Source organism: Tamandua tetradactyla, chromosome 13, assembly GCF_023851605.1.
Source record: "Tamandua tetradactyla isolate mTamTet1 chromosome 13, mTamTet1.pri, whole genome shotgun sequence".
Classification (NCBI taxonomy): Eukaryota; Metazoa; Chordata; class Mammalia; order Pilosa; family Myrmecophagidae; genus Tamandua; species Tamandua tetradactyla.
The window spans coordinates 9,467,881-9,594,986 of record NC_135339.1 but is presented as its reverse complement, the minus strand read 5'-3'; the positions used below and the strand labels follow the sequence as shown (position 1 = coordinate 9,594,986).

The following is a 127,106-nucleotide window of genomic DNA, read 5'->3' as shown; positions in this document are numbered from 1 at the left end:
CCAACCCAAAGAACAGAACCAAGTAAACCAGCAAGGAGCAGAACACCTAGTAAAGCAGAGAAGTGGATGGGCAGGGACAGATGGTTGGATTAGTTTAGCCGGGGTGGTCTGAGCAAGCTTCTTGGAGGAAACAGCATCTGAATCTGAAGGTTGAAAGAATCCAAAATCCAGACGTCTCAGGGAGGAACGCTTTAGGTACAGGGAACAGCCAGTGGGGAAGCCCTGAGAGAATGGAGCCTGTTGTGAAGGTTAAGTGAGCTGATACCTGCAAAAGACTCATCCCTTTCCATGCTTAATTTCTAGTTCTGCTCCCCAGACATCCGATGCAATAAATCTGCTCTTTCTGCCAAAGGAAGATCTTGAGAGGCACCAGGCCCAGTGATCAGATAAAGGGCTCTGAACCCTTTCAATTGAGATGATTGTGGATTTTTTTTTTACTTCATTCTATTAATGCCATGAATTTCTCTGATTTTCTTAGGTTGAACTAGCCCTGCATTCCTGGGACAAATTCCCATATAGTTACAACATCTGTTCTGGTTTGCTAAAGCTGTCAGAATGTAATATACCAGAAGTGGGTTGGCTTTTACAATAGAAATTTATTAATATACAACTTACAGTTCTTAGGCCAGAAAAATGTCCCACCTCAAGGCATCAACAGGATGATACCTGGACTCTGAAGACAGGTTGCTGGCACCTGGAACATATCTGTCACATGGGAAGGCACATGGCTGGTATCTGCTAGTCCTTCTATCCTGGGTTTTGTTGCTTTCAGCTTCTGGCTTCAGTGGCTTTCTCTCTCTGAGCTTCTCCTAGCTTTTGTATGTGTTTATCCTCTTAAAATGGACTCCAGTAAGAGGATTAAGACCCACCCTGGGGCAAGTCTTAACTGAAATAACCTAACCAGTAAAATGAGTAAGTCACAACTTGAATTGGGTGGGTCGTGTCTCTATGAAAACAACCTAATCAAAAGGCCCCACCCACAAGACTGGATTCAAAGAACATGGCTTGAGAAAACAGGACTTCCGGAGAAGATGGCGGCTTAGTAAGACGCGCGGGTCTTAGTTCCTCCTCCAGAACAGCTACTAGGGAAGTAGAAACGATACAGAATAGTTTCCGAAGCCACGAGAGAGACCAAGAAGACAGCGTACCCCATTCTGGAACGGCTGACTGGCTGGGAGAACCCGCTCCGGTGAGATCGCCGAGGGGCGCGGGCTTCCCCGGGCCGGGGCGGCAGGCGGCCGGAGTTCCTTCCTCCCTCCTTCCCGGGCCAGCTGGGAGAACTGGACAGGCGGTCCCCTCAAGCCGCAGTGGCTGGTGCCCCCACCACGCGCGGCCCCCTGGACCAGCTGGGAGAAGTGGATCAGAGATCCCCAAGCCGCGGAGAATGGTGACCGGGGTCCCTTCCAAACACGTTGCTTCCCAGTCCGGCTGGGAACGGTGGATAGGAACTCCCCCAAGCCGCGGCGGCTGGGACCCCAGGCCGGCTGGGAAATTTGGACAGGTGCTCCCACAAGCCGCGGAGGCCGGGGCCCCCCCAAAATGCTTGGTGCCCCAGGCCGGCTGGGAAATTTGGACAGGCGCTCTCCCAAGCTGCAGAGGCCAGCGACCCTCCCCGCGCGCGGATCCCCGGGCCGGTTGGGAGATTTGGATTGGCACTCCCCCAAGCCGCTTCGGCTGGCGACCCCTCCCTACAGCGAGAGTTTTCCAAAGTTAAAGGAGCCACAGCATCTTTTACTGGTGGGACCCACAGACAGATGAGTGCCACGAGCGCCACCTACTGGGCAGGATAAGAAAAACAGAGCCCAGAGATTTCACAGAAAAATCTTTCAACCTGCTGGGTCTCACACCCAGGGAAATCTGATTAAATGCCCAGATGCCAGCAGAAGATAACGGATCACGCTCAGAAAACTGAAGATATGGCCCAATCAAAGGAACAAACCAATAGTTCAAATGAGATACAGGAGCTGAGATAACTAATGCTGAATATACAAACAGAAATGGAAAAACTCTTCAAAAACCAAATCGATAAATTGGGGGAGGACATGAAGAAGACATGGGCTGAACAAAAAGAAGAAATAGAAAAACTGAAAAAAACAAATCACAGAACTTATGGGAGTGAAGGACAAAGTAGAAAAGCTGGAAAAAACAATGGATACCTACAATGGTAGATTTAAAGAGACAGAAGCTAGAATTAGTGAATTGGAGGATGGAACATCTGAATTCCAAAAAGAAACAGAAACTATAGGGAAAAGAATGGAAAAATTTGAACAGGGGATCAGGGAACTCAAGGACAATATGAACCGCACAAATATACGTGTTGTGGGTGTCCCAGAAGGAGAAGAGAAGGGAAAAGGAGGAGAAAAACTAATGGAAGAAATTATCACTGAAAATTTCCCAACTCTTATGAAAGACCTAAAATTACAGATCCAAGAAGTGCAGCGCACCCCAAAGAGATTAGACCCAAATAGGCGTTCTCCAAGACACTTACTAGTTAGAATGTCAGAGGTCAAAGAGAAAGAGAGGATCTTGAAAGCAGCAAGAGAAAAACAATCCATCACATACAAGGGAAACCCAATAAGACTATGTGTAGATTTCTCAGCAGAAACCATGGAAGCTAGAAGACAGTGGGATGATATATTCAAACTACTAAAAGAGAAAAACTGCCAACCAAGACTCCCATATCCAGCAAAATTGCCCTTCAAAAATGAGGGAGAAATTAAAACATTCTCAGACAAAAAGTCACTGAGAGAATTTGTGACCAAGAGACCAGCTCTGCAAGAAATACTAAAGGGAGCACTAGAGTCAGATACGAAAAGACAGAAGAGAGAGGTATGGAGAAGAGTGTAGAAAGAAGGAAAGTCAGATATGATATATATAATACAAAAGGCAAAATGGTAGAGGAAAATATTAACTAAACAGTAATAACACTAAATGTTAATGGACTGAATTCCCCAATCAAAAGACATAGAATGGCAGAATGGATTAAAAAACAGGATCCTTCTATATGTTGTCTACAGGAAACACATCTTAGACCCAAAGATAAACATAGATTGAAAGTGAAAGGTTGGGAAAAGATATTTCATGCAAATGACAACCAGAAAAGAGCAGGAGTAGCTATACCAATATCCAACAAATTAGACTTCAAATGTAAAACAGTTAAAACAGACAAAGAAGGACACTATCTATGAATAAAAGGAACAATTAAACAAGAAGAAATAACAATCATAAGTATTTATGCACCGAACCAGAATGCCCCAAAATATGTGAGGAATACACTGCAAACACTGAAAAGGGAAATAGACACATATACCATAATAGTTGGAGACTTCAATTCACCACTCTCATCAATGGACAGAACATCTACACAGAGGATCAATAAAGAAATAGAGACTCTGAATATTACTATAAATGAGCTAGACTTGACATTTATAGGACATTACATCCCACAATAGCAGGATACACCTTTTTCTCAAGTGCTCATGGATCATTCTCAAAGATAGACCATATGCTGGGTCACAAAGCAAGTCTTAACAAATTTAAAAAGATTGAAATCATACACAACACTTTCTCGGATCATAAAGGAATGAAGTTGGAAATCAATAATAGGCGGAGTGCCAGAAAATTCACAAATACGTGGAGGCTCAACAACACACTCTTAAACAACGAGTGGGTCAAAGAAGAAATTGCAAGAGAAATTAGTAAATACCTCGAAGCGAATGAAAACGAAAACACAACATATCAAAACTTATGGGACACAGCAAAGGCAGTGTTAAGAGGGAAATTTATTGCCCTCAATGCCTATATCAGAAAAGAAGAAAATGCAAAAATGCAGGAATTAACTCTCCACTTGGAAGAACTGGAGAAAGAACAGCAAACAAATTCCAAAGCAAGCAAAAGGAAAGAAATAACAAAGATTAGAGCAGAAATAAATGAAATTGAAAACATGAAAATAGAGAAAATCAATAAGACCAGAAGTTGGTTCTATGAGAAAATCAACAAGATTGATGGGCCCTTAGCAAGATTGACAAAAAGAAGAAGAGAGAGGATGCAAATAAATAAGATCAGAAATGGAAGAGGAGACAAAACTACTGACCTCACAGAAATAAAGGAGGTAATAACAGGATACTATGAACAACTTTACGCTAATAAATACAACAATTTAGATGAAATGGACGGGTTCCTGGAAAGACATGAACAACCAACTATGACTCAAGAAGAAATAGATGACCTCAACAAACCAATCACAAGTAAACAAATTGAATCAGTCATTCAAAAGCTTCCTAAAAAGAAAAGTCCAGGACCAGACGGCTTCACATGTGAATTCTATCAAACATTCCAGAAAGAATTAGTACCAACTCTCCTCAAACTCTTCAAAATAATCGAAGTGGAGGGAAAACTACCTAATTCATGCTATGAAGCCAACATCACCCTCATACCAAAACCAGGCAAAGATATTACAAAAAAAAGAAAACTACAGACCAATCTCTCTAATGAATACAGATGCAAAAATCCTCAATAAAATTCTAGCAAATCGTATCCAACAACACATTAAAAGAATTATACATCATGACAAAGTAGGATTCATCCCAGGTATGCAAGGATGGTTCAACATAAGAAAATCAATTAATGTAATATACCATATCAACAAACCAAAGCAGAAAAATCACATGATCACCTCAATTGATGCAGAGAAGGCATTTGACAAGATTCAACATCCTTTCCTGTTGAAAACACTTCAAAAGATAGGAATACAAGGGAACTACCTTAAAATCATAGAGGGAATATATGAAAAACCCACAGCTAATATCATCCTCAATGAGGAAAAATTGAAAACTTTTCCCCTAAGATCAGGAACAAGACAAGGATGTTCACTATCACCACTATTCTTCAACATTGTGTTGGAGGTTCTAGCCAGAGCAATTAGACAAGAAAAAGAAATACAAGGCATAAAAATGGGAAAGGAAGAAGTAAAACTATCACTGTTTGCAGACGATATGATACTATATGTCGAAAACCCGCAAAAATCCACAACAAAACTACGAGAACTAATAAATGAGTACAGCAAAGCAGCAGGTTACAAGATCAACATTCAAAAATCCGTAGCATTTCTATACACTAGTAATCAACCAGTTGAGGGGGAAATCAAGAAATGAATCCCATTTACAATTGCAACTAAAAGAATAAAATACCTAGGAATAAATTTAACTAAAGAGACAAAAAACCTATATAAAGAAAACTACAAAAAACTGCTAAAAGAAATCACAGCAGACCTAAATAGATGGAAGGGCATACCGTGTTCATGGACTGGAAGACTAAATATAGTTAAGATGTCAATCCTACCTAAATTGATATACAGATTCAATGCAATACCAATCAAAATCCCAACAACTTATTTTTCAGAAATAGAAAAACCAATAAGCAAATTTATCTAGAAGGGCAGGCTGCCCCTGTGGCGTGGGGCTTGCCTTGCCCGACCGCAGTGGGGTCTCGTCCTCGGGTGTGGGTCAGCTGGAGAGCGGCGTCAGCCGAAACCCCGGGGCTTGAAGGTCTGGAGGGCGCGCGAGCACAATAAACCGAGAGCAAAAGATATTTGCAGCCGTTTATTGCAGGGGTGGCTCGCGGAACCTAGCTGGCTGGCAAGGCTTACAGGCTAGGCTCTTGAGAGGGGGAAACACAGGGAATATATAGGGTTGGTGAAGGGGAGGTAACGGAGGTGGGGAAATTTTGATGGACAGCTGGTATGGAGTCGTGTAGGATGTGGATTGGTTAGGGGGTGTGGTGATATATGCTCAAGAGTTGCTAGGCAAGGGGTTAGATTAGCAAGGCTTGCAAGAATGAGAGATGTTTGGACATGTCAGGGCATGTCAAGGCAAATAAGAGGAGACAGTTTTTGAATATATGCAGCAATTCCTCCCTTTTGTTTAATAGGAGAGGAAGAGAGAGTAAAAAAGAAAAAAGGGGAGAGGCGAAGCCGGCTGCAGGTGTAGGAGGCCCGCGGGCACCTGCCGGGCTCATGCGGATGAGCCAGCATATGCATGAGCCACGCTCCCAGAGGGTGATCAGTCCTCAGGGTGGGCAACACTCGCTAACCATATCTGTGCCTGTTGGCGATGGCCTGCGCCCACAAAGGGGTTTTGAAGTTCGAGAGCTGCTAGAGCAAGAAGTTTAGTTTGTTGTCTATGGTGGGAGAGTTGTTTATATATGCATTTGAATATAATAAGAACGACAATGAAGGCAAGTAATAGGAGTCCATAGAAGATGAGGTTAGAGGGTTTGAAGAAAGAAGAAAACTTTTTCGTTAGGTCAGAGAGAATGGAGGCAGAGACTTTAGGGATAATTGTTTTTTCTAGATTAAGTATGTGAGCTTGGAGTTGGTGGGTATGATTCCAAAAAGATTCATTATAAGCCGTAAAGATCCAGTCACGCAAAGTGAGGCGGGGTTGGGAGTGATTAACGAGGACAGGGGTAACACAGAGGCTGGAAAAGGGATATCGTCCATCACACGTGGAAGAAGCGATGTCGTAGAGGGCTTCGATGTCTTGGGCAACTAGGTCTATCTGCTGCTGTAGATTGAAGATGGAGCGGTGCATTAGAAGGTTTAGGTCTTCTTGACTGCCGAGTGCACCGGCAGCGGTACGAGTGAGGTTGTTGATGACTTCCGCGGTGGTGGAGGTTCGGGTGAGGGCGACAGCAGCTGTAGTAGCAGCAGCCAGAGATGCGACGACAGCGGCAGCGATCGCGGCAGAAATTCCGAAGTCTCGCTTGCGGCGGAAGAATGAGGACAACTCTTTGGTTCTGAAAGGATAGGGGAGTTGCGGGGCTACCCAGGTGGAGGCGTTTAGGGGGACCCATATCAGACGGGGCTGCAACACAATAAACGCATAAGGATATGAAATGTTCCAGAAGTTAGCGAGAACACAGTTTTGAAGGAGAGTAATGTTGGGGCAAAGATAGAAGAAGAAGGGCGGGGCGAGATGAACTGCAGCGGAGATGTTGATAGCAGATATAAGCAAGGGGTTATAGATTGGGCCGCTCGGTTGCTGCCTGTTTTTCCAGACGCAAGTAGGGGTGGCATAGGCGGTACCCAATCTGAACGGCTTCACGCCAGAGAGGGGGCGGAGGTCGAGGCAGGCATACTTGCCACATAAGTAGTTGTCAACAAATGCGGGTAAGCTGAAAACTGCAAGATCCGATTCATTAGCATATGGAGAATAGAGGGAGAAGGAAGGATTTTGATTATAGGGGAGAGGGTAGTGACAGTGGTACCAGGTGAAATGGCTAAGTGGGAGGGAATCGAAAGTGGTCGTTTTAGTCCAGTGGGGTACAGAACAGGGAGTAGATGGCGGAATGGCGTGCTCGCGCGTAGCAAAATTGTGGTGTAGCAGGGGTGGGTGTTTAGCCGTGAGGTTTTCTGGGTACCACCAAGTAGCTTCAAGGGTGTAGGCTAAATAGCAGGAGTAAGGACACGTATTAGAATTACACTGTCGACACGCTTTGGGATTACACGTTTTGTTTTTGACGTAGTCCACAATGGTAATTTCCTGTAAAAAAGGCAATTAGGGAAGGAAGGAGGGCAGATATCCACCTGGGAGTCCTCGTCCTTGAGAATGAAAAGGAGCGCTGAGTGGGGTGGAGAAAGAGAGACATTAAGTGGGGCTTGACTGGGTAGAAGATAGGGGTTACAAGGGAGGCGGAGTGAGCAGTCGTTAAGCTGTAATGAGGGAAAGAGGGGGCTATCCGGGGTGATGAAAAGGACTCCAGGGGGGTTCTGCACTGCTGCCCAAAGTTCTCTGGGTGCTGCTGCGGATGCTGTGGGGAGAAGTGTAAGCATTATTAGAAGAATTTGCTTTAAGCTAGGGGAGGGGTTACCGCAATGCTCTGGAGCTCCGTCATATAGGCGGAGGAGTTGCCTTTTTTGAGCTCGAGGGCTTTTTTCTGGGTCGTCTTCTTCAAGGACTGCTTGCGTTATTTGCCAGACCAGGCACCTTGCCCGCCGGCGCAGGCGTCTGGTGATCGATGACGGCAGTGACGGTTGTGAATTTTTCTTTTCTGAGGGCTGTTCAAGGTGCATTTTCTCCAACTTCTTCTTCAGGGCTCGCATTCTGCGTCGGTGGCGTCTGCTTGGTCGCCGTGGCCAGACGGATGTTCCTTCCGGGGATCCAGATTGGCTGCGGTCCATTCTCTGGAAAGACACAAGCAAAACCGCGCCCCTGGGCAAGGAGAGGGGCGGGCCCTTGCCACGTATTGGTGGCTGGGTCACGCCGGTGAACCGAAGGGACCAGGGAAGGCCTGTACGAAGGTCCCCAGCGTTTATGCAGGGGAGATAGTCCTTCTTTATCAAATGTGAGTAAGTTGAGGTGTATTAGGGCAGCTGTGATCAGGTCGCCTGGTGAGGCCTGGGGGAGATTATCCCTTTCCCTTTCAATTTGGATTTTTAGCCTGCGATTTAAAGATTCTACCATAGCCTGTCCTTGTGGGTTATAAGGGATTCCAAAGTGGTGGGTGATGTTATAGAGGCGCAGGAAGGCTGAGAAAGAGGTGCTGCGGTAGGCAGGGCCATTGTCTGTCTTTAAGTCCCAGGGAATTCCCATGAAGAGAATTCCTTGGCGAAGTGCTTTGATGCAATGTTTGGCAGTTTCTCCTGGCAGGGGGACAGCATAGCACATGCCGGAATAGGTGTCTATAATGACATGCAGATACTTAAGACGCCCGAAGGAAGAGATGTGGGTAACATCCATTTGCCATCTAGCACTGGGTTTGAGGCCACGGGGATTGACTCCTTGTGGCTGCAGAGGCCCGAGTAGCGCAAAAGGCGCGCAAGTGGTGCAGCTGCGAACTATATGTTTACAGGTTTCCTTGGGCAGACCACAAAGATGATGTAGGGAGTTGGCTGAAAAGTGGAACCTGGAGTGGAGTTGTTTGGCTGTATTAATGGAATCACCGAGTGTGTTGGCAGGTGAGACAGAGACTGCTTTATCAGCTGCTTCATTGCCAGCCGCAAGCGGTCCGGGGAGGCCGGAGTGGCTGCAAATGTGTGCAATGAACCAAGGCGCTTGGCGGTGCTCTAACAGGCATTTTGGTCTGACTAGAGCATGGTCGATGGGCAAAGCGTTATTAGGGAAGAAGGTTGCTAGCGCAATTACGCGGCAAACTTGAAAGGTGTATAAACTATCCGTGAAGATGTTTAGTGGTTGGTGCTGATACAGCCTAAGCGCCTGTTCTACTGCGAGAATTTCCCCCACTTGTACTGAGTGCTGGTGAAAATGTATGAAATGTTCGGGCTCCTCCGTTTGCAATGGTAAACAATGAGTGCAAATTTTGTTTTGGATGCATCTGTGAAAACGGTGGTGGCATTTGGGAATGGAGCAGTTGAGGGGAATGGGTGATATGGGCACTGCAATGGTATGTGTGCAATGCCTTGTAAGAGTCGGTGGTTGGGGAGGTGATTATCAAAGTCCCCAGAGAACATTTCTAGTAAAATTTGCATGTCTGCATTGTGTTGGATGAGGAAATTAGTTTGTTTCACCCCTAGTGGCCAGATGATTGTATTGGGTTGGCGGCCGAAGGTATGGATGGCCAGGTTGATTAGGTCCATAGCAAGGCTGATCCACATACGAATGTGTGGGCAGATTTTCCTGAGTTTGCTTTTGGCTGGGTGAGCCCATAGCAACGGGCCTTCCTGTCAAAGCACTCCAGTAGGAGTGAGATATGTGTCTAGCACTAAAGCTTTTAAAGGGAGATTAGGCTGAAATCTGTGGAGCTGACATTCCCCAAGTAGCTCATTTACGGTCATGATGGCTTGTTTTGCTCCTGAGTTAAGTTGAATGGAACGTGCGAGTATGTTTGGGAGTTGCCCTTTGGCCTGCAATAATTTGAATAAAGGCTGTAGCTCAGCAGTGGTAATCGGTAGGGCTGAGGGAATCCAATTAATTTGCCCGCAAAGTTGTTGGAGTTCTGTAAGGGAAACTCGCTCTGGGACAGCTAATTTTGGAGCTGTTGGGGTTATGTATTGATTAATTGTAAACCCCAAAAAAGAGAATGGCGGGTTTAATTGGACCTTGTCTGGTTGCACTTTTAGGCCTATGGCCGCGAGGTTGGACTTTAACGCATCTAGTACCTAAGCAAGTTGTGCGGGTTCTTCTGATGCTATAAGAATGTCATCCATATAATGGATAAAGTAGGCCATGTTGTGCAGGGGGGCTATGGCCGTGTCAACATAAGTTTGGCAAATAGCAGGGCTATTGCGCATGCCTTGGGGAAGCACCCTCCACTGATAGCGCTTGGCTCCCCCCGCGTGGTTGGGGACAGGGACTGTAAAGGCAAACTTTGGTTGGTCATTTTCATGCAGTGGGATGGAAAAGAAACAGTCTTTGATGTCTATGGTGGCTACATGTAGATGTGAGGGAATAGCTACTGGGTGTGGAAGCCCGGGCTGCAGAGAGCCCATGGGCAATATGTGCTTATTAATTTCCCTAAGGTCATGAAGGAGTCTAAATTTGTTCGTGGCCTTTATGTGAATGACAAAAACAGGCGAATTGTAGGGGCTAGTGGAAGGTTCGATATGACCAGATTCCAGTTGCTCTAGGACGAGGGTTTTTTTTTTTTTTTTAACTTTTTTTATTAATTAAAAAAATTAACAAACAAAACATTAAGAGATCATTCCATTCTACATATACAATCGGTAATTCTTAATATCATCACATAGTTGCATATTCATCATTTCTTAGAACATTTGCATCAATTTAGAAAAAGAAATAAAAAGACAACAGAAAAAGAAATAAAACGATAACAGAGAAAAACAAGATTATACATACCATACCCCTTACCCCTCACTTTCATTTACCACTAGCATTTCAAACTAAATTTATTTTAATATTTGTTCCCCCTATTATTTATTTTTATTCCATATATTCTACTCTTCTGCTGATATAGTAGCTAAAAGGAGCATCAGACACAAGGTTTTCACATTCGCAGAGTCTCATTGTGAAAGCTATATCATTGTTCAATCATCATCAAGGAACATGGCTACTGGAACACAGCTCTACATTTTCAGGCAGTTCCCTCCAGCCTCTCCACTACATCTTGAACAACAAGGTGATATCTACTTAATGCATAAGAATAAGCTCCAGGATAACCTCTCAACTCTGTTTGGAATCTCTCAGCCATTGAGACTTAGTCTCATTTCACTCTTTCCCCTTTGGTCGAGAAGGTTCTCTCAATCCCCTGATGTTAATTCTCAGCTCATTCTAGGGTTTTTCTCAGTCCCTTGAAGCTGAGTCTCAGCTCATTCCAGGATCCCCATCCCACGTTGCCAGGAAGGTCTGCACCCCTGGGAGTCATGTCCCATGCAGAGGGGGGAGGGTGGTGAGACTGCTCGTTGTGTTGGCTGGAGAGAGAGGCCACATCTGAGCAACAAAAGAGGCTCTCCTGGGGGTGACTCTTAGGCCTAAATTTTAAGTAGACTTGACCTATCCTTTGTGGGGTTAAGTTTCATATGAACAACCCCCAAGACTGGGGGCTCAGCCTATAGCTTTGGTTGTCCACACTGCTTGTGAGAATATCAAGAATTCAACTTGGGGAAGTTGAATTTCTCCCCACTCTCACCATTCCCCGAAGGGGGCTTGCAAATACTTTTCCAGTCACTGATCAAATCACTCTGGGATTCATCGGGGCATCACTCTGGACAAACCAACAAAATCTCATGTGCTACCTGAGATTCCAAGTACTTATGACATTCAATCAAACTATCTACATGAGTTATATTAGGAAATGCTCTAGTCAAAATATAAATTTTGTAACAAATAAACATTTTTTGCTTTAGTCTCACACACAAGGTGACATTTTAAAGTATTAATTATCATCTATTTTCAACACCCTGCAATAATGACATTCCTTTGTTCTTCCTCAGGCAAAAACATTTCTTAAATTTGTACATTGTACATTTCACTATTATTATACACTCTAGGCATTCCTAGATTATACCATCTCGATCTTTACCATCTATCTTTCTTTCTGATTTCATTTATGTCCCCAGTCCTCCTCCCTCTATCATTCTCACATGCAGGTTCATTCAGTGTTTTAACATAATTACATTACTGTTAGGTAGTATTGTGCTGTCCATATCTGAGATTTTATATTCAGTCCTGTTGCACAATCTGTATCACTTCAGCTCCAATCACCCAATATCTCACCCTATTTCTATCTCCTGATGGTCTCTGTTACCAAGGAAATATTCTAAGTTTATTCACTAACGTCAGTTCATGTCAGTGAGACCATACAGTATTTGTCCTTTTGTTTCTGGTTAATCACACTCAGCATAATGTCCTTAAGGTCCATTCATGTGTTACATACTTCATAACTTTATTCTGTCTTACAGCTGCATAATATTCCATCTTATGTAAATGTCACAGTTTGTTTAGTCAACTGTCTGTTGATGGACATTTTGGCTGTTTCCATCACTTGGTAATTGTTAATAATGCTGCTATAAACATGTAAATGTCCATTTGTGTCCTTGGCCTCGCAACCTTTGAGTAGAGACAGCATATACATGGGTCCTGTTTTTTAAACCATTCTGCCAGACTATGTCTTTTGATTGGAGAGTTTAATCCATTAACATTCAGTGTTATTACTGTATGGGTAGTACTTTCTTCTACTATTTTGCCTTCTGGATTTTATATGTCTTATCTAATTTTCCTTCCTTTTACCTTTACTCATAGTCTTCCTTTCTACACTCTTCTCCACACCTCTCTCTTCTGTCGTCGTATCTGTCTCTAGTGTTCCCTTTAGTATTTCTTGCAGAGCTGGTCTCTTGGTCACAAATTCTCTCCGTGATTTTTTGTCTGAAAATGTTTTCATTTCTCCCTCATTTTTGAAGGACAATTTTGCTGGATATAGAATTCTTGGTTGGCAGTTTTTCTCTTTGAATAATTTAAATATATTATCCCACTGTCTTCTCACCTCCATGGTTTCTGCTGAGAGGTCTGCGCATAGTCTTATTGGACTTCCCTTGTATGTGATGGATTGCTTTTCTCTTGCTGCTTTCAAGATACTCTCTTTCTCTTTGACCTTGGACATTCTGATTATTAAATGTCTTGGAGTATGTCTATTTGGATCTGTTCTCTTTGGGGTATGCTGCACTTCTTGGATCCGTAATTTTAAGTCTTTCATAAGAGTTGGGAAATTTTCAGTGATAATTTCCTCCATTAGTTTTTCTCCTCCTTTTCCATTCTCTTCTCCTTCTGGGACACCCACAACACGTATATTCATGCGCTTCATATTGTCTTTCAATTCCCTGAGTCCCTGCTCATATTTTTCCATTTTTTTCCCTATAGTTTCTGTTTCTTGTTGGATTTCAGATGTTCCGTCCTCCGGTTCATTAATCCTATGTTCTGCCTCTCGAAATCTACCATTGTAGGTTTCCATTGTTTTTTTCATCTCTTCTACTGTGTCTTTCATTCCCATAAGTTCTGTGATTTGTTTTTTCAGACTTTCAGTTTCTTCTTTTTGTTCCTTCCTTGCCTTTTTTATATCCTCCCTCAATTCATTGATTTGGTTTTTGATGAGGTTTTCCATGTCTGTTCGTATATTCTGAATTAGTTGTTTCAGCTCCTGTATGTCATTTGAATTGTTGGTTTTTTCCTTTGACTGGGCCATATCTTCAATTTCCTTAGTGTGATTTGTTATTTTTGCTGGCGTCTAGGCATTTAATTACCTTAATTAGTTTATTCTGGAGATTGCTTTCACTTCTTTTATCTAGGGTTTTCTTGATGGATGAATTTGTTGTCTGTCTGTTCTTTGACATTCTGTTCAGCTTTATCTGAACCTTTAGCTTAAGTTTTGTTTAACAGAGGAGAATTTTTCAGTTCTTGTTTTCTTGTTTCTTGCCCTGCTTGTGTGGTACCTTTCCCCCACACTCACTTAGGAGGGTCTGCTTAGATATTATAGACCCCAGCCTGATTTTCCCAGACCAAACTGGCCTCTTATCAGGAGGAAAGAGTCACCTGCGTCTGTTTTCCCTGCGCATGAGACCCAGCAGGTTGAAAGGCTTTTCTGTGAAGTCTCTGGACTGTTTTTCTTATCCTGCCCAGTATGTGGCGCTTGTCTGACTGCAGGTCCCACCAGCATAAGATGATGCGGTACCTTTAACTTTGGCTGGGGGTTTGTTGGAGACAGAGGAGAGGTTGTAGGCTGGTTTTAATGGCTTCAAATTACCAAGCCCTGGTGTCTGAATTCCTTGATGGAGGGATTCCACCTGGGTGGGCCTTCATCCCTCCCCTGGGGAAGGCACAGGCTCCAGATAAGCCCCCAAAAGAACTCACTTCTGCCTATGCCTGGGGCAGTTGCAGCCTGAAAAGTCCTGCTGCTGTATCCAGAGGCAGTCAAGCCTTTATAGATACACAGCCACAAAAACCTGTTTCCTTCTTTTTTTTCTCCCTTTTCCTGTCAGTCCTGCCCCCTTGGTGCCGGGGCAAAAATGAGCAACCTCCGCTTTGATCGGGTTCACCTAAGCTGGGGGCCTATTTTTAGTAGTCAGAATTTGTTAATTAGTTCCACAATTGGCGTTTGATTATGCCCAGTCACTGCTGCTGGTAAAGTCCTTTCCTTTACCCTCTGGGAAGCAGCCTGTGGGGGAGGGGCACTGGCCGCCGCAGCTTTGGGAACTCACGGTTTTGGGGGGTGCTCGCAGCCAGCCCGGCTGGTCCAGACTGGGGTACGCTGTGTGTCTGGTCACTGACGTGGCCCCAGGAGCTGTTCTGTACTGTTTCTGGTTATTTAGCAATTGTTCTGGAGGATGAACTAAAATGCACACATTGTTAAGCCACCATCTTGACCCGGATAGGACGAGGGTTTTGAGTATTTCTAATTTATGGGAAAGTAAAGGCCACTGTTCCACCCAAATAGGCTCCTCTGTATCCTATTGAAGAGGAGTGGGTGCTGGAGGTGTTATGCGAGCAGTGGCGCAAATTATTGGGGAAGCTGTGTGGTAATGCTGGCCCCCGCATCTGTGGGAATGGCTCGTCCCCAGAGGGCTTGGCCAATGGTGGTTAGGAAGCATTCTTGAGGAGGCCGCGTGGCAATATATGCCCCTGAGGCTGCTAGAATGTCTCGCCCCCACAAGATTTGGTCAATGGTATTTAGAAAGAGCGGCCGGAAGGTACCGGAGTGACCTTCATTATCTTCCCATTTGATGGGAGAGGCGGTGCGCAGGGAGGGAGCGGAGCCCGTGGCTCCGATGACGGAGGGTCCCTCTTCAATTTTCCATTGGGCTATAAAACGGGTAGGCAGACATGAGATTTCTGCCCCAGAATCAACGGTGCCTGTGTACCAGCGATTGTTTATTCTAATTTCGCGGGTAGGCTTGTTGGGGGTTATAGGGATTGACCACATTATGGCTTGGGGCCGGTCTTGGCCCGGGTCTGTGTCTCTTGGGGGCGGGGCTGAGACATGCCCCCCTTCAAGTTTAAAGGTTGCGCTTTGCTAGTGTAACGGCTATCTCGAGCCCAGTGATAGCCCTTGTTGCAACAAGGGCAGGGCGTAGGGGGCTTGTGCTGCTGCCACTGCGGCTTGGCAGGCGGCGGGCTAGGGGTAGTACAGTTTTTTGCAAAGTGCCCCGTTTTCCCGCACCTGAAGCAGCCTGATGTTAGGGTCATGGCCGTGGCAATGGCTTGGGCTAGTGAGGCGGCACTAGAGTCTATGTTGCTGCACGCAAGGACCCAGTCATGAATGGTTTTTTCTTTGATGGGTAAAATTGCCTGCTTACAGGCAAGGCTAGCTCCCTCAAAAATAAGCTCTTTTGCGAGGGCGGTTTGTGCTTGTTCACCTAGCACTTTTCGTTCACAGGTTTCTGCAACTCGCGAAACGAAGGAGGCAAAGTCCTCATCTTTCCCTTGTGTGAGTTTGGTAAATTTCTCTGGCTTGGCTGCGGAGCAGGATCGAAAGGCTCGCATGGCCACTTCCCTTAGCTGAAGCCAAAACCCAGGGGGGGGCCTGTACATATACCGCAGGAAGCGAGTATTGGCCCGTCCCAGTATATGCCTCTAGTGGGAGCTGAAACCCTGGGGGCCCGTGTATTTGAGTAAGAGCAGCCTGCTTTTCTGCCTCCGAATTAAAGTGCGCCCTCCAATCTACATACTGACCAGGAGTGAGAATGGCCCGGGCTAGTGAAGTCCAATCATGAGGAGTATACAGCTGTTGTGACAATTCGTCTAAGAGCTGGGTAGCATAGGGACTAGCAAATCCGTCCTCCTTTACTGCCTTGTGGACCCGCTTGACTTCATCGGCATCAAAAGGGTACCACAGAAGGGGACACTGGGGAGTAGGTCGGACATTCATGGGAAAGCAAGCGACCGTCGGCGGCAGAATAGGTTGAGGGGCAGCCGGACTGCTGGATGCGCCGGCATAGAGCGGCCATAATGGCGCTGCCGACTGAGGAGCGGAGGCACAAAACAACGGGCCTGGGGAGTTGTCCGCTGCATAAGATGGCGGCTGGGAAGGCGCCGCCGGCAGGGAGGCCGGAGCACAAGATGGCGGACAGGGTGGGGCTGGAGCACAAGATGTCGGATAAGGCTCCTCCCTCTGTGGAGGGGGGGCAGTTGGGAGGCACTTCCCCTTTTTGGTTGAAGGAGAAGGGGGAAGTGGCTCGCAAGATGGCGCGAAACCGTCATCTTTAGGAAGGGCGGGATAAAGGCACTTCCGGTTTTCTTTGTCTTTGCTCGAAGAAGAAGGAGGAAGTTCGCCATCTTGCTCTGTCGCCAGATTGTTAAGTTTAGGAGGACAGAGCTCGAGCTCGTTATTCAGCTGCTCAAATAAGGATTCAGAGTCCAGGTCAGAGTCATTATGAGACTCCTCCGAATTAGCAGAGTTTGTTGCCGATAAGGCTTCTTGGGGGGCGCTATCGGACGGTGGCCGCGAGCTGTGTAGGCAGGAGCGGATGGTAATAAGCGTGGGCAGGAGCCTGGGGGGGAAACGCTTGTTTTCGTGCTCCATCTTTTGGGTGACCTGATCGATAAGCTGGTCATAAGTAGCAGGGTCCAACAAGTGGCAGGTGGTAAGCCTTGGGTTGAACGGGAGCAGGAGGTCCCAATAAACTTGGAGCTGGCTAACTGAAACCTTACACTTATGAGCGTCTAGCAGGGCTGCCAGTGCGCGGACTTGGGGCGCCTGGCGCACAGAAATGCGGTTGCCCATGATAGGAGGTAAGTTGTTGCGGTAAGCCAAAGGAGGATGGGGGGCTGAGTTCTTCCGATTAAGGGAGAAAAACTAGCAGGGTAATACACCCTACAGCGCAGAGAAACGTTATAGGAAGCAAAACTCTTTCTATTAGATTCCAATCTTTAGGGGCGATTTGTGCTAATATTACTGCCCACACTAACGCTAAAAGAGATATTAACAAGAGCTAATAATACATTCATACTAGTGAAAGGCTAGAGGGGCTCTCAGCCGGAGAGAGCAGGGGCCCTTACCTTGTCAAGCGGCGGCTGAAGAGGAGGAGACGAAGAGGTCCCTGTTCGGGCGCCAATTGCGGCGTGGGGCTTGCCTTGCCTGACCGCACTGAGGTCTCGTCCTCGGGTGTGGGTCGGCTGGAGAGCGGCGTCAGCTGAAACCACGGGGCTCGAAGGTCTGGAGGGCGCGCGAGCACAATAAACCGAGAACAAAAGATATTTGCAGCAGTTTATTGCAGGGGTGGCTCGCGGAACCTAGCTGGCTGGCAAGGCTTACAGGCTAGGCTCTCGAGAGGGGGAAACACAGGGAATATATAGGGTTGGTGAAGGGGAGGTAACGGAGGCGGGGAAATTTTGATGGACGGCTGGTATGGAGTCGTGTAGGATGTGGATTGGTTAGGGGGTGTGGTGATATATGCTCAGGAGTTGCTAGGCAGGGGGTTAGATTAGCAAGGCTTGCAAGAACGAGTGATGTTTGGACATGTCAGGGCATGTCAAGGCAAATAAGAGGAGACAGTTTTTGAATATATGCAGCATGCCCCGAACTGCTAAAAACATCTTGAGGAAAAAAAACGAAGCTGGAGGTCTCGTGCTGCCTGACTTCAAGGCATATTATGAAGCCACAGTGGTCAAAACAGCATGGTATTGGCATAAAGATAGATATATCGACCAATGGAATCGAATAGAGTGCTCAGATATAGACCCTCTCATCTATGGACATTTGATCTTTGATAAGGCAGTCAAGCCAACTCACCTGGGACAGAACAGTCTCTTCAATAAATGGTGCCTAGAGAACTGGATATCCATATGCAAAAGAATGAAAGAAGACCCGTATCTCACACCCTATACAAAAGTTAACTCAAAATGGATCAAAGATCTAAACATTAGGTCTAAGACCATAAAACAGTTAGAGGAAAATGTAGGGAGATATCTTATGAAACTTACAATTGGAGGCGGTTTTATGGACCTTAAACCTAAAGCAAGAGCACTGAAGAAGGAAATAAATAAATGGGAGCTCCTCAAAATTAAACACTTTTGTGCATCAAAGAACTTCATCAAGAAAGTAGAAAGACAGCCGACACAATGGGAGACAATATTTGGAAATAACATATCAGATAAGGGTCTAGTATCCAGAATTTATAAAGAGATTGTTCAACTCAATAACAAAAAGACAGCCAACCCAATTACAAAATGGGAAAAAGACTTGAACAGACACCTACCAGAAGAGGAAATACAAATGACCAAAAGGCACATGAAGAGATGCTCAATGTCCTTGGCCATTAGAGAAATGCAAATCAAAACCATGAGATATCATCTCACACCCACCAGAATGGCCATTATCAACAAAACAGAAAATGACAAGTGCTGGAGAGGATGTGGAGAAAGAGGCACACTTATCCACTGTTGGTGGGAATGTCAAATGGTGCAACCACTGTGGAAGGCAGTTTGGCGGTTCCTCAAAAAGCTGAATATAGAATTGCCATACGACCCAGCAATACCATTGCTGGGAATCTACTCAAAGGAATTAAGGGCAAAGACACAAACGGACATTTGCACACCAATGTTTATAGCAGCGTTATTTACAATTGCAAAGAGATGGAAACAGCCAAAATGTCCATCAACAGATGAGTGGCTAAACAAACTGTGGTATATACATACGATGGAATATTATGCAGCTTTAAGACAGAATAAACTTATGAAGCATGTAATAACATGGATGGACCTAGAGAACATTATGCTGAGTGAGTCTAGCCAAAAACTAAAGGACAAATAATGTATGATCCCACTGATGTGAACAGACATTCGAGAATAAACTTGGAATATGTCATTGGTAACAGAGTCCAGCAGGAGTTAGAAACAGGGTAAGATAATGGGTGATTGTAGCTGAAGGGATACGGACTGTGCAACAGGACTAGATACAAAAACTCAAAAATGGACAGCACAATAATACCTAATTGTAAAGTAATCATGTTAAAACACTGAATGAAGCTGCATCTGAGCTATAGGTTTTTTTTTGTCTGTCTTTTTTTTTTGTACTATTATTATTTTTATTTTTTCTCTATATTAACATTCTATATCTTTTTCTGTTGTTTTGCTAGTTCTTCTTCTAAATCGATGCAAATGTACTAAGAAATGATGATCATGCATCTATGTGATGATATTAAGAATTACTGATTGCATATGTAGAATGGAATGATTTCTAAATGTTGGGTTAATTTTTTTTTCATTAATTAATAAAAAAAATAAAAATTAAAAAAAAAGAACCTAATGGGGACTACTGTCTGGTTCAAGACCCCCGCCTCATTAACAAGGCTGTAGTCCCTCATCACCCCATTGTTCCTAATCCATACACCCTACTGTCACAAATCCCTCCCCAAACTACTCACTTTATGGTCCTAGACCTCAAGTATGCCTTCTTCACCATTCCATTATACCCGGACTCATTTTTTCTATTTGCATTTACCTGGATGGATCCCCACACCAAACTGTCCGAGCTCCTAGCTTTTTAGGCAAAAAAGGGTATTGGGTCTGTCCCACCAAAGCCCAAATAAGCCAGGCCTCAGTCTCCTACTTATGGCTGACAACAACTCCTACCACCAAGCAAATCACTGGCAACCTCTGCAAAGCCATTATGGCTTTGCAACCACCCACCACGGCTAATGAAATCTTATCCTTCCTCAGATTTGTGGGATTCTTCCTCCAATGGGTCCCTAACTTTGCGCTCCTGGCCAAGCCCCTTTATGCCACAGCAAAGGAGATGCCAACTGGGCCGCTCTCCCACCCAACCACTGTCCGAAAGGCATTTAGCTCCTTAGTCGCGGCATTAACAGCAGCTCCACTGCTATCTCTACTGAACCCTCAACTCCCCTTTCACCTCTTTACAACCGAAAGACAGGGGATAGCTATTGGGGTCCTAGCACCAACCTGTAGCTTACTTGTCCAAGCAAATAGACGCCACGGTCAGGGGATGGCAACTGTGTCTGCGCGCACTTGGGGCAGCCGCAGACCTAACTAAAGAGGCACCTAAACTCACCTTCGGCCAACCCATCTGTTTCCTCGCCCCACCAGTTAGCCGATCTACTTACATATAAGTCCTTAGAACATCTGGGACCTTCACGCATCCAAACATTCCACCTCCTCTTCATAGAACACCCTGCCATCAGCCTTTTAACCTCACTGCGACTTAACCCAGCTACCCTCTTCCTGGACCTGCCTATGTCATCTTCTACTCACTCCTGTGTAGAGGTGTTAGCCTGGCCAAACCATACACACAGATTTCAGATCAGCCGCTGCCCCATCCAGAGCTTACCTTATATATAGACGGCAGTGCTAACATTACAGCCAAGGGACAATGCATAGCTGCCTACGCCATTGTTATGGACTCCACAATAATAGAAGCCAAAAAACTCCCTGTAGGATATACCTCACAGAAAGCAGAACTAATGGCACTCACCCGTGCCCTTACCCTCTCAAAAGGGAAGAAGGTAAACATTTACACAGGCTCAAAATATACTTTCCTCACTGTACACCGTCATTCAGCTATCTGGAAAGAACGAGGCTTTCTCATCACAAAAGGATCTTCCATAATAAATGCTAGCCAAATCTCAGACTTGCTCAAAGCTCTGCAGCTCCCAGCAGCAGCGGCAATTATTCATTGCCAAGGGCATCAGGCACAAACCTCCCAAGTATCAAAAGGCAATGCTAAAGTGGATGCAATAGCCAGATCTCTGACTGTCACACCCTCCCAACCCTCTACTGCCGGATGTAATTTCGGCCCCGTTCCTCTAGCTCTCTGCCTAGCAACATCTTCAAGCTATTCCATTGGACCTTTCTGCTCTCACCTCACCCAATCCCTCGCTGCCACCCTTAGCCTCCTCACCAATCACGCAGCGTGCCTCCCCTGGCCCCCCCCCCATTTCCGCCTCGCCACTATATAAAGCTCTGTACTTCCTCTAATAAACGTTCTGGTGCGCGACGCCTTGCCAGCCCCATCAGTTCCCGTGACTCGTTCTTCGTCTCGCGCGCCCTCCAGACCTTCGAGCCCCCGGGACCGGTCGGCTACCGAGTTCCCCCGTCTCGCTGCGAGGAAGACCCCAGGTGGGAGCTAGGGAAAGCTCCTGCACTCTACCATACTCTTCCTACAAACAAAAACACAACCGCAGTACACTAAGTCCGAAAAAGAAAACCTACTAAAAAAGGAGGCACTGTATCACAGGAAGGATGGATCCTCCTCCAGGGAAAAATTGCTATGCCCTAGCTCCAGCTACTGCCTCTCATTACTGAAATCCACCAGTCTCTGCACACTGGGCCAGAGGCACGCCACCGCTTTCTCTATCCCCTTTTTTCCCCCTACAGGCTATTAAGAAGACACACCAAACCTGTCTTACCTGCTCTAAAACTACGCCCCAAGGTGCCCTTCGATCAAGACTACCGACCCACCAGCTATGGGGCCATCTACCTGGACAGGACTGGCAACTAGACTTCACTCACATGCGCCCTCACAAAAAATTCCACTACTTCTTAACCTTTGTGGATACCTTCTCAGGTTAGATCGAAGCCTTCCCCACTGCTAAGGAGACTGCGGAAACAGCTGCCTCCCTGCTAAGGAGACTGCGGAAACAGCTGCCTCCCTTTTACACCAAGAAATCATTCTGCGGTTCGGCTTCCCGAACACCATTCAATCTGACAACGGACCGGCCTTCACTGTGCATTCGTGCTGCTCCGCAAGAGCCCCCAGGCCTCAGCCCATTCAAACTCCTGTACAGAAGGCCATTTCTTCTCCCCAACCTTCCTACCAACCCACCTCCCCTAGCAACATACCTACTTTATCTCTCCCTACTAAGGGAACTGCTCCGGGAGCATGCGGACCGGGTCCTACCAGTTATAACAGGCAATTCTACACGCCTGCCCAGCAAACTCTTACGGCCAGGTGACAGCGTCCTACTCTGTGAATTAAAGCCACAATCTTTACAGATTGTGGTCAGGCCCATACATAGTCCTACTAACTACCCCTACAGCAGCAAAACTCTTGGGACATGGCGCATGGATCCATCTGTCTCATCTTAAACTTTACCCACTGACCTCACCAGACCGGTGGAAAGCCACCGCGTTATCTCCCACCCGAATTCACCTCACACACCATCATGGGGCCCCACACAATCCTTCTCACCCTTCTCCTATTCACCGCCCCTAACTCCACTGACCCAACATGCAGGTATATGACTGGACATTCATCATAAAAGAGATTTGGGTCGCAGAATCTGCAGAACACTCTCAAGTCATTGTTCAGGCCACTTGCCCAGTAGAAGGTTGTCAAAAGCCTATCTCCATCATCATTACTCGGGGGAAAAGCCGCCTTGATTTTGGAACGGAGCATGCACCAGCACTATGCTTCCAATACAAGCAAAAACATGACTATTGCCACTGGTGGCCAGATACATACAGTGGGTGTCCTTACTATTCCTGCAATACAGCAACACCAAAGGGAAGTCAGGATTACTACCCGGTGCCAAACCCGGATAAATCACTAACCTGTCACCCAAACCAATCCCTAGAATTAAAAATAGCAGACCCATGGGATGCCAGATGGGAAAAGGGGGAAGCAGAAGCAGTCTATAAATCATACCTGTGGTCCCGCTCACAGGGAAAATGGCTCATAATCCGAAGCTATTGCCCTATAACCACCAAGCCAATAGACACCCTGCTGGGAATTAAGAACGTAATCTAGCAGGGTGAAACTCAAGTCCAAAAGATCTTGCAACCTGCAAAGTCCCGAAGCCCCTTCACCTAGCCAAGCTTTATGCGCCTAGTTACGAGCGTGCTCAACACCACTCACATTTTCCATGTTTCCACCTGCTTCATTTGCACCTCCCTTAATAAGCCCCTCTGGGCAGCCACCCTGTTACCAGAAGCCCTTAATACCAGCACAAAGGTTAGGTACAACCAACGGTTTCATTCCTTCCAAGTTCCTCTGCTCAAGGACCACTCTACTAACCTCGGCATTTGCTACGCTGCAGCACATTCAAACTTCACATGTAACACAACCATCACAGTAAACGGCACACTCCATACTGAAACACACTTCTTCTAGTTCAACGGCTCCCTTACGAAAACCATAAACTCCTCCTCTCCCCTACCCTGTATCCCAGCAACTCTAGTCCCTCAGCTAAACCTCTATGGGGAAGCTGAGCTGTTGTCCCTCCTCCCTGATCCTCGTAGCAGACGAGCGGTTTTTCTACCTATACTCGTAGGACTGTGTCTTGCCTCTGCAGCCGCCACCACAGGTGTAGGAAGGGGCACATTAGGCCACAGCTTGATGGCCATTGTCGACCTTGAAGACAAACTAAGTGCAGCCATCGATGCTTCGACCGCGTCCTTTGTCTCCCCCCAAAGGCAAATCATCTCCTTGGTGCAGGTAACCCTACAAAACCAAAGGGCACTTGACCTCTTAACAGCTGAAAAGGGTGGCACTTGTTTATTCCTGCAGGAACAATGCTGCTATTACATCAACGAGAGTGGCTTGGTAGAAGAAAACCTCAACATCCTGACAAAACTGCAAAAAGACCTTAAAGAAAAACAGGCCGTTTTCCAATCATCCTCCTGGTGGAACTCCCCTGTCCTGGCATGGCTAACTCCAATACTCACCCCATTTTTGGTTATCTATTTGCTACTAATGCTTGCTGCATTTATTTTAAGGTTCCTACAAGAACGCCTCAAGGCACTCTCTTGGGTGACGGTCAATCAAATGCTGCTACACCCCTATGCCCCCCTTCCAGTTGAAGCACCGGCCAGCTAAAACCCCCTACCCAATGACACCTCCGCTCAGCAGGAAGTAGCCAGAAAGACTACAATGCCCTATTATATCAAAATGGCTAGAATGTAAGGCCTGGCCCGGCAGCCCCCGGCTGGAAGGCCCCCACCCGAGCTGAAACCGCGAACATCCTGTTATGCAGCTGTTTAAACTCAGCCAATCAGTGCCTGCCCCGACAAACCTCTGAAAGACCCCCCACTGCACACGGCCCACAGCTATGCACACGGCCCTAAAACATGCGAAGCTCCTGACCTATCACAGGAAGCCCTGTAGGCATCGCCAGCACTTCCTCACTAGCGAGCCTATATCTAACCCCGCCGCCCCTGGGGAAGCGCGACTTCCTCGGCCCGCACCCTAAGCACCTGGACCTGGGAACCTCGCCCCGGGACAATAAAATTTTAAACTCAGACTCAGTTTCTCTGATTTCTCGGTCGGTTACCATTAAAAACCTAACAGATATATGGGAAACATCCAAATATTTGAAAAATGAAGAACAAACTTCTATTTTACTAATGATTTGAAGAAAATTCAACTGTGAATCTATAAACTATTTTGAACTTCATGAACATTAGTGAAACAACATATTGAAATTTTAAAAATGTAAACAAAATAAAGCCTAGATAGAAGTGCAAGCTTTGGATGCTTCTATAAGGAAAACAGAAAGTCCTAAAATGAATCATCTAACATCCACTGTAAGAAATTAGAAAAAGAAAAAGAAAATTAAATTCAAAGTAAGCTGAAGAAAGGAAATGGTGAAATAAAATGAAATAAAAAAGAGAAACACATTCAAATGAAACCAACAGCTGGTTCACTGAAAAGATCAATAAAATTGATAAAGATTTTGACACATAAATTATAACATAAAAGAGAAAGAACAAATCAACTATACCAGGAGAGAAAAGGAAACCATCACTACATATCCCAAAGACATTAAAGACAATAAAGGTGGTTAACAAAGAAAGCAGCACAAGACAATCCAGGAAGCTATTTCCCCACAGAGTCTTGGAACAACTAGCAAAAACTGGCAGAACTGTCTTCCTCAAAACTCTATAAAGCAGTTATAGAGTTTCAGGGAGAGTGCTGAGTCAAGAAACTACAGCTTTAAAAATGCTAGGGAAAGCTCATGACACCTTGCTGATTCCACCCACAGCCATCATTGGTGTGGTATGGAGCCAGCCTGAGCTCCCACTGTGGGGCTCTGGCCCTATTCCACATGGAGCAGAGCAACCCCTAAGCACGTACTGGGGTGCCTATATGTCCAAACCAATTAATGGGTGACAGCATGACAGGCTAAAAAGTAGGAAACATGTTTCAGGCTCGCCCTCCTAGAACTTGCCATGCAGGCAGAAGAAGCTTAAGGACAGCTACAGCAGTGTAAGATACAGTTAAGTCAAAGTGGCATATATAAAGGATTACCTACTTTAAGTCATAAAACAGATGACCTAAAGTGTGTTTCATAGAGAATATAGAGGGTATTAGAATTCCTATAAACAGCAGAATTCCTAAGGCCTGAGCAAGCACATACCCAGGAATAGATGCAGTCTCAGAAAAAAACAGAGAGGACCCTGCAGTTAACATTTACTTTGGGCTGATCTTCTGGACAGGAAGGCTAAACTCTGAAAGAGAGCACCAGCCAACAGAGAGCCAAAGTTCGAAGACTGCGAAAGGTATTTATTGCATTAGTTTGTTTTTGTTAACTTCTGGCACTCGAGGAAATCTCTGCCATAACAATAGCTGAGTGCAAATTCAAGAAACAGACAGCTCAGGGAATAAATACCAGAGTTAATACTTTAAAGTGTGAAATTGTACAGAGTGCAACAAAAGATTAAAGAATATACAAAGAAACAAGAACAAGATAAAAATTCAAAGAACATCAATGAAGAAGAACAGACTTTGGACATATCAGACAAAGATTTAAAAAAAAATCTTAATATGCTCAAGGAGATATAGGAAAGTGTCAAGAAAGAATTAAAGGATATCAGGAAAACAATGAATGACCAACACGAGAACCTCAATAAAGAGAACGAAATTTTATAAAGAACACAAACAGAAATACCGGAGATGAAGACAACAGTAACTGAAATAAAAATTCTTACATGTAATACAGAACACAGGGGTAAGGAAAACATTGTCTATATTTTAGAACCACACATACTCTTTGAGACCAAAAGAAGAAATGTTTACTTTGTTCAGAACTTAAATTTTCTGTAGCACACAATCTAATTCAACCTGTCTGGGCAACTCGTTTGAACAATCAAAACATAGGGAGCCCAGAATAAGAATGAGGGCCTTTAATCCTGAATAGCTTACTGTAATTACTGGATATGTCCTAGAATATAGTAAGCAGATAATCAGAAAGTATTGGCAAAGTCCCTTGAGGGATGGGAGAAAAAATATGGAACTATTAAACTTTACCATCAGGGAATCCCCTGATACTGTGTCAAACATTAGGGACACCCAAATCAATAGGCCAAGCCCTTGATCTTGAGCCTTATTCTTGTGACACTAATGTAGGTAGCAGAGAAACTTAGCCTACCTATAGATATGCCTAAGACTTACTTCTGGGGGACCTCTTTTGTTGCCCAAACAAAATCATTCCAGTCCTAAAGAACACCTAGGGCAACATATAAGATTCTACAAAGGTTCCATGTACTAGGGTAACCTTCCAGAAACCTACAACCTCCAGATGGGTTCCTGGACCAGATAAATACTAAAACCTAGAGAGTCCAGCCTCTCCAGAGCATCAGCTAGTTCCATCTTGCTACTCCATATTATTGACAGCCCCTTTCAACATGAAAAAGTTAGAATGGCCATAGCCCAAATACCCCTAAAGAGTGGGACAAAAAGATGAAAGATGATGGTGGAGTTATAAAGAGAAGGTAGGGTTTAACAAATGAATATGATGGCTGAATCATTAAATTGATATTTCTTTTAGTCTCCAGTATCTTAGATTAGCTAGAAGTAAAAACCTAAAATTGTGGAACTGTAACCCATACCAAACTCTGAAATTTGTTCATAGCCACTTGTGCTGTGCTTTCAAATTTATGGCTTTTTTGTATATATAGTGTTTTTCACAGGAAAAGAAAAAAACATTGATTTTTTTCATCACATTGATTGTGATGATAAAAAAATATTCCTTCTAGCCTTCTATATTTTGGAGCAGCTAGAAGGAAAAATCTGAGAGAATAGTATCGTAGCCCATGACAAATTCTGGGATCTGTCCTATAACAATTCATTGAAGAGTGCTTTGAGAATTACTGTTCTTTTCTTTTTTTGCTTGTATATATGTTATATTATACAATAAAAAAAGTTCTTCCAGGGTTTCAACAGCATATCGGAGTTGGCAGAGAAGAGAATCAGGGAACTTGAAGACAAGACAACTGAAATGATCCTAGATGAGTAGCAGAAACAAAAAACAGTAATTTAAACAAGAAACAGAGCCTAAGAAACACATGGGACACCATCAAGTGAACCAATATATATGCACTATGGGAGTCTCAGAAGGAGAAGAAAGAGAAAAATGGGCATAAGGAATAGTCAAAGAAATAATGACAGAAAACTTCCCAAATAAGATTAAGTTTTAATTTCTCATCAGAAATCATGTAGGCAAGAAGAAATGGGATGGTATATTTAAAGTGCTGAAAGAAAATTATTGCTAACCAAGAATTGTATATCCCCGAGATGGTCTTTCAAAAATGAGAGATTAAGACATTTCCTGACAAACAAAAGCTATGGAAGGGCATCAACCTGTAAACTTATCCCCAAGCAATGCTAAAGGGACTTCTTCTGACTGAAAGGACATTAGATAGGGTTCAAAAGAGCATAAAGAAATAAAGACCTCCAATAAAAGTGACCATATGTGTAATTGTAAATGACAGTACTACTATATATATTGGTATATAACTGCACTTGTTACTTCTTATAGGATCTAAAATGAAGATGCATAATATGACAAATCTATGGTTTTGAATCTACAGTGCATAAAGATATAACTAGTAACAAGTACAACAGTAAGGTGGGGGAACAGAAGAGTATAGGAACAATGAGCATATGCATATGCTACTGAAGTTATGTTGGTATCAAATGAACGTGGTAACCACAAAGGAAATATATGAAAAATATACACAGTAGGAAATGAGAATGGATTCAAAATAGTACAACACAAAAAATGAAGTAAATATTAAAGTAGGTATTACAGAAAAATTGAGGGACAAAATGATTTAAGAATTACAAAGACCCAACAGCAAAATCATAGAAGAAAGTCCTGCATTAGTACTTACTTTAAATATAAATGGATTAAACTGTCCAGTTAAATGGACAAGATTGGAAAACAGATTAAAAAAAAGCATAACCCAAAAATATACTACTTATGAAAGACTCATTTTAAATTCAAAGACACAAGTAGGATGAAAGTGAAAGGAGAGAATAAAACATGTAGTAACCAAAAGAGAGCTGGGTACCTATAATAACATACACTCTAACCCAAAAACAGTTATGAGGGAGTCAATGCAAAACAGTTACGAGGGAGTCAATGCATCAAGACATAACAATTATAAATATATATGAACCTAATGGTAGACAACCAAATAATTAACAAATTTGAAGTGGGAAACAGAAAGCTCTACATAATAATAGGAGACTACAAAATACCACTTTCAATAATGGCTATAACATTAAACAAAAGAACAACAAAGAAACAGGAGTGTAACCTAATTAAACCTAATAGGGATATAAACAGCACTGAACAACAAAAGCAAATTAAACATTCTTCTGCAGTGCACATTGATCATTCTCCAGGTTAGGCCAAATGTTAGGTCACAAAATAAGTCTCAATAAGTTTAAAAAATATGAAAACCATACCTTGAATTTTCTATGAGCACAAAGAAACGTCCATAAAAATGTCCAAACTAAGGCATCCAGATAAAGATGCCTTGATTCCAGAAAAGAAGATGTCTGTAAAATGGAAAGGCATATGACTGGTGTCTGCTGGTCCTTGTTCCAATTTCCACTGGTTCCAACTTCTGATGCCAGTGGTTTCCTCTGTGAGCATCTGTGGGTCATCACGTAGTTCCTGTAGGACACAACTCTGGGTTCTGGCTTGCTTAGCATCTCATGGGAAGACATAAGGAAATGTGTTGGATTCTCCATCTCCAAATGTCTGTGTCTAGGCATCTTCTTTCTCTATCGGCACTCCAAGTATCTCCAAACGTGTGTCTGTGCCTCTGTTGCTTCTGATTCTTGTCTTGATTCTGTTGGTTCTCTCATTTCCTGGTGTCTCCAGGGACTTCTGCATTTCCAAACATCTGTGTCTGTGTCTGCATCTGAGGTTTCTCAAAAACGTTTCCCCTTTTAAAGAACTCCAGTAAACTAATCAAGACCCACCTTAAATGAGTGGAGCCACATCTCCACTAAAGAAAAGGCCACCCACAATTGTGTGTCACATCTCTGTGAAAGTAATTTAATCAAAAAGTCATACTCACGTGAGTGAGCCAATCTCCATAGAAACAATCTGCTCAAAGGTTTCCACACTACACTATTAAATCAGGACTAAAGAAACATGGCTGTCCCCACGAGACTGGATTAGGAAAAAGGACATGGCTTTTCTGAGGTACATAACAGCTTCAAATTGGTACAGAACACAGTGGAATTAAATCTGACATTAATACCAGCACGACCTCTGAAAAATGTCTAAACATTTGGAAACTAAATACTTTCTCCTAAATAATCCACAGACCAAGAAGAAATTGAAAAGGGAGGTCAGAAGATATTCTGAACACAATGAAAATAAAAGCCTAACATCAGAATTTATGGAATATGGCTAAAACAATCTTGAGGAAAGGATTTACCACTTATATTAGAAAAGAAAAAAGGGCTCATATAAATTACTTGAGCATCCACTTTAAGAAAGAAAAGAAAAGAAAATGAAATTCAAAGTAGGTGGAAGAAATGAAATAAATATGAAAGCAGAAATTAATGATTTTTTTAAATTTTTAAATTAATTTTAAGAAAAAAATTACAGGAAAGAAACACAAACATTCCCAATATGTGATCGTTCTATTCTACATATATAATCAGTAATTCACAATATCATCACACAGCTGCAGATTTATCATCATGATCATTTCTTAGAACATTTGCATCAATTCAGAAAAAGAAACAAAAAAACAGAAAAATAAAACGAAAACAGAAAAAAAACATACACACCATATCCCTTACTCCTCCCTTTCACTGATCACTAGCATTTCAAACTAAATTTAACATTTGTTCCCCCTATTATTTATTTTTATTCCATATGTTCTACTCATCTGTTGATAAGGTAGATAAAAGGAGCATCAGACACAAGGTTTTCACAATCACAGAGTCACACTGTGAAAGCTATGTCATTATACAATCATCTTCAAGAAACATGGCTACTGGAACACAGCTCTACATTTTCAGGCAGTTCCCTCCAGCCTCTCCGTTTCCCCTTAGATAACAAGGTGTTATCTACTTAATGCATAAGAATAACCTCCAGGATAACCTCTCAACTCTGTTGGAATCTCTCAGCCATTGACACCTTGTCTCATTTCACTCTTCCCCCTTTTGGTCAAGAGGATTTTCTCAATCCCTTGATACTGAGTCTCAGCTCATTCTAGGGTTTTTCTCAATCCCTTGATGCTGAGTCCGAGTTCATTCTCGGATTTCTGTCCCACGTTGCCAGGAAGGTCCACACCCCTGGGAGTCATGTCCCACGTAGACAGGGAGAGGGTAGTGAGTTTGCTTGTTGTGTTGACTGGAGAGAGAAGCCACCTCTGAGCAACAAAAGAGGTTCTCTTGGGGCTGACCCTTAGGCCTAATTTTAAGTAAGCTTGACCTATCCTTTGTGGGGTTAAGTTTCATATGAACAAACCCCAAGACTGGGGGCTCAGCCTATAGCTTTGGTTGTCCACTCTGACAACCAAATTGTTGAATTTGGCGGGGAGGTTGAATTTTCCCCCGTTCTCAATATGCCCCAAAGGGGACTTTGCAAATACTTTTTCGTTCACTGATCAGATCACTCTGGGATTCATTGAGGCATCACTCTGGGCAAACCAACAAAATCTCACGTCTTACCCAAGGTTCCATGTATTTATGTTGTTCAACCAATTATCTACATAAGTTATATTAGGAAATGGACTAATCAAAATGTAAACTTTGTAACAAATAAACACTTTTTGCTTTAGTCTCACACATAAGGTGACATTTTAAAATACTAATTACCATCTATTTTCAGCACCCTGCAGTAATGACATTCCTTTGTTCTTCCTCATGCAAAAACATTTTTTAAATTTGTACATTTAGTAACTGTCATTATACACTCTAGGCAATCTTAGATTATACCATCTCAATCTTTGCCGTCTATCTTCCTTTCTGATTTCATTTATGCCCCCAGCCCTCCTCCCTCTTATCATTCTCACATTCAGCTTCAGTCAGTGTTTTAACATAATTGTATTACAGTTAGGTAGTATTGTGCTGTCCATTTCTGAGTTTTTACATTCAGTCCTGTTGCACAATTTGTATCCCTTCAGCTCCAATTACCCAATATCTCACCCTATTTCTATCTTCTGATGGTCTCTGTTACCAATGAAATTCTTCGAGTTTATTCACTAATGTCAGTTCATATCAGTGAGACCATACAGTATTTGTCCTTTTGTTTCTGGTTAATCACACTCAGCATAATGTCCCTAAGGTCCATCCATGTTGTTACATACTTCATAACTGTATTCTGTCTTACAGCTGCATAATATTCCATCGTATGTATATACCACAGTTTGTTTAGCCACCCATCTGTTGATGGACATTTTGGCTGTTTCCATCTCTTGGTAATTGTAAATAACGCTGCTATAAACATTGGTGTGCAAATGTCCGTTTGTGTCCTTGTCCTCATGTCCTTTGAGTAGAGACAGCATATAGATGGGTCCTGTTCCCTAATCCATTCTGCCAGTCCATGTCCCCCGATTGGGAAGCTTAATCCATCAACATCAATGTTCTTACTGCCCGGGCTTTTTGCCTTTTGGCTTTTATATGTCCTTCCAATTCTCCTTCTTTTTACCTTTACTCATGGTCTGCCTTTCTACACTCTTCTCCACACCTCTCTCTACTGCCTTCGTATCTGTCTCTAGTGCTCCCTTTAGTATTTCTTGCAGAGCTGGTCTCTTGGTCACGAATTCTCTCCGTGATTTTTTTGTCTGAAAATGTTTTCATTTCTCCCTCATTTTTGAAGGACAATTTTGCTGGATATAGAATTCTTGGTCGGCAGTTTTTCTCTTTTAATAATTTAAATATATCTTCCCACTGTCTTCTTGCCTCCATGGTTTCTGCTGAGAGATCTGCACATAGTCTTATTGGGCTTCCCTTGTATGTGATGGATTGCTTTTTTCTTGCTGTTTTCAAGATTCTCTCTTTCTCTTTGACCTCTGACATTCTGATTAGTAAATGTCTTGAAATACATCTATTTGGATCTATTCTCTTTGGGGTACGCAGCACTTCTTGGATCTGAAATTTTAAGTCCTTCATAAGAGTTGGGAAATTTTCAGTGATAATTTCCTCCATTACTTTTTCTCCTCCTTTTCCCTTCTCTTCTCCTTCTGGGACACCCACAACACGTATATTCATGCGTTTCATATTGTCTTTCAATTCCCTGAGTCCCTGCTCATATTTTTCCATTTTTTCTCTATATTTTCTTTTACTTGCCAGATTTCAGAGGTTCCGTCCTCCATTCAGAAATCCTATATTCTGTCTCTCGAAATCTACCATTGTAGGTTTCCATTGTTTTTTTCATCTCTTCTACCATTCCCATAAGTTCTGTGATTTGTTTTTTCAGACTTTCCATTTCTTCTTTTTGTTCATTCCTTGCCTTCTTTATATCCTCCCTCAATTCATTGATTTGGTTTTTGATGAGGTTTTCCATGTCTGCTCGTATATTCTGAATTAAATGTTTCAGCTCCTGCACCTCATTTGAATTGTTGGTTTGTTCCTTTGCCTCGGCTATATCTTCAATTTTCCTAGTGTGATTTGTTATTTTTTGCTGGTGTCTAGGCATTTAATTACCTTAATTAGTTTATTCTGGAGATTGCTTTCACTTCTTTTACCTAGGGTTTTCTTGCTGAATGAATTTGTTGTCTATCTGTTCTTTGACATTCAGTTCAGCTTTTTCTGGACCTCTAGCTTAGGTTTTGTTTAACACAGGAGAATTTTTCAGTTCTTATTTTCTTGTTTCTTGCCCTGCTTGTATGGTGCCTTTTTTCCCCCACTCTGAGGAGGGTCTACATAGGTATTAAAGACCCCAGCTGAATTTTCCCAGACCAAACTGGCCTCCTATGAGGAGGAAAGATTCACCTGCATCGGTTTTTCCTGAGGGTGAGACCCAGAAAGTTGACAGACTTTCCGATGAAGTCTCTGGGCTCTGTTTTTCCTATCCTATCCAGTATGTGGTGCATGTCTGCCTGCAGGTCCCACCAGCATAAGATGATGCAGTACCTTTAACTTTGGCTGGGGGCATGGTAGAGACAGGGGAGAGGTTGTAGGCTGGTTTTAATGGCTTCAAATTACCAAGCCCTGGTGTCTGAATTCCTTGAGAGAGGGATTCCACCTGAGTTGGGCTTCACCCCTCCCCTGGGGAAGGCACAGGTTCCAGACAAGCCCTCAAAATGATGAGTCTGTTTCTGCCGATGCCTGGGGTAGTTGCACCCTGAGGAGCCCTGCCCCTGTATCCAAAGGCAGGGCTCTTTGTAGAAACACAACATTTGTAGAAACACAGCCACAAAAACCTCTGTTTCTTTCTCTTTTTTCCTTTTTTCCGTGAGCCCTGCCCCCTTGGCGCCGGGGCAAAAATGAGCCACCTCTGCTTTGACCAGGTTCACCTGAGCTGGGGGTCTATTTTTAGAAGTCAGAATTTGTTAATTAATTCCACACTTGGCATTTGGTTGGGCTCAGCCCCTGCTGCTGGTAAAGTCTCTTTCCTTTCCCCTCTGGGAAGCAGTCATGGGGGAGGGGCATCGGCTGCCACGGCTTGGGGAACTCACAGTTCTGGGGGTGCTCACAGCCAGTCCAGCTGGTCCAGACTGGGGTACGCTGTGTGTCTGGTAACTGACGTGGCCCCAGGAGCTGTTCTGTATTGTTTCTGGTTATTTACTAGTTGTTCTGGAGGATGAATTAAAATGCACACATTGCTAAGCCGCCATCTTGGCCCAGAACAATGAATTTTTTAAAACAAACAAAAATCCAAAGAGGAAAACAAAGAAACCAAAAGTTGATTCTCTGAGTAGATCAATGAAATTAATAAACCTCTAGCATACTAATAATGACAATAGAGATAAATCACCAACATCAGAAGTGAAACACGCATTATCACTTCAGATTCAACAGATATAAAAAGTTATTAGGAAATACTATGAACACCTTTATGCCAATAAATACAATTAAAAATGGACAAATTTCTTGAATGATACTAATTAACAGTGCAAGTATGAAGATATAATATGAATAGCCCCAAGTCTTTTTAAAAATCAAAGAAATCTCCAGGCCCAGATGGCTTCCCTGGTGAATTCTACCACATATTTAAGGAAAAATTATACCAAATCTGTACAAATGGTTCCAAAAAAACTGAAGAGAAATGAATTCTTCCCCACACATTCTATCAAACCAGTATTACCGGGTTGTCAAAAGACAGCAACTTTACAAGAAAATAAAACTATTCGTTGAATAGAGATGCAAAATTTCAAACAAAATTTTACCAAATCAAATCCACCATTATTTTTAAAGGATAATATACCATGATCTAGTGGGCTTTGTGCCAGCACAGTTGACGTAACATTAAAAATTAAACAGTGAAATTTACCATATTAACAACTAAAAAACAAGCCATACAGTAAAACACAAAGCAAAAACATTTGACAAAATTCAACATTCTTTCCTGCTAAAACTTCTTAGCAAGCCAGGCATTAAAGAGAATTGTTCTCAATCTGATAAAGAGTGTCTACCAAAAAGCTGTAATTACAGCTAATATCATAGTAAGTGGTGAAAGACTGAATATTTTGACCTAAGATTAGGAACAAAACAAGTAAAACCATTCTCATTCCTTCTATTCAACATTGTACCGGCAGTTTTGACCAGTACAGGCAAAAAAAAAAAAAAAAAGAAGTAAGGGTATTCAGATTCGGAAGAAAGAAAGAAATGTGACTTTATTCATGGGGTTAAGATTTCTGTACATAATTATATCTCAATAAAGTTGATTTTTAAAAGATAAATAAATTTTAATATACTTGATTTTTTAAACATAAAAGATAACTATTTCACTTCATTAAGAAGAAAATAAAATATGTAGAAACAATTGCATGAAAGCAATCAAGTTACTAATGAAAGTTTAAACACTAAATAAAAGTGTTATCCACCAATCACAGAAATGAGAGAGAACTACAGCATCTCATGTGTTGGCAGCAAGATCATCAAGGACTTCTGGGATAATCTCCAGTATCTTTACCATCCTGTTTTCACTAAAAGGATAGGACTCCTGTCAACAATTGCAACCAATTGACATGAGCCACACTCTGAGAAAATACTTTTCAATTATTAAAACGGAATAAGTAAAAATAACTAATCACTTAAAATATCTCTTATAAAATGACTCCATTGTCTGGATGCTTTGCTACTTAGACACCATGGTAACAAATCTAGTTTCTTTTATGCATGATGTAAATTACTTTCACATATTTCCTCCAACCCCCCAAACAGTGGGCTTTTCTGTCTGCCCATCTGTCTATCTTTCCTTTCTTTCCCCTCCTTCCTTCTTCTCTTTCTCTAATTAAGACAGTACTTTATTTCAAAATACAGTTTCTGCATCACCAATCAGTAGACTCTGGCATATGTAACCCAAAGACCTACTGATTTATAGGGGACAAGTGAACCATCTGCAGCTGACACCATGACAGTCAAGAATATGTGCACCTTAAATATGAGTGCAGAAAAGAGTCACAAGAACAGGCCTTAGATTATTACCCTTAGAAAGGCCTCCTTGCAAAGTTGGCTCTTGGCTGGCATCTGAGAACTTGACTCATAAACAGTTCCCACACTGATATAAAACTTTCCTTAAATGGTAACCATGGCTTACTGTGTCAAAACAATTGTACAAACAATGTGGCTTAACCCCTGCTTCCCTTCAAGGAGTCTGTAATTTCAGTGACAGTGGTCACTCACTCAGGCAATATGTGCCTACATGATTGTCCCCCAATAAAATCCCTGGACTCCTAGACTCAGGCCAGCTTCCTTGGTAGTCAACACTTTACATGTGTCTTGCAGCTGGAAGAAATGAGTCCACTCACTGGGAGAGGACTCTTGGAAGCTTGTACTTGGCTACCTCCATGGGCCTTTTCTCTTTGTTGATTTTCCTTTGTCATATGTACACTGTATTTACTACATAAATTCACTGTAATTATTAAAGGGCAATTATTTACACTATAAATATTACAATGAACCATAATAAATTTTAGCCATGAGTACAACTATATGCTGAATCATATCAGTCCTTTTACTCAATCACTGAACCTGGGGGTAGACTTAGGGACCCTTGGCACAGTATGCTTTTATCTTGCATGGAAAACATGTTTCCATCTTCATGAATAGGTCCTACTTAATTACATTTCACCCTCTGAGTTCATCCCTCACACTACCCTAGAGAGAAAAACCTATACAACTGTTTACCTCTACATCATCCTGGGCAATCACAGAACAGTCATCTCTGCACAAAAAGTTAGAAATCATATAATATCTTATAATTTTTACCATAAAGAATTTCACATACATGGCCTGCATAGATCTGACCATTTTTATAAATATGTTTTAGTAAGTAAAAGTTAATTTTTTTAAATATAAAAATATATCCCTATAACCCCCAGATGGGTCCCTGGACCAGATAAGTCCTGAAACCTAGAGGGCCCAAACTCTCCAGGACATCAGCTAGTTTCATGTCCCTACCCCATATTACTGACAGTCCCTTCCAACATGAAAAAGTTAGAACAGCATAGCCCAAATACAGTCCCTTCCAACATGAAAAAGTTAGAAGAGCATAGCCCAAATACTCCTAAAGAGTGGGATAGAAAGATCAAAGGTGATGGTGGAGTTATACAGAAAAGGAAGGGTTTAACAAATGAATATGACTGCTAAATCATTAAACTGATGTTTCTTTTAGTTTCCAGTATCCTAGAGCAGTCAGAAATAAAAATCTAATATTGCCGAACTGTAACCCATAAAAAACTCTGAAATCTGTTCTACAACTAATTGCTATGATGTGCTTTGAAATTTATTGTTTTGTATATGTTATTTCTCACACACACACAAAAAATTTGATTGTGATAATAAAAAAATATTTATTCCTTTTGGCCTCCTATATTCTGGAGCAGCTAGAAGGAAAAATCTGAGAGGATGGAATGGTAGCCCATGACAAACTCTGGGATCTGTCCTATAACTACTTATTGAAGAGTGCTTTGAAAACTGTTTTTCTTTCTTTGCTTTGTATATATGTTATACTGTACAATAAAAAATTTAAATATATATATATATGCCCAACAGAATTTACCTTCTTCTGTTATTACCATGAGAGGAACTACAGTGAAATGTCTCATAATGTGCTATTAACAGGTATACTTAAATAAGGTCTAAAAGGTAAAATGCAATAAAAGAACATAAACCAGGGCAGATTCTAAGTAAAACTGTAAAATACTGTTGTTTCTCCCACGTGGGACTCATGTTTTCCTTCAAACATACCTGCTCTGTATATTCCATCAAGATTCTGCCTTCAAGTTCATTCCCTTTAACATAGGAACAATTTCATAGCAGCCCCTGAAAAACCAACAAGTCACCTAAAGGACAAGGAAGGGACCTGCACCAGGGGGATGCAATGAAAGGAGGTAACTTGTGAAAGAGGACTTCCTGACCTCACTTAAATTATTTGTCCACATGTGCATAAAGGCCAACTATGTCCTTAATCTTTAGTTGTCTAACATGTAAAATATAGTATCTGAAACAGGGACATCAGCAATATTTTTTTCAGATACAAAAGTTTTAAAATCCATAAATTCTCTCCCTGAAATACTGAAGATCATTGGTCATGGTTGTAATATTCTCTGAACTGAAAGCTACAGTCAGCTCCTTTGAGAAGCCCTGACACTGCAAAAAAAGAGAAGAAAATACATGCTTCAACTCCCTTATCTGTTTAGACCTTTCTCTCTGGGAGAAGTTAGTAGGGAGAAAAGAAAACCAACTCTCTGATTTTCTTGAGCACTTATGGCATGAAACCTGAACTTATAAAGACTGGTAAAAGAAAAAACGTAAGCTCCCCTGTTGCTTCCTATGAAATAGAGCTCGAAGGATATTAAGGAATGATGGAGGGAGGGAAGGAGGGAAGGAAGGAAGGAAGGAGGGAGGGAGGGAGGGAATGCTCTGAAGGAAAGAAAGACTCTGAAAGAAAGAAAGAGACAGACAGATGGGATCAGGGGGTCTGAAGCTTAACCTTCACAAACAACAGACCACTTTGTTCTGAACCAGATCCTGCTTATATACCACAGGGTAACAAAAGGCATGCCTGCATTTCCTGAGGAAACAAAGTACTTGACTTTCTTCATACTTAATGTAACCATTTGGGGTAAACAAGCATTCTCTTCCTCCCAGACTGTTCCAAACAAAGCAGATAACAATCTCCTCAATTTTCTGCCGCCACCCTAATGCCGGCTGCTCCCCCCAAATTCTGCAGGTCTTGTTTTAACTCTCTGGCTCCTACATTTCCCCCTTTTTATTTTATAAGCCGAGGTGACTGTGCCTGTCTTAGGTTGCCCTTAAGCTCTGAAGGAAGGGTCTTACCCGTCATTGGCCACCAGTCAAGCTCTCTGACTTTGGTTCAGGAGGGAGCCAAGAGTTTTTGCAAGAATCACAAACAAGCGGCTTTGCTTCAAGACTGTGCCTGGCTTGGGTTGCCCTTAATTTCTGAAGGAAGGGGCTTACCCGTCTTTGGCTACAAGGCAAGCTCTCTGACTTTGACTATTTGTTGTTTAACACAGCTGGGGAGGAAGAGAAAAAGTATAAACAGCCCCAAACTTAACAATGCAGTTCCAGCCACGGCAGCCACTATGATAATTCCAATGATTCCAATGACAGCTGTAATAATGAGTCCAATTAGTCTCCTAGTCCTTTTCAGATATTCTTTTGCCAAATGGATCAGGTTTGTGTTTCTGGAGAGGATTGCCAGGATCTTGACATCTGCACTGGGAGCCAAATACCTATTCTTCTCCTTGCTGCTATAATCATCTCATTTTCCTGCAACATAAATGCTTAGAGACAAGTGAATAGAGAATAATTCTCACAATTAAAAGTTTGATTTCTTATATGCATGTAGTGTTTATGGCTGCTATTTAAAGAGAACTTATAGTTACTAGAATTCGCTATAAAAATTGATCCCAGTCCTAGGAAAATTTTCCATAAATTTCTCGGAATAATGTATTTATCATTCCAAAAATTTGGCACAAATCGTCCTCTATGTATTAAACTCTGATTTAGCTTGCCTGTCCATATAGTTTCAGTTATCTTCGACCCCACAGGGGCCACATCTCTTACAATTCCATAGGAATCATTAATTATGATAACTGTTTGATACATATAACATAACTACCATAAGAATTCGAGAGTTTTGCCACGCAAAGGATGACTCCAAGAGACGTTCTCTCATGCAACATGCAAGGGGTTTATTTACCACACATGCGTGGGGCTCACTGAACACGCAGGAACAGAGAGCCCCGAGCCTGGGTTTGGGAAGCCTTTTTAAGGGCCAGGATAAGGGGGTGGGGTTTGAGGGTTGAACATGTGTTACAGGTTCTGCTTTATGTAGGAAGTAGATAACGAACAGTTTCACAACAAGTATTTCTGGCGCCAGGAGTCATGGGGTTGCAAGAAGCAGATAACTGCCCCGGGAAAGTCCCTGGTTGTTTTTCTTAGCCTGATGGGGCCCATAACTCTTTCCTTTACAATCCTTCTTTACATAAGAAAAGTTAGCTACTGTTAAACTTTATAAAATCCTTCTTTACATAAGAAAAGTTAGCTACTGTTAAGCTTTATAAAATCCTTCTTTACATTCCCCACTCCTTTTTTTTTTTTTTATTAACGGAAAGAAAAAAAAAAATTAACACAACATTTAGAAATCATACCATTCTACATATGCACCCAGTAATTCTTAACATCATCACATAGATGCATGATCATTGTTTCTTAGTACATTTGCATCGGTTTAGAGGAACTAGCAACACAACAGAAAAAGATATAAAATGTTAATATAAAGAAAAGAAATAAAAGTAGTAATAATAGTAAAAAACAACAACAACAAACAAACCAACAAGCAAACAAAAACAAAAAAAACCCTTTAGCTCAGATGCAGCTTCATTCAGTATTTTAACATGATTACTTTACAATTAGGTATTATTGTGCTGTCCATTTTTGAGTTTTTGTATCTAGTCCTGTTGCACAGTCTGTATCCCTTCAGCTTCAATTACCCATTGTCTTACCCTGTTTCTAACTCCTGCTGAACTCTGTTTCCAATGACATATTTCAAGTTTATTCTCGAATGTCCGTTCACATCAGTGGGACCATACAGTATTTGTCCTTTAGTTTTTGGCTGGATTCACTCAGCATAATATTCTCTAGGTCCATCCATGTTATTACATGGTTCATAAGTTTATCTTGTCTTAAAGCTGCATAATATTCCATCATATGTATATACCACAGTTTGTTTAGCCACTCTTCTGTTGATGGAGATTTTGGCTGTTTCCATCTCTTTGCAATTGTAAATAACGCTGCTATAAACATTGGTGTGCAAATGTCCGTTTGTGTCTTTGCCCTTAAGTCCTTTGAGTAGATACCTAGCAATGGTATTGCTGGGTCATATGGCAATTCTATATTCAGCTTTTTGAGGAACCGCCAAACTGCCTTCCACAGTGGTTGCACCCTTTGACATTCCCACCAACAGTGGATAAGTGTGCCTCTTTCTCCGCATCCTCTCCAGCACTTGTCATTTTCTGTTTTGTTGATAATGGCCATTCTGGTGGGTGTGAGATGATATCTCATTGTGGTTTTGATTTGCATTTCTCTAATGGCCAGGGACATTGAGCATCTCTTCATGTGCCTCTTGGCCATCCGTATTTCTTCTTCTGGTAGGTGTCTGTTTAAGTCTTTTTCCCATTTCGTAATTGGGTTGGCTGTCTTTTTGTTGTTGAGTTGAACAATCTCTTTATAAATTCTGGATACTAGACCTTTATCTGATATGTCGTTTCCAAATATTGTCTCCCATTGTGTAGGCTGTCTTTCTACTTTCTTGATGAAGTTCTTTGATGCACAAAAGTGTTTAATTTTGAGGAGCTCCCATTTATTTATTTCCTTCTTCAGTGTTCTTGCTTTAGGTTTAAGGTCCATAAAACCACCTCCAGTTGTAAGATCCATAAGATATCTCCCTACATTTTCCTCTAACTGTTTTATGGTCTTAGACCTAATGTTTAGATCTTTGATCCATTTTGAGTTAACTTTTGTATAGGGTGTGAGAGATGGGTCTTCTTTCATTCTTTTGCATATGGATATCCAGTTCTCTAGGCATCATTTATTGAAGAGACTGTTCTGTCCCAGGTGAGTTGGCTTGACTGCCTTATCAAAGATCAAATGTCCATAGATGAGAGGGTCTATATCTGAGCACTCTATTCGATTCCATTGGTCGATATATCTATCTTTATGCCAATACCATGCTGTTTTGACCACTGTGGCTTCATAATATGCCTTAAAGTCAGGCAGCACGAGACCTCCAGCTTCGTTTTTTTTCCTCAAGATGTTTTTAGCAATTCGGGGCACCCTGCCCTTCCAGATAAATTTGCTTATTGGTTTTTCTATTTCTGAAAAATAAGTTGTTGGGATTTTGATTGGTATTGCATTGAATCTGTAAATCAATTTAGGTAGGATTGACATCTTGACTATATTTAGTCTTTCAATCCATGAACACGGTATGCCCTTCCATCTATTTAGGTCTTCTGTGATTTCTTTTAACAGTTTTTTGTAGTTTTCTTTATATAGGTTTTTTGTCTCTTTGGTTAAATTTATTCCTAGGTATTTTATTCTTTTAGTTGCGATTGTAAATGGGATTCGTTTCTTGATTTCCGCCTCAGCTTGTTCATTACTAATGTATAGAAAAGCTACAGATTTTTGAATGTTGATCTTGTAGCCTGCTACTTTGCTGTACTCATTTATTAGCTCTAGTAATTTTGTTGTGGATTTTTCTGGGTTTTCTACATATAGTATCATATCGTCTGCAAACAATGATAGTTTTACTTCTTCCTTTCCTATTTTGATGCCTTGTATTTCTTTTTCTTGCCTAATTGCTCTGGCTAGAACTTCCAACACAATGTTGAATAATAGTGGTGATAGTGGACATCCTTGTCTTGTTCCTGATCTTAGGGGGAAAGTTTTCAATTTTTCCCCATTGAGGATGATATTAGCTGTGGGTTTTTCATATATTCCCTCTATCATTTTAAGGAAGTTCCCTTGTATTCCTATCTTTTGAAGTGTTTTCAGCAGGAAAGGATGTTGAATCTTGTCAAATGCCTTCTCTGCATCAATTGAGATGATCATGTGATTTTTCTGCTTTGATTTGTTGATATGGTGTATTACATTAATTGATTTTCTTATGTTGAACCATCCTTGCATACCTGGGATGAATCCTACTTTGTCATGATGTATAATTCTTTTAATGTGTTGTTGGATACGATTTGCTAGAATTTTATTGAGAATTTTTGCATCTCTATTCATTAGAGAGATTGGTCTGTAGTTTTCTTTTTTTGTAATATCTTTGCCTGGTTTTGGTATGAGGGTGATGTTGGCTTCATAGAATGAATTAGGTAGTTTTCCCTCCACTTCGATTATGTTGAACAGTTTGAGGAGAGTAGGTACTAATTCTTTCTGGAATGTTTGATAGAATTCACATGTGAAGCCGTCTGGTCCTGGACTTTTCTTTTTAGGGAGCTTTTGAATAACTAATTCAATCTCTTTACTTGTGATTGGTTTCTTGAGGTCATCTATTTCTTCTTGAGTCATAGTTGGTTGTTCATGTCTTTCCAGGAACTTGTCCATTTCATCTAAATTGTTGTATTTATTAGCGTAAAGTTGTTCATAGTATCCTGTTATTACCTCCTTTATTTCTGTGAGGTCAGTAGTTATGTCTCCTCTTTCATTTCTAATCTTATTTATTTGCATCCTCTCTCTTCTTCTTTTTGTCAGTCTTGCTAAGGGCCCATCAATCTTGTTGATTTTCTCATAGAACCAACTTCTGGTCTTATTGATTTTCTCTATTGTTTTCATGTTTTCAATTTCATTTATTTCTGCTCTAATCTTTGTTATTTCTTTCCTTTTGCTTGCTTTGGGATTAGTTTGCTGTTCTTTCTCCAGTTCTTCCAAGTGGACAGTTAATTCCTGCATTTTTGCCTTTTCTTCTTTTCTGATAAAGGCATTTAGGGCAATAAATTTCCCTCTTAGCACTGCCTTTGCTGCGTCCCATAAGTTTTGATATGTTGTGTCTTCATTTTCATTTGCCTCTAGGTATTTACTAATTTCTCTTGCAATTTCTTCTTTGACCCACTTGTTGTTTAAGAGTGTGTTGTTGAGCCTCCATGTATTTATGAATTTTCTGGCACTCCGCGTATTATTGATTTCCAACTTCATTCCTTTATGATCCGAGAAAGTGTTGTGCATGATTTCAATATTTTTAAATTTGTTAAGACTTGCTTTGTGACCCAGCATATGGTCTATCTTTGAGAATGATCCATGAGCACTTGAAAAAAAGGTGTATCCTGCTGTTGTGGGATGTAATGTCCTATAAATGTCTGTTAAGTCAAGCTCATTTATAGTAATATTCAGGTTCTCTATTTCTTTATTGATCCTCTGTGTAGATGTTCTGTCCATTGATGAGAGTGGTGAATTGAAGTCTCCAACTATTATGGTATGTGTGTCTATTTCCCTTTTCAGTGTTTGCAGTGTATTCCTCACGTATTTTGGGGCATTCTGGTTCGGTGAGTAAATATTTATGATTGTTATGTCTTCTTGCTTAATTGTTCCTTTTAATAGTATATAGTGTCCTTCTTTGTCTCTTTTAACTGTTTTACATTTGAAGTCTAGCTTGTTGGATATTAGTATAGCCACTCCTGCTCTTTTCTGGTTGTTATTTGCATGAAATATCTTTTCCCAACCTTTCACTTTCAACCTATATTTATCTTTGGGTCTAAGATGTGTTTCCTGTAGACAGCATATAGAAGGATCCTGTTTTTTAATCCATTCTGCCAGTCTATGTCTTTTAATTGGGGAATTCAGTCCATTGACATTTAGAGTTATTACTGTTTGGATAATATTTTCCTCTACCATTTTGCCTTTTGTATTATATATATCATATCTGACTTTCCTTCTTTCTACACTTTTCTCCATGTCTCTCTCTTCTGTCTTTTCGGTTCTGACTCTAGTGCTTCCTTTAGTATTTCTTGCAGAGCTGGTCTCTTGGTCACAAATTCTCTTAGTGACTTTTTGTCTGAGAATGTTTTAATTTCTCCCTCATTTTTGAGGGACAATTTTGCTGGATATAGGAGTCTTGGCTGGCAGTTTTTCTCTTTTAGTAATTTAAATATATCATCCCACTGTCTTCTAGCTTCCATGGTTTCTGCTGAGAAATCTACACATAGTCTTATTGGGTTTCCCTTGTATGTGATGGACTGTTTTTCTCTCGCTGCTTTCAAGATCCTCTCTTTCTCTTTGGCCTCTGACATTCTAACTAGTAAGTGTCTTGGGGAACGCCTATTTGTGTCTAATCTCTTTGGGGTGCGCTGCACTTCTTGGATCTGTAATTTTAGGTCTTTCATAAGAGTTGGGAAATTTTCAGTGATAATTTCTTCCATTAGTTTTTCTCCTCCTTTTCCCTTCTCTTCTCCTTCTGGGATACCCACTACACGTATATTTGCACGGTTCGCATTGTCCTTGAGTTCCCTGATACCTTGTTCAAATTTTTCCATTCTTTTCTGGATAGTTTCTGTTTCTTTTTGGAATTCAGATGTTTCATCCTCCAAATCACTAATTCTATCTTCTGTTTCTTTAAATCTGTCATTGTAGGTATCCATTGTTTTTTCCATCTTTTCTACTTTATCTTTCACTTCCATAAGTTCTGTGATTTGTTTTTTCAGTTTTTCTATTTCTTTTTTATGTTCAACCCATGTCTTCTTCATGTCCTCCCTCAATTTATCGATTTCGTTTTTGAAGAGGTTTTCCATTTCTGTTCGTATATTCAGCATTAGTTGTTTCAGCTCCTGTATCTCATTTGAACTATTGGTTTCTTCGTTTGACTGGGCCATATGTTCAATTTTCTGAGCGTGATCCGTTATCTTCTGCTGGCGTCTGGGCATTTAGTCAGATTTCCCCGGGTGTTCAACCCCACAGGTTGAAAGATTTTTCTGTGCAATCTCTGGGTTCTGTTTTTCTTATCCTGCCCAGTAGGTGGCGCTTGTGGCACACGTTTGTCTACGGGTTCCACCAGTTAAAGTTGCTGTGGGTCCTTTAACTCTGGAAAATTCTCGCCGTAGGGGAGGTTCGGCAGCCGAAGCGTTTTGGAAGAATGCCAGCCGGCCCGGGGTTCCGAATGCGGGGAGGTTCGCCGGCCGCCGCAGCACGGGACAGCGTCCGGCCGAATTAGCTAGTCGGCCCGGGGCACCAAGCGTGGCGGGAAGGCGCCAGCTGTCGCAGCCCGGGAGAGTGCACTATTCCCAGCCGACGGGGGAGTCACGTGTTTGGAAGGGATCCCCCGGTCACTGTTCTCCGCAGTCTGGGGATTTCCGACCCAACTACCTCAGTTGTTCCGGGGGGCCTCGTGTGGTGGGGGCACCAGCCGCCGCGGCCTAAGGGGACCGCCTGTCCAATTCTACCAGCTGGCCTGGGAAGGTGGAAGGGAGGGACTCCGGTCGCTTGCCGTCCCACCCAGGAAAGCCCGTGCCCCTTGGTGATCTCACCGGAGCTGGTTCTCCCAGATAGTCAGCCGTTCCAGGATGGGGTACGCCGTCCCTTTGATCTCCCTCGTGGCTCCGGGAGCTGCTCTGTATTATCTCCACTCCCCCAGTAGCTGTTCTGGAGGAGGAAAGGTGAGGGCGGCAAGGCTGTAGAGGCTGGTGGTGGAGGAGCCGGTGAAGGCGGGGGAAGAGGGCACCGTGGTGGTTGGAGAGCGGCCGGAGCAGGAGGGGGAGGAGGGGGGAGAAGGAGGGCGGGCGGGTCGGCCGCTGCGGGGCGAGAAGGAGGGTGGGCGGGTCGGCCGCTGCGGGGCGTGGGCGCCGCGCGGTGGGCCGGCGGAGAAAGAGAGGGGAGAAGGAGGGCGGGCGGGTCGGCCGCTGCAGGGCGTGGGCGCCGTGCGGCGGGCCGGCGGAGAAAAGGTCCCCACTCCTTTTTGTACATATCTCTAATCTTAGAGATTTTCTGGGTTATTTAACATTGAGTACTGTTGTCTGATGAGCATTAATTTGACATTTTTAATTTGCCTTTGTAAAAACTGTATAATTCTCTTTAGAATACATGGTCTTATAGTTATTATTAAAAGTAACACAGTTAAAGGCCCAGCGAGAGCAGATAATAGCGTCGTCAACCCGGGGGACTTAGTAAACCAAGATTCAAACTATCCCTATTGCACCTCTCGTTCTTTTTGTCTTTCACGAAGGCGCTCTCTGAGTTTTGTCATGGACTCTTTAACAACATCAGAGTGTAGTTTCTAAGATAGAAACAGCACTGTTCTTTTAAAGCTGCACATAGTCCCCCCTCTTTAAGGAAAAGCAAGTCAAGTCCCCGCCTATTCTGCAGAACTACTTCTGAAAGGGAGGTTAGAGAGTTCTGAAGGGCTGAGACAGATCTTTCTATTTCTTTTAAGTCTTGATCTATCGCGGCCTGTAACTGACTGGTTTGCTGATTGCTATGTACAATGGCAGCAGTCCCTGTGCCTATACCAGCAGCGACAGTTGCCCCCATAAGGACTGCTAGAGTTATTGAGATTGGTTCTCTTTTGTATCTGGCTTGGCTTAATAGTGTAGTTTCTAAGTCTGTCTCTAAATGATAGAGAATTCAGGGGTATATAGAAACTAATACACAATAGTTGGCAGAGCTGTTAAAAACCTTTGTAGATACACAAGGGGTAATTCCAGTGTCACATGCCCACTTTAAACCTGGGGGAGGTTGAAGGAATTTATCATTATCTTGGGTTTGATTAATGGTGGCACATAAGATTTTCACGTGGGGAGGAGGGTTACCTATACAAGTTCCTTGTCCCATAACTTCAGACAAGGTGAGTTTATGGTTGCCGTCCCAGTCGCAAGACGTGCCAGAAGGGAGGATGGTATATGATTTGTTTATAGCTATTCCTTCGTAATAGGGCGGCGAAGCCGACAGGCAAAGCCAGCATGACTGGGTGAGACTAGCTCGGGAGTGATTGAGGGCAGAAAAGGCTCCTAGAATTAGGTTGTATAATCGGTCGCCAGGAGTCTCTGGAGTGTAGGGAGAAGTACTATTGGGAGTCAGAAGGGGGGAAGAAGTGGGAATTAGGGAGCTATTGCTAGGCCTTCCTGGGGGCGTAGGCTTCGCACGAGGCCCTGGGTTTTTTATAATCAGAATAGGGTTGGGGCCTACCCTGATAGCTTTTTAGGGAATTTCTTCCTTTTTAATTAGTATTAGCCTCCCCCTGTCTGTGCCGGTTTCGTATAATCTGGCTCCCCAGGTTTTTCCAGTTATCCAACTATTATCTGAGGGGTTAGTGATTTTAAGCCAAATTTTAGCGCAAGGGTTTTGTGAGAAATCTGTTGTAGGCCTACCGCCGGTCATGAGTGTTCCATGGTGGGCCCCGGGTCATCCATCAGACCCACAGCTTCCAGGATTAGAACAGGTTTTCTGGTATCCCGCAGCTTGAGAGGAGTGTCAGTCCTTTCCAGTTTCCATTGGGACTCAGAGGGCAAAGGCGCAGGTTTGAGATGAGACGCATGGATCCAGGATGCGATGCCATCGACCTTGACTGTGGTGGGGGTGGTCAAGAGTACCTGATACGGTCTTTTCCAGCGAGGTTTAAGAGTCTGTACCTGGTGGCGGCAGACGTAGACGAAGTCTCCCACCTGATATTGATGCGGAGTTCTGTTGTCTCCCAGCTTGGAGGAGGTGGAGAGCTGCCGCCACAGGAACCGCTGGGCTTTGTCCAAGGCTCGCAGCCTGTCAAGCAAGGGGGTATGGAGGGAACTATTAATTTCTAGAATGGAGGACATGACCTTGACTGGAGGTGGCGCTTCATACAAGATTTCATAGGGGGTTAGATTACACATGAGAGCAGAGGGGGTATTCCTGGCCCTGAACAGGGCATAAGGCAGGAGCATGGTCCAATCTTTCAAGCCAGTCTCTATAGCTAATTTGGTTAGGGTCTCTTTAATTGTCCTGTTCATTCTTTCTACCTGTCCTGAGCTTTGGGGTCTGTATGCCAATGCAATTTCCAATCAATCCCCAATATCCTGGCCACACCCTGACTTACCTGGGCTACAAATGCGGGTCCATTATCTGACCCTATTACCTTTGGTAGACTGAATTGGGGAAAAATTTTTCCATAATCTTTTTGACTACGACCTGGGCCGTTTCTCTCTTAGTTGGGTAGGCTTCAACCCATCCTGAAAAGGTGTCTATAAAAACTAGTAAGTATTTAAGTCCATATTTTGCAGGGTTAATTTCAGTAAAGTCGACTTCCCAGAACTGCCCAGGTCGAGTTCCCCTTAGTCTTTTTCTGTTAGGAGCTTTGGTGGGGTAGGTGTTTACGATTTGACACGCCTGACACTCTCTGGCTACGCGATCTGCCAGTTCTTTCCTTTTTGAGGCTGCCAGAGGGTACAATTCCCTCTGGTCTTGCAGGAGCTGCTGTAGTTTCCCTGTCCTCAGGTGAGTGAGCTGGTGGACCTGCTGTATGTAAGCTAGGGCTTCCGACTCTCCTTGGGGTGTAACCTCAGATAGTGTCTCAGGGGGTTGCTGGTTTTCTTTGGTTATTAGGACCAAGTTTATAGGGTCCCTTAATGCTGCCGCTTTTTCTTCTTTATCTGCTCGCCTATTACCCATGGTTACTGGGTCCGAGCCTCTTTGGTGGCTAGCACAGTGGACAATGGCTAGTTCTTTGTTTCAGCCCTGGCGGCCTTGTTGCATGTTTCCGGCATCGCTGAGGGTGGATTTTATACATGCTATTTTAATTGTCCCCAACATTTCCTCCCTTTGTTTTTTTAAAAGGATGGAGGAAGAATGCTGATCCAGCATTCTTTTGGCATTAACCTTTGCTGGGGGAAGTAGAGGCCTCATCCCCCAGGTTGTTTGTGGCTCTGTTTTTCTGGGGAGAGGAATTTTTGCAGAGTGAACCTCTATGCAAGATGAGGCATACTTCTCAAGGAGCTCGAAAATGGCCTTTAATTGTTTTGGCCCTCCTTTGCAGTGCTTTGCCTTGCACCCAGCGGTACCAATCATAGCATAAGCTAGAAGCATGTTTTCGAGTTGTATGCTGCTCCCGTAGGAGTGGGGATTCTTACCCGAGAGGGTGGGTAGCAGTCAGATATTTTGGTTTCATACCTTAGTTAGCGAGATGAAGCCGGTGATAATGCACTTGAATGGGCCTGCTTAGGGCAGAATTAATTTGGTCCTTAATTAGCTGTATTATTCTTTTTTCTCTTACTAATTTTTTTTCCTCTCTTTCTCCTTCCCTCCTTTGTTCTTTTTCCTCCTCTGTTTCTCTCTTATAAAACACTTTTTTAGCTTCTTTGACTAAATCTCGCAAGGCTAGGTCCTGCAACCCGTCTAAGCGCTGCAGCTTGCGTCTGATGTCTGGAGCTGATTGGCCGATAAAGGCCATGGCCACTGAGGCTCTTTGATCCTCTGATTGAGGGTCAAAGGGAGCACACCTACGGTATGCCTCCATTAGTTTTTTTTGTTTTTTTTTTTAAAGACTGAGGGCGATTCGTCCACTCCCTGAATAATTTCTTTTACCTTGGCCAAATTGATGGGCCGGCGTGCGGCTGCTCAGAGACCCACTACTAGAGTCTGGTGATAGATGGACAGATGCTCCCTACCTTTAGAGGTGTTCGGGTCCCAATTAGGGCGGCGCAGCGGGAACCGATCGTCGATGACATGCTGGAGTTGGGTGGGTCTCCCATCTTGTCCGGGAACTTGCTTCCTGGCTTCCAGGAGGATCCGATCTCACTCTTCCGTGGTGAAGAGAGTCTCCAGGAGTTGTTGACAATCATTCCAAGTGGGCTGGTGAGAGAACATAAGAGACTCCACCAATCCAGTCAGCCTAGTAGGAGCCTTGGAAAAAGGAGGGTTATTATTTTTCCAGTTATATAAGTCAGAGGAGGAAAAGGGCCAGTATTGTAGAGCGGGCATTTCTCCCCCGTGTCTATCATCCACTGGAGGCCAGTACGGTCTGAGGGGGAGAGTGACCGCCACATCAGAAGGGCTTTGTGCTCGTCTGCTTCGTGTACTATGTGCCGGTCCTGGTTCATCTGGGATTGTCTGTTGGTGAACCTGCGGAGAGGGAATGGAAGAGGGTGGAGAGAGAGAGAACTAGAGGAGGGAGAAGGTGAGCTAAGAGAAGGGAGGTCCTGTACCGGAGCTGAAGGGTAGGGAGGAGGGGAAGAAGGACCTGCGTCGAAGAGGAGTAGATCCGATTGGGATTCCGGTAGGACTGCAGGAGGTAAGGAAGGATAGAGTTTCGGAGCTTGAGAAGGACCCGGCACCTTGACTGGGAGTACAGAGGGAGAGTCATGTTGACCAAGAGGAGTAAGAAACGGCTTTACCCATGGAGGTGGGTTTTCACACAGGTCCTGCCAAACCATGATGTAGGGCTGCTGGTCCGGGTGGCCATACGGGTCAGGGCAGAAGATGACTGACGTGACGACCCAAATCAAGGGTAGATGAAAAGCTCCTTCACGAGGCCATTCCACATTAAAAGAGGGTCACTCGGCCGAGCAGAAGGTCTGCCATTTGCCTTTCTTTACAATAAGAGATGGATTCTGACCTCTCTCCCTGACCTCAGACCAGTGTCTTAAGGTCCGAGAAAGTGGAGTCGACGTTCCCTGACCCATCATCTTTGGTAAAACGAAAACAATTCCTAACACACAAATACAGACAGACACACAGAGAGCCGGCACACCACATTTATACAGTTTCAGAGACACAGCTCAGACTGGCCTGATGACTGTGATCGAGTCTCCCCCGTCAGAAGGGAAACAGAATCAAAGTCGGCCCTGTAGGAAGTCTCCAGGCATCCCCAGAGGTCCCCCAATCCTGAGGCGTCCCTCAGGAGAGTGACCTGCAACCCCTGGACACGTCTGCCGGTTGCGGTTGGGGAGTGCTCATGCAACTCTCCGACAGTCACTGCCAGTCTGACAGACTAAGCGATCGCACCTCAGACAAAAAGGCCTCACTTACCCCGAGAGAAAGAGCTGTTGGAGCGTCCCCTTACGAAGAGCCAATATTGGTGGGACCTCCAAATGTAAGAATTCGAAAGTTTTGCCACGCAAAGGAGGACTCCAAGAGACGTTCTCTCATGCAACACGCAAGGGGTTTATTTACCACACATGCGTGGGGCTCACTGAACACGCAGGAACAGAGAGCCCCGAGCCTGGGTTTGGGAAGCCTTTTAAGGGCCAGGATAAGGGGGTGGGGTTTGAGGGTTGAACATGAGTTACAGGTTCTGCTTTATGCAGGAAGTAGATAACGAACAGTTTCACAACAAGTATTTCTGGTGCCAGGAGTCTTGAGGTTTGCAAGAAGTAGATAACTGCCCCGGGAAAGTCCCTGGTTGTTTTTCTTAGCCTGATGGGGCCCATAACTCTTTCCTTTACAATCCTTCTTTACATAAGAAAAGTTAGCTACTGTTAAACTTTATAAAATCCTTCTTTACATAAGAAAAGTTAGCTACTGTTAAACTTTATAAAATCCTTCTTTACACTACCATCCATTCCAACTTTCTTTCCTATCTAACAGGCAAGTTATCATTTGATTCCACAGAGTTATGCAGGTCTTGTTTTAACCCTTTGGCTCCTACATTCCCCCCATCTGAAATTCTCCCTTCTCTCAACCTACCCTCTCCACCTTCTCCCTCCTCTGTGGTCCCCACATAGTCAGAGATTAGGTGAGAAGTGGAAATCCACTGGGCCACACCCCAGCTTCCCTGCAAAGAGGCAATGATATCTGAGCCACATACTTCTGGAAACAAAGGTGCTCCTAAAAATGTCAAATATCACTCACTTTGAAGAGAGCTCTGAACTATTATGATGTGAGTGGCTTAAAGTGTCTAATTACTCACTTAGGGACAATGGAGGGAAAGGACAAAAAGAGGGATGGGGGGGAGGCAAGCCCTCAGCCTCAATGATGTCATTCTAAAAAAGTGACCAGGAAGACTCCTAAACTTCCCAACCCATCCTCTCATCCAGGCACCACGCAATAGAAGCTGGACTTGGTTGCCTGGCAATGGTATCTTATCTGCACTGAGCCACAGTGTCTACCTGCCAGGAGGAGTACAATCACAGCTTGTGGCTGGGAATGGTAAAATCCTCAATCAATCCATAAGGCTTTGAGGGTCTACAATACCCAGGTCACTGAGTGAGGGCTGAAAATACAGAGATGAACACAATAATCTCTTCCTTCAAGGAAATTACAGTTTAGTGGACATCTTGGGAAGTATATCTCACTGATTCTTGAAATTGGTCCAGTGAAATGGAAGGTAACTTTATGGACCTCTAAGGTGTCCCCTAAAAGCCTCTGTCTTGGCACAGCTATTTTATCTTCCATTAAAACTTCTAAAGGAATTAGATGGTTTAAACGGAGTCTAGATACAGTTCCACTCCTGGGAATATATCCAAAAGAACTAAAAATGCAGCCACAAAAACATGTTCCTGATTGTTCATCATAGCATTATTCATAATAGCTGAAGAGAGGAAATAACCCAAATGTCTTTCAACTGATGAATGGATAAACAAAATAGCACATATCCATACAATGGAATATTAATCAGTCATAAAAAAGAATAAGGTGCTTAGGATGAACCCTGAAAATACTCCACTAAGTGAAGGAAGCCAAACACGAATGGCCACATACAGTATGATTCCATTCATAAGAAATGTCCAGAATACGGAAATCCATAGAGGCAGAAAGCAGATCAGTGGTTGCCACGGGCAGGAGGGAGCAGAGAATTGAGAGTGACTACTTAAAGGGTATGGGATTTCACTCTGGGTTATTGAAAATGTTCTGGAAATAGAGCAGATACAACTTCGTAAATACACTAAAAGCCCTGAATTATTTACTTTATAAGGGTAAATTGTGTAGTAAATGCACCACTTATAAGTAAAAAGCAATTATCCTTTTAAAAAATAAAAATAAAGGAACAAAATAAATAAGATTGGTATGTTGCTTAATATACCACACTTCAGTATCAATTTAGGATTCAGTCTTTCACCTCAAAAGAAATGGTGCATCAATAGATGAATGGGTAAATAAAATGTGGTACATACAGACAAGGGAATATTATTCAGCCGTGAAAATGAATGAAGTTCTGATACATGTTACAAAATGGATGAACCCTGAAGATACCATATTCAGTGAAATAAGTCAGAAACAAAAGGACAGATAACTTTTTGGTTTCAATTATATTCTAAAATTAGAATATACAAATTCATAGAGACAGAATGTAGATTAAAGGTTACCAGAGGCAGAAGAGAGAGGAAATCAATACTTAATGGGTACATTTCTATTTGGGGTGATGGAAAGGTTTTAGTAATGGATGGTGCTGATGGTAGTACACATTGTGAATGCAATCAATACCACTGAATTGCATGCTTGAAAATGGTTAAAATGGAAAAATATAAGAAATGGCAGCCACTTCCTTTCCACATAGGAATTAATAATCCCAATAGTCTGTGATAAAAGTTTGTGGGTGTCATGGTCAGGTTCATGCGTCAACTTGGCCAGGTAGTGGTACCTGTTTTGTCCTCAGACAGAGGCAAAACCAGTCTACCTTTAGGAACAGGTAACAAAGTCCTTCCAGTCACCAGTTAATAAGGATTAGTGGCTTGTATGGGAAGGGTCATCTGCCCTTGGGGAGGGAAAAGAATTGTTCTTGGCCTAAGGAACCTGTACAAATACAAAGCAAAGTTCTGCCACACTACAAGTGGGAAGAAAAATTACTCCTGCCCAAGATCTGCAATAGATACAAAGCAAGCAGAATTTGCCACTAAAGGGGAGAGAGGTAAGACTGCTGTGCAAACCCTACCCTTAAGGGCCAGGTACACAGGTACTATACAACCTACAACTGGGGGTAGAACAAGAAAGAGAACTAGAAACTAAATTGGCCCACAAAAGTATATTCCTGACTAGCAAGCCACAACAGTCTACAGAGACGAAAGAGACAGAACATGGATAGCATCACTCCAGGTCCCAAACTAAATACAAGGTAATGGCAACAAACCCCTCAAAAAAGAAAAAAAACCTCAAAGCTTTTGGTGTACTGCGAGATTCCAACAACAAAACCCCAAATCTGGCCCAACTACTGACAATGCTGACCTAATTGCAGATATTAGGTCCCAAAGGCTCATTTCTGAACATAAATTCTACTTGTCAGCCTCTGCCACTCCTTTAGACATCATATCCAGCATTCAATCAAAAATTACAAGACATTAAAGTACAGTAAGAAGAGACCAATTATCAAGTATTATAGCAATCAACAGAAACAGAATCAGAGATAATTGAGATGCTGGAACTATTTATTAAATAGACTTTAAAACAATTTTAATTACTAAAGAGTCTAGTGAAAAAAATGACAATATATATAAACACAGAAAATTTCAGCAGAAAGACAGAAACTATTTTAAAAAATCAAGTGGAAAAGGTAGAAGTAAAAGTCACAATATCAGAGATGATTTTTTAGGTCTATCAGATTCGGAATACAGCTACAAATCTGAACACAGATGAATATAAATTATCCAAAATGAAAGAGAAAGTAAACTGTGAAAAACTGATGATCATCCAAGATTTGGGGGACAAGATCAAATGGCCTAACTTACGTGTAATTGGAGTCCCCAAAGGTGACAATGGCTGATAAATTTCCAAAATTAATATAAGAAAAGAAATTATATATCCAAGAAACTCCAGGAACCTCAAGCAGGTAAAAAAACAAACAAACAAACATGCAGACATATCTAAGTCTGCTGAAAAGCACAGATAAAAAGAAAATCTTGAAGGCAGCTAGAGAAAAGAACTATAAACAAAGGAACAAAGATAAGATTTACAGAAACAATTCAAGCCAGAAGACAACGGACTGATATCTCTAAAGTGATGAAGGATAACTGTCATTCCAGAATTTAATATTCAGTGACAATATCTTCATATATGAATATAAGATAAAGTAGTTTTCAGAACAACAAAATGAGAGACTTTAGTGCCAGCAGACCTGCACTAAAAAATGTTTAAGGTGTTTTTCATGGAGAAGTACGGCATACAGGAAACAAACATGTGAAAAGCACTGGAAATAATAAAAAGAGGCAAGATAGTTTTCTTCTTTTTCTTATTTTCAATCTATTTAAAAAGTAATTGAGACTAGCTTTCAGCTCCAGGATGTAAAGTGCCTGGGAATCATCATTCCTACCTTCACAACAAGGAAAAGGCTGAACAAACTGAGTATCAATGATTTTTTCTTAAATCTTTCAGAGAAACTGAGGCCACAGGGCTTACTGACAACCTGGAATCTAGAAAGACAGGCAAAGAGAATCAAAGCCAAGGTCAGCTTACCTGAGGCAGAAAGAATTGCAGCCAGTAACATGCACATGGCAACTTTGACAAATTACTGGAGGTTGAATGTGGACTAGATCGAGTGTTAAAAAAAAAATACTCATGGACATCTAGTTTTAGAAGTTCCTCCACACTTTTGTTGGTTTTATCTCCAGGAATGCCACTAGATTTTCACAGTGTTTCAGGTAAGAGGAGGGAAAAAGTAAACATTTTGAGATACACACAGACCATTGTTCATAATGAAGGCCTGCCCTCCAGGGAAAACTATTTTATGATAGACATAAATAATCAAAATCAGAATGAAAGAGGGGACTTCACTAGAGATCTTAACATTAGAGCCAGCAAAAGGATAATACACAAGTATTATGAACAACTACATACCAAATTTGATAACATAAATGAAAAGGACAATTTCTTAAAATACTCAATCTAATAACGCTCACTCAAAAAGAAATGAGTAGTATATATAACCTTAGTAGTCATATATCTACATACATGTAGAGTGATGTGTACTTGGAGGACCTTTTTAGACAGACTGATCAGGAAAGGTATTTCTAAGGATTATTAAACAGAGATGTAAATGCTATGAATTGTTTTAGGTTGAGGGAACCAGTAGCTGTGAGGGACATAAGTTTGACTCTGAGGAATAAATTCCCTGCCATTATGTAAGATACGTATACATTTGTACGTATATAAAAAAGAAATTGAGCCCACTAAAAACCAACTTTTGGAAACTCAGATGGTCTCACTGCTGAATTCTACCAAACGCTTAAGGAACAAAGAAGAACAATTCTAGAGAAAATCTTCCACAAAACAGAAGAGGAGCGAACACTTCCCACTCTTTTTAAAAAGCCGTCATTAACCTGATGCCAAAATCAAAGATAATTACAGACCCAACATCTTTAATTGCAGACCAATATCTCTCATGATGAAAAAAATCATAAGCAAAATATTAACAAATGGAATCCATATATATTTCTCCATTTATTTAGGCTTTCTTTAATTTCTCTCTTCAATGTTTTATAATTTTCAGTGCTTTTTTTTTTTTTTTTTTTTAACATGGGCAGGCACCGGGAATTGAACCCAGGTCCTCTGGCATGGCAGGCAAGCATTCTTGCCTGCTGAGCCACCGTGACCTGCCCAATTTTCAGTGCTTTAATATTACAGTATTTCATTAGATTTATCCCAAAGTTCTTCATATTTTCGAAGTCATTACACATAGCATTTTTAAAATTTCAATTTTCAATTGTTCATTGCTATTATACAGAAATACAACTGAGTAAAATCCAAACTCTTAATTATTGTCAATATTGACCTCCTATGCCATTTTTTCCCCAGGGGGTCACTTTGTTCCAGTCATACTTACTGACCTTCCAGCTGTTCACGCATTCATGCAACAAATATTTACTGAGGGACTGCAGGAATCGGGTGGTGTTGTGGTGCATGGAATAAAACAGGCATTTAGGTCTTCTTGAATTTTACATAATGGCAGGGAATTTATTCCTCAGAGTCAAACTTATGTCCCTCACAGCTACTGGTTCCCTCAACCTAAAATAATTCATAGCATTTACATCTCTGTTTAATAATCCTTAGAAATACCTTTCCTGATCAGTCTGTCTAAAAAGGTCCTCCAAGTACACATCACTCTCCGCCTAACCCTACTTTTCTTCTTTTCTTTTTCTTTATTTTTATTAATTAAAAAAATTAACAAACAAAACATTAAGATATCATTCCATTCTACATATATAATCAGTAATTCTTAATATATCACATAGTTGCATATTCATCATTTTTTAGAATATTTGCATCAATTTAGAAAAAGAAAGAAAAAACAACAGAAAAAGAAATATAACGATAACAGGGGAAAAAAAATTATACATACCATACCCCTTACCCCTCGCTTTCATTTACCACTAGCATTTCAAACTAAATTTATTTTAACATTTGCTCCCCCTATTACTTATTTTTATTCCGTATGTTCTACTCTTCTGTTGATATGGTAAATAAAAGGAGCATCGGACACAAGGTTTTCACATTCACAGAGTCACACTGTGAAAGCTATCTCATTGTTCAATCATCATCAAGAAACATGGCTACTGGAACACAGCTAGGTGTCTACTCAGAGGACTTAATAAGGCAAAGACACAAACGGACATTTGCACACCAATGTTTATAGCAGCATTATTTACAACTGCAAAGAGATGGAAACAGCCAAAATGTCCATCCACAGACGAGTGGCTAAACAAACTGTGGTATATACATACGATGGAATATTATGCAGCTTTAAGACAGAATAAACTTACGAAGTATGTAACAACATGGATGGACCTTGAGAACATGATGCTGAGTGAGACTACCCAAAAACTAAAGAACAAATACTATATGGTCTGACTGATATGAACTGACATTAGTGATTAAACTTGGAATGTCGTTGGTAACAGAGACCATCAGGAGATAGAAATAGGGTAAGATACTGGGTAATTGGAGCTGAAAGGATACAGACTGTGCAACAGGGCTGGATAAAAAAACTCAGAAATGGGCGGGCCGCGGTGGCTCAGCGGGCAAAGTGCTTGCCTGCTATGCCGGAGGACCTCGGTTCGATTCCCGGCCCCAGCCCATGTAACAAAAAACGGAAAAACAAAATACAATAAAACAAGAAAATGTTTAAAGATGTTTCCCTTTCTTCCTTCCTTCCTTCCTTCTATCCTTCCTTCCTTCTCTCTGTCAAAAAAAAAAAAAAAAAACAAAAAAAAAACTCAGAAATGGACAGCACAATACTACCTAACTGCAATACAATAATGTTAAAACACTGAATGGAGCTGCATGTGAGAATGATAGAGGGAGGAGGGCTGGGGGCATAAACCCTACTTTTCATTAGCTGAAAATGTGCTATGTAAATAAATCCGTATGACTCTGCTCACGTGTTCACTGTCTATCTCCTCCAAAATGAGTACAATGAGGGCAGTAACCTGATCTGTCTCGGGTCCTACCCACACATGCGGGTCGTTGCGCATCCATGGCCTCGCCGTCTGGGGCTGCTGGGCCTCACCGAGAACTGCCGGCCGGAGCACCCCGGTCCCGCCCCCTGGGGCCCACGCCTACCTTCTCGCGCAGGGGTGCGACAGCCGAGCTTCTTCTTCCCAACACCTTTCCTCACCTGGCCTGCATGCGGGGCTGGGCCTGGCCCCAATGGCCCCATGCCGCCCCAGCCCGCAGAGCAGGAGGGTCCAGGGCTGGCTCATCCTGGTCAATCCGGGCGCCACCTGCTCGCCTGCGCACTGGAGCCTTGGCCCGTGCAGCCGCACTCTGCTAGCGCGGCTCAGGGCGGCAGTGCTGCCTCCACTAGTGCCTCCAGGTACTGCAGCGCCCTCCATGGCCCAGCTGGTCCACCGCTGCCCCTGCTGCTACCTGCCTGGGCGCTGCAAGGCCAGTCTCAGGAAGCTAATAGCTCTCAGAACCTTGCCCACATCCTGAACCACTGAGAACTCCAGGTTATTCTGTCTCCACCCACTAAGGGTTAAGTTGTTGCGTTGTACAGGGAGGGTTGTTACGCCTTCTCTTGTACTTTGATGCCCCCGACTGAACCCCAGAGGGGCTGCAGGGGCACTTTTTTTGTTTTGTTTTGTTGTTTTTTAAAAAAATTTGTTTATTAATTAAAAAATTAACAAACCAAATAAAACATCAACATATATAATCAGTAATTCACAATATCATCACTTAGTTGCATATTCATCATTTCTTAGCACATTTGCATTAATTCAGAAAAAGAAATAAAAAGACAATAGAAAAAGAAATAAAACAAACACAGGAAAGAAAAGAAAAAAAAAGATTATACCTACTATACCCCTTACCCCTCGCTTTCATTGATCACTAGCATTTCAAACTAAATTTATTTTAGCATTTGTTCCCCCTATTATTTATTTTTATTCCATATGTTCTACTCGTTTGTTGACAAGGTAGATAAAAGGAGGAGCAGCAGACACAAGGTTTTCACAATTACACAGTCACATTGTACAAGTTATGTCATTACACAATTGTCTTCAATAATCAAGGCTACTAGAACGCATATATGCTTCATCTTAGTGGTCATCCTTTGCACAATTCTGTGTTAAAAATATATGTGTATATGTGTGTAATGTGTAATCAGGCTAGTATGTACTTATACAGGGGTGTGTATCTCTAAATGTATCTAGCTTCAGTAAATATCACTTGTAGTCATTCTTGTTTCATTTTTATCCCTACCTCTAGTTCCTGTCCGTGATGGATTATTTTGAAGCAAGTTCCAGAAATTGTATTTCATATATACACACACACACAATTAAATTAAAAAAAAATTTGTGCCTGTAATGCTTTAAATATTCAAAAATTCTGGCTTAAGTTATGACCACAGTTATTCAAATTGATTTAAAAAAATGAGTGCTATACTTTTAAAGGTAAAATTTACTGGAAATGCACCTCTTAATGAGATGGTTGGGGATTTTTTTCAGTAAGTTCATGTATATGTGAGTGAAAATTACTGCTAGAATAAGAAGAGGTTTGGGGATTAATTCTATTCCTATTTGTTAAATACATGTAAATAAATATTAAGAAAACTTTTTGCCAAAAATTTTAAAGAAATGGAAAGAGTTCAGTTACGGCAGCTTCTTTTAACTGTATTTTTCTGTTTATAGGCCACAAATCATGAGGTAACCAACAAAACTACTTTTTAGTGATGAATCATTTTATTAGATATTCAAATTTTGTGGTGAGTAATAATTGGAAATTACCTGACATGGGAAGGATTTGTTACCTAGGCATTTTACTCAGTTATTAAACACAGAAGTTAATAATCTATCACATTATTTCTCCATAGGTCATGCCAGAATTGGAACCATGTACAAAAGTAAGTTTAAGGAAAAGTGAGAGAGAAGCCATTTTTCATAATGTGGGAGAAGAGTGATTGATCCCTGATGAGTTTCTTTTCTTACTGAAAAATTTTTCATTAAAATTTTTTTTAACATAGCGTAAAAAGACAAACATTCTTACCATATGATCATTCCATTCTATATAAACAATAACTCACAATATCATCACATAGTTGTATATTCATCACTACGATCACTTTGCAGAATATTTGCATCAATCCAGAAAAAGAAATAAAAAGAAAAAGAAAAAAATTCGTACATACCATACCCCCACCTCTTCCTCTCACCAATCACCAGCATGTCAATCTACTAAATTTAACATTTGTTCCCCCTATTATTTATTTATTTGTTTATTTATTTATTTTTATTTTATTTATTAAACATACCAACATACAAACACAAACATTCTTACCATATGATCATTCCATTCTACATATAAAATCAGTAACTCACAATATCATCATAGTTGTATATTCATCATCATGATCATTTCTTAGGACATTGGCATCAATTCAGAAAAAGAAATAAAAAGAAAACAGAGAGGAAAATTCATATATATCATACCCCTTGCCCCTCCCACTCATTGATCATTTAGCATTTCAATCTACTAAATTTATTTTAACATTTGTTCCCCCTATTTTTCATTTTTAATCCATATGTTTTACTCATCTGTCGATAAGGTAGATAAAAGCAGCAGACACAAGGTTTTCCAATCACACAGTCACATTGTGAAAGCTTTATCATTATACAGTCATCTTCAAGAAACATGGCTCCACATTTTCAGGCAGTTCCCTCGAGTCTCTCCGTTACATCTTGGATAACAAGGTGATATCTACTTAATGCGTAAGAATAACCTCCAGGATAACCTCCTGACTCTGTTTGTAATCTCTCAGCCATTAACACTTGGTCTCATTTCACTCTTCCCCCTTTTGTTCGAGAAGGTTTTCTCAATCCCTTGATGCTGAATCTCAGCTCATTCTAGAGTTTTTCTCAATCCCTTGATGCTGAATCTCAGCTCATTCTGGGATTTCTGTCCTACGTTGCCAGGAAGGTCCACACCCCTGGGAGTCATGTCCCATGTAGACAGGAGGAGGGTGGTGAGTTTGCTTGTCCATCACTCTGGACAAACCTACAAAATCTCATGCCCTCCTCAAGGTTCCATGTAGTTGCAGTGGAGCTGTTATATAAGTTCAGTTAAGCTGTCCACATGTTATATTTCTCCTAAATAATTTTTAATTTAAGCATCTTTTTTTGAAAAAACCCAATCCCCTGAGGAGTTTTGGCATAGTTATTTACATGTCATTTTGAATTGATTCAGTTGATTTATTTACTTAACACTGTTGAACTTGCATCTGAGAAGACTGGGGCAAAAACTTTAAGGGAGAAAGATCACTAGGTGACCTGAGAGCAATATGCTGAAAAAGTAGAGGGGGGGGATGTCAGATTTCTTCACAGTTAAATTATGGAAGTTATTTCTAGAAGAACTGACTCTGTACTATTAATTAGCCAAGTAAATATTCCTGTAATTTGCTAACTTGTATTGATTTTATTTATGTTTAAATCGTTTGACTTAAATACTTTTCATTTTTATAGATAAAGTGGAGAACTTTAATGAAGAACATGAAAAGAATAGTCATCATATTTATAAAAATGCCGATGACAGTAGTAAGAAACCCAATGCAGAAACTACAGTGGCTTCTGGATACAAGGCTGATGAAATCAAGGAAATATATGATTCTTGGAACTCCCAAGTTGGAAAAAGGTCAGAATCTCCATCAGAAATATCTCCAATTAAGGGATCTGTAAGAACTGGTTTGTATGAATGGGATAATGATTTTGGAGATATCAGATCAGAAGATTGTATATTAAGTTTGGAAAATGATCCTCTTTTGGAGATGAAGGATGAAGATTTTAAAAAGCAGTTGGAAAATCTAAATGAAGCTATCGAGGAAGACATTGTACAAAGTGTTCTTAGGCCAAGCAACTGTAGGACGTACTGTAGGGCCAATAAAGCAAAATCCTCACAAGGAGCATCAAATTTTGATAAGCTAATGGATGGCACCAGTCAGGCCTTAGCCAAAGCAAACAGTGAATCAAATAAAGATGGCCTGAATCAGGCAAAGAAAGGCAGTGTAAGTTGTGGGACCAGTTTTAGAGGGACGGTTGGACGGACTAGAGATTATACAGTTTTGCATCCATCTTGCTTGTCAGTTTGCAATGTTACCATACAGGATACTATGGAACGCAGTATGGATGAGTTCACTGCATCAACTCCTGCAGATTTGGGAGAAGCTGGCCGTCTAAGAAAAAAGGCAGATATTGCAACTTCTAAGACCACTACTATATTTTGACCTAGTAATACCAAATCAAAAAAGGATGTTAAACTTGAATTTTTTGGTTTTGAAGATCATGATGAGACAGGAGGTGATGAAGGAAGTTCTGGAAGTTCTAATTATAAAATAAAATATTTTGGCTTTGATGATCTCAGTGAAAGTGAAGATGATGAGGATGAAGACTGTCAAGTGGAGAGAAAGACAAGCAGAAAAAGAACTAAAACGGCTCCATCACCCTCCTTTCAACCTCCCCCAGAAAGCAATGATAATTCCCAGGACAGTCAGTCTAGTACAAATAATGCAGGTATGGTTTTTTTATTTGTGTGTGTGTGTGTGTGTTTAATTATAGTAAGTAAATGTATTTTTCAGGCTTAAATCAACAGCCACCTACTTTCTTCTTAGAAACTCAATTATTCATTTTAATAGAAGTAGCAATTTAAAACCACAAATTAGCTTATCCAAAGCTATGGAATTTAAAATGTTAATGATCAGGTGCTGAGTTACATGGAACCAATTAGTAGATTGAGGAGTGTTTTCATATTTGTGTTTTAATTCTCCCATTAGCCAATAAGAATTTTAACATCCGTGTGTATGGGGACAGAGATATCACACATCTTGTTTCAACCTTGAAAATCCAGATGCAATGGAGATGTAGTTTAGGTTTGATACATTTAGAACTATACTGATAATAGGTTGTTATAAATAAGGGAAATATTAGAAGATTAAAATGAATAAAAACCCTTCGTAGTTGGTTCAGAACTAATCAACTGGTAAACATTAAAAACATTCTCAAACTGTCTTGAATTGATTTAATAGGCATGAAAAGTGGTAGTTAAGTATCTATGCACTCGCAACAGTGTCAATTTGATTTCTCTCTTAAGGTACTAGGACCAGTAATGATTAGAAGTCCTCAAAGAATTCATAGTCTCTACCTTGAGAGACAAAGGAAATAGGTTAGCTCTGCTGTAATTAAGTCATTACCTGGTGAGGGCTTTGTGAAATAGATTGACTGTTGAGTGCACAAAAATATGTGAAAGTCTCTGCAGTACAGGTTTTCTTAACCAACTCTCGTTTATCAATTTACTTGCTAAATAAAGCTTTCTGTCCTGTTAGGATTGTAGAAGAAATGTCATCATGATGAGTTATAATTATAATAATCTTAAATATAGATTCTCAATCTTATGTTAGAGTATAACTGCCATTTTGCTTTATTTGGCTTAAAAACAGTTTTTCTAGATTGAAATCATTCTTATTTTCAAAGAATTACACAGGAGTATTCCCTGAGCCCTCCTCCCTCTACCACCCCTTCCCCCCGTAACACACACCCACAAATCCCTTTTGCGGAACAGATTTACAGCATTGTTGCTAGTCCGCTGAGATCGGTTTGGGCAGAACTACTTCACAATTTCTTAGGAAGATGAGAGGTAATGACCAGTACCTGAGCTCCTGTCCTGCTACAGTTTACCTAGTAGCTTTTAGGCTTATCAAGATAGCATATTAATTCTAATCTGCAATTGAAAATCTATGGATAAATGTATATTTGGCGGTAGTACACCTTTTTAGGCTTTAAAATGTGAACTCCTTAGGCCCCCTTTCAAAAACTTGATGCTGATACCAAGTAACATTGGAAAATTAGAGGTCATTTAGTTGATATACCCAAGTTGGAATTTGAGTCTTCACGTACCATGTGAATTTGCAAGCATTTCAGTAAGGGTTAGGATAGAGAAATATCTTCCTTTTTTCTTAAGATTAGAAAGAAAATAAACCTTTATAACCATTTGGGGTGTAATCTAATCCTTTTTACCATTATACTTGGTAATTTTATAACTTTTTGTCAAGGAAAGCTGTCCTCTTTTTTGTTTTTTAAATGTACCCTGTTATTGGCCTTTTCAGATGTAAGTAGGCGTTCTTTGAAGGCTAATATAATTTGGTGAACGTGAATTCTAGAAAAATGTTAAAAGTGACTATCATCTGGTGTTTTCTATCAGTGTGTGTGTCTGTTCAAATTGAACCAACCAGTGCCGGTGTCCACACATATCCAGCAGTTATATGAGCTATGAACAACAGAAATTATTTTGGAAAAGACTTGATTTTACCATTTACACAAAATAAAGCTAGAACACATAACAACAGCCAGGTTTATGATTTTCTTTTAGAGGGAACAAACCAGAGGTGAGAGTGGGAGAATAAAACTTAATGTCATTGGGAATATTTTTATTTTATTTCCTTAACCTTTTCTTTCCACAATAGTCCAAAAAAAAAAAACCTTCATAGGCTCTCTGGTAGATAATTTGAAATATGAGAAAATTAGCTAGTTTTGATTACTGGGTGTAACGTCAGGGGACTGGGAAGAGCACGGCAACTGGAGATGGGGAGGCTGTGTCGCCCCTCCCAACATGGCTTCTGGGACCGCCCCTTCCGGACACCTGACTTCTGGAGACCCGCCCCTTCCGACCACCTGACTTCCTGAGAACCGCCCCTTCTGGACATCACCTGACCCCCTTGCTTAAAAACCACCTACGCCATCACCCAGGTGCTGACTCACCTCCCTCCATTTTGGGTTTGGTGAGCTAAGTCCGGGAGCGCAGAAATAAACCCGCCCACTTTAAAAGTTTCCGGGTGTACCGTCCTTCTTTCTCACCCTTTCGCCTCCTAAACCTTTCACTTGGATTTCAGAAAACTTGGATTTTACAGAGGACTGTCCGGTGTGCCTGAAAGTGTGAAGAAGCCCACGAATAAACAAGGAGATAAATCAAAGGAAAATACCAGAAAGATTTTCAGTGGTCCCAAACGAGTAAGTAAAGCACCATCAGTCATTTTTTTATACTTATTATTGGGGAGTACAGCCTTTGCTAATTTTTTTTAATTTGAAAATTACTACCAAACATTGCAATTAAATGTCTGAAAAGATAACATGTGTCATTCATTATAATGTGGCCCAGCATAGATAATTCAGACTAATTTGCTTGAGTTTACCTTTTTGGTAAAAAATTAATTCTTTAGTTAAAATTGCTTGGAACAGTGTTAAATTTGTTTTTGAAAATTGAAGTTGGAGGTAGGCAACCTCTTTTGTTCTTATAGGTTGAACTACTTCTATGCTACTAGAGAATGAGTGTACCCATTGTTTTTGCGGCTGTATTTTTGCTTTTGCACTGTGAGTTGCACCCCCACCCCCCCCAACGCCCCCAAGAGAAAACTTGCTGGGTGTTGACAGAATGACAGAGCCTTAACTGCTCTGGGACAGGTTAGTGTGGTATAGGCTTCTGGTTTATATATAAAAGTTTCTGTCATATGTTGATTTCCAGAGCAGCACTTCTCGAAGTGTTCCGTCTCAGGAATGCTTTACACTCTTAAACATTGACATTCCCATATAACTTTTGTTTATGTGGAATGTATCAATACATAGCAGATTAGAAATTAAAGCACATTTTAAAGATATTAACAATTCACTACAAATAGTGAACCCAATTCATGTTAATGTTTTTAAGAAAAATTATTTTCTAAAACAGATTTTGAGTGAGAAGATTAACGTTGTTTTACATTTTTTGTAAATCTCTTTAATGCTGGGCTAAATAATGCATAGCTGGAATCTCATATCTGCTTCTGCATTCAATATGCTTTTATTATGTTTTGTTTGAAATAGGTGAGGAAAATCCAGCCTCACACAGATGCATAATTGTATACTAAATATCCTTTTCAGGAAATTGTGGTATTTTTCTTTGATACTATACCAAAACTTAAATGGGAATTTCTTGAAGATTTACTGCAACTTGGATTTTTTAAATCATGCCAATGAATCTTTCATACTATTCTTTTAAAACCTGTTGGCCTGTCTTATATTTTGAATGGGTGATTTACCCGTGTATGTTTGGCAAATATTGGCTCATGAATTGTGCACATCTTTCAGATGGCGACTCATTTCATTATACAGTGTTAAAAAAATCACATTAATGACATCACCAAACTCATCAGGAAAGTCTTTAACTATTGATTCAGGGTGCTAGATACAAATTTTTAACTAGTGTCTGGAAGTGAAGAATAATTCTAGTTCTGTTTGGGATCCCTACCTTGATTTGTGCTAAGATGTCAGCAGTTTTGTCCACCATTGCTTTTGCACAATCCCTACTAACTAATCAACACAGTGACAAAAGCAAATAACCTCCTGTTGTTATTATGATGATGAAAGTGCTTTTGATTTTGTAGAAACTCTGAAAGAATCTCCTGAGGATTCCCTTGAGCTTACTTTGAGAACCACTCTTTTAACTCTCCTTTCCTTTCTTCCCTCCGAATTTATGAGAAGGTTGAAATGAATGCAGTGAATACCCATATCCCTCTACCTAGATTAATTTATTGGTTAACACTTTGCTGTAATTGCCAAAATTACACACTCTGTCAGTCTTTGTTCTCTCTTTCCGTGTGTGTGTATGTTGATTTATGCTGTTTGATTTGAAAGTAAGTTTTTTTTTTAATTGCGTGTTTCTCTTATGAAAAATGACAATATTCTACCTGGTTATGTGATCCTATTAAGCACACTAGTAGTGTTCCCTTGATGTAATTTATGTCTAATTTATTTGTTTTTTTAAGAAGTGCACGATATTTGTATTGTAGAACGTTCACATTCAGAATTCATCTGGTTGTTTCCTCAGTGTCGATTAACTTGTTACTCCAGCATATTAAAATAGTATTATGTCATAGAACACTGGAAATTAAGTCTAGAAGCTTGATAAGGTTCAGGTTAACTATTTCGGTGGCAGGAATACTTCAAAGGTGTTATTGCATACTTCGTGTTCTTCACATCAGAGCTATGTACCATCTGGTTATTTCAATAGTAATGTTGATTGACCACCTAGTTAAGATTATGATCATCAGGTCTTTTCAAAATAAGGATGTATTTTCCCCTCTCTAGTTGAATTAGTAAATAAGCTCTTAGGTGCAACTTCGGCACGATGTGCATATCATGCTCCCCATTATTGTTTTACATCATCATTTCAGCATCCATTGTTGAGCTTTGCCTGTATCAGTTTATTAAACTGAGAGCTGTAGAATGGTGAATTTTCTAATTGTTATTTTTTCCACATTTAATACATGAAATTCTATAAAGAGGAGTTTTCTTCCTCCCACCTCCCTCTTTTGCATATTACTGTAGACTCAGAACTTTTGTTTATTAAATGTTTTACAATGTTTTGGTCTTCTTAAAAAATTATTTGTCTAAGTTATCTTAGATATAGCCATTGTGAACCATTTTGCACTGTTTTTTTTTTTTTTGGCATAACCCCGTCATCTTTACTACTTCCCCTTGCTTTTTTTTTAAATGGAATTTTATTGAGATATATTTACAAATCATCCAAAGTGTACAATCAGTGGTTCATAGTATCATCATATAGTTGTCCATTCATCACCACAATGAATTTTTGAACATTTTCATTACTATGATCCACAGTACCAAAGATTTAAGATGTCAAATATTTGAATATGACAGTTCCAAATAGCCAAGACATCTCTGGATAACCTTAAAATTGGTGAAATTTGGTGATGCTTTCCTCTCTTTTCTCATTGTGGTAGTTTAGGGAGATGGGCTTTTGTAGCACTTCTCCTGGCTTCACTGGTGCGAGTCTCCCCTTGCTTTTTAAACAGTATGATGCCCCAGGCTCATCTTGTACTTTCCGTTTTGGGTGTGGATGCATCCATTTCTCCAAGGAACCTTATTTCTTTTTGTGCAAATTAGTACTTAGAAACCAAGATCTAAGTGCTGGGTATGTTCATTGCTACTCTAGGGTATCACTACTTCTAGGCCTTTTCATTGGACAGAGCTAGGAAATATGTAGAAATGTAAACCATGATTTCAAATTGTTAGTTTCATTTCAGATTTATTATTACAAAATGTATTTTTAAATATATATTTTATTAGAGAAGTTGTAGGTGTACAGAAAAAATCATGCAGAAAATATAGAGCCTGTATGCTCCGCCATTAATCACACTTTGAATTATTGTGGTACCGTTGTTAAAGATGATGAGAGAATATTATTATAATTTTACTGTGAACTATAGTCCATAGTTTACATTAAGGTTCGCTATTTGTGTTGTATATTCTGATAGTTCTTTCTTTTTTTGTAAGGTTTCTTTCATTCAGCACAATGTGTTTTCTTTTTTTTTTTTTCATGGACAGGCACTGGGAATCGAACTCAGGTCCTCTGGCATGGCAGACCAGCATTCTTGCCTGCTGAGCCGCTGTGGCCCACCCAGCACAATGTATTTTTGTATTTGTTTTTTTTTTGTTAGAGAAGTTGGGGGTTTATAGAATCATCATGCATAAAATATAGTAATTCCCATATACCACCCTATTAACACTATGTAGTGGATGTGGTATATTTTATAATTGGTAAACACGTTTTTATAATTGTACTTTTAACTACAATCCTACAATCCATGGTTTAACTTAGAGTTAATTGTACTGTACAGTCCTGTGGTTTTTTTTAAATTTTTATTCTACTAATATATACAACCTAGAATTTCCCCTATTAACCACATTCGAATATATAATGCAAAAAAATATTTTTATATTTATATAATCCAGTAGTGTTAATTACACTATTGTGCTGCTGTCATCACCATTCCCTAACTGCACTCCAGCATTGGTAATCTGTATTCTAGTTTCTGTCTATGAATTTGTGTATTCTAATTTTTTTCGTAACAATGAGATCATGCTATATTTTTTCTTAAAATGTCTGGTTTGTTTTGCTCAACAAGTTGTCTTCAGGTTTCATCCGTATAGTAGCATGCATCAGAATTTCATTCCTTTTTTTTTTTTAATGTTTTTTAACTGCATAATATAACATATATACAAAGCAAAGAAAGAAAAAAGTAATAATTTCCAAGCACAGTTCACCAAGTAATTAAAGAACAGATCCCAGAATTTGTCATGTCCTACCATTCCATCATCAGATTTTTCCTTCTAGCTCCTCCAAAACACTGGAAGCTAGAAGAAATATTAATTTGGTGATTCAGCATCGAGACTTGTTTGTTAAATCTCATTTTCTTACATACTCTTCCTTTAATCCCTCTCTCAATCTATAGGGATCTTCAGACAGTGCCTGTTCTGACTTTTTCATGTTGAGAAGGAGTGTTCACACTAAAGAATAAGGGGATGTAATTAATTGATAATCCTGGAGAGGCTGATCCCTCTGAGTTTCAGGGTTTATCTGATCAAGGAACCTTTTGAGCTGTTTTATGACTGAGTAATATTCCATTGTATAGATATACCACATTTGTTTATCGATTCAACTGTTAATGAACACAGATTCCTTCCACTTTTTGGTGCTTGTGAATAATGCCGCTGTGGACGTTGGTGTGCAAATATGTGTTTGAGTTCCTGCTTTCAGTTCTTTTGGGTATATACCCAGAAGTGGGAATCCCAGGTCATGTGGTAATTCCATAGTTAACTTTCTGAGGATCACTCAAGCTGTTTTGCACAGTGGCTGCACCATTTTACCTTCCCACCCATGATGAACTGGTGTTCTCTTTAACCACATTGACTCCAACAGTTTTCCTTTTTTATTTTTTTAGTTGTAGCCTTTCTAGTGAATGAGTAATGGTATTCATTGTGGTTTAAATTTGCATTTTCCTGGTAGCTAATGATTTTCAGCATCTTTTTGTGTGCTTTCTGGTCATGTGGTTATCTTCTTTAGAGAGATGTCTGTTTTAGCATTTTGGCTATTTTGTAATTGGATTGTTGGTCGCATTAAGTTGAAGGATTTCTTTATATATTCTCCATATTAAACCTTTTATGGGGTATGTGATTTCCAAATATTGTAGTTTTCAATTGTATTTCTGTAGTGGCTAATGATGTTGAACATCTTCGTATGTCCTCTTTGGCTGTTTGTATATCTTCTTTGAGAAATATGTGTTCAGATTTTTTACCCATTTTAAAGTCTTTTTGTTCTTGAGTTGTAGGATTTCTTTTTCTTTCTTTTTTTTTGGTAGCATTTCTTTATATATTCTGGATATTAAAACCTTGTCAAACATGTGGTTTCCAAATATTTTCTCCCATTCTTTAGGATGTTGTTCTACTTTCATGATAAAGTCCTTTGATGTACGAAAGTTTCAAGTTTTGATGGGAGACCCATTTATCTAATTTTTCTTTTGTTGCTCCTACTTTTGGCATACAGTCTAAGAAATCATTGCCTGATGCAAGGTCCTAAAGATGCTTCCCTGTGTCTTCTAAGAAATATATAATTTGGATTCTTATATTTAGGCCTTCAATCCATTTTGAAGTAATTTTTGTATATGAGACGGGTCCACCTTTCTTCATTGCATATGGATATGCAATTTTCTAGCACCGTTTGTTGAAGAGACTGTTCTTTCCCAGTTGAGTGGATTTGACACCCTTGTCAAAATCAGTTGACCATAGTTGTGTTTATTTCTGAACACTGAGTTTGATTCCATGGTCTGCATATTTGTTCTTGTGCTAGTACCCTGCTGCTGTGATTACTATAGCTTTGTAATGAGTTAATAAATCAGAAGTTTGAGTCCCCCATATTTATTCTTCTTTTACAAGATGATTTTGACTATCCAGAGCCTCTTACCTGTGTTGAGATTTTGTACTTTTATGTTTTATTTGTATTTTTTCACTGAAAATCTTGATGTTCCTAATAGTATATTTGCTTATTTGCTTTATCCTACTGTTTACATTAAGTAATTTTTAAGTTATAAAATCAACATTGGTATGAACAATAAAAATACTGACTGAAGGTTAAGATTTCTTTGCGGTTCTTTTTCTCCTTAGGTTATATCTCACTAAGAATGAGTAGTCATAATTGTGTCAAAGGTTTCTTGAAGTAGTAATTGGTTTATTATTAATTCAATACTCATTTGAGTTAATTTGTATGTATTTGCATTGTTTTTTAATTCAGTTTTAAAGTTAACATCAGAGTCATTTTTTTTCTCCAGCTATTAGCATAGCTTAGAAGGCAGCAAAACACGTGTACTTGACCTGATTACAAAGGAATCTCTCTGGCCTACAGTAAATTAGGTCGTAGCAGACTGGTAGGCCTCAGGCCTATTTTCTGCTGATGGATGTAGCAGGATGATGCTGTTAGTATTACAAGAGGAAAATTTAGGGAACTTTTTCCAGTTTATAAAGTCGAAAGAAATATGAGATCAAACTCATGTGAAAGATGTGCTAGATAAAGCCCTGACTTAAAATAGTAAGTAGTTTTAACATTTATTAACCTGAAGAGACTAAATCAGTGAATCTTTTAGTTTCCCTTTTTACCTCATTTCGCTCATTGTTTTAAATATTTTATTTGCCAAAACCTTTATTATAAGTGGGGTTGTGTCAGAAATTCTTCACTTAGATATTACTATTTAGTGGATTGGTAAGCTTCAACAGTGAAAGTCTTTTCCTTTTTTCTTTTTTTTTAGCTGAAAAATGCCTTTATTTCTCTCTCATTTTTCAAGCTTATTTTCCCAGGATATTACATTCTGAATTTACAGCATTTACTCTTTGAGCATTTAAAAAAATGCCATCACTATTTTCTGTGACCTCTTGTGTCCAAAGACAGGTTGGTCTTCATCCGTCATTTTCCCTCTGTAGGGAAGATGTTTTTTTTGCTCCGGTGGCTCTCATAATTTTGTTTTTCCTAACAGGGGAGAGATACCATGATCATGAAAAAGTGAAACTCCTAAGTGTTATACTACTTCAATGCTTTTTTTTTTAAATTTTTTTTATTAATCAAAAAAAAGAAAAGAAATTAACACAACATTTAGAAATCATTCCATTCTACACATGCATTCAGTAATTCTTAGTATCATCACATAGATGTATGATCATCATTTCTTAGTACATTTGCATCGATTTAGGAAAAGAACTAGCAAAACAGCAGAAAAAGATATAGAATGTTAATATAGAGAAGAGAATTAAAATAATGATACTAATAAAAAATATATATATATAAAAAGGAAAAAGAAAAAAACAAAAACAAAAGATACAAACAAACAAACAAACAAAAAACTATATTTCAGGTGCAGCTTCATTCAGTGTTCCAACATAGTTACATTACACTTAGGTATTATTGTGCTGTCCATTTTTGAGCTTTTGTATCTAGTCCTGTTGCACAGTCTGTATCCCTTCAGCTCCAATTACCCATTATCTTACCCTGTTTCTAACTCCTGCAGGACTCTGTTACCAATGATATATTCCAAGCTGATTCTCTAATGTCGGTTCACATCAGTGGGACCATACAGTATTTGTCCTTCAGTTTTTGGCTGGACTCACTCAGCATAATGTTCTCTATGTCCATCCATGTTATTACATGCTTCATAAGTTTAGTCTGTCTTAAAGCTGCATAATATTCCATCGTAGGTATACGCCACAGTTTGTTTAGCCACTCGTCTGTTGATGGACATTTTGGCTGTTTCCATCTCTTTGCAATTGTAGATAATGCTGCTATAAACACTGGTGTTCAAATGTCCGTCTGTGTTTTTGCCCTTAAGTCCTTTGAGTAGATACCTAGCAGTGGTATTGCTGGGACGTAATCCATTCTGCCAGTCTATGTCTTTTGACTGGGAAATTCAGTCCATTAACTTTTAGTGTTATTACTGTTTGGATAGTATTTTCCTCTACCATTTTGGCTTTTGTATTATATATATCATATCTGATTTTCCTTCTTTCTGCACTTTACTCCATACCTCTCTCTTCTGTCTTTTCGTATCTGACTCTAGTGTTCCCTTTAGTATTTCTTGCAGAGCTGGTCTCTTGGTCACAAATTCTCTCAGTGACTTTTTGTCTGAGAATGTTTCAATTTCTCCCTCATTTTTGAAGGACAATTTTGTTGGATATAGAAGTCTTGGTTGGCAGTTTTTCTCTTTTAGTAATTGAAATATATCATCCCACTGTCTTCTAGCTTCCATGGTTTCTGCTGAGAGATCTACACATAGTCTTATTGGGTTTCCCTTGTATGTGACAGATTGTTTTTCTCTTGCTGCTTTCAAGATCCTCTCTTTCTCTTTGACCTCTGACATTCTAACTAGTAAGTGTCTTGGAGAATGCCTATTTGGGTCTATTCTCTTTGGGGTGCGCTGCACCTCTTGGATCTGTAAATTTAGGTCTTTCATAAGAGTTGGGAAATTTTCAGTGATAATTTCTTCCATTAGTTTTTCTCCTCCTTTTCCCTTCTCTTCTCCTTCTGGGACACCCACAACACGTATGTTTGTGCGCTTCATATTGTCATTCAGTTCCCTGATCCCCTGCTCAAGTTTTTCCATTCTTTTCCCTATAGTTTCTGTTTCTCTTTGGAATTCAGATGTTCCATCCTCTAGTTCACTAATTGTAGCTTCTGTCTCTTTAGATCTACCATTGTAGGTATCCATTGTTTTTTCCATTTTTTCTTCTTTGTCCTTCACTCCCATAAGTTCTGTGATTTGTTTTTTCAGATTTTCTATTTCTTCTTTTTGTTCAGCCCATGTCTTCTTCATGTCCTCCCTCAATTTATTGATTTGGTTTTTGAAGAGTTTTTCCATTTCTGTTCGTATATTCAGCATTAGTTGTCTCAGCTCCTGTATCTCATTTGAACTATTGGTTTGCTCCTTTGACTGGGCCAATACTTCAATTTTCCGAGCGTCATCCATTATTTTCTGCTGGTGTCTGGGCATTTGATCAGATTTCCCTGGGTGTGGGACCCGGCTGGTTGAAAGGTTTTTCTGTGAAATCTCTGGGCTCTGTTTTTCTTTTCCTGCCCAGTAGGTGGCGCTCGTGGCACTCGTCTGTCTGCGGGTCCCACCAGTAAAAGATGCTGTGGCTCCTTTAACTTGCCAATCCGAATCTCGCAGTCGGCCCGGGAAACCGCGCATGGAGGGGGGGTCGCCGGCCGCCGCGGCTTCGGGGAGTGCCGGTCCAAATTGCCCAGCTGGCCTGAGACGCCAAGCGTGGCGGGAGGGCCCCGCTATCCAACGTTCCCAGTCAGACCGGGGAGCCACGTGCGTGGAGGGGACTCCAGTCGCCAGCCGCCCCGGCCGGGAAAACGCGCGCCCCTCGGGTATCTCACCGCAGCGGATTCTCCCTGCCCGTTCAGCCATTCCAGAATGGGGTACGCTGTCTTTTTGGTCTCTGTCCTAGCTCCAGGAGTTGTTTCGTATTGTTTCTGTTTCTTTAGTTGCTTTTCTGGAGGAGGAACTAAGACCCGCGCGTCTTACTAAGCCGCCATCTTCTCCGGAAGTCTGCACTTTACTATTTCAATGCTTTTGATTCCTAACTGTTGTGTGAAATGGACCCTGCATTTTCCTTTAGGATACTAGAAGACTAAGAGTTGTTTGATAGATTTTGCATCCATAGAAAGGAGATTATTGGAAAGCAGATAGGCAAAGTTTTACCTGTTTTGATGTGCATAAAGGAATAGAGGAAACAAATAAATGGTATCAGCATTGTTATCTGTTCAGTTTGATATCAAATTGTGCTTTTGATGTACAGTCTAAGAAATCATTGTTTATCAGAGGAACAGAATCTTGAGAATAAGTTCTCTGAAATGCTTATCTGGGTTTTCTGGGATTGGTTCTCTGATCTGATTTGATTTAAATGTTACTAATGACCCTGTTACCAAGTAGTATAGAAGTCACCAGTAGTCCATGACTTACTGTGGCAGAAGAGTTTTCCTCCCTCCCTGTCAGGGTTCCTCAACCTCACTACCATAGACAGTTTGAACTGCATAATTCTTTGTTGTGGGAAGGTGGCTGTGTACATTTCAGGTTGTTGAGCAGCATTTCTGGCTTCTGCCCACTGCATGCCAGTAGCGCAGCCCTTTCCCTCCTACCCTCCTACTTTTAGTTTCAACAACCAAGTGTCTCCAGATATTCCCAAATGACTGTTGAAAAGGAAACCCCTCCCCACATTCATGGTATGTCTGTATAGCTGTGTGTACACACATGTACATACATACACACTCCACTTGGAAGTAAGTTGTAGACCTGATGATCATTATCCCTAAAATTTGTGTTTTCTGAAAACAAGAGAACCTATCTTTAGCCATCATAGTCTGCTCATCACAATCAGGAAATTAACATTGATACGATAAAATCATAATCCACAGATCCCATTCAAATTTCGTTAGTTGACTCAATAATGTCTGTTACAGAAAAACAAATAACTCCCTGTTCTAGTTTGCTAGCTGCTGGAATGCGATATACCAGAAACAGAATGGCTTTTAAAAAGGGAAATTTAATAAGTTGCTAGTTTACAGTTCTAAGTTGGATAAAATGTCCCAATTAAAACAAGTCTAAAGAAATGTCTGATCTAAGGCATCCAGGGAAAGAAACCTTGGTTCAAGAAGGCCAGTGAAGTTCAGGGTTTCTCTCTCAAGTGAGAAGGCACGTGGCAAACGTGGCCAGGGTTTCTCTCTCATCTGGAAAGGGTTTCTCTCTCATCTGCTAGCTTTCTCTCCTGGCTTCCTGTTTCATGCAGCTTCCCGGGAGGCATTTTCCTTCTTCATCTCCAAAGGTCGTGCTGCTGGTGAACTCTGCTTCTCATGGCTATGTCATCCTGCTCTCTCAGAATCTCTCTTTTATAGGATTCCAGTAAAGTAATCAAGACTCACCTAGAAATGTGTCCATCTAATCCACCCTAACAACTGCTCTTGATTGAGTCACATCTCCAGGGAGATGATCTAATTAAAGTTTCAAAGATATAATGCTCAATAGGGATACAGTACTGAATAGGGATTAGAAGAAACAGTTGCCTTTACAAAATGGGATTAGGATTAAAACCTGGCTTTTCTGGGGTAGATACATCCTTTCAAACTGGTGCACCCCCCTTCTCCCACATCTCCCAGGCAGAACGCCCTTGATACAGTCCAGAAATCACGTGTTGCATTTAGTCGTCTCAGGTTTCTCCTCTCCTTCAATCTGGAAGAATATCCTTCTTTCCTAGTTTTTCCATGGCTTTGATATTTTTGAAGAATTTGGGCCCGTTATTTTGTATATTATCCCTCAGTTTGTCTTCTCTGATGCTGCTTCTTCACGATTATGTTTAGATCACATATTTTTGGTAGAAATACCACAGAAGTGATGCTGTGATCTCACTGTATCATATTTGATGGCACACAATATTTATTTGTACCACTGTCATTGCTGATGTTAACTTGGATCTTGGTAAAGATGGTATATGCCAGGTTCCTCAACCATAAAGCCAATTGATAACATTTGGTGGGAAGATCATTTGTATGTGAATATACTCTCCTTATCTATTGGTGATTGGTGCCTGAAACAATTTTTATTAAAATGATTGCTGACTATGATTTCTGATTGCATCATTTCTTCTACAGTTATTAGTCAGCCTTCTGTGAGGTAGAACTTTCCCTTTCTCCACGTATGTAAGAGTATATATTTATCTCTATCAATATGAGTATGTATTCCAGTCGTTTATTACTATTACTTATTTAAATGATATTACCATCATTTATTTTGATAGTTTGATTTGGCCAGCTTATGGATGTTTCTTCTAGCTGGTTCCTTGACCTGTCCCCACAGTTTTCTGAGCATTTCTTTGCTTTCTGACATACTAAGATATTCTAGGCTCATGATATATTACCCAGTCCTAGAATCAGCCATTTGTCTGAGGAGCCCTGTGTTTTGTTGTTGTTGTTTTTAGTGAAGAATGGTATTTAGAAATAAAGTTCTGGTTACTTTAGGTATGGTCATTACTTTTGGAATGTGATTGCTACTAGGCCCTCTCAACAACCAGAGCTGGGAAATATGTACATGTATGTAGATACTAACCCTCTCAGATATATGCAGATCTACTCCAGGGCTTCTCTGACTTGACAGCTAGTTAACATGTAAATGTATGTATGCACACACACCCTATTTCTTGATCTACCTATGTGTATTCGGAATTCACACCGATCACTCCAGTTTCTATCCAGCACCACACGTTTATTCCAGCCTTCCAACTTCCCAGTTTTACTTCCCTTTGCCAACAGTGAGAATATCTGGTTCCCATTAACCTCAACATTATTTACTTATTTTCTCATTCCTCATGTTTGTAACTAATTTTCTGATCTCCCTTCTTCACTAGATTAGAAAGCATGACTTTAAGCATGCCATCTGTGAGAATTTTCTCAGTCCCTCACCAGGGATATGGTGAAAGGTTGTTTATACCAGGATTGAAGGCTGGCTGGGAAACAAGATGAGGAGGGTGAAGGAAAAATGTGGTAAAAACATAGTTGAAATGATTACTCAGAAAGTTGTCTTTGCTAGGGGAAAAAAATGAAGATAGGGTTTGAGGAATTGTGTTGGAAAATCTGGGTTAAAGGTAATCCTTTTGTTTTTAAGTTGCCACTCTAGTTCTGATCGCAAGTTATAGTTTCTCTGCATCCCATTATTTGCAGTTGCCATATATGGATTTTTTTCTACCTGTCCTGCTCATAATTTGCTCTGTAGCTCTTCTTTCAGCTGCTGTCCCTCTGCACTACTTGTAGGGCATTTTCTTCTTTGTAAGGCATTTTCTCCTTTATTCAACCTGAACCTGGGACACTGGCCATGTTGTTTTGCCAGTTAATATTGATCACTAATCATTGGTGAAACTAACCATAATATCAAGCTCAGCTTCAACTCTCAGATATTTAGACTTTCACTTTTATCATGTCCCTGTGGTTTAGGTTGGTCCATCTGGCACTAGCTTTTGTCTCATTCTCTAAGGAACATTTTGGACTTTATTTTTTTCTTCCCTTCTGTCACTCAATATGACACTGGATAGTGGGTTTTCGGGCAAGTGAATTAAAATTTCATAAGTCATGGTTGTATTTTTAATTGTATTAGAAAGTTATAAATGCCTGAAATAGCAGTTTAAAAATTGTTGTAGTTTTATAAACTCATTTTTTTCCTCCATAAAATAAGTTTATATAGGTTGTCAATGTAAAACGAATCCTGCAATTGAAGAGACTTGAGAAAGAACAAGTAGTCCCACGTCCTACCTAAGAACAGATGTTCCTTCCACAGTATCCTGCTTTAGTAGTTAGAACTCACTCTCAAAAGGCAATTTATTTTTTGTCAAATGGTTTTACCTGTTATTACTCCTTTCTGTGTCTCAAAATTCACTGTCGATCTGGGATCAAGTCATCAAGATGGTAGTGTGAGATCTACTATATTCCCAATAAATGGATCCAAAGCCTGTAAGAAGAGAGCGTCTGGCCAAGTGTTCTGGTGATGAGGGGTACTGGAAGAAGTATAGTAAAGGTAGTAAAAGCCTCTACCGCCCCTTCACAGCTCATCAGTTGGAGATCTGGAGAGTTGTTGAAGCTGAGCAGTTTCAGTCTGAGCCTAGGTGTATAGGTCAGTTTGTGTTGAATTTTCTTCTTCATTGTTTTTAATTGGCACATACTGCATGCCTTTCACAGTGCGGGGTACTGCGGATGCAGAAAAAAGTGAGATGAGTGTCTTAAACAGGCATTATTTCTGTTTTGTGAGGCAGAATGCTTTTCCCTCGTTGATCTGTATTAACATAAAGACTTAGGGAAATGTAAATTATTTTCTGTGATCTAATTTGTGTGTGTTTTTTTCTTTAGTATTTTATTTGGGGAGGATTTTTATAAGGAATAAAAGTACTGTTAGTCTTTTTCTTTGTCCAGATCCTTTAAAAATAGAAAATATTTCCCTGTAACTTATTCTCAGAAAGCTGTGGTTTGAGATGAGAAAATGTGAGTGGTTAATCTAGAGCCTGACAAATTTGATATAGATTGGACACAGAGTGTGTATATATATGTGTGTGTGTTATAGGACATATTATGGTTTGGAATTTCATTTGTTTTTGCAATTGGTAATAAATTTTGAGTTCATCTAAGACTCAGACATTCAGAAAATCTTTGCTAGGCTTTTCTTAGTACTCTGATGACTTCATGCTAATGACCACAAGTTAATACAAGAAGTATGTATAATATTGCATATTTTTTGAGAGTAGTACCACAATTTTTTTATTAATTAAAAAAAATTAACAACAAACAAAACAATAAGATACCATTCCATTCTACATATATAATCAGTAATTCTTAATATCATCACATAGTTGCATATTCATCGTTTCTTAGAATGTTTGCATCAATTTAGAAAAAGAAAAAGACAACAGAAAAAGAAATAAAACGATAATAAAGAAAAAAAAGTTATACATACCATACCCCTTACCCCTTGCTTTCATTTACCACTAGCATTTCAAACTAAATTTACTTTAACGTTTGTTCTCCTTATTATTTATTTTTATTCCATATGTTCTACTGTTTTGTTGATATGGTAGATAAAAGGAGCATCGGACACAAGGTTTTCACGTTCACAGAGTCACATTGTGAAAGCTATCTCATTGTTCAGTCATCATCAGGAACCATGGCTACTGGGACACAGCTCTACATTTTCAGGCAGTTCCTTCCAGCCTCTCCACTACATCTTGAACAACAAGAGTACCACAATTTTTTTACTGTTTAAATTTCCATTTATGGAAATACATAATCTTTTACAATATTTGTGTGATTGTGAAGACCTTGTGTCTGATGCTCCTTTTATGTAGGGTATGAACAGATGAGTAAAAAATATGGATAAAAAATAAACAAATAATAAAGGGGACAAAAATAAATTGGGTAGAGGAGGGGGCCAAGATGGTGGCTTAGTGAGGTGTGGATTTAGTTCGTCCTCCAGAGGAACAGTACAGGAACAGTACAGAACAACTGCTGGGGCCATGTCAGTGACTGGATACACAGCATACCCCAGTCTGGACCAGCTGGACTGGCTGTGAGCCCCCCCCAGAACCGTGAGTTCCCCAAGCCACAGTGGCTGGCACCCCTCCCCCATAGGCTGCTTCCCAGAGGGGAAAGGAGAGGGACTTTTACCAGCAGTCAGGGCTTAGCACAACCAAGCTCCAAATGTGACATTAACAAATTCTGACTACTAAAAATAGGTCCTGCTCTGAAAAGGATTTTTTTTTCTTTTTTTGTGGCTGTATTTCTATGGCTTGACTGCTTTTTGAATACAGCTGCAGGGCTTCTCAGGCTCCAGCTGCCCCAGGCATGGGCAGAATTAAGCTTGTTGGAAAGTTTGTCTGAGCCTGTGCCTTCCCCAGGAGAGGGGTGGGGCCCAGCTCAGGTGAAATCTCTTCCTCAAGGAATTCAGACACCAGGGTCTGGAAAAGTGAAGTGATTTAAGCCAGCCTACAACCTCTCCTCTGTCTCAACCATGCCCCCAGCAGGGAGAGTCTGCTGAAGTTAAAGGTACCACATCAGCTTTTGCCTGTGGGACCCACAGATTGAAAAGTGCCACATACGGGGCAAGATTGGAAAAACATGGAGTCCAGAGGCTTCATAGCAAAGTCTTTAAACCTGCTGGGTCTCACCCTCAGGGAAAACTGATGCAAGTGACTCTTCTCTCTTGAGAGGAAGCCAGTTTGGTCTGGGAAAATCTGACTGGGGCCTGTAATACCTAAGTAGACCCTCCTAATGGGGGGGAAAAGGTACCATACAGGCAGGGCAAGAAACAAGAAAACAAGAACTGAATTCTGACCTGTTAAACAAAACCTAAGCTAGAGGTCTAGAGTAAGCTGAACTGAATGTCAGAGAACAGAGAGACAACAAAGTCATCCAGCAAGAAAATCCTAGGTAAAAAAATTGAAGACAATCTCCAGAATAAACTAATTAAGGAAATTGAATGCCTAGACGCCAGCAAAAAATAAATCATGCTAGGAAAATTGAAGATATGGCCCAGTCAAAGGAACAAAGCAATTAATTCAAGTGAGATACAGGAGTTGAAACAATTGATTCAGAATGTTTGAACAGACATGGAAACTTGAGGGAGGATATAAAGAAGGCAAGGAACGAACAAAAAGAAGAAATTAAAAGTCTGAAAAAACAAATCACAGAACACATGGGAATGAAAGGCAAAGTAGAAGAGATGAAAAAAACAATGGAAACCTACAGTGTTAGATTTCAAGAGGCAGAAGATAGGATTAGTGAGCTGGAGGACAGGACATTTGAAATCCGACAAGCAAAAGAAAATATAGGGAAAAGAATGGAAAAATATGAGCAGGGAATTGAATGACAACATGAAGCGCACGAATATGTATGTTGTGGGTGTCCCAGTAGAAGAGAAGGGGAAAGAAGAAGAAAAACTAATGGAGGAAATTATCACTGACAATGTCCCAACGCTTATGAAAGACTTAAAATTACAGATCCAAGAAGTGCAGTGTACCCCAAACAGAATAGATCCAAATAGATGTACTCCAAGACACTTACTAATCAGAATGTCAGATGTCAAAGAAAAAGAGTCTTGAAAGCAGCAAGAGAAAAGCAATCCATCACAAACAAGGGAAGCCCAATAAGGCTATGTGTAGATTTCTCAGCAGAAACCATGGAGGCGAGAAGAGAGTGCTATGATGTATTTTAAGTTACTAAAAGAGAAAAACTGCTAACCAAGAATTCTGTATCCAGCAAAATTGTCCTTCAGAAATGAGAGAGTAATTAAAACATTTTCAGACCAAAAAAATAACTGAGAGAATTTGTGACCAAGAGATTGGCTCTGCAGGAAATACTAAAGGGAACATTAGAGACAGATAGGAAAAGACAGGAGAGAGAGGTGTGGAGAAAAGTGTAGAAATGAAGGCTATCAGTAAAGGTAAAAAGAAGAAAAATTAGATATGACATATAAAATCCAAAAAGCAAAATGGTAGAAGAAAGTACTTCCTTGCAATAATAACGCTAAATGTTAGTGGATTAAACTCCTCAATCAAAAGACTGGCAGAATGGATTAAAAAATAGGACCCATCTGTATGCTATCTACAGGGGGTGCATCTTAGACGCAAAGATAAACACAGGTTGAAAGTGAAAGGTTGGGAAAGATATTTTGTGCAAACGAGAATCAGAAAAGAGCAGGAGTAGTCATACTAATATCCAACAAATTAGACTTCAAATGTAAAACAGTTAAAAGAGACAAAGAAGGACACTATGCATTAATAAGGTAGATTGGGTTGATAGAAATATTAGTTAGTGCTCAATGAGAGTGAGGGGTAAAGGTATGGTATGTATGAGTTTTTTCCTTTTTATTTCTTTTTCTGGAGTGAGGCACATGTTCAAAAAAATGATCATGGTGATGAATACTGAACTATGTGATGGTATTGTGAGCCATTTGACTATATACCGTGTATGAAATGTTTATATCTTAAGAATGTTTTCATGTTAAGTTTTTTCCCCCTATTATTTATTTATTTTCAATCCATATGTATTACCTGTCTGTCAATAAGGTAGAGAAGAGGAGCATCAGACACAGGGCTCTCACAACCACACAGTCACACTGCGACAGCCATATCATCATGCAATTATCTTCAAGAAACATGGCCACTGGAGCACAGCTCCACATTTTCAGGCAGTTCCCTCCAGCCTCTCCATTACAGCTTAACTGAACAGGTGATATCTATTTAATATGTAAGAATAACCTCCAAGACAACCTCTCGACTCTGTAATCTTTCAGCCACTGATACTTTATTTTGTCTCATTTCGCTCTTCCCCCTTTCACTCAAAAAGATTTTCTCAATCCCTTTTTGCTGAGTCTCAGCTCATTCTAGGATTTCTGTCCCACGTTGCCAGAAAGGTCCACACCCCTGGGAGTTATGTCCCACGTAGACTGGGAGGGCAGTGAGTTTGCTTGCTGTGTCGGCCGAGAGAGAGGCCACATCTGAGCAACAGAAGAGGTTCTCTTGGGGGTGACTCTTAGGCCTAGTTTTAAGTAGACTTAGCCTATCCTTTGTGGGATTAAGTTTCATATGAACAAACCCCAAGATTGGAAACTCGGCCTGTTGCTTTGGCTGTCCCCACTGCCTCTGAGAATATCAAGAATTCTCCACTTGGAGAAGTTGAATTTCCCCCCCTTTCTCACCATTCCCGCTAGGGGACTCTGCAAATACTTTCCTATTCACTGTTCAAATTGCTCTGGGATTTATCTGGGCATCACTCCGGACAAAGCTACAAAATCTTATGCCCTAAGCAAGATTCCAAGTACTGTGGTGTTCAGTTAAGCTGTCTCCATAAGTTATATTAGGAAATTCACTTGTCAAAATATAAGTTTTGTACCAAATAAACATTTTTTGTTTGTCTCTCACATACATTAAGGTTTTAAAATATTAATTACCAACTATTTTCAACACCCTGCATCATTGACATTCCTTTGTTCTTCCTCATACAGAAACGTTTTTAGATTTGCACATTTAATCACTATCATTATACACTCTAGGCATTCCTAGATTATACCATCTCAGTCTTTATTGTCTATCTTTCCTTCTGATTTTATTTGAAAGCAATAGTTTTTAAAGCCCTCTTCAACAACTAGTTACAAGAGAGATCCCATAGTTTGTCATGGGCTGCCATGCGATCCTCTCATATTTTTTCCTTCTAGCTGCTCCAGAATATAGGAAACTAGAGGGCTTAAATACTTTTTTATCATCACAATTGATTTTTTTCCTTCTTTTTTTTTTGTGAAAAATAACATATGTACAAAAAAAGCTATAGATTTCAAAGTACAGCCCCACAATTAGTTGTAGAACATATTTCAGACTTTGACGTGGGTTATGGTTTCACAATTTTAGGTTTTTACTTCTAGCTGCTTCAAGATACTGGAGGCTAAGAGAGATAACATTTTAATGATTCAGCATTCATATTCATTTGTTAAATCCTGTCTTCTATGTATAATTCCACCATCACCATTGATCTTTCCATACTTCTCTTTGGGGTTGTTTGGGCTATGGCAGTTCTAAATTTTTGCTTTTGGAAGGGTCTGTCACTAATATGGGGTAGGGAGATGGAACTATCTGATGTTCTGGAGAGGCTGGGCTAGGTTTCAGGACTTAGCTGGACCAGGGACCCTTCTGGAGGTTGTAGGTTTCTGGAAAGTTACATTAGTGCCTGGAACCCTTGTGGAATCTTATATATTGCCCTTGATGTTCTTTAGGATTGGCTGGAATGGTCCTGGTTGGGGGTTGGCAGGTTGTGATAGGTAGCAATGTCTACCTGAAGCTTGTGTAAGAGCAACCTCCAGAGTAGCCTCTTGATCTCTGTTTAAACTCTCTTTGCCACTGATACTTTGTTAATTACACTTCTTTTCCCCCTTTTGGTCAGGATGTTGATCCCACAGGACCAGATCTGGATTCATCCCTGGGAGTCCTCTCCCACGGTGCTGGGGAGACTTTCACCCCTGGGTGTCATGTCCCACATAGAGGAGAGGGCAGTGATTTCACTTGCAGAGTCAGGCTTAGAGAGCCTGAGGCCACATCTGAGCCAGAACAGAGGTTCTCCAGAAGTAACTCTTTGGCCTGCCTATAGGTAGTCTAAGTTTCTCCACTACCTACAGAAGCTTCACAAGAGTAAGCCTCCTGATCGAGGACAGGGCCTATTGATTTGGGTGTCCCTAAAGTTTGACACAGTATCTAGGGAATTCCCTCATGGTAAGGTTTAATAGTTCCATAGTCTTTCTCCCCTCCTTCAGGGAACTTTGCCAATACTTTTTGATTATCTGCTTAACATACTTTAGGATGTTTCCAGGCGTTATAATAATCTATGCAGGATTAAAGGACTTGTTTCTTATTTTGTGCTTCCTGTGTTTTAAACCAAAATAAAATTAATGAATTGAAGACAATTCTGGTGGTGCAATCAGAATGACCCAGGTAAAATGTAGGTCAGTTGCTAAATGGTTTAATAGTAAGTGATTTTTATTTTTCATGTAACATTGATTGTTAACGTGGTACTTTTGCAGTACTGTACACATTCACTTTCAATGAGTGAAACTAGTAATATATGTCATAGTAGTGTGTGGTTTCCATGTACAATGCATTTAGGTGCATATGGAATTGTTGTACCATTTTGAAACGATTTAAGAAGCTCATTGTCAGTGTCTGCTCTCTCTCCTACCTTCCACCCCCCCTCCCATGTGTGTGTGTGTGTAACCATGTGCGCGTGTTTTTTGTTTTTGTTTTTAATTTTTAGATAATAGGATGTATTTTCATGTCCTCTCTCCCCCTATGTAATCAATCCTATTAACCGTCTAAGGCTTTGAAACAGTAGTCAAGGAAAGTTCTTAATGGATCAACTTTTATTTGAATATTCAAAGATAGAAAATTCTTTTCTAGAGTATATTAGTATAAATGAATTTGGTAATATTGTAGACTATGACCAGTAGTTTAATGGTTTTGCCTCTAAGTGGAATATTTCACTTCATTTTAGTGCATGAGTGAGCATTTTAACATCCCTCATTAAGAGCTATGTATGATTCATTTTTGTTTTTTTCTCTTATTAGAAAATGTTTTCCATTTTACTAATTAGCATTAAATTGTATAAAGCATGAAAAATTTTAAGTAATTGTGTTACTAAATGCCATTCTTCAACTGTCAATGAAGAATTGATTGTGACCTTTTAATAGACCTTATTCATTTATTCTGTATACTGTTATGCTTCAAGGGCTTCAAGGGTTTTGAACTGTGTGGCCACAGTTTATGTTTTGTAATAATACTTGTTACATCATTTTTATGTCAGTTATCCCATTTGTCATAGTCCCTCTTTTTAGTGGGTAGACCATGTATATATTGTAGTTTCATAAAGATGCTGAACTCAGTGTGGCACATCGTCACATAACAATTATAGTAGTATCACTTAATACTTATAGAGCACATATTGTTTCAGGCATTTATTTAATCCTTCAAACAGTCATTAGCTGTAGGTATTATTGTTAACCCATTTTACAGATGAGAAAATAGAAGCACAGAAAAAGGTTGAGTAGCAATCTAAATTTTAACCCAGACCATGTGGCACCTGGGTCTAGTTTCGTAACTGTTATGTATTTTATCACTTACAGTGAGAAGGAGGAATATTTAAATTTAGAGTCAAGCTGCCTCCATATCCAAAAGATTGTTCATTATGTGAAGTTAGTGGGGTTTTTTTGCAAAGAAATTTAGTACTTGAGCTTTAAGACACCTACTCTTTGCAAAATACTGTTGTCTTCTTGGGTTTGTGACTAAGCTTTGGGTTCTAGAGGTTGCTCAAATCAGGGATCTGATAACTAGCAAGGATGCGGGTTGTATAGCTGATGTTTAAGGGAAACAGTAAAAAATAGAGAGCTGGGATTTGAAATGTCTTGTTTTCAGAGTGCTAATGCATCATCATTGTATGCTAATACGTAAGAACAATGGATTTGTATACACAGTACAAATTCTGTTTAATGAAAGTTTCACAATATCATTCCTTTTAGCATTAAGATTTTCTAATACATTTACTCTGTGAATCAATTTATGCTGTGTCTTTTAGTAAGCCAGTTCTTTTTGTGGCACTTATACCATTGAGTTGAGGTTATAGCATGGTTGTTTTAAAGATAATAGTTGTATTTTAAACTAAGTATTAGTATGCTGCTTATTTGTAACTACTATGGGTTAATTGTTTTAAACTTTTTTATTGTATAATATAACATATATACAAAGCATAGAGAGGAAAAAGCAGTTGTTTTTAAAGAGCCGTTACAGGATAAATTCCAGGTTTTGTCCTGGGCTATTATACCACCATCTCAAATTTTTCCTTTTTGCTACTCCAGAATATGGGAGGCTAGAAGAATGACTATTTTTTTTTTTATTAACGGAAAGAAAAAAAAAAGAAATTAACACAACATTTAGAAATCATACCATTCTACATATGCACTCAGTAATTCTTAACATCATCACATAGATGCATGATCATCGTTTCTTAGTACATTTGCATCGGTTTAGAGGAACTAGCAACACAACAGAAAAAGATATAAAATGTTAATATAGAGAAAAGAAATAAAAGTAGTAATAATAGTAAAAAAAGCAAACAAACAAACAAAAAAAACAAAAAACCCTATAGCTCAGATGCAGCTTCATTCAGTGTTTTAACATGATTAATTTACAATTAGGTATTATTGTGCTGTCCATTTTTGAGTTTTTGTATCTAGTCCTGTTGCACAGTCTGTATCCCTTCAGCTTCAATCACCCATTGTCTTACCCTGTTTCTAACTCCTGCTGGACTCTGTTACCAATGACATGTTTCAAGTTTATTCTCGAATGTCCGTTCACATCAGTGGGACCATACAGTATTTGTCCTTTAGTTTTTGGCTGGACTCACTCAGCATAATGTTCTCTAGGTCCATCCATGTTATTACATGTTTCATAAGTTTATCTTGTCTTAAAGCTGCATAATATTCCATCGTATGTATATACCACAGTTTGTTTAGCCATTCTTCTGTTGATGGACATTTTGGCTGTTTCCATCTCTTTGCAATTGTAAATAACGCTGCTATAAACATTGGTGTGCAAATGTCCGTTTGTGTCTTTGCCCTTAAGTCCTTTGAGTAGATACCTAGCAATGGTATTGCTGGGTCGTATGGCAATTCTATATTCAGCTTTTTGAGGAACCGCCAAACTGCCTTCCACAGTGGTTGCACCATTTGACATTCCCACCAACAGTGGATAAGTGTGCCTCTTTCTCCGCATCTTCTCCAGCACTTGTCATTTTCTGTTTTGTTGATAACACGCCCCGCAGCAGTCGACCCACCCGCCCTCCTCTCCCCTCTTCCGCCTTCACCGGCTCCTCCGCCACCGGCCTCCACAGCCTTGCCACCCTCACCTTTCCTCCTTCAGAACCGCTACTGGGGGAGTGGAGACAATACAGAGCAGCTCCCGGAGCCACGACGGAGATCAAAGGGACGGCGTACCCCATCCTGGAATGGCTGACTGTCTGGGAGAACCAGCTCTGGTGAGATCACCGAGGGGCGCGAGCTTTCCTGGGTGGGACAGCAAGTGGCCGGAGTCCCTCCCTTCCTCCTTCCAAGGCCAGCTGGCAGAATTGGACAGGCGGTCCCCTTGTGCCGTGGCGGCTGGCGCCCCCACCACGCGAGGCCCCCCAGACCAACTGAGAGAGTTCGGTTGGAAATCCCCAGACTGCGGAGAACAGTGACCGGGCGGTCCCTTCCAAACACGTGCCTCCCCGGTCCAGCTGGGAACAGTGCACTCTCCCGGGCTGCGACAGTTGGCGCCCTCCCGCCATGCTTGGCGCCCCGGGCCGACTAGGTAATTTGGCCAGACGCTCTCCCGTGCTGCGGCGGCCGGCGACCCTCCCCGGGTTCGGAACCCTGGGCCCGCTGGCACTCTTCCAAGACGCTTCGGCTGCCAAACCTCCCCTACGGCGAGAATTTTCCAGAGTTAAAGGACCCACAGCAACTTTCACTGGTGGAACCCGTAGACAAACGTTGGCCACGAGCGCCACCTACTGGGCAGGATAAGAAAAACAGAACACAGAGATTTCAAAGAAAAATCTTTCAACCTGTGGGGTCCAACACCCAGGGAAATCTGACTAAATGCCCAGACGCCAGCAGAAGATAACGGATCACGCTCAGAAAACTGAAAATATGGCCCAGTCAAAGGAACAAACCAATAGTTCAAATGAGATACAGGAGCTGAAACAACTAATGCTGAATATACGAACAGAAATGGAAAACCTCTTCAAGAATGACTATTTTATGTCATCACAATCGACTTTCTTTTTTGCTTGAAAAATAACATATAGATAAAACAATAAATTTCAAAGCATAGCACAACAATTAGTTGTAGAACAAATTTCAGAGTTTAGTATGGGTTACAATTCCACAATTTTAGGTTTTTACTTCTAGTGGCTCTAAGATACTGGAATGGAAGCTAGAAGAAATATCAATTTAATGATTCAGCTGTCATATTTGTTTGTTAAACTAGACATTCTCTGTATAACTACACCATCACCTTTGATCTTTCTTGTCCCATTCTTTAGAGGCATTTGGGCAATGTCCATTCTGACTTTTTCATGTTGGAAGAGGCTGTTGATAATATAGGACAGGGGGATGGAACTAGTAGATGTTCTGGAGAGGCTGGCCTCTGTGCATTTCAGGACTTATCTGGTGCAAGGACCCATCTGGATGATGTAGGTTTCTGGAAAGTTACCCTGTGTTCTAGTTTGCTAGCTGCCGAAATGCAATATACCAGAAACAGGATGGCTTTTAAAAAGGGGAATTTAATAAGTTGCTAGTTTACAGTTCTAAGGCCCAGAAAATGTCCCAATTAAAATAAACCTATTGAAATGTCCAATATAAAGCATCCAGGTAAAGATACCTTGGTTCAAGAAGACCGATGAAGTTCAGGGTTTATTTCTCAAGTGGAAAGGCACATGGTGAACACAACGTCATCTGCTAGCTTTCTCTCCTGGCTTCCCTTCACGAAGCTCCCCAGGAGGCATTTTCCTTCCTCATTCCAAAGGTCACTGGCTGATGGACTCTGCTTCTCGTGGCTATGTTGTTCTGTTGTCTCAGAATCTATCATTTTCTCCAAAATGTTTCCTCCTCTATAGGATTCCAGTAAACTAATCAAGACCCACCCAAATGGACGGATATACCTCAACCTAACTCTGTTTAACAGCCACTCTTGATTAAATCACATCTCCAGGAAGATGTTTTGGGTACAGTGTCAAGCATGCAATACTTAATAGGGATTAGAAGAAACAGCTGCCTTTACAAAATGGGATTAGGATTAAAACATGGCTTTTTAAAAAAATTTATTTATTAATTAAAAAATAAAGAAACAAAATACAACAATATACATAATCAGTAATTCCCAGTATCATCACTTAGTTGCATATTCATTTCCTAGAAAATTTGCATTAATTCAGAAAAAAATAAAAAGACAATAGAAAAAGAAATAAAATGAACACAGGAAAGAAAAAAAAAAGATTATACCTACCATACCCCTTCCCCTCGCTTTCATTGATCACTAGCATTTCAAACTAAATTTATTTTAGCATTTGTTCCCCCTATTATTTATTTTTATTCCATATGTTCTACTCCTTTGTTGACAAGGTAGATAAAAGGAGCATCAGACACAAGGTTTTCACAATCACACAGTCACACTGTGACAGCTGTATCATTATTCAGTCATCCTCAAGCAACATGGCTACTGGAACACAGCTCTACATTTTCAGGTGGTTCCCTCCAGCCTCTCCATTACATCTTGACTAACGGGATGATATCTACTTGATGCTTAAGAATAGCCTCCAGGATAACCTCTCAACTCTGTTTGGAATCTCTCAACCATTGACACTTTGTCTCATTTCCCTATTCCCCCTTTTGGTCGAGAAGGTTTTCTCAATCCCTTGATGTTAAGTCTCAGCTCATTCTAGGGTTTTTCTCAGTCCCTTGATTCTGAGTCTCTGCTCATTCCAAGATCTCTGTCCCACGTTGCCAGGAAGGTCCACACCCCTGGGAGTCATGTCCCATGTAGAGAGGGGTAGGGTGGTGAGACTGCTCGTTGTGTTGGCTGGAGAGAGAGGCCACATCTGAGCAACAAAAGAGGCTCTCTTGGGGCTGACCCTTAGGCCTAATTTTAAGTAAGCTTGACCTATCCTTTGCGGGGTTAAGTTTCATGTGAACAAACCCCAAGACTGGGGGATCAGCCTATAGCTTTGGTTGTCCACACTGCTTGTGGGAATATCAAGAATTCAACTTGGGGAAGTTGAATTTCTCCCTGTTCTCATCACTCCCCAAAGGGGGCTTTGCAGATACTTTTCCACTCACTGATCAAATCAGTCTGGGATTCATCGTGGCGTCACTCTGGACAAACCAGCAAAATCTCATGTCCTACCTGAGTTTCCAAGTACTTAACGCGTTCAATCAAACTATCTGCATAAGTTATACTAGGAAATGCACTAGTCAAAATATAAATTTTGTAACAAATACACATTTTTTTTGCTTTAGTCTCACACAGAAGGTGACATTTTAAGATATTAATTACCATCTATTTTCAGCACCCTGCAATAATGACATTCCTTTGTTCTCCTCATGGAAAACCATTTTTAAAATTGTACCTTGTACATTTCACTATTATTATACCCTCTAGGCATTCCTAGATTATACCATGTCAATCTTTAACATCTTTCTTTGTGATTTCATTTATGTCCCCAGCCCTCCTCTCTCTAGCATTCTCACATGCAGCTTCATTCAGTGTTTTAACATAATTGTATTACAGTTAGGTAGTATTGTGCTGTCTGTTTCTGAGATTTTGTATCCAGTCCTGTTGCACAGTCTGTATCCCTTCAGCTCCAATTACCCAATATCTTACCCTATTTCTATCTCCTGATGGTCTCTGTTATCAACGAAATATTCCAAGTTTATTTACTAATGTCAGTTCATATCAATGAGACCATACAGTAGTATTTCTCCTTTAGTTTTTGACTAGTCTCACTCAGCATAATGTTCTCAAGGTCCATCCATGTTGTTACATACTTCTTAAGTTTATTCTGTCTTAAAGCTGCATAATATTCCATCGTATGTATATACCACAGTTTGTTTAGCCACTCGTCTATTTTGGCTGTTTCCATCTCCTTGCAATTGTAAATAATGCTGCGATAAACATTGGTGTGCAAATGTCCGTTTGTGTCTTTGCCCTTATGTCCTCTGAGTAGATACCTGGCAATGGTATTACTGGGTCATATGGCAATTCTGTATTCAGCTTTTTGAGGAACTGCCAAACAGCCTTCCATAGTGGTTGCACCATTTGACTTTCCCACCAACAGTGAATAAATGTGCCTCTTTCTCCACATCCTCTCCAGCCCTTGTCATTTTCTGTTTTGTTGATAACGGCCATTCTGGTGGGTGTGAGATGATATCTCATTGTGGTTTTGATTTGCATTTCTCTAATGGCCAGGGACGTTGAGCATCTCTTCCTGTGCATTTTGGCCATTTGTATTTCCTCTTCTGAGAAGTGTCTGTTCAAGTCTTTTTCCCATTTTGTAATTGGATTGGCTGTCTTTTTGTTGTTGAGTTGAACAAAAACATGGCTTTTTAAGGGTAAATACATCTTTTCAAACTAGCACACCTTAGTACACGAAACCTTTGTAGAATCTTTTTTTTTTTTAACTTTTTTTACTACTTAATATAACATACATTACAAAGCAAAGAAAGGAAAAAAGCAATAGTCTTCAAAGCAGTCTTTAATAAGCAGTTATAGGACAGATCCCAGAGTTTGTCATGGGCCACCATACTGTCACCTCAGATTTTCCCTTCTAGCTGCTCCAGAACATTGGAGACTAGAAGGAATATGTATATTTTTATCATCACTTTTTTCTTTTTTGTGAAAAATAATATATATTCTAAAAAACAATAAATTTCAAAGCACAGCACCACAGTTAGCTGTAGAACATATTTCAGAGTTTGAATGGGTTACAGTTCTACAGTTTGTACTCCTAGCTGCTCTAAGATACTGGAGACTAAAAGAAATAACAATACAATGATTCAGTAACCATACTCCTTTGTTAAACCCTAACCTTCTTTGTGTAACTCCCATCATCACCTTTGATCTTTCCATCCCAATCTTTAGGGGGTATTTGTTTGGGCTATGGCCATTATAAATTTTTATGTTGGAAGGGGCTGTCAGTAATACGGGGCTGGATGTGGAACTAGCTAAATTTTATGAAAAAATTAACCCTTACTAGAATCCCCCGATACTATGTCAAACATTAACCCCACCCAAATCAATAGGACAAGACCTTGATCTTGAGGGTTCTGGAGAGGCTGGGCCGTCTAGGGTTCAGGACTCATCTGTCCCAGGGACCCATCTGGAGGTTGTAGGTTTCTGGAAAGTTACCCTAGTTCTTTAGGATTGGCTAGAATGGTTTTGGTTGGGGTTTGGCAGATTATGATAGGTAGCAATGTCTAACTGAAGCTTGCATAAGAGTGACCTCCAGAGTAGCCTGTTGATTCTATTTCAACTCTCCCAGCCATTGATACTTTATTAGTTACACTTCATTTCCCCCTTTTGGTAGGATGGAATTGTTGATCCCATGGTTCCAGGACCGAACTCATCCCTGTGAGTCTTCTCCCAGGCTGTTAGGAAGATTTTTACCCCCGGATGTCATGTCCCACTTAAGGGGAAGAGCAATGATTTCACTTACAGAGTTGGGCTTAAAGAGAGTAAGACCACATTTGAGAACAAAAGAGGTCCTCCAGAAGTAACTCTTATGCATACCTATAGGTAGGCTAAGCTTCTCTGCTACCTACTTAAGCTTCACAATTGTAAGCCTCAAGATCAAGGGCTTGTCCTATTGATTTGGGTGGTGTTAATGTTTGACATAGTATCTGGGTTCTAGTAAGGGTTGATTTTTTTCATGAAATTTTGGCCAGTCTTAAAATAGATTTTTTTCACTTGTACTCTTATGTGAATATATGTAATATAAGTAATACATATTACTTATGTAGTATATGCAATACAGAAAATACAAAGATTGCAGTCTTAAAAACAAAGAAAATCAGATTAAACCATTTATTTTAAGTTTAAAAAATTAACAGCAGTTTTGTAATGGATGTAGATGAGGTTTCAGTTTTCTGTGTAGTCAGTCTTTATTTAGTCACTCTTATAAGTTTATAGTTGATTTGGCAGCAAAATAGTCTGAAATGATATGGAACAATTTACATCTTTTTCCCACTTAGTGTAAATATTTATGCATTCTGCTTTAGGAGTCATGTGTTTCATTACATGGTACTATACTAGAACCTATAAAAATGTAGTATATATGTAGCAAATCTCCCTATATTATAAAGCTTGAAAATTTTTGAATGATGGCACACATCTGATCATAACAGTTTGGTTAAACAAATGTAGAAAATGGTAACTGTCATAAGCTACCTGAATCCCATTGCTGGAAGATTGTGGGTCGTGAGTCATAAGTATGAGGAACAAAGTTTTGCCAAAGAACATGTTGAATTAAATATATTAATTACTAAACTAGAATAAGCCTGGCCGATAGGTTTAATTTCAGTGCCATCTTCTCTTGGTTGGCAGTAGTTGCACAGAGCACTACACACCAGTGCTGTGGCTGCATAACCCTGTGACTCCATGTGTCTGCCAGAGGCGTGGGAACATGGTGGAAATGCATCCCAGGTAGCATCACCTGCTGTCCAGAACATATGTTTGTATATTTCAGTTATCTTTATAATTTTACTTTATTAAAGGAAGCACTTTTGTAAAGAGGGCAAAGTTAAGAGGGAAGCAATTGATCTTTTCTTCATTTCTCTAGTCTCCTACAAAAGCTGTGTATAATGCCAGACATTGGAACCATCCAGACTCAGAAGAACTACCTGGGCCTCCAGTAGTAAAATCTCAGAGTGTCACCGTAAGTAAATGTCTTTCTTAGTTTCTGACCATTTATTTTGACCTTCACTGAAATATAATGACTTCAGTTTAGTTCACTGGAATAATAAGAACTGTGGACAGGATAACAGAACTTTTAGTGATACCAGCTTATAAGTGAGAGCCTTGAAATATTTGGATTGCTTTTACACCTAAGCCGCATTTTATGGAATTTAGGTTCTTTAGTGTTTAAGAGAGTAATTTTTTTATTTGATGTTTCTGTAACATCATACATACATGAAAAAGTGGCTTTGAGTGGATAATTTACTTTGCAGAGGAGAACCTCTTCCTGCATGCCAGTAATGTTTCCCTTCAAAACACATTTGAATGAGATATGCTTATCAAATTATTTTCTTCAGAAGGACTATTAATGTCACACACAGTATTTCCAGATTTATGGTAAAGTGTCCAACATTTGGAGTTTTCAGGTCAGGTGTTTATAATAACAGTAACAAAATAATTGGGGGAGAGCAGCTTTCTAAGATAATATTCCCTGTTTTCTTAAACTGATTAAACACATTTTAAGCACCGTTCGATAGCACAGAATCATCATTGTGCGCATTAGAAGTTATGAACCATGTGAGTGTATGCCAAGCTCCCGTTATGTGGCTGTTTATTTCCTTTCTGAATACTTCAGATTCCTGTGCTTTTTAGACTCTTTTGCCTGTCTGTTATAGTTTATGTCTCACTCCTTGCTCTTCCTCAGGGCTGTTTATATGTACAACTGTGATTCTTTATTCTAGCTAATGTTCCTGGAGACATAATAAATTGTGTTAAATGCAAGGTTAAAAAAGACTAGAATGAATCCTAAGTGGGTTTTTTGGCTTTGTTTTATTTTTTCAGTAAAACATGTAAGTTCTACCTGGTAGTTCATGGAATTTGAAGTATCCTCTGTGACCTTTCAGAGGTCTTCCCTTTTTTTCAGCTTTATTTACTCTTTTTCTGGAGCTAAATTTGTCAGATAGATAAGATGTTACTATTTTTATATACCTATTTAGAACAGCTAATTTAATACCTTTTTAATAGGTGAGGCTGTCTTCAAAGGAACCAAATCAAAAAGATGATGGAGTTTTTAAGGCTCCCGCACCACCACCCAAAGTGATAAAAACTGTGACAATACCTACTCAGCCCTACCAAGATATAGTTACTGCACTGGAATGCAGAAAAGAAGACAAAGAAGTAAGCAGCTATATACGTTTTTACTGCAAGTAGATGGATTTTTTTTATGTAACATTTAGTCTTTTAATGTCTTGAGCAATACAGTACACTGATATTCACAGTTTTAGACCAGAAACTAAAATTTATCTTGTTCTACAACTTCTAATGTTTTTAAAATATTTTTGTTGTTGTCATCTACTGAACTATTTCATGTGCTTAAATGAAAGGGAGCAAGCCCATGAATTTAAATATCCTAGTTCATAGTTACGAAAGAGATGGACATTTTTTCTCTTGGCAGTTATATACTGTTGTTCAACACGTGAAGCACTTCAATGATGTGGTGGAATTTGGTGAAAATCAAGAGTTCACTGATGACATTGAGTACTTGTTGAGTGGCTTAAAGAGCACTCAGCCTCTAAACACACGTTGCCTTAGGTAAGATCTTATTTTATATTTAATAATTATATGCATGCCGTATGTCATTGAATTTTTCCAACTGGGTAGAATATTGTTATGTTAAACATTTGTGATTTTGTTGTCATGGGTGTAATTTATAGCCAACAGTAGAAGAAAGAAAGATGGGGGATCATAGCCCTTTAACAAAATGTAGGCTTCATTGTCAAGATGCTTAAAAGAAGAAAGTTTATTCTAAGGTATCTTTTAAGTTCTTTTTCAGCTCATAATTTTAAACAAGATGTAGATTAAGCATGTTTTGATCTACATCATATTTGTATTCTATAATGAATTGAATATCTTGATTGTGATCAAATTATCAGTTTGCCATGATAGTACCATTTGTCTGGTTTTTAATATGAATGTTTTAAAGAGCAGTTTTGTATCAGTCACATCAGGAAAAATTGGTAAAGTGATAATAGTTTTATAATAAAGGTGTTTTTTCATTTCCAATGTAATTTTTTATCTTCTTTTTCTTTTCTTTAACAAAGTAGTGGTATCTGCTCTGGGACTTACAACACTGGTTTGGGAGACATGATATAATTAAGTAATAACCTTGATGAAAATACTAAAAGTGCATCCAAGTGCCGTCACACCCTGGGCTTTGCCCTTTGGAGCTAGAATCTAGCATTCCCTAATTTTAACTTACTTAGTTGCCATCTAGAATTTGAGTTTTAGAAACAATCTAAAAATGGACTTTACTTATTTTGTAAAGGTTTTTGCTTTAGTCAGTTAGCTGAGTAATATTTTGGCACTATGAAAATTAAGAATGGTAAATTATAAATTGTTAAATAAAATATCCTTTGTGGTTCTGTGTTTTATTCATCTATGTTCAGTAATTGTCTCAGAAACATTATGAAAGGTAGTTCACACCTCATGCTTAAAATTGTAGTAGTAATGTAAGGAATGTGCCAAAGATGAGCAGGTGATTTATTGTTATTTTTAAATGTAGTTGACATAGTCACATACTAGGCATTAGTAAAATTTGATTAGCCTGTGTTTTTTTTTTTATTTTTATTTTCTTTTGCCCATGTTTTTTAATACCCCCTTGCCCCTGCTTGTTTTGGTATTACACAAAGTGAAGCCAATGTAGTAGATATATCCCAGTCCTCCTAATCTAGTCTGTTTTCTTCTAGTGTTATTAGCTTGGCTACTAAATGTGCCATGCCCAGTTTTCGAATGCACCTGAGAGCGCATGGCATGGTAGCAATGGTCTTTAAAATGTTGGACGATTCACAGCAGCATCAGATATTTTTAAGTTTCTGAGATTTAGGAGCCTTATTTAAAATGCTGGTCTATTAGGCTGTCAAAATAGCTTCATTTGATATTCATGTGATTGCATATATGTTTTTCCTAATTATGGATCAAGTCTTTTTTGTTTGCTAATTATATAGAGCTAGGACTGGAATATTTTTGCTTGATAAGTCACTTAAGATGATTTTCTCAATGCGTTCTATTTTTTCTTGTCAATTTATAATATTAAAAGTTTAGTCAATCACCATAGCTGGCATACCACACCGTGCTTGACTTTAAGTATTGATTTCCTCTGATCAGAAAGTGCTAAGAGTCTTTAGTATTATTTGACTCAGATAGTGTGAAAAAAAATTATTTTGAAATGTCCTAATTTTTTTTGCATGGGCAGGTTTTGGGACTCGAACCCGGGTCTCTGGCATCGCAGGCAAGAATTCTGACACTGAATCACCACTGCCCACCCTGTCCTAATTTTTTTTTTTAAGAAAACAATATTTTGTCTGTATGTAGCTTTGTGGGAAACAATTTCTATATAAGAACCAAAAATCATATTGGTGGTGATAAGATATCATGGCAGTCACAAAGTTCCAGGTAACACTTTAGACTGTTGTCTTTGGAGCTGGATAGAATAATGTAAATTTAAATTTATTTAGTCATTACCCATAATTGAATGATCCTTTTCACTGAATTTTCTTTTTACTTTTCTTTTTGGAAATCTTGAGCATAATGGCTGTTTTTCATTCTGCAGTTCTTAGTGCCTCTGAATTATTTTTCTACCTATCAGTTTACACTGTGCATATTTCTTTAACGTTGAATGGGGATGTGGATGATCCTCTATATTGAATATATATATAATCTTGGGCATCACTTCGTTGTGAAAAGGAATGGAATTCTCATTTTTATTATGAGTTTGCTTTCTTTTAAAAGTAAAGCATGCATAATAACATTCAGATTTAAATCCAAATAAATTTTTAACATTGCTACATTTAAAAGAATGTAATCATCATTGCTAATCATTATCATCGTGGTATTTTAAGATGACTTTATTGTATTTTTCTTTAAGAAGATTATGTTCCAAATACGGATAAGATGTTAAAAAATTAATCTGATAGGTCTTCTGAACCTGAAAGCAGTGTACTTAAACCTGGAGTATAATTCTATTACCAAATCGTGGCAGATGAAAGAATATTTAATGAGGAGGAAGACATGAGAACTGACTATTAACTTGCTTCACTCTGTAATTAGTAGAGAATCGAAATGTTAGTGTGTATTCTTGGGGATAGTGGATCTACAGTAGTCTACTGTGGCATCCTAATTGCCAGTTTAACTTGCTATGTAAACATTTTGTAAAGAAGGATTTTATAAAGCTTAACAGTAGCTAACTTTTCTTATGTAAAGAAGGATTTTATAAAGCTTAACAGTAGCTAACTTTTCTTATGTAAAGAAGGATTGTAAAGGAAAGAGTTATGGGCCCCATCAGGCTAAGAAAATCAACCCGGGACTTTCCCGGGGCGGTTATCTGCTTCTTGCAACCCCCATGACTCCTGGCGCCAGAAATACTTGTTGTGAAACTGTTCGTTATCTACTTCCTACATAAAGCAGAACCTGTAACTCATGTTCAACCCTCAAACCCCACCCCCTTATCCTGGCCCTTAAAAGGCTTCCCAAACCCAGGCTCGGGGCTCTCTGTTCCTGCATGTTCAGTGAGCCCCACGCATGTGTGGTAAATAAACCCCTTGCGTGTTGCATGAGAGAACGTCTCTTGGAGTCCTCCTTTGCGTGGCAAAACTCTCGAATTCTTACATTTGGAGGTCCCACCAAGATTGGCTCTTCGTAAGGGGACGCTCCAACAGCTCTTTCTCTCGGGGTAAGTGAGGCCTTTTTGTCTGAGGTGCGATCGCTTAGTCTGTCAGACTGGCAGTGACTGTCGGAGAGTTGCGTGAGCACTCCCCGACCGCAACCGGCAGACGTGTCCAGGGGTTGCAGGTCACTCTCCTGAGGGACGCCTCGGGATTGGGGGACCTCCGGGGACGCCTGGAGTCTTCCTACAGGGCCGACTTTGATTCTGTTTCCCTTCTGACGGGGGAGACTCAATCACAGTCATCAGGCCAGTCTGAGCTTTGTCTCTGAAACTGTATAAACGTGGTGTGCCGGCTCTTTGTGTGTCTGTCTGTATTTGTGTGTTAGGAATTGTTTTCGTTTTACCAAAGATGGGTCAGGGAACTTCGACTCCACTTTCTCGGACCTTAAGACACTGGTCTGAGGTCAGGGAAAGAGGTCAGAATCCATCTCTTATTGTAAAGAAAGGCAAATGGCAGACCTTCTGCTCGGCCGAGTGACCCTCTTTTAACGTGGAATGGCCTCGTGAAGGAGCTTTTCATCTACCCTTGATTTGGGCCGTCAAGTCAGTCGTCTTCTGCCCTGACCCGTATGGCCACCCGGACCAGCAGCCCTACATCATGGTTTGGCAGGACCTGTGTGAAAACCCACCTCCATGGGTAAAGCCGTTTCTTACTCCTCTTGGTCAACATGACTCTCCCTCTGTACTCCCAATCAAGGTGCCGGGTCCTTCTCAAGCTCCGAAACTCTATCCTTCCTTACCTCCTGCAGTCCTACCGGAATCCCAATCGGATCTACTCCTCTTCGACGCAGGTCCTTCTTCCCCTCCTCCCTACCCTTCAGCTCCGGTACAGGACCTCCCTTCTCTTAGCTCACCTTCTCCCTCCTCTAGTTCTCTCTCTCCGCCCTCTTCCATTCCCTCTCCGCAGGTTCACCAACAGACGATCCCAGATGAACCAGGACCGGCACATAGTACACGAAGCAGACGAGCACAAAGCCCATCTGATGTGGCGGTCACTCTCCCCCTCAGACCGTACGAGCCTCCAGTGGATGATGGACACGGGGGAGAAATGCCCGCTCTACAATACTGGCCCTTTTCCTCCTCTGACTTATATAACTGGAAAAATAATAACCCTCCTTTTTCCGAGGCTCCCACTAGGCTGACTGGATTGGTGGAGTCCCTTATGTTCTCTCACCAGCCCACTTGGGATGATTGTCAACAACTCCTGGAGACTTTCTTCACCACGGAAGAGTGAGATCGGATCCTCCTGGAAGCCAGGAAGCAAGTTCCCGGACAAGATGGGAGACCCACCCAACTCCAGCATGTCATCGACGATCGGTTCCCGCTGCGCCGCCCTAATTGGGACCCGAACACCTCTAAAGGTAGGGAGCATCTGTCCATCTATCGCCAGACTCTAGTAGCGGGTCTCCGAGCAGCCGCACGCCGGCCCATCAATTTGGCCAAGGTAAAAGAAATTATTCAGGGAGCGGACGAATCGCCCTCAGTGTTTAAAAAAAAAAAAAAAAAAAAACTAATGGAGGCATACCGTAGGTGTGCTCCCTTTGACCCTCAATCAGAGGATCAAAGAGCCTCAGTGGCCATGGCCTTTATCGGCCAATCAGCTCCAGACATCAGACGCAAGCTGCAGCGCTTAGACGGGTTGCAGGACCTAGCCTTGCGAGATTTAATCAAAGAAGCTAAAAAAGTGTTTTATAAGAGAGAAACAGAGGAGGAAAAAGAACAAAGGAGGGAAGGAGAAAGAGAGGGAAAAAAATTAGTAAGAGAAAAAAGAATAATACAGCTAATTAAGGACCAAATTAATTCTGCCCTAAGCAGGCCCATTCAAGTGCATTATTACTGGCTTCATCTCGCTAACCAAGGTATGAAACCAAAATATCTGACTGCTACCCACCCTCTCGGGTAAGAATCCCCACTCCTACGGGAGCAGCATACAACTCGAAAATATGCTTCTAGCTTATGCTATGATTGGTACCGCTGGGTGCAAGGCAAAGCACTGCAAAGGAGGGCCAAAACAATTAAAGGCCATTTTCGAGCTCCTTGAGAAGTATGCCTCATCTTGCATAGAGGTTCACTCTGCAAAAATTCCTCTCCCCAGAAAAACAGAGCCACAAACAACCTGGGGGATGAGGCCTCTACTTCCCCCAGCAAAGGTTAATGCCAAAAGAAAGCTGAATCAGCATTCTTCCTCCATCCTTTTAAAAAAACAAAGGGAGGAAATGTTGGGGACAATTAAAATAGCATGTATAAAATCCACCCTCAGCGATGCCGGAAACATGCAACAAGGCCGCCAGGGCTGAAACAAAGAACTAGCCATTGTCCACTGTGCTAGCCACCAAAGAGGCTCGGACCCAGTAACCATGGGTAATAGGCGAGCAGATAAAGAAGAAAAAGCGGCAGCATTAAGGGACCCTATAAACTTGGTCCTAATAACCAAAGAAAACCAGCAACCCCCTGAGACACTATCTGAGGTTACACCCCAAGGAGAGTCGGAAGCCCTAGCTTACATACAGCAGGTCCACCAGCTCACTCACCTGAGGACAGGGAAACTACAGCAGCTCCTGCAAGACCAGAGGGAACTGTACCCTCTGGCAGCCTCAAAAAGGAAAGAACTGGCAGATCATGTAGCCAGAGAGCGTCAGGCGTGTCAAATCGTAAACGCCTACCCCACCAAAGCTCCTAACAGAAAAAGACTAAGGGGAACTCGACCTGGGCAGTTCTGGGAAGTCGACTTTACTGAAATTAACCCTGCAAAATATGGACTTAAATACTTACTAGTTTTTATAGACACCTTTTCAGGATGGGTTGAAGCCTACCCAACTAAGAGAGAAATGGCCCATGTCGTAGTCAAGAAGATTATGGAAAGATTTTTCCCCGGTTCGGTCTGCCAAAGGTAATAGGGTCAAATAATGGACCCGCATTTGTAGCCCAGGTAAGTCAGGGTGTGGCCAGGATATTGGGGATTGATTGGAAATTGCATTGCGCATACAGACCTGAAAGCTCAGGACAGGTAGAAAGAATGAACAGGACAATTAAAGAGACCCTAACCAAATTAGCTATAGAGACTGGCTTGAAAGATTGGACCGTGCTCCTGCCTTATGCCCTGTTCAGGGCCAGGAATACCCCCTCTGCTCTCATGTGTAATCTAACCCCCTATGAAATCTTGTATGGAGCCCCCACCTCCAGTCAAGGACATGTCCTCCATTCTAGAAATTAATAGTTCCCTCCATACCCCCTTGCTTGACAGGCTGCGAGCCTTGGAAAAAGCCCAGCGGTTCCTGTGGCGGCAGCTCTCCACCTCCTCCAAGCTGGGAGACAACAGAACTCCGCATCAATATCAGGTGGGAGACTTCGTCTACGTCCGCCGCCACCAGCTACAGACTCTTGAACCTCGCTGGAAAAGACCGTATCAGGTACTCTTGACCACCCCCACCACAATCAAGGTCGATGGCATCGCATCCTGGATCCATGCATCTCATCTCAAACCTGCGCCTTCGCCCTCTGAGTCCCAATGAAAACTGGAAAGGACTGACAATCCTCTCAAGCTGCGGGTTCGTAGGGTTACTACTCCTTCTTCTCCTTCCCCTAGGGGAACCCAGTTCCAACCCGCATAAGCCTTGGAAATGGACAATAACCAGATGGGATGATGGGAAGACTATAAAAGCTTGGGAGGGAGCAGGGGAGCCTTCTTTTCTAGTGACCCCTTGTAATCTTACCACTCTGGGGAACGAGCCCTGTTGCGACCTGACCCTCATCTACCTATGTCCCGCATCCAATCAGGGAAAAATTACTGTAACAGCCCAGGACACTATTATTGTGCCTACTGGGGCTGTGAGACTTTAGCTTCAAAATGGACAACCTTAGGCGACCCCTTTCTCAAAATAGGGTACCAGAAAACCTGTTCTAATCCTGGAAGCTGTGGGTCTGATGGATGGCCCGGGGCCCACCATGGAACACTCATGACTGGCGGTAGGCCTACAACAGATTTCTCACAAAACCCTTGCGCTAAAATTTGGCTTAATATCACTAACCCCTCAGATAATAGTTGGATAACTGGATAAACCTGGGGAGCCAGATTATACGAATCCGGCGCAGACAGGGGGAGGCTAATACTAATTAAAAAGGAAGAAATTCCCTAAAAAGCTATCAGGGTAGGCCCCAACCCTGTTCTGACTATGAAAAACCCAGGGCCTCGTGCGAAGCCTACGCCCCCAGGAAGGCCTAGCAATAGCTCCCTAATTCCCACTTCTTCCCCCCCTTCCGACTCCCAATAGTACTTCTCCCTACAATCCAGAGACTCCTGGCGACCGATTATACAACCTAATTCTAGGAGCCTTTTCTGCCCTCAATCACTCCCGAGCTAGTCTCACCCAGTCATGCTGGCTTTGCCTGTCGGCTTCGCCGCCCTGTTATGAAGGAATAGCTATAAACAAATCATATACCATCCTCCCTTCTGGCATGTCTTGCGACTGGGACGGCAACCATAAACTCACCTTGTCTGAAGTTACGGGACAAGGAACTTGTATAGGTAACCCTCCTCCCCACGTGAAAATCTTATGTGCCACCATTAATCAAACCCAAGATAATGATAAATTCCTTCAACCTCCCCCAGGTTTAAAGTGGGCATGTGACACTGGAATTACCCCTTGTGTATCTACAAAGGTTTTTAACAGCTCTGGCAACTATTGTGTATTAGTTTCTGTATACACCCGAATTCTCTATCATTCAGGGACAGACTTAGAAACTACACTATTAAGCCAAGCCAGATACAAAAAAAGAACCAATCTCAATAACTCTAGCAGTCCTTATGGGGGTAACTGTCCCTGCTGGTATAGGCACAGGGACTGCTGCCATTGTACATAGCAATCAGCAAACCAGTCAGTTACAGGCCGCGATAGATCAAGACTTAAAAGAAATAGAAAGATCTGTCTCAGCCCTTCAGAACTCTCTAACCTCCCTTTCAGAAGTAGTTCTGCAGAATAGGCGGGGACTTGACTTGCTTTTCCTTAAAGAGGGGAGACTATGTGCAGCTTTAAAAGAACAGTGCTGTTTCTATGCGGATCACTCTGGTGTTGTTAAAGAGTCCATGACAAAACTCAGCGCCTTCGTGAAAGACAAAAAGAACGAGAGGCGCAACAGGGGTGGTTTGAATCTTGGTTTACTAAGTCCCCCGGGTTGACGACCCTATTATCTGCTCTCGCTGGGCCTTTAACTGTGTTACTTTTAATAATAACTGTAAGACCATGTATTCTAAATAGAATTATACAGTTTTTACAAAGGCAGATTGGAAATGTCAAATTAATGCTCATCAGACAACAGTACTCAATGTTAAATAACCCAGAAAATCTCTAAGATTAGAGATATGTAGAAAAAGGAGTGGGGAATGTAAAGAAGGATTTTATAAAGCTTAACAGTAGCTAACTTTTCTTATGTAAAGAAGGATTGTAAAGGAAAGAGTTATGGACCCTATCAGGCTAAGAAAAACAACCCAGGACTTTCCCAGGGCGGTTATCTGCTTCTTGCAACCCCCATGACTCCTGGCGCCAGAAATACTTGTTGTGAAACTGTTCGTTATCTACTTCCTGCATAAAGCAGAACCTGTAACTCATGTTCAACCCTCAAACCCCACCCCCTTATCCTGGCCCTTAAAAGGCTTCCCAAACCCAGGCTCCGGGCTCTCTGTTCCTGCGTGTTCAGTGAGCCCCACGCATGTGTGGTAAATAAACCCCTTGCGTGTTGCATGAGAGAACGTCTCTTGGAGTCCTCCTTTGCGTGGCAAAACTCTCGAATTCTTACAATTTAATCAGTCACTCAGTCTGAAATTTCTCTACTCTTGGGGTTCAAAGTTTAAATCTTTAGATTGTTACTAATGTTTCTGTACATTGAGATGTTAATACAGAATACCCCACAATTGGAGTATCTCAAATGTAGGAGCTTTTTGTTATATTAATGCTTATCTAAAATATATCATCTTCAATAGTTAAAGGTTTTTATATCTTTTGTATAGAGTGTGCTAATAACTACCTCACCTAAGTAGTTTTGAGAGCACATTAAATTAATAGTTAAAATAAAAAGTTACTTGGTTCAGCCGGAATTGATTGCTTTGATTTTAAAGAAATGAACCAAATAGGTTCATTTCAACATCCTGGGTTTATACACTTATGGAAATACAGCTGTGTTTACGTTCCAGTAAAAAAATGCTAAATTTCTAATGTGGATTTCAAAACACGTTTTCAGTATTGAAAAATATTCTATAAACTGTTCATTTAGCACAGAATGCCCAAAGAAACATGTAATTCAGCTAATATTCTTCCAGCTTCGGGACTTTCATGTAAGGAAGGACCGTAGAAAAGAAAGCTTTAAGCAACAGTGCTTTATTCATTTATTTTATAAATACATTCCCTGGAATACTTTAGAGGGAACCACTGAAGAAAATTTTTTGAAGATTTCCAATATGGTCAGCAATATGAGTTTTAGGCATGCATGTTTTTTTTTTTTTCATACTTTTTTTATTTTTATTTTTTTATTTTATTAACGGAAAGAAAAAAAAAGAAGAAATTAACACAACATTTAGAAATCATACCATTCTACATATGCACTCAATAATTCGTAACATCATCACATAGATGCATGATCATTGCATGCATGTTTTTTACCATTAAAATAGTAACTGAACAAATCTCAAAACAGTCATATTTCCTGAAATTGTCACCAACTGCTTTCATGAACTTTTGTTTTGTTTTGTGTGTTTGGTCTGTTGAAGAGTCTGTCCCTTTGCACAGCTGCCCTCATGTACATCCTGAGTAGGGACCGGTTGAACATGGATCTCGATAGAGCCAGCTTAGATCTAATGATTCGACTTCTGGAACTGGAACAAGATGCTTCGTCAGCTAAGCTACTGAATGAAAAAGATATGAACAAAATTAAAGAAAAAATTCGAAGACTGTGAAACTGTACACAACAAGCATCTAGATCTAGAAAATATAACGGTAGGTCCCTCCCTCCTCCCTTCCTTCCATTGTAAAATAAAAACTACTTTCATAAAGTCTTTGATTTGTGACAGTTCTCCTAGCAGACATGTGACTTTGGACAAATCATTTAACCTCTTTAGTCTCAGTTGACAAATTGAGAAATTTTTCTGAGGTTTAGCCTAGAGCGTAATTCTGTTCTCTGCCTGAAATTTCTAACCTAGCTCATCTATATTTGGGTCTCCGTTCAGTAAATGGCCATAAATTTCTGTTGACTTTTTTTTTTCCATGTAGATATTGCATTTAGGCTATTAGTAATTTCGATTCATATTATCTGGATTTCATGAAAAAAAAAGTTTCAAAGCATTTGTGAGGGCCATTTCTTTTCAGTGACTCAGTGGCTTATTCCATGCTGTTTTAGGTTGTTGACTTCTTCAAGAGATTGCAAGAACCCAAAAGACTGAGAGGACAGATTCCTAGGTACCTGCCCTCCCTGGGGCAGTGCCCTTTCTAATTAGGGCCAGAGCCAGTAGCCACCCCTGTGCTCACTCAACTCCCCATCTTTAAAATGCCCATGTAGCTTTTGCTTCATTCCAGTCATACTTTCATCTCTTTTTATTTTTTTCCATCTGTCTTTTTTCCTTGTAGAATCAGTAATACCTCAATGGTTGCTAGTCCAATACTAGATAAGTGGCCTGTAGTTTTGAAAAATAATCTTATTTTATTGTTCTTATTTATATCTTATTTATAATTATTATTGTATAATGCCTGGTTTTCAGATATTTCTAACGTCTCCCTCATATAAACATTGTTTTTCTCTGGTGCCACATTGTTCTGCATTGGAGCTTGGCTATATACTTTAAGAAAGAAAAAACGACAAAGGCAACTAAAGAGAAAGGGAACTTTAATCAGTTTTTTATCCTGCCTCTTAATCTTCTGTGCTCCCTCTAGCGGTGATCCTGTAGCATTATTTATGTGTAATGATTTTGTCATGGTGCCACATGATGAGCATCCAAGCTGCTAGCTCTGCAGTATAAAGTTTAAGATGTGAGAGTCTGGAACACTAAAACAAAGGAGTTGTATTCAGAATAGTTAAGAAAATGTATAAAACCGTAAGAAATAGACAAGCAACCTTGAAGGAAAAAACTCATGGTAGGAAAAACGCATATAACTAAAAAATATGTGCTAGAATTGATTGTATAAACCAAAGCAGTAAGATACCGCTTTCCATCTTCAGATAGGCAAAAATTAATTAATAACTTGTAAGTTTGAGGGTTCACGGTAATTGACACTCCCACATTTTGCTTTTGAGAGTTAACTTCTAACAGCCTTTGTGGAAAATTAGTCCAGTGTATTAATTTGCATTTGGAATATGTATATACTTTGATTTAGCCCATTCTTGAGCGTTTTTACTGTAGAAATAATAGTATCAGTATTATATTGAATTGACAAGTGATAAATTAATAATGGGTTTTCTCTGAAAACTGGGCATGTGATTTAAAACATCTCTTCAATACATTGTTGTGATAAAATTAAAAATTAGTTAATGTTTACTTAATGAAAGCATTTACTGTACTATACAGAGATCCTTCTAGCAGGCAGTGAATTTTTTGTAAAGAAGGTCAGTTTTTAGAAATGTTGCCTCCAAATTATTGGCGAGCGTCCGTGTTCATTACTGATGCTTTTGAATTTTAGACTGGGCATTTAGCTATGGAGGCATCACTTCTAAACGAGCAGGAGATTGGTTTAAAGAAGAACTACGGCTTTTGGGAGGTCTGGATCACATTGTAGATAAAGGTACATTATGCACATGTATTACTTTTTTTATGTATTATTTAAAACCTGAGGAAGATGTTTCATTTATATACAAAAAATAATTGTATCTGTTTGAAAAGTTCTGTTCTTTTATTAGTGTCCTGCGAATCTCTTCATTTTTAGAGAGCAGGCCATCAATACTTTGCTATTGGGGGCTACCAAAAAACGTAAATTATAAAAGTAGGGTCTCATACTTCAGTATCTCATAGTAGAAAACCTAGAATAATGTTCAGTGAAATGTCAGATTATTGATAGCATGTATACAGAGGGTTTTTGCCTTTTTAAGAATTGTATTTTTTTGCAGATATTATTGAGAAGTAGTTATTTATCATATATTCCATCCAAATTATAGAGTCAGTATCTGACGGTATCACCACTTAGTTGTGCAGTCATCATCACAGTCACTTTTAGACCATTTTCGTTACTCTAAGAAGAAAGTTATCAGATAGATACACAAAAAAGAAAACCCAAAACACCCCATGTACCTTATCTCCCCTTGTATTGACCTCTGGTATTGGTGTGTTACACCAGTTACTGTTGATGAAAGAACTTTTTTTAACTTTTATTTATTAAACATACCAACATACAAACACAAGCATTCTTACCATATGATCATTCCATTCTACATATATAATCGGTAACTCACAACATCATCACCTAGTTGTATATTCATCATCATGATCATTTCTTAGAATATTTACATCAATTCAGAAAAAGAAATAAAAAGAAAACAGAAAAAAAAATTCATACATACTATACCCCTTACCCCTCCCTTTTCATTGATCACTTGCCTTTCAATCTATTAAATTTATTTTAACATTTGTTCCCCCTATTATTTATTTATTTTTAATCCATAGGTTTTACTCATCTGTCGATAAGGTAGATAAAAGGTGCACCACACACAACATTTTCACAAGCACACAGTCACATTGCGAAAGCTATGTCATTATACAATTGAGGAAAAAAATTGAAGATATTACTGTTAACTACAGTCCATAGCTTGCAATAGGTATTTCTTCCCATATATATATTCCACTCTGTTACTCTTTGTGCAAGTGTCGTACATTTGTACCAGTTTAGTTATTTAAATTTGTAGTGTTAATCAGTGACATACTGATATACATGACTCTGAACAACCCCTTTCAAACTGAATGACCTACAGTACAGCACTCTACCTTATATTCCCGCTCATGAGTTACCCTCACCCCATTTCTATTAAAATTCAACCAACAGAGGGTTTTTTTTTTCCCCAGCTTCATTCAATGTTTTAACATGATTACTTTACAATTAGGTATTATTGTGCTGTCCATTTTTGAGTTTTTGTATCTAGTCCTGTTGCACAGTCTGTATCCCTTCAGCTCCAGTCACCCATTATCTTACCCTGTTTCTAACTCCTGCTGGACTCTGTTACCAATGACATATTTCAAGTTTATTCTCGAATGTCGGTTCACATCAGTGGGACCATACAGTATTTGTCCTTTAGTTTTTGGCTAGACTCACTCAGCATAATGTTCTCTAGGTCCATCCATGTTATTACATGTTTCATAAGTTTATCCTGTCTTAAAGCTGCATAATATTCCATCGTATGTATATACCACAGTTTGTTTAGCCACTCTTCTGTTGATGGAGATTTTGGCTGTTTCCATCTCTTTGCAATTGTAAATAACGCTGCTATAAACATTGGTGTGCAAATGTCCATTTGTGTCTTTGCTCTTAAGTCCTTTGAATAGATACCCAGCAATGGTATTGCTGGGTCATATGGCAATTCTATATTCAGCTTTTTGAGGAACCGCCAAACTGCCTTCCACAGTGGTTGCACCATTTGATATTCCCACCAACAGTGGATAAGTGTGCCTCTTTCACCGCATCCTCTCCAGCACTTGTCATTTTCTGTTTTGTTGATAATGGCCATTCTGGTGGGTGTGAGATGATATCTCATTGTGGTTTTGATTTGCATTTCTCTAATGGCCAGGGACATTGAGCATCTCTTCATGTGCCTCTTGGCCATCCGTATTTCCTCTTCTGAGAGGTGTCTGTTCAAGTCTTTTTCCCATTTCGTAATTGGGTTGGCTGTCTTTTTGTTGTTGAGTTGGACAATCTCTTTATAAATTCTGGATACTAGACCTTTATCTGATATGTCATTTCCAAATATTGTCTCCCATTGTGTAGGCTGTCTTTCTGCTTTCTTGATGAAGTTCTTTGATGCACAAAAGTGTTTAATTTTGAGGAGCTTCCATTTATTTATTTTCTTCTTCAGTGCTCTTGCTTTAGGTTTAAGGTCCATAAAACCGCCTCCAATTGTAAGTTTCATAGGATATCTCCCTACATTTTTCTCTAACTGGTTTATGGTCTTAGACCTAATGTTTAGATCTTTGATCCATTTTGAGTTAACTTTTGTATAGGGTGTGAGATACGGGTCTTCTTTCATACTTTTGCATATGGATATCCAGTTCTCTAGGCACCATTTATTGAAGAGACTGTTCTGTCCCAGGTGAGTTGGCTTGACTGCCTTATCAAAGATCAAATGTCCATAGATGAGAGGGTCTATATCTGAGTACTCTTTTCGATTCCATTGGTCGATATATCTATCTTTATGCCAATACCATGCTGTTTTGACCACTGTGGCTTCATAATATGCCTTAAAGTCAGGCAGCGCAAGACCTCCAGCTTCGTTTTTTTTCCTCAAGATGTTTTTAGCAATTCGGGGCACCCTGCCCTTCCAGATAAATTTGCTTATTGGTTTTTCTATATCTGAAAAATAAGTTGTTGGGATTTTGATTGGTATTGCATTGAATCTGTAAATCAATTTAGGTAGGATTGACATCTTAACTATATTTGGTCTTCCAATCCATGAACACGGTATGCCCTTCCATCTATTTAGGTCTTCTGTGATTTCTTTTAACAGTTTTTTGTAGTTTTCTTTATATAGGTTTTTTGTCTCTTTAGTTAAATTTATTCCTAGGTTTTTTATTCTTTTAGTTGCAGTTGTAAATGGGATTCGTTTCTTGATTTCCCCCTCAGCTTGTTCATTTCTAGTGTATAGAAATGCTACAGATTTTTGAATGTTGATCTTGTAACCTGCTACTTTGCTGTACTCATTTATTAGCTCTAGTAGTTTTGTTGTGGATTTTTGCGGGTTTTCGACGTATAGTATCATATCGTCTGCAAACAGTGATAGTTTTACTTCTTCCTTTCCAATGTTGATGCCTTGTATTTCTTTTTCTTGTCTAATTGCTCTGGCTAGAACCTCCAACACAGTGTTGAATAATAGTGGTGATAATGGACATCCTTGTCTTGTTCCTGATCTTAGAGGGAAAGTTTTCAATTTTTCCCCATTGAGGATGATATTAGCTGTGGGTTTTTCATATATTCCCTCTGATTTTAAGGAAGTTCCCTTGTATTCCTATCTTTTGAAGTGTTTTCAACAGGAAAGGATGTTGAATCTTGTCAGATGCCTTCTCTGCATCAATTGAGATGATCATGTGATTTTTCTGCTTTGATTTGTTGATACGGTGTATTACATTAATTGATTTTCTTATGTTGAACCATCCTTGCATAGCTGGGATGAATCCTCCTTGGTCATGATATATAATTCTTTTAATGTGTTGTTTCATACGATTTGCTAGAATTTTATTGCGGATTTTTGCATCTATATTCATTAGAGAGATTGGTCTGTAGTTTTCTTTTATTGTAATATCTTTGCCTGGTTTTGGTATGAGGGTGATGTTGGCCTCATAGAATGAATTAGGTAGTTTTCCCTCCACTTCGATTTTTTTGAAGAGTTTGAGGAGAGTTGGTACTAATTCTTTCTGGAATGTTTGATAGAATTCACATGTGAAGCCGTCTGGTCCTGGACTTTTCTTTTTAGGAAGCTTTTGAATGACTAATTCAATTTCTTTACTTGTGATTGGTTTGTTGAGGTCATCTATGTCTTCTTGAGTCAAAGTTGGTTGTTCATGTCTTTCCAGGAACCCATCCATTTCATCTAAATTGTTGTATTTATTAGCGTAAAGTTGTTCATAGTATCCTGTTATTACCTCCTTTATTTCTGTGAGGTCAGTAGTTATGTCCCCTCTTCCATTTCTGATCTTATTTATTTGCATCCTCTCTCTTCTTCTTTTTGTCAATCTTGCTAGGGGCCCATCAATCTTATTGATTTTCTCATAGAACCAACTTCTGGTCTTATTGATTTTCTCTATTGTTTTCATGTTTTCAATTTCATTTATTTCTGCTCTAATCTTTGTTATTTCTTTCCTTTTGCTTGCTTCGGGATTAGTTTGCTGTTCTTTCTCCAGTTCTTCCAAGTGGACAGTTAATTCCTGCATTTTTGCGTTTTCTTCTTTTCTGATATAGGCATTTAGGGCAATAAATTTCCCTCTTAGCACTGCCTTTGCTGCGTCCCATAAGTTCTGATATGTTGTGTTTTCGTTTTCATTCGCCTTGAGGTATTTACTAATTTCTCTTACAATTTCTTCTTTGACCCACTCGTTGTTTAAGAGTGTGTTGTTGAGCCTCCACGTATTTGTGAATTTTCTGGCACTCCGCCTATTATTGATTTCCAAGTTCATTCCTTTATGATCCGAGAAAGTGTTGTGTATGATTTCAATCTTTTTAAATTTGTTAAGACTTGCTTTGTGACCCAGCATATGGTCTCTCTTTGAGAATGATCCATGAGCACTTGAGAAAAAGGTGTATCCTGCTGTTGTGGGATGTAATGTCCTATAAATGTCTGTTAAGTCTAGCTCATTTATAGTAATATTCAGATTCTCTATTTCTTTATTGATCCTCTGTCTAGATGTTCTGTCCATTGATGAGAGTGGTGAATTGAAGTCTCCATCTATTAGGGTATATGTGTCTATTTCCCTTTTCAGTGTTTGCAGTGTATTCCTCATGTATTTAGGGGCATTCCGATTCGGTGCATAAATATTTATGATTGTTATGTCTTCTTGTTTAATTATTTCTTTTATTAGTGTATAGTGTCCTTCTTTGTCTGTTTTAACTGTTTTACATTTGAAGTCTAATTTGTTGGATATTAGTATAGCCACTCCTGCTCTTTTCTGGTTGTTATTTGCATGAAATATCTTTTCCCAACCTTTCACTTTCAACCTATGTTTATCTTTGGGTCTAAGATGTGTTTCCTGTAGACAGCATATAGAAGGATCCTGTTTTTTAATCCATTCTGCCAGTCTATGTCTTTTGATTAGGAAATTCAGTCCATTAACATTTAGTGTTATTACTGTTTGGATAATATTTTCCTCTACCATTTTGCCTTTTGTATTATGTACATCACATCTGACTTTCCTTCTTTCTACACCCTTCTCCATACCTCTCTCTTCTGTCTTTTCGTATCTGACTCTAGTGCTCCCTTTAGTATTTCTTGCAGAGCTGGTCTCTTGGTCACAAATTCTCTCAGTGACTTTTTGTCTGAGAATGTTTCAATTTCTCCCTCATTTTTGAAGGGCAATTTTGCTGGATATAGAAGTCTTGGTTGGCATTTTTTCTCTTTTAGTAATTGAAATATATCATCCCACTGTCTTCTAGCTTCCATGGTTTCTGTTGAGAAATCTACACATAGTCTTATTGGGTTTCCGTTGTACGTGATGGATCGTTTTTCTCTTGCTGCTTTCAAGATCCTCTCTTTCTCTTTGACCTCTGACATTCTAACTAGTAAGTGTCTTGAAGAACGCCTATTTGGGTCTAATCTCTTTGGGGTGCGCTGCACTTCTCGGATCTGTAATTTTAGGTCTTTCATAAGAGTTGGTAAATTTTCAGTGATAATTTCGTCCATTAGTTTTCTCCTCCTTTTCCCTTCTCTTCTCCTTCTGGGACACCCACAACACGTATATTTCTGCAGTTCATATTGTCCTTCAGTTCCCTGATCCCCTGTTCAACATTTTCTATTCTTTTCCCTATAGTTTCTGTTTCTTTTTGGAATTCAGATGTTCCATCCTCCAAATCACTAATTCTAGCTTCTGTCTCTTTAAATCTACCATTGTAGGTATCCCTTGTTTTTTCCATCTTTTCTACTTTGTCCGTCACTTCCATAAGCTCTGTGAATTGTTTTTTCAGTTTTTCTATTTCTTCTTTTTGTTCAGCCCATGTCTTCTTCATGTCCTCCCTCAATTTATCGATTTAGTTTTTGAAGAGGTTTTCCATTTCTGTTCGTATATTCAGCATTAGTTGTCTCAGCTCCTGTATCTCATTTGAACTATTGGTTTGTTCTTTTGACTGGGCCATATTTTCAATTTTCTGAGCGTGATCCGTTATCTTCTGCTGGTGTCTTGAGCATTTAGTCACATTTCCCTGGGTGTTGGACCCAACAGGTTCAAAGATTTTTCTGTGAAATCTCTGGGTTCTGTTTTTCTTATCCTGCCCAGTAGGTGGCGCTCGTGGTACTCGTTTGTCTGTGGGTTTCACCAGTAAAAGGTGCTGTGGGTCCTTTAACTTTGGAAAACTGTCGCCGTGGGGGAGTTTCGCCAGCCGAAGCGGCTTGGAAGAGTGCCAGTCCGAATCTCCCAGCCGGCCCAGGAATCCGAATGCGGGGAGGGTCGCCGGCCGGTAGTACCATGCTGTTTTGACTTCTGTAGCATCATAATATGCCTTTAAGTCAGGTAGTGTGAGACCTCCAACTTCATTTTTCTTTCTCAAGATAATTTTTTTTCACATGGGCAGGCACGGAGAACTGAACCCGGGTGTCTGGCATGGTAGGTGAGAACTCTGCCTGCTGAGCCACTGTGGCCTGCCGTTTTAAGATATTTTTAACTCTTCAGGGTACCCTGCCCTTCCAGATAAACTTGTTTATTGGTTTTTGCATTTCTGCAAACTGAGTTATTGATTTTTGTATTTCTGCAAACTGAGTAATTGCTATCACATTGAATCTATAAATCAATTTAAGTAGAATTGACATCTTAACTGGATTTAGTCTTCCAGTCCATGAACATCATATGCCCTTCCATTTATTTAGATCTTCTGTGATTTCTTTTAGCAATTTGTTATAGTTTACTTTGTATAGGTCTTTTGTATCCTTAATTAAATTTCTTCCTAAATATTTTATTCTTTTGGTTGCAATTGTAAATGGATTTTTTTCTTGATTTCCCCCTCAGATTGCTCATTACTAGTGTATAGAAACAGTGTAGATTTTTGGGTTTTGATCGTGTAACTTTCTACTTTACTGCGTACACATATTAGCTCTAGTAGTTTTCCTTAACTCTACTTTTAAACAGTTTTATTGAGGTATAATTGACATGCAAATTATGCACTATTAAAAATTGAACTGCTATGAAAAGTCATGTAGGAGTCTTTTTGTGGAATATACTTTCAATTCTCTTGGGTAAATACCTAGGAGTGTAATGGCCGGATCATATCGTAGGTATATATTTAACTTTTTTTGAAACTGCGAAACTGCCAAAACTGTTCTATCATTTTACATGCCAGCAGTGTATGTGAGTTCCAGTTCCTCTCAATCCTTGCCATGGTCAGTCTTTATAATTTAGATACTGTAATAAGGGTATAGTGGTTTCTTCTTGTTCTAATTTGCATTTCCCTCTCATAGCTAAAGACAATGAGTTTCTTTTCATTTGCCCCTTTGCCAGTTGTAAATCTTCATTGAAGTATTTGCTCACACCTTTTGCCCATTTAAAAAAAAATGGGGCATTTTTAAAAAAATGGGCGTAATTGATTTTTATTCTTTCTTATTATTCAGTTTTGAGAGTTATTTATATAATGTGGTAACAAGCCCTTTTTCAAATATATGTGTTCCAAAGATCTCCTCCCAATTTATATAGCTTTTTTCATTTCTTTACCAGTGTCTTTTGAAGAGAAGTTTTTTATTTTGTTGGAGTCCAATTTAAATCGATTTGCTCTTTTATAAATTGTACTGTTGGGGTTGTATCTGAGAAACTAAAAATTATGAAATACTTAGGGATAAGTCTGACAAACTGTCAAACTGTAGCTGAGAGAGCGCAGGGAGTTTAAGTACACTGTTAAGACTGTTTCTTATTCCTGCTCTCCGACCCCTCTGATCTGTAACTAAAGTTACAATGATTTTATCCTAGAAGTTATAGTTTTAGAATTTATCCTTAGTCCTATTATTCACTGTGCCGATTTTGAAGGATTTATGTACCCTAGGAAAACCATGTTTTAATCCTAGGAAAACCATGTTTTAATCCTAATCTATTTTATGGTGGTAGCCATTTCTTTTTATCCCTATTCAGTACTATAGGTTGGAAACTCAATTTGATGATCTCCACAGAGATGTGACTTACACAATTGTGGCTATTAACCTTGGATTAGAGGGAGCTGTTACTCCACCCATTCCAGGTGGGTCTTGATTAGTTAACTGGAATGCTTTTAAAAGAGGGAACCATTGTGGAAAAAGCTAGAGAGCCACAGGAGATCACGAGATCTACAAGAGGTAAGGGAGCCCGTGCAGCCAGAGATCTTTGAAGATGAATGCCCTTAGGGAAGCTTCCTGAAACAAGAAGCCTGGAGAGAAGACTAGCAGACAACGCCATGTTTACCATGTGCCTTTCCAATTGAGAGAGAAACCTGGAACTTCGTTGGCCTTTCTTGAATGATGGTAACCTCTTATAGGTGCTTTAATTTAGACTTTTTTGTAGATTTGCTTTAATTGGGACATTTTCATGACCTTAGAACTGTAAACCTGTGACTTATATTCCCGCTTTTTAAAGCTGTTCCAGTTTTAGTATATCATAGTCTGGCAGCTAGCAAACTAGAACATTCATTTTGACTTAACTTTTGATATGGTGTGAGTTACACATTGAAATTAATTTTCTTGCATGTGGATATCCAATTAATTCAGCACGATTTGTTGAAACGACTATCCTGAATTGCTGAATTGCCTTTTCACCTTTATACCTTTGTCAAAACATCTGTTGTCCATATGTGTGTGGATCTATTTTGGACTCACTATTCCTTTCCATTGCTCTATTTCTTATTAATTTTTTTTTGTGAAACATAACATGTATACAAAGAAGCAATAAATTTCCAAGTACATTTTAACAAGTATAGAACAGATTTTAAAGTTTGGTATAGGTTACAGTTCCATGATTACTTGTTTTTTCTTCCAGCTGCTCCAAGACACTGGAGACCAAGAGAAATATCAGCAATAAAGATTTAGCAGTCATACTCATTTGTTAAATCCTATCTTCTCTGGTATACTCCTCCTTCTCTTTAAATAACATGTATACATAAAGGCAATAAACTGCAAAGTACATCACAACAATTAGTTGTAGAACAGATTTCAGAGTTTGGTATGGGTTACAATTCCACAATTTTAGGTTTTTATTTCTAGCTGCTCTAAGATACTGGAGGTTAAAAGAAATATCGATATAATGATTTAACACTTATTTCTTAAATCTGACCTTCTCTGTATAACTCCACCATCAGCTTTGATCTTTCTCTCCCTTGTTAGGGGTATTTGGGCTATACCCATTCTAACTTTTTCATTTGGGAAGGAGCTGTCAATAATATGGGGTGGGGGATGGAACTAGTTGATGTTCTGCAAAGGCTGACCCTTCTGCATTTCAGACTTATCTGGTCCAGGGACCCATCTGCAGGTTGTAGGTTTCTGGAAAGTTACCCTAGTATATGGAACCTTTGTAGTATCTTGAATAATACCCTAGGTATTCTTTAGGATTGGCAGGAATGGTCTTGATTGGGGTTTGGAAAGTTATGATAGGTAACATTGTCTAATTGAAGTATGTGTAGGAGTGACTCCAGTGTAGCCTTTTGACTCTATTTGAACTCTTTCAGCTACTGATACTTTATTTGTTACACTTCTTTTCCCGTTTTTTGTCAGCATGGTATTGTTGATCCCACAGTGCCAGGGCCAGGCTCATCGATGGGAGTTATCTCCCATGCCGCCAGGGAGAATTTCATCCCTGGATGTCATGTCCTACCTAGTGGGTAAAGTTGTGCTTAAAGAGAGAGTTGCCACATCTGACAACAAAACAGGTCCTCTGGAGGTGACTCCTAGGCATACCTGTAGGTAGGCTAAGCTTCTCTGCTACATATATAAGCTTCACAAGAGCAAGCGTCAAAATTAAGGGCTTGGCCTATTGATTTGGGTGTCCCTCATGTTTGGCACAGTACTCGGGGTTTCCCTGGTGGTAAAGTTTAATAGTTCCATAATTTTTCGCCCATCCCACAAGGGAATTTGCCAATGTTTTTTTATTATCTGCTTAATATACTGTGGGGTGCATCCAGGCATTACATTAAGCTATACAGATATAAAGGCTCTCATTCTTATTCTGGGCTCCCTGTGTTTGGATTGTTTAAATAATCTATTCAGACAGTTGAGTTAGATTATGTGTTTACAGAAAATTTAGGTTCTAGACATAATAAAACTGTCTTCCTCTTGTCTCAAAGAGTAGGTTAAGTTCTAAAATACAGGCAATGTCTTCCTTACCCCTGTATCCTGAATTATCTTAATCCTTTCCCCACTGGTTTCATTCTTGTCTCAAAATACCAGGTTATATATATATAAAACAGCCCCTCAGAATCCAGGAATAGCAGTTACCATTGCAGGTAAATGTGACTGCTGTTAAGAGCTTTTATTTTTTTTTAATCTTAATACAATACCACCTGTTTTGTTTACTCTAGATTTATAATGTCTTAAAATCAGATAACTTTAGCCCTCCATTTTCATTCTTTTCCAAAGTTGTTTTGTCTATTCTAGTTTCTTTATATCACTACATGAATTTTAGAATCTGCTTGTCAGTTTCTAAACAACATTTTTTTAAAGCCTGCTAGGATTTTGATTGGAATTGCATTGAATCTATTGACACCTTAACATTATTGAGTAATCCAACCTATGAAAAGCTATACATTTACAAAATGTTTCAGAGTTTTCAAGGCACATACACTTTGCATTTATAGAGCACTCCATTCAAGAATAGAAGAATGTACTCACTTTAAGCACACTTGGAACATTTAGTCTATCCAAGATAGACAACATTTTGGATCATGAAACAAGTCTCAAAAATTTAAATGGTTTCAAGTCAAAGTATGTTTTCTGCCTACCATGCAGTTTAAATTAGAGATTAATAACAAAGTTATCTGGAAAATTCCCTAAGAGTTGGCAAGAAAATAAAATACTTCTGAATAATCCATGGATCAAAGATGAAATCAAAAGGGCAATTAAAAAGTATTTTTTTTTTTTTTTTTTTTTAAAGGGAGGAAGGGAAGGAAAGACAGAGAAGGAAGGAAGGATAGAAGGAAGGAAGGAAGGAAGAAAGGGAAACATCTTTAAACATTTTCTTGTTTTATTATATTTTGTTTGTTTGTTTGTTTTTTACATGGGCTGGGGCCGGGAATCGAACCGAGGTCCTCCGGCATAGCAGGCAAGCACTCTTGCCCGCTGAGCCACCGCGGCCCGCCCTAAAAAGTATTTTGACCTGAATGAAATGAAAACAAAACATATCAGAATTTGTGGGATAAAATTTACCAAAAAAATACCATGCCAAGAGCATTTTAAAAATATGAAATACTTAGGGTTAAATATGATGCAATCGCTGTCAAATTGTAGCTAAGAGAATGGATGGAGTTTAAATGCACTGACCTTTCTCTCTGCTGCCCTCTGATCTATTTCTGGGGACTCCCACTTGCTGAACCCAAATGGAGACCAAAGGGCAAAGGAAATTTTGATACATCTATAAAGCTGATTCTTCCCAGACACAGAGCAGGTGAACAAGTGTGAGAAATGGGTCCAGGATGTCAGATGGAGACTTTTGAGAAACATGATGAAGCTTAAGATTGAAAAATTGATGACGCTCACATGTACTGTCAGCTAATCTCTGCAGATAACTTGAATTCACGTTGGTCACAAGTGAATAAAATATCTAATATATATGAAGATAGGCATTTGGGGGCCACCATTGGGGGGATGTATGGCATACTGACTTCACCAATTAGTATTATATGAGAAGATACTTTGGCCCTCCAACCCAAAGTGCTCAAATGAGGGGAAAATTGTGAATTTTCATGAGTAGTTTTTCTTTAGCACTGCCGCATATTCCACGGCACTTATCATATAGAAACATCTCAATAAATGACCAGTTTTGTTTCTTGTAAAAGACTTTGCAGAAATACTAAATATGAGTTTAATATTTTTATTCCATGTTTTCAACTGCAGAAATTCTTTTATTCAGCATCAGAATATATGTACTAACACGTACTAGCAAACGGATCTTTATTCCTCTTTTTTGGTAATTTTATTTTAACAATAGAAATTTATAATGCTTCATTTACATTTAAAAAACTCTCTCTCCATGTTTGTTTTCATTTGTTTGGCGTGTGTATACACTTTTAAGATTTGTTGTACCAGGAATATGGGTATATTTTTAATTTACAAGAAATACTTTGTTGCTTCTTCACAATCTTAGGAAAAGATAGCTTGAGTAAATGAAGTATTTTTTTCTTTTGTGACAATTGACCATTGACCTTGCCTATTTTAATAAAATTTAATATTGACTAGAAAACATTCAGCCCCTCTCCAACGCATAGGGAAAATCAAAAGCTACATGAAACCTTCCTCAAAATCAGAATATGTAAGAAGGATCCATTCTGTTAGTGGGGGACAGAGATTATTGTCCTAGAGTCTTTGAACTTGGTACACCTTCTGTTCTCTTCCCCCAGTCTTTAAGGAAAAGGGTATGTTTAAGTTCAGGCTTTCCCAGACCAAGTGCATTCTATTCCCCACTTTATGGCCTCTCAGGACCTCTAAGAATCTGTTACTTGGGGTTGCCATGGACACGGAGTTCTTATTCCAGTACTGGCTGTTTTTTAGCACCGGGTAAAGACCTAAGGGTGAGAGTCTCTGAGCAAAGAGGGACTATCTCATCCTTGGCCTTCTAGGTCAGTTAATGTCACTTTCTCATCTTCACCAAGAGGGTTGGAAGAGTTTAACGTTGGTTTTAGAGGGTTAGGTACACCTGGGAAGCGGGATGGGGGGAGAGAGGATGGGGATCTTTGGGGGCTGTGGACAGGTAGGTTTGCCCTGTGTCTAGACAGGGATACCTCCCGAGGAGCCCCTTACCCTTGGGGAATGGGAACAACTAGGCTTACATGGGGGGGGGGGGTAAGTAGAAGCGATCTTGTTGCTAGCCAGGAATGGGGTGATGAATTAGGTTTAATGGGCTTAGTTTTTGGAAATTAAAGAATAAATTTTAAAAATAATGAGAGAAAGTAAAAGCCATCACTCTTGAAAGGTAGTAGAAGAAGAAACCGCTTCCAGAAATTGGAGGAAAATTTACTGCAACTGAGAAGTTTCACTGAGTTGTGAGAACCGAGATCTGCTGTGAAGGGCTGCCCCTCCGCCCTCTGGCCCTTCGGGGCCAGGCGCCCCGGGGTAGGGCAGCCCCCGGCTGCAGGTAAGGGGAAACAGGGCTTGCAGGGAGAGGGCACCGGGGACATCCGCCGCTGCCTTCGCAGCCCGTGCTCTCCCGGCCACATCTGTGGAGCATGAAGTTGTAGCCTTGGCGTTCGGGGACTCCGCACTGCACAGAAGCTGGTACTCCTCGAAAGTAAGGAATTTACAGGTGGCTGTGCCCCAGGCTTCAAACTCAGAAGCAGCGTTTATGTCCAGATTGCTCTGTTTATCTTTCTTTTTCTTTTGTAAAAAAAGTATTTTTTTTAAATCTGTTTTCGTTTTTCTCTCCTTGCCAAGAGTTTAGGGGCTTGTGGAACATTTCTGTCTGCCTCAGTGTAGACATTGTGTGATTACTATTAACTTGGCAATGCACTTTGCTATATTATTTTTTTTTATTCTCCAGTGACTTCCCGTTTTCTTGCATTACATGAGCCCAGCTCTGTGAAATGTTGAGCGGCATGTCTCTTCCCTCTCCCTCCTTTGATTTATTCTACAGAATATTTCAGGATGGAAATATCATAAATCACTATGGTAATGTAAAATTGACTTGAAATATGTTTTCTTGCACATTCTGGGTCCTCTGTGAGAAATGGATAATCTTTCAATTGGTCCTGTATTTCAGCTAAACTTAAATTTTGTTGAACAAATAGAACTGTTCTGTTTGTTGAACTGAAATACCAGTGGAGAAGATAGAACACAAGTTATGTAGGATTTATAAAACTGCACAATATCGTAAATTTCATAAGTCTGTGGATTCTTAGAAATGCTGTTTCATATCTAATAAATTCTATGCATGACTTTCTAATTTAGGGGATATCATACGTATTTTAAACACATTCATATGTATTTTTCTTTTTCTTAGATTAATTGTAGATTAAATTCAACCGCAAGGTGCTACAATGCAGCGATTTATGAGACGGCTTTCCATGTGTTGCCAAATTAATAGGTAAGTGATATGATTCAGATTTTCTGAATGTTAAACATAATGCTCAGCTTTGGTTATTGGAATAGGGAATATGTGTGCACCTTCTTTCGTAATAAATGTAAACTGTACACAGATGAGATTTTTAAATGAGCTAGGCAAACTTACAATTTAAAGATCTCGTTCTATGCTTATAATTCCTTTAGGAATTCTTCAGTTTAGACAGTATGATAACATGTATGTGCTGGTTGCTTTAAGTTTCTCTTGTAGGGGTGGCTGATGGCCCTAATGTTCAGTCCAGAGGCCAAGAGCTGGCATCTGTTCAGGAAGCCATTCTCCAGAGGGGCCACTACAAGCCCTTCAGTTATCCCATCTGGATCAACACCTAAAACATTGTTAACTACCACAGTGAAAGTCAGAAATGGATTTTTATTAGTAAGACGGATGTTAAAATTGTATTAAAATTTAAGGTATGTGAATTGGCTAAAATATTTTAGGGACAGCCTCACCCTTACCTAAACAGATAAAAATCTGAGTGAGGCCTATAGCACCCTTAGGATATAACATATAACCTTAGGCATGTCCCCTATAAGTTTCTGTCTCCAACCCCTGGTTTAGGATAATTTGGGTCTCTGAAAAGTTGGTCTGTTTGCCAGGAGAAAAACATTGCATGCGAGGTGATACTTAAAACACCTTGAAGGACAGAATATTTATAGGACAGGTTATATGAACTCTTTTGTGTCTAAGATTTATGCATTACCAAATAAGTTCAGGTCGGTTTCACAATATCTACCACCTTCCTTAGAAGGCAGTTTAGCTACCTGTTATTCATGCCCCCAAGTAACTTATCAAGGTATTACTTCAGGCTTCATACAATACTCTCCCTAAAAGGAGTTCAGGTATCAATCTAGTGATGTCCCCCATTTAAAGATTGGTGCCCCAGGCAACAAACTTCACAGGCCTGGTCTGTCACTGGATCTGATGGGTAATTTGAATATTTGCCAATTCTCTTCCTTAGTGGAAGTCATCTGGAAAATCTAGTACTTTTTTGGTATCACTGCCTGTGTCAGGAATTCAAATTCTTACCTTGTGTTTTTTCAAGCACTTTTCCCTGATGTGATTGATCAGTATATTCTGTAGTCAGCCCTGTTGATTATCCCTGTTGAGAAGCAATTGTTGCCTATAGATGTCTTTCTTTTTATAAAATATAACTTTCCTCTTGAGACCTGAAGGGACTTCTGTGAACCGTGCTTCAAGGATATGGACATACCCATGTGGAACTAGGAAAGCTCCTTTCATGGACCCTCAGCCCACTTGAGGAGTTTTGGTGACTCTAACTCCAACCCATCTTTCTAAGCAAGCTGAGAGAGCAGCATATTATTAATGCTATCTGTGATTAGAGTTTAAATCTGTTGAGTAAAGTGTGAAGTTGGTTTGTACGGGGGAACTTTCATTCATTTCAAGTGACAAAGAAATGTGATAAACTCAACAAAGAGATTTAGATTTTGTTAAATCTCTTTAGCAGAAGAGATTTCTAAATTCAATGTGGCAAGTGCAGCCTAGCTTCTCCTTGCATCTTATAGTAAAATGAGAGAGGAAAGAGATAAGCTGAGAAATGAACTCTTGGATAGAAAAAAACTAGAAGTACGTACTTTGGAAAATCCTGGGTCTCCAGAAATGAGACCCCAGAGAATAGTGCCCCATGTGAGGATTTAACAGAACATAGAACTAGTCAGCCATGTCAGTGTGAGTCAGGATTGTGGACGGAGTTATCCAGGAAGGATTTATGGAAGGTTCTGTTGTCTGATGGTTGGGACCCCCTGTGTGCTGCATATGAAACCAAATTTTTTATGAGCTCTATATTAACTGAACCACTACCATCCTGGACTAAGAGGGACAGAAAAGAGACAGATTAAAGGAAAAATTATTTCAAAGGTAGGACCATGGAAGCTAAGGTCTAGAGCCAAGTCACATCAGGCCAGTGGAGATGGCATGCATATGTGAAATGTGAGTTTGCCCCGGAGTTTACAGAAGGCAGGCCTTCTGCCCCATTTTTCAGGAGAGTGTTGCCACCCCAGAGCTCTCCAGTCTTAAGGACTGAGGAAGCTTGGCTTCCTTTCTTTCAGGATGATTCTAGTGGCATGGACTTCAGAGAGGATGGAGCCATGCCCAGGGATTAGGGAGAGTCTGGTTGCCACCCCACTTTCTGAGTGGGGTTAAACCTGTGCCCTGGGATGGCAGAGAGTCGTCAGCACTAACATAAGCTTGAAGAGGGTGAACCAAGAACATGCTACCCCCCATTGTTTGGAGGTGTGAAACCCGCACCCCAGTGTTTGGAGAGAACGGGAATGCTGTGTAAACCTTGGAAAGGGTGAGACTGCCACTCTATCAAGCCCTGAGGACATAATGTCATTTTATAGAGACTTTCAGAGCTGGAAATCTCATGGAGTATGCCCTGCAGGTTTCCAGAACTGTTAGGGACCCGCTACCCTTGTTTTCCTTCAATTTCTCCCTGTGGAAATGGATGTGTATCACCCCTCTTATATATTGGAAGCAGATAACTTCTTCTGAGTTTCACAGGTCAAGGGGAATTTTGTCTTAGGGCAGACCACATCTGTACTGATTTTGATGAGATTTTGTACTTAATATTACTGAATGATTTAAGCCTTTTGTGATATTGTGATGGAATGAGTGTATTTGGATATGGGAAAGCATAGGTCTTTTAGAGCCAAGGATGGAATATGGTAGTTTGAAGCTGTTTTCTGGTCCAGAAAAGGCCATGTTCTTTTAATCCATTTCTGTGAGTGCAGACTATTATGGGTGGGGTTTTTTTATTAGTTATTTCAACTGAAATATGACCTAGCCCATTCAAGGTGGGTCTTAATTCCTTACTAATCCTTTATGATGAGTATAAAAGAAAGAAAAAGCCCAAGAGCTCAGAGAAGCTAAGAGATGAATTTTAAAGAAAAGCCCTGAAGAAGCTAAGAGAGGACTCACAGAAGCTCAGAGAAGAGACCACTGGAACTGAAGCTAAAACAATGAAATCTAGAAGGAAGGACCAGGAGATGCCAGCCACGTGCCCTCCTGTGTGACAGAAATGTTCCAGATGCCAACAGTCCTCCTTCAGAGAGAGTATCATCCTGCTGATGCCTAATTTGGACTTTTAGGTCTTTGATTTCTTTTAGCATGTTTTATCATATTCTATTATGGTCCTGTATGTGTTGGTTAAGTTTATTCCTAGATGTTTGGTTTTTTTTTTTGTTGCATCGTAAATGGAATATTTTTCTGATTACATGCTCAGATAGTTCGTTATAGTGTATAGAAACACTCCTGATTTTTCTTTTGTGTGAATTGCCCTTTTTAAAATATAAATGTTCTTCTTTGCGTCTTAACATTTTTGCACTTAAGGTCTGTTTTGTCTGATATTAGTATATCTGTCCCAGCTTATTTTTGGTCACTACTTGCATGGAATATTTTTCTATATTTTCACTTTCAATCTGTTTGTTTCATTGGTCTAAAATGAGTCTTTTGTAAATAGCATATAGATAGATCTTATTTTTCAGATCCATTCTGCTGATCAATGTATTTTGATTGGAGTTTAATCCATTAACATTCAGTGTTATTATTATAAAGGCAGTACTTACTTCAACCATTTTGTATTTTGGCTTTTATTTATCAGATCTATTTTTGTCCTCTCTTT

The 127,106-nt window shown here is 40.1% G+C and overlaps 2 protein-coding genes and 1 long non-coding RNA gene across 4 annotated transcripts; 2 read left to right on the top strand and 1 right to left on the bottom strand.

The window, feature by feature from the left end:
• Positions 1 to 5,559: 5,559 nt before the first annotated feature.
• On the bottom strand, positions 5,560 to 59,407 carry LOC143653578 (uncharacterized). 2 transcript variants are annotated; one of them, XM_077124704.1, is made up of 4 exons: positions 59,248 to 59,407; positions 17,463 to 17,619; positions 7,870 to 8,182; positions 5,560 to 6,795 (listed from the first exon to the last, which is right to left on the bottom strand). In XM_077124704.1, the coding sequence occupies exons 1-4, from the start codon at positions 59,385 to 59,387 to the stop codon at positions 6,599 to 6,601; spliced, it is 807 nt and encodes a 268-aa protein (XP_076980819.1). In that variant the 5' UTR covers positions 59,388 to 59,407; the 3' UTR covers positions 5,560 to 6,598. The 2 variants fall into 2 exon arrangements, with proteins under 2 accessions (XP_076980819.1, XP_076980818.1); XM_077124703.1 differs by having other exon boundaries at positions 5,560 to 8,182.
• Positions 59,408 to 61,017: 1,610 nt separating this feature from the next.
• On the top strand, positions 61,018 to 98,468 carry LOC143653324 (wings apart-like protein homolog). Its single transcript, XM_077124448.1, is given in 8 exon segments — positions 61,018 to 61,027; positions 62,643 to 63,686; positions 66,059 to 66,079; positions 66,082 to 66,176; positions 95,479 to 95,574; positions 96,618 to 96,770; positions 97,048 to 97,184; positions 98,339 to 98,468. Coding segments are annotated over 8 exon segments (1,686 nt in total).
• Positions 98,469 to 107,056: 8,588 nt separating this feature from the next.
• Positions 107,057 to 123,684, top strand: LOC143653577 (uncharacterized). Its single transcript, XR_013161378.1, has 5 exons — positions 107,057 to 107,300; positions 108,975 to 109,076; positions 117,308 to 117,413; positions 122,324 to 122,485; positions 123,347 to 123,684. It is a non-coding gene; the product is annotated as an uncharacterized LOC143653577 (long non-coding RNA).
• Positions 123,685 to 127,106: the final 3,422 nt, after the last annotated feature.

Bases quoted from the DNA above. Each gene is read 5' to 3' on its own strand.
- LOC143653578 (XM_077124703.1), bottom strand. From the start codon at position 59,387: ATGAGCCAGCCCTGGACCCTCCTGCTCTGCGGGCTGGGGCGGCATGGG. The intron at 17,620-59,247 runs GTAGGCGTGGGC...CGCGCCCTCCAG, and splicing joins TCGCACCCCTGCGCGAGAAG to ACCTTCGAGCCCCGTGGTTT. The intron at 8,183-17,462 runs GTAAGGGCCCCT...GTGTCTTTCCAG, and splicing joins TTCAGCCGCCGCTTGACAAG to AGAATGGACCGCAGCCAATC.